The following is a 144179-nucleotide window of genomic DNA, read 5'->3' as shown; positions in this document are numbered from 1 at the left end:
CCTCTCTTTTACAGTTTATGTATCTGAAGAAACTTATGATATCGTCTTTAATATTATTGGCTAGCTTACCTTGGAATTCCATCTTTTCCTTCTTTATGATGTTGTTACTTGCCTGTTGATTTTTAAAAGCTTCAAGTTCTCTAACTTCCCACTATTTTGCTCTATTATATGCCCTCTCTTTGGCTTTTATGTTGGTTTTGACTTTACACCTCTTTGGGATGTATATGTCCTGTACCTCCCGAATTGCTTCCAGAAATTCCAGCCATTGCTGCTCTGCCATCATCTGTGCCAGTGTTCTTTTCCAATTAATTCTCACCAACTTCTCTCTCATGCCTCTGTAATTCTCTTTACTCCACTGTAATACTGATACATCTGTCTTTAGCTTCTCCTTCTCAAACTTCAGGGTGAATTTGATCATATTATAATCACTTCCCCCGAGGGTTGTTTTACCCTAAACTCTCTAATTAATTCCAGTTTATTGCACAACACCCAATCCAGAACAGCTGATCCCCTAGTGGGCTCAACCATGAGCTGCTCTAAAAAGCTATCTCATAGGCATTCGAGAAATACCCCCTTGGGATCCAGCACAAACCTGATTTTCCTAATCTACCTGCATATTGATATAACCCCCATGACAGTTGTAACATTGCCTTCTTGACATGCACTTTCTTTTTCTCATTGTAACTTGTAGACCACATCCTTGCTGCTGTTTAGGGGTCTGTATATAATGGCCATCAGGGTCTATTTAGCCTTGCAGTTTCTTAGCTGTATCCACAACAATTCAACACCTTCTGGCCCTATGTCAACTTTTCTAATGATTTAATTTCATTTTTTTACCAACAGAGCCACCTTCCTGCCTGTCCAAAAAATCACAAGACAATAAGACATAGGAGCAGAATTAGGCCATTCAGCCCATCGAGTCTGCTCTGCCATTCTATCATGGCTGATCCCAGATCCCACTCAATCCCATGCACCTGCCTTCTTGCCATATCCTTTGATGCCCTAACCAATCAAGAAACTATCAACCTCCACCTTAAACATACCCATGGACTTGGCCTCCACCGGAACTGGTGACACAGTATTCTAGAGATTTACTACTCACTGTAAAAACTTCCGCCTTGCCTCTGCTCTAAAGGGTCACCCCTCAATTCTGAGGTTGTGCTGTCCAGTTCTGGATACTTCCTCCATGTGAACCATCCTCTCCACATCCACCCTATCTAATCCTTTCAACATTCGATAGGTTTCAATGAGATCCATATGCATTCTTCTAAATTCCAGTGAGTACAGGCCCAAAGCTTCCAAACACTCCTCATATGTTAACCCCTTAATTCCCAGAATCAACCCTGTGAATCTCCTCTGGGCTCTCTCCAATAACAACACATCCTTTCTGAGATGTGGGCCCAACACTGTTGACAATACTCCAAGTGTGGCCTGACTAGTGTCTTATAAAGGCTCAGCTTTATCTCTGTGCTTTTATATTCTATTCCCCTTGAAATAAATTCCAACATTGCATTTGCCTACTTTACCACAGACTCAATATGTAAATTAATCTTCTGGAAGTCTTGCATGAGGACTCCCAAGTCCCTCTGCACCTTTGATTTTGAATCTTCTCCCCACTTTAGATAATGGTCCACACTATTGTTCCTTTTACCAAAATGCATTTTCATACACTTCAAAACACTCTATTCCATCTGTCTTTCTGATACAGTATGTATCCTTGGACATTATTACAATCTTTCAGCCATGATTCATTTGCCAATATGTGACTATGCTACTAGATCATTGACATTATTCCTTATACATCTTCAACCTCTCGCTGCTATGGGCAGAAGTTCCAACTTGCTTCAAAAAGGCAAAAATTATACTAGTGCCTAAGAAGAATAATGTGAGCTGCCTTAATGACTATTGCCCAGTAACACTCACATCTATAGTGATGAAATGCTTTGAGAGGTTGGTCATGACCAGACTGAACTCCTGCCTCAGCAAGGACCTGGACCCATTGTAGTATGCCTATTGCTACAATAGGTCAACAGCAGATGCAATCACAATAGCTTAATGGCTAAAGTCAGTTGTATCACATGGCTTCAGGTACCTGGACAACATGAACACCTATGTCAGGATGCTGTTCATCGACTATAGCTCAGCATTTAATACCATCATTCCTACAATCTCGATTGAGAAGTTACAGAACCTGGGCTTCTGTACCTCCCTCTGCAACTGGATCCTCAACTCCCTAACCAGAAGACCATAACCTGTGTGGATTGATGATAACATCTCCTCCTCACTGACAATCACCACTGGTGCACCTCAGGGGTGTGTGTTAGCCCACTGCTCTATTGTTCCTATACCCATGACTGTGGAGCTAGGCATAGTTCAAATACCATCTATAAATTTGCTGATGATACAACTATTGTTGGTAGAATCTCCGATGGTGATGAGAGACCGTACAGGAGCGAGATATGCCAAAGAGTGGAGTGGTGTCACAGCAACAACCTGGCACTAAACATCTCTAAGACGAAAGAGCTGATTGTGGACTTCAGGAAGGGTACGATGAAGAAACACATACCAATGCTTAAAGAGGGATCAGAAGCAGAGAGAGTAAGCAGTTTCAAGTTCCTGGGGGTCAAGATCTCTGAGGACCTAGCCTGGTCTCAACACATTGATGCAGTTATAAAGGCGGCAAGACAGCAACTATACTTCACTAGGAGTTCAGAGATTTGGTATGTCAACAAATACACTCACAGACTTCTATAGATGCACCATGGAGAGCATTCTGACAGGCTGCATCACTGTCTGGTATGAAGGGACTAATGCACAGAACCAAAAGAAGCTGCAGAGGATTGTAAATTTAGTCAGCTCCATCTTGGTACTAACCTAAAAGTACCCAGGACATCTTTAGGAAGCAGTGTCTCAGAAAGGCAGCGTCCATTATTAAGGACCTCCAGCACCCAGGTCATGCCCTTTTCTCACTGTTACCGTCAGGTAGGAAGTGCAGAAGCCTGAAGGCACACACTCAGCGATTCAGGAACAGCTTCTTCCCCTCTGTCATCTGATTCCTAAATGGACATTGAACCCTTGAACATTACCTTACCTTTTTAATATATATTATTTGTTTTTTGCACGATTTTTAATCTATTCAATATACATATACTGTAAATTGATTTATTATTTTTTTTATTTTTTTCTTCTTGTTTTATGTATTGCACTGAACTGTTGCTGCTAACAAATTTTACGACACATGCCAGTGATAATAAACCTGATTCAGATACTATACGCATCCAAATATAACTCCTTCAGCCCGTATTCACCTTTTTCAATTTTGTCCTCCTTTTACATTGCAACTCATCCTGTTGACTGCAATTTTGCCCTTTCATCAGCCTCTCCTTGTTAGGGGTCTCATTACACACTGCCCAACCACCTCATCTTCAGATCTATCACTCCGCTTCCCATCCCGCTGCCGAATTAGTTTAAACCCACCCAAACTACTCTAGCCAACCTGCCCATAGGATATTGGTCCTCTTCAGGTTCAGGTGTATCCCATCTCTTTTGTATAGGTCATACCTTCCCCAGAACAGTCCCAAAGCTCCATAAATCTGAACCCCTACCCTATTTCCTCTGCCACACATTCACCTGTCAAAGCATCCTATCTTACCCTCAGTGGCATTTGGCACAGGCAGCAATCCAAAGATTACTACCCTGGAGGTCCTGTTATTCAGCTTTGTCCCTAGCTCCCTAAAATCTCCCCTTAGGATCTCCTCACCTTGTCTACCTATGTCACTGGTGTCAATACGTACCAAGACTTCTGGCTGCTCCCCTTGCCCTTCAGAATACCATGGACACAATCCGAGACGTCCCAGATTCTGGCACAAGGGAGGCAACATACCATCCGGGTCTCTATTGCACTCACAAAACCTCATTCACTGACGAAAGAATCTCTGACCAACACTGCAGTCTCCTTCACCTCTCTGCTCTTCTGAGGCACAACATCAGACACAGTGCCAGAGACCCGGGTCACTCTGCACCCTCCCCCCCCCCCCCCCCAGTAGGTTGTCCCCCTCAATAGTATCTGAAGTAATATATTTATTATTGAGGGGAATAGCCACAGGTGTACTCTGCACTGGCTGTGCATTACCCCTCCTTCTCCTGACAGTCACCCAGTTACCTGTCTCCTGTAACCTCAGGGTGTCTACCTCCCTGTAGCTACTGGCCATCAGCTCCTCATTCTCCCATATGAGTCAAGGTCATCAAGCTGCAGCTCCAGTTCCTTAATACATTCTCGCATGACTTGTTGATCAGTATACCGATGTGGATGTGTTTATCTGGGAGACTGGAGGTCTCCCAAACTTCCCACATCTCACACACAATACAAAACACTGCCCCTGGAGCCATTCTTACTAAACTATGCTCTATTAGATGAGGAATGCACAAATAAGAACACAGAGAGAATAGCCTACAAGACAAACTGCTTCACCCAAACCTGATCTTACCTCGGCCTGATGAGCCAAAGCCACTCTGAAGACTGTCATGCTCTGAGAATGGCTTGCACCTGTGCTGCTGTAATTGGCCCTTTCTAATGAATTGATCACTCCTCAACTCAGAGAAACTACCAGAAAGCTCTGCCTTTTAAATCTTGATCACCGCCCTGATTAAAAAGTAACTCTTTCACGCACCCCTGGTGTGAGAATACCTCTGATAGTGTGAGATGAGAGGAACTTAAAGTGGCAACTGGAAGCTAATAGCCCATTATTCGGCTGACAGGTGTGCTACTAATAGCAAGACAATAGGACATGCCAGACTATACTAAAGGAAAGAGGAAGCCCTAACCAAAGTTATGACAAGCATAAAAGGCAAATTCTGAGTGTTATGAGAAATTGGGACAAAAGGAAATCTGATTGAATGGCAGGGCACATTTGGGGGCACTGGTGGCTCACTCTTTCCCCTTTTTTGTGGTCTTGTGATATAGGTAGAAATAAAAACAGTGAGCTCCGTAAAGTTGGGGAACTCAATATTGAGCCCTAAGTCTGCATTATACCTAGATGGAACATGAGATGTTGTTCCTCCATTTCAAGTTTTATATAACCAGTGTGATATAAACATTTGTTTCCTGAGGATTAATAGTAATGAAAATAACTTCAATCTGACTTTGGATTGATACTATTGCATGTAGCACATGGCAGCTAGTATTGAATTCAGCTTCTGAACTTTCACTTTACTCTTATCAACTGGAAAAAAAATCCCTTTTGGAAGATACCAGCATCAGGTTTTTGATTGTATGTTGAAATCTATCAGCAAAGCACTGATTTCTGAAATGGATCTGCTCAGAGTTTAAAGAAAACTTATTATCAAAGTATATATATGTCTCCATATATAATCCTGAAATTAATTTTCTTGCATAATCAATAAATTCATAATGGAATAATAACCATAATAGAATCGGTGAAAGACTGCACCAGCTTTGGCGTTCAACCAGTGTGCAAAAGACAACAAATTGTGCAAATACAAAAAGAAAGAAATGAAAATAAATAAGTAAATAAACAAACAAATAAATAAATAAGCAATAAATATCGAGAACCTGAGCTGAAGAGTCCTTGAAAGTGAGTTCTTAGGTTGTGGAAACTTTACAGTGATGGGACATGTGAAGTTGAGTGAGGTTGAGTTCAAGAGCCTAATGGTTGAGGAGCAATAGTTGTTCTTGAACCTGGTGATGTGAGTCCTGAGGCTGCTACACCTTCTTCCTGATGGCAGCAGCGAGAAGAGAGCATTACTTGGTTGATAGGGGTTCTGATGATGCATGTTGCTTTCTTGAAAAAACGCTTTGTGTTGATATACGCAATGGTGCGAAGGGCTTTACTGGCAATGGACTAAGCTGTAACCATTACTTTCTGTAGGATTTTCCATTCAAGGGCATTGGTGTTTCCATCCCAGGCTATGTGCAGCCGGTCATATACTCTCCAATACACATCTATACACAAGTATAGATCTGTGAGAATAGATGGGTCACCATAGACATAAGCCAATGGTATCCACATTCTCCTATTATACCTTGCTACAATTTTCAGAACTCAAATGTAATTTGAAGACTTTTGCTTTTCAGGCAAAATGGTGCCTTCACAAGCAAGCATAGTATTCAGTGGTGAAAACACCTTGTACTTGCATATTTAATTAAATGCTTTGAGGTGTCTCACAGGGAAATAATCAGACGAAAGCAGACACCAAGACAAATAAGGAGATTTTAGGATGCGTGAACAAAAGCCAATAGAGGCATTACAAATTAGTAAGATAAATCATTATGAAATTACTTGAATGCAAACTGCAACTCTAAAGCTTAAAATGAATCTTCAAAGCAGGCTAGTAAGCTTGAAAATGACAATGCCTGCTTTATATTGGTAATCCAACATGGGATGCAGCTTCTATAAATTTGATTTGTTAAAATGGTTGAGTACATGCAAAACCACACCCATTATCTTTCTCAGCAAAGATGTTTCCAAAGAAAGAACATAGCAGATAAAATTAGAAACATGATTCTGCTAAGTGCTCACACCATCACAAATTACATTTGCTTAGCGGTAAATTAAGAAATATATCCATCCTGTATAAAATAGTTAGTATACTATAAAGCATATCCACCACAACTATATTTTTCTTTATTCTTGTAACTTCTGATTGGAACACTTAATGGATTTTGGAAAAAATCACAAAGTAAAAGTCCTATAGTGAATAGAATAATAGGACTGACAGAAGAAAAGCTTACTGAGTGGGTCATGTAGGTTAGATTCCTGACAGATTTTACTGATTTTGATGGCAATAATTCCAGAAAGGCAACACAGGCAAAAATGTAAATATGCATCACTGTACCTATTACAAATACAGTAATAACATCTCAAGGGGAATAAATCTGACCTCGTGCTATCCATAGTGGAAGCCGATGTTAGAAACTCAGTCTCCACAGCACTGTATAAACAAGTCTCAACTGAGGGCTATTGATTCTGCCTTTTTCTTCTAAACAATATTGTTGTGGGCAATTTGCTTCCATTGCTCAATATTTGCATTCAGTTGCAAGCAATCCTATCTACATTTTAAGTCAAGAAGCAATGGGGATTTGCAATCTGACACATGCACTTAACTTTTTGTTATCCTCATACAGATTTTGCCTCTAGGTAATGTAAAAGTTTTCCTCTGTTAAGAAATTGGAAGCATTTCCTGACTGGTTTGTTGAAAGCAATGTACCAACTGTGGAAGCTTTGAGATTGCAATGTCACATCAGATGCATAAAAGAAAGAAAGTGACTTAAATGGTGCATGAGGAAATGGAGCAAGATGGATAAGACATCAATAGATGGACTGAAAAGAAAGGTTTGAGGTAATTGGATTTGTTTGTTCTGTTGTCCAAAAAATGCCCAAGAAAAATCAGAAACAATCCAACACATTACGGGATCCTATAGCAGTTTAACTCAATCCGATTACTTACACAGCCACAATTGAGTGGCAAACATCATTCACCAAAATCTTGCTTTAAAATACAAACTCATAAATTAAATCACACCTTAGTATACATAAAAGCCTGATCCAGTTTTAGAGTCAGAATACCACAAATTATATTATGACTGATCAGTTATTACAGATAGGACAATCCATAATAACCACCCAGATGTAATAATACAGGATAAACAAGCAAGAGTAACTTACTTAGCAGGTATAGCATTCCAAGCACACATAACTTACAGAAATCAGTAAGTAAAAAAAAATCAGAAATATGCTGAATTAAAAGAGGAAATTGAATGACTTCAGAACATGAACAAGGTATACATTGCCCAAAAGTAATATCTACAACTAGTATCATTCCAAAGTCACTGCACAATAGCATTAAATAATTAAGGCTACACAGCAATATCTATGTAAATCTTCAGAAAGCCACAATACTACACACCATGAGAATATTCCAAAAGTCCCTAGCCATGGACAAATGAGTGTGCTTGGCTATGCCCGTACCTCAGATTTTACCAACTTGAACTGAGAAAGTAAATAATAATAATAATCCTGATGTAGGTTTAAGAATGGTGTATTGACGTAATTGCAGAGATTGTAAATTATTTTTGGAGGAGGCATAAGTTTAGACTACACAACCAAATTCTATCAAAACACTATTGACTAGTTAATAAAATGGATAGGCATATGTCAGATGCAATTTAATGTGGGCACATGTCAATTACTATTTTCTTGGATGAAAACCCAGGAATGCAATCCGAGTATATTTTTAATTTAAAAGTGATGAAGTGTATGATAATCATGACATTGCAGATACATTCCTCATTGAAGGTGTGAGTGTAGAATGAATATATATATCTTTTAATAAGTTCAAAACTATTTTGAGCCTTATCAATTTAGAAATAATTGCAAAATAATATGGATAAATTTACAACTAATGTGCAGCCACCATTTGAGAGCATGCCAAAATGTACTTGTTTGCTGCTGGCCAGTAGATCCATAGTAATGTCTTCCTTGCAGGTGTTGGATTAGACTATAATTTATACTTTCCTTGTAGTTTAACTTTCTTATGTTTGTTTGTATTTTCTATACAGTAGTATATGTATATACAAATTATTCAGTGTGTTTCCCGGCGGTTATAGTTCTCCTGTATTTTACTGGAAGCTTCTTGGGAATCACATTACCTGAATGGGGGTTATCTAATTGGTTAATTGTTATCCATGGAAAATCAGTGGAATTAACAATCTGGTATAAGAATATCACACCACGTTGTCTTGGTCTCCTTTGTCTTTATTTTTTGCTCTTTGTCTCTATCTTTCTCCACTTGTTTTTCTTTCTCTGTGTTTCATTCTTGTAATGTTTAATAAATGATTTAAAGCAAACAGTTTTATGCCTTATTCTTGACTTCTGAAGAGCCTCAGATCAAAAACATCACTATCCAATAACTTTACGCAAATTTGAAGAGGAGGTAAGAGCTTCCTGCTTATTTTCTAATCACCTAAATGGTCACTAGTTCTTGCTTCAATACACCATCTGATTGAAGTTTAAGAGTGAAAGAAACCTCTGTTATACATTGCAATGCTGGAAAAGTCAGTTCAGTAGTGAAATTAATATCGTGCTCAAATTAAATTCATACTTACCAGTGGAATACCTAAGAAACCTTCCGATAGTAATTTATTGCTTAAAAAAAATTTAGATTGCAATGCAATGAAAACAATCCGCAAATTGCAATCGTGAGATAATTCCGATTGTAATCCTATGATATTTCAATTGTTATCCAATAATAGTTCCACGTAATACAACAGTTTTTTGATCACAGCCCCTGTGATAAAAAATATGTACAAATGAAGTATTACGTGAGATTGAATTAAGACAAAATGGCCAAAGTTATGAAACCTACTACAGAAAAAGTAGGAGCTGCTTAACCAGTTACATGTGAACAGATGACTGAAGGTCTGAGCTCTTACCAGAATAGAACATATCAATTTGATGAGATTAATGAAAAAACCCAGTTGAAATATGCCATTGGTGTTGAGTCAAGTGAAATGTGGCTCTTAAATGATAATGTGAAGGTATGTGATAAGATCTGGAGAATGACTTTAGGGACAGAATGACAGACTGGAAGTTAGCATTATATCACGGTTAAGAAAGAATGAGCACGCTGGGTTTTAAAGTTAAATCTATGAGCTCAACAAACGTGTGCTCTCTTGGAAAAAAACAACAGGAATTCTGCAGATGCTGGAAATTCAAGCAACACACATCAAAGTTGCTGGTGAACGCAGCAGGCCAGGCAGCATCTGTAGGAAGAGGTGCAGTCGACGTTTCAGGCTGAGACCCTTCGTCAGGACTAACTGAAGGAAGAGTGAGTAAGGGATTTGAAAGTTGGAGGGGGAGGGGGAGATCGAAAATGATAGGAGAAGACAGGAGGGGGAGGGATAGAGCCAAGAGCTGGATAGGTGATAGGCAAAAGGGGATACGAGAGGATCATGGGACAGGAGGTCCGGGAAGAAAGACAGGGGGCGGGGGGGACCCAGAGGATGGGCAAGAGGTATATTCAGAGGGACAGAGGAAGAAAAAGGAGAGTGAGAGAAAGAATGTGTGCATAAAAATAAGTAACAGATGGGGTACGAGGGGGAGGTGGGGCCTTAGCAGAAGTTAGAGAAATCGATGTTCATGCCATCAGGTTGGAGGCTACCCAGACGGAATATAAGGTGTTGTTCCTCCAACCTGAGTGTGGTTTCATCTTTACAGTAGAGGAGGCCATGGATAGACATGTCAGAATGGGAATGGGATGTGGAATTAAAATGTGTGGCCACTGGGAGATCCTGCTTTCTCTGGCGGACAGAGCGTAGATGTTCAGCAAAGCGGTCTCCCAGTCTGCGTCGGGTCTTGCAAATATATAAAAGGCCACATCAGGAGCACCGGACGCAGTATATCACCCCAGTCGACTCACAGGTGAAGTGTTGCCTCACCTGGAAGGACTGTTTGGGGCCCTGAATGGTGGTAAGGGAGGAAGTGTAAGGGCATGTGTAGCACTTGTTCCGCTTACACGGATAAGTGCCAGGAGGGAGATCAGTGGGGAGGGATGGGGGGGACGAATGGACAAGGGAGTTGCATAGGGAGCGATCCCTGTGGAATGCAGAGGGGGGGGGAGGGAAAGATCTGCTTAGTGGTGGGATCCCGTTGGAGGTGGCGGAAGTTACGGAGAATAATATGTTGGACCCAGAGGCTGACTCTCACAGCGTCTACTATAAGCCTACTGACTCTCACAGCTATCTGGACTATTCCTCTTCTCACCCTGTCTCTTGCAAAAATGCCATCCCCTTCTCGCAATTCCTCCGTCTCCGCTGCATCTGCTCTCAGGATGAGGCTTTTCATTCTAGGACGAGGGAGATGTCTTCCTTTTTTAAAGAAAGGGGCTTCCCTTCCTCCACTATCAACTCTGCTCTTAAACGCATCTCCCCCATTTCACGTACATCTGCTCTCACTCCATCCTCCCACCACCCCACTAGGAATAGGGTTCCCCTGGTCCTCACCTACCACCCTACCAGCCTCCGGATCGCTCCCTACGCAACTCCCTTGTCCATTCGTCCCCCCCCATCCCTCCCCACTGATCTCCCTCCTGGCACTTATCCGTGTAAGCGGAACAAGTGCTACACATGCCTTTACACTTCTTCCCTTACCACCATTCAGGGCCCCAAACAGTCCTTCCAGGTGAGGCAACACTTCACCCGTGAGTCGACTGGGGTGATATACTGCGTCCGGTGCTCCCGATGTGGCCTTTTATATATTGGCGAGACCCGACGCAGACTGGGAGACCGCTTTGCTGAACACCTACGCTCTGTCTGCCAGAGAAAGCAGGATCTCCCAGTGGCCACACATTTTAATTCCACATCCCATTCCCATTCTGATATGTCTATCCACGGCCTCCTCTACTGTAAAGATGAAGCCACACTCAGGTTGGAGGAACAACACCTTATATTCCGTCTGGGTAGCCTCCAACCTGATGGCATGAACATCGACTTCTCTAACTTCCGATAAGGCCCCACCTCCCCCTCGTACCCCATCTGTTACTTATTTTTATGCACACATTCTTTCTCTCACTCTCCTTTTTCTCCCTCTGAATATACCTCTTGCCCATCCTCTGGGTCTCCCCCCCTGTCTTTCTTCCCGGACCTCCCGTCCCATGATCCTCTCGTATCCCCTTTTGCCTATCACCTATCCAGCTCTTGGCTCTATCCCTCCCCCTCCTGTCTTCTCCTATCATTTTCGATCTCCCCCTCCCCCTCCAACTTTCAAATCCCTTACTCACTCTTCCTTCAGTTAGTCCTGACGAAGGGTCTCAGCCTGAAACGTCGACTGCACCTCTTCCTACAGATGCTGCCTGGCCTGCTGCGTTCACCAGCAACTTTGATGTGTGTTTCAAGAACAAGTTAGTACTTTTGTCTCACAAATGTCGGGAGCTTCTGAGCTAATAAAATGCTTTCAAACAAACAACTTCAGATATAATGGAAATATTTTGAATTCAAAAATGAATAAGCCCTTCCCTGCACCTCTTTATAGAGCAAAAATCAGAAGGCTTAAATGTTAACTTACTCATTGGGAATGAACGTGCTGAATTCTTGTTAAGCTATGATGACCATGCCTGTACAAGGATAATAACGTGCCATGAAGATGCAAATTACTACAAGGAATGTCTGTATTGAACCCAGATCTGGTTCTGCACACCGGTGTCTCCTGGATGATTGAAGTAGAAATTTGAATGGCTAGATGAGCCGTTGTTTGAATTGAACTGCTGGCCTTTGGAAGCATGGCTTCTGGTAGCTCTGAACAACAGGCAGTACTGAAAGCTCTGGCTGAAGCCTGTAAGATGGCAGAAGGAAGATCAGCTAATATCTACATTGATTGTCAATATGATTTTGGAAACCTATGGAAACAAACTGAGTTTCTTATGGTTGTCATCATCATAATCATTATGTGTGATGTCATATGACATGGGTGATCACGGTCACCAACTGTCTTTAAACTGAGAGTTCTAATATGCTCTTCAAAGCATTTGCCTGTCCATCCCTTGATATAACTCATGAATGTCATGCACTGTCGACTACATTGCTTTCTTCCATCAATTTTTCTCATCACTGCAAGTTGTTAGAGCCTCGCTTTCCTCAGTACATGTATCAGAAACATCTTATTTCAGCTTTTCACAACACATCCTCATTTGTAACTCTGTCGTTCCATGACATTTTCATCATTATTCTCAAAATCCACATTTCTGCAGCTTTGAGTCTGCCCTCATTCTGCTTTGATTAGTATGGAATGAACATAGCTTCACAACATTCTGAGTTTCATACCCATAGAAATTATGTTATTCTTGAGTATCTTGCTCAAATGCTCGAACATGCATTAAGCAATCCCAATCCTTCTAAGTTCAACATCAGCCCTACTGTCAAATGTTATTGAGCTCCCTAAGCAAACTGAACCTCCATGTTGGCAAATGAAACAGAAACATAGAAAATAGGTGCAGGAGTAGGCCATTCGGCCCTTCAAGCCTGCACTGCCATTCAGTATGATCATGGCTGATCATCCCTCAGAACCCTGTACCTGCTTCCCTCCATACCCCCTGATCCCTTTAGCCACAAGGGCCATATCTAACTCCCTCTTAAATATAGCCAATGAACTGACCTCAACTGTTTCCTGTGGCAGAGAATTCCACAGATTCACCACTCTCTGTGTGAAGAAGTTTTTCCTAATCTCGGTCCTAAAAGGCCTTTATCCTCAAACTGTGACCCCTCGTTCTGGACTTCCCCAACAATGGGAACAATCTTCCTGCATCTAGCCTGTCCAATCCCTTTAGGATTTTATACGTTTCAATAAGATCCCCCCTCAATCTTCTAAATTCCAACGAATATAAGCCTAGTTGATCCAGTCTTTCATCATATGAAAGTCCTGCCATCCCAGGAATCAATCTGGTGAACCTTCTTTGTACTCCTTCTATGGCAAGGATGTCTTTCCTCAGATTAGGGGACCAAAACTGCACACAACACTCCAGGTGTGGTCTCACCAAGGCCTTGTACAACTGCAGTAGTACCTCCCTGCTCCTGTATTCGAATCCTCTTGCTATGAATGCCAGCATACCATTTGCCTTTTTCACCGCCTGCTGTACCTGCATGCCCACTTTCAATGACTGGTGTATAATGACACCCAGGTCTCGTTGCACCTCCCCTTTTCCTAATCGGCCACCATTCAGATAATAATCTGTTTTCCTGTTTTTGCCACCAAAATGGATAACCTCACATTTATCCACATTAAATTGCATCTGCCATGAATTTGCCCACTCACCTAACCTATCCAAGTCACCCTGCATCCTCTTAGCATCCTCCTCACAGCTAACACTGCCGCCCAGCTTCGTGTCATCCGCAAACTTGAAGATGCTGCATTTAATTCCCTCATCTAAGTCATTAATATATATTGTCAACAACTGGGGTCCCAGCACTGAGCCTTGCGGTACCCCACTAGTCACTGCCTGCCATTCTGAAAAGGTCCCGTTTATTCCCACTCTTTGTTTCCTGTCTGCCAACCAATTCTCTATCCACATCAATACCTTACCCCCAATACCGTGTGCTTTAAGTTTGCACACTAATCTCCTATGTGGGACCTTGTCAAAAGCCTTTTGAAAATCCAAATATACCACATCCACTGGTTCTCCCCTATCCACTCTACTAGTTACATCCTCAAAAAATTCTATGAGATTCGTCAGACATGATTTTCCTTTCACAAACCCATGCTGACTTTGTACGATGATTTCAATGCTTTCCAAATGTGCTGTTATCACATCTTTAATAACTGACTCTAGCATTTTCCCCACCACCGACGTTAGGCTAACCGGTCTATAATTCCTCGGTTTCTCTCTCACTCTTCTTTTAAAAACCACCCTCCAATCCTTAGGAACTAGTCCAGAATCTAAAGAGTTTTGAAAAATTATCACTAATGCATCCACTATTTCTTGGGCTACTTCCTTAAGCCCTGGGGATTTATCTGCCTTTAATCCCTTCCCTTCAATTTACCTAACACCACTTCCCTACTAACATGTATTTCCCTCAGTTCCTCCATCTCACTGGACCCTCTGTCCCCTACTATTTCCAGAAGAATATTTATGTCCTCCTTAATGAAGACAAAACCAAAGTAGTTATTCAATTGGTCTGCCATGTCCTTGTTCCCCATAATCAATTCACCTGCTTCTGTCTGTAGGGGACCTACATTTGTCTTAACCAATCTTTTTCTTTTCACAGACTGTTTAATTGTTTTGTTGCCCACTTTCAGTTTGTATTTCTGTTTTTTCTTGCTTCTTTGTGACAACCATACTTTCTGTCTTCTTGCAGTTGATGGTCAACCCTCTCTTTACACTTTCTTCAACAATATCTAGTATTTCTTGGAGCTTCTCTTTAGAAGTAGATATCAGCACTGTGTCGTTTGTGTTCAAATTGTACCTACCAATTATCATGCTTGGAATACTGCTAATTTTCTTAGAATCTTCTCGCTATAATGGTTGAATAGATTCTGAGAGGGAACATAACTCTGTCTAACTCCCCTTTTAATCTGGACAAAATCAACTGTCTCATTTTCAACTCTCATTCCTGCTCTTTGTTCCCAATACAAATTTCTGATGATTCTGGTATCTTTCCCATCAAAAGATTTTTATAAGCCCTTCATGTCTCATTTTATCTAAAAGCTATGGTGTCATCATTGAATCATAGGTATAGGTCTTTCTGGACCTCCATGGCATGTTCACGAATCAAGGATGAACATTATATTTTGCATGCCATTACCTTCGATGAAGCTGCACTAGTCATAGTCATTGTCATACTTTATTGATCCCGGGGGAAATTGGTTTTCATTACAGTTGCACCATAAATAATTAAATAGTAATAAAACCATAAATAGTTAAATAGTAATATGTAAGTTATGCTAGTAAATTATGAAATAAGTCCAGGACCAGCCTATTGGCTCAGGGTGTCTGACCCTCCAAGGGAGGAGTTGTAAAGTTTGATGGCCACAAGCAGGAATGACCTCCTATGACGCTTTGTGTTGCATCTCGGTGGAATGAGTCTCTGGCTGAATGTACTCCTGTGCCTAACCAGTACATTATGTAGTGGATGGGAGACATTGTCCAAGATGGCATGCAACTTGGACAGCATCCTCTTTTCAGACACCACCGTCAGAGACTCTTGATGCGATCTCCAGTTTCATTCTTTTTCTTGCTCTCATCATGATAATTCGTTTGTCTGTAGCAATACCAATCAAGAATGGCCAATGAATACAAGAACACATGGATCTTATAACATTGCCATCTGAAGTGGCTGGATTTAAACGTAAATGACACTCCAAACTGACTACAAGGGAAAGCCATGGAAATACGTATGCAGATGAAATTGTAAAGGAGGCAGCACAGGAAGGGGTAAAAGAATTTAAAAAGGTCAAAGAATTACTGGTAGTACTGAGAACGTATTCAGTGAATTCAACAACTGAAATCATGGAAATGCAGTGGAACTCTGTACCACAGATAAACATACAAGATACTTCAGAAATGAAAGTTCGGTACTCCCACCAAGGAAAGTGATTCTGGACAGAGAATAGTGGGAGGTTAAATGGAGGTTGATGGTGTATGGAGATATCATACTTATCAGAGACTAGTTGCTCGAACTATGTTGCTCCCTTATCTAGCACAACAGATGCACTCGTTAGGACATATTAAAGTGGAAAAGATGATCAACAGATGCTCCCAATGGTGGTGGAATCCAAAGTTCAAGGCACAAGCTTAACAAGCGCTTGAAAGATGCATGATTTGCCAGAAAACAAATCCCTAGCAGTAGAAAAGCTACTACAATTAAGTATTCCTACCTCACCTGCCCCATTTTCACATCTACAAGTGAACTACTTTACTTTGCCAAAGAGTCATGGATATGCAGACATATTGGTAACAGTGCACATGTTTTCAAGATGGGTAGAATCTATTCGAGGAAGAAAAGCCGCTCCCACACACACAGTAAAAATTCTGATCAAGGACTATATTCTTAGATCAGGATAGCCATGTCACATTGTCTCAGACCAAGAAGCACATTTCAATGGGAGCGTTTGTCAGGAATTATGTTAACTGATGAGCACTGAATAGTCTTTTCATTCTCCACGTCACACAGAGTTATCAGGATAAGTTAAATGAATGAACAAAATCATTAAAAAAATGTCTAAGCATCATTAAGAATGTGAGCCGTGCCTATGGCTCTACCTATGGTAACATCAGAGTAATTCCAAACAAGAGAACTAACATAAGTCTTCCAGCTGGGTACAGGTATCGATTATAACTGACGTTTCGATGACAAACTCTGCCATCTTCATCACGGATGATGTATGAGTAAGTCTAGTCCAGTGTCTAGTCCGTAGTCCGTCCCTTCTGATTGGTTAGTCCTCATCCAATCAGGTTTCCCCTCTCCCACTTGTTTACAATCAAATTCCAGTTCTGACTTAGAGCGAGACCTTCGTCTTTGTTAAAATCTTTTCCCTCTAGATTTATTCCAATGGCTTCCTTCACCAGATGGTCTCAAAAGCCATTGGGGCAAAACAGTAGTTCTGTGCCATTGAAGTCAATCCTATGGCCAAACAGATACACCTCCTGTGTTCCTTGATGTGGGTTTCCACCATGTGTCCCGTCTTGCCAATATACACTGCTCTGCCTTCACAGATAATCCTGTAAACGCAAGCTGACCTGAGTCCCAGGTCATCTTTGACCTGCATAATCTGCGATTTGAGCTTCCCTTTGGGTTTGTGGAGGGTATTAATCCGGTATTTCTTCAAAATCCTGGTGATCCTTCCAGAAGCCACAGAAATATTGGGCAGACGGGCCATAGCAATGGACTCATCCTCATTGGTCGATCTGCTGTTTTTTCCATGGGTTTTTTAAAGGGTCTGACTGATTTCCTTAACCTTGTAGTCATTCTATAGGAACGTCATGCATAATCATCTTCTTTCTTTGAGGAGACACTCCAGGGTCAGAAATGGTTTTTGCATGGTTAATAGAAGTAGGAAGAACTGCCCTATGTTGAGGGGCATAATGGTGGCTGTTATTGTTGAGGTACAAGTCTGTTGAGTGGGTTTCCAATAGACGCCGTGTCTGAGGCTACCATCTGGTTTCTGTTATATTAGAATATCCAGGAATGGGAGGCAAGCATTCTTCTTTATCTCCACTATAAACTGAATCTTTGGATGTATACTGTTCAGATGGTCATGGAACTTTTGAAGTGGCTGGAGTCTGTGAGGCCACACTACGAAGATGTCACTGACGTATCTGAAAAAGCATTTGGGGCATAAGGGTGATGAACTCAAAGTTCTCTCCTCAAAGTCCTCTGTTTAGAAATTGGCAATAGACAGTGACAAGAGTGATCCCATGGCCACTTTATCCATTTGTTCATAGTAGTTCCTCTTATAGAGGAAGTACGTTGATACAAGGGTGTGTTCAAAAAGGTCAGTGGTACTCTTATCAAACCTTGACCGCAGGAGGACCAAGCTGTCCTTAATGGGAACTCTCGTGAACAGGGACACCAAGTCAAAACTGTCCATTTTCTCCTCCATAGTTTATGGAAGGATTACTAACTCAGGATTGATGCACCTGGGACTATACTCACTCAGTAGAATGAGAAGCGATCTCCAACAGAAACATATAAAATTATGAGAAGAATAGTTTAGGTAGCTGTTTCCATTGGTAAGTGAGACTGGAACTAGGGGACATAAATTCATGTTTTGAGAGAATAGATTTAGGATGGAGATCAGAAGCTGCTTTTCCTAGAGAGAAGTGAATCTGTGGAATTCTTTCAGCCCAGAGAAGCAGAGGAGGCTACCCCATTAAATATATTTAAGAGATGGTTAGTTAAACTTTTACTTAGCAGGGTTATGAGGAAAAGACAGGTTGATAGAGTTGGGTCCACAACCAGATCAGCCATCAATTTATTGAATGGTGGAGCAGGTACAACAGCCAAAGGCCCACATCTGCTTCTATTTTGAATATAAAATATACAAGCCCATTCACCAGGGTGGAAAACTATTATTTTGTGAAGTGATTTGAAGCGCTAGGAATGTTTCCACTGCAGTAATCTGATAAGATTTGAGAATTTTAACTGCTTTTAATTGATTGAGAAGTGAATGTCAGCAGAGTTGTTATTAATGTTGCCTGAGGTGTGTAAAGTTGTACAGACGTGCCAATAATTGAACAGGTTAATTAGAGCTTTCCAGGCAGCAGGATAATTGGATGTGACAACCAATTTAAGAAGCAGGGACCTCTAGAAGATGTAAGTTTACAGCGGGCGGGCCATCAGTGCGTTATAACTGAGGCTTTAAGATGGCTAACCACCTAGACTGAAACATAGGCATGACAGATATGTTGAATGTGCAAAACTTTCTTTTCTGGGAGCAGGAATGCTGCTCATCGTCCCACGAAGGAAGTCACAGTCGTCTGTGACTAAAAATGCCACTTCCCTTTCCTCCCTCAAGACCAGACCCAGACACACCCTTTGTGACTGGACTGCCTTCCCTTTGTGCCAACAGGTGCTCTCCAGCTGCTCAAACATCCTCTCCCCACCCCCCAAGCCAGCTGGCATTTTCTGCCCGTCTTGAGATAATAGCTGACAGCAGAAGACTTGGAATAAAAATATTCTGTATTTATAATACTGACCAATTTACATTCCACGTTCCTATAATTCATGAACTTTAAAATTGACATGCAGGACTGAGAATTTCAATGGAGTTTATTCTGGAGGCAGGCGATGGCTGGAGTAAGATAGATAAACCTATTTGCACATGTAACCAAGGCTTGCATCTTACTTCTGCACTGGCATGGAAGTAGCTCTGAGGAAATTCTCAGCCAATTTGTCTGCTTGGGGGATTCAGTGAGAAGGGATCATCAATTTAAAATTGTCAGTACAAGAGTGAGGAAACAGATGACGGCGTTTTCAAGACGAAGCATGCAATTTTCTGTTCTTTTTCAAACTTTGTTTGAAAAGGCACTTTAAAATAGTTAGCAGTTTTATCCAAAGTAAAAAGCAATTTGTATCAATTATGATAAAATACATTGATTTAATTTGCACTGGATACTATTCTGAAGATAATGTTCAAAACCTTTGTGTGGATATAGTAATCGGTCCTATTATTTTAAATAGTAAGAACTTGTAAGCTAATACAAGTGCAAATTTATGTGAGCACATTAACCAATGAAATGAACAAAGATAAAACTAACAATTTTCTTGAGATTCTTTCACTTAGGTGCAATTATTGTAGAAACTCAAATTATTTTATACAATAATTTACTCTCTGACTGTCAAGTTAGTATAGTTTGGATCATTATAACATCTAAATTCAATTAACATTAAGTGGAGAAATTGAGTTTTTCTTGTTAAAATTTCAAGTAACCTTTTAAAGATTTCCCTCTCCCTCCACAAAAAAAATGAGATGACAGTGAATCTTCATAATAATTTCAATAATTTACAAGTAATGGATACAGGTACAACACATTTTTAAAATAATTAGTTTTGTCAGCTTCAAGTTCATTATTTTAGTATGCAAATATATTCAATGAAATCCTCAGGAGAGTCAAATACTCCCAAATCTGGCACTTGTACAAGTCAAATTATAAAGCAGCATCTGTGTACTTGAAAACCTAAATCTAAACTGCTTGAATATGTACATTTCTTTGATTCAAGTTTACACACAAGTCAATCACTTTTAGGAAATTGTTCTATGCAAATAGATATAATAAAATATTATGAAAATGTTAAAGTCTTCATATTAATTTGTTATGTTTAAGTATGTTTTATCTCAGTTATGTCCTGTTTGGGGACATAAATGGAATCTGATCTACTGCACAACTTTACCAATCATATAGTGGACCCACTGATTGAAAAACTTGCTAAATTCTAGAGAGTATCAGAAGATTGGAAAACAGCCAAAGTGATTCCTTTGTTCAAAAAGGGAAGAAGACAGAAGGTGGAGATCTATAGGGCAATTATTTTAACATCTGTTGTTGGCAACATACTAGAGTCAATTATTAAAGAGGAAATAACTAATCATTTAGGAAAGCTGAATATAATAAAATCTAGTCAACAGTTTTATGAAAGGTAAATCAAGTTTGACAATTGTGCTGTTTGACAAATGTGCTTGAATTTTTAGATAGGACTGGGAGAGTCGATAAAGGGGAACTTATAGATGTAAGGCATTTGGATTTCCAAAAATCATTGGAGAAGGTGCTGCATTTGAGGTGGAGATATATATATATATAAAATGATCCCAGGAAAATGGAAGAAGTCTGTTAGCATGAATTGAAATTTGGCCATCTCTTGGAAAACAAAGGGATGAAATAAAAGTGCCCTTTCAGGTTGAAAGACGTAACTTACAAAGTACCACAGGGGTCGGCTCTTGCCGTTCAATTCCTTATCATTTATAATTAAAGACCAGGAGGATGAAACAAAATGTAACGTTTCCAAGTTTTCCAAAAATATGACAATAGGTACAGGGGAATATAGCTAGGGTACCTAAGAATTTTGCACAGTACTATAGTAATTTTATGTATTACAGTGTACTGCTGCTGCAAAGAAACAAATTCTGTGACATGTGTAAGTAATGATAAACCTGATTCTGATATGGGTTTTATTATGAACTGAGAGTGGCAAGGGGCAGGAGCGAGGAATCATGATTGGGAACAGGGAAGGGGAGAGGAGAGAGAGCAGGAAGCACCAGAGAGACATTCTGTAATGCTCAATAAACCAATTGTTAAGAATCAAATAACTTTGCCTGGTGTCTCTGAGTTGGGTGTGTCTGCACACGTGCCATTCCCCCTCCCCTGACACACCTTCTCTGCCACCTGATCCCTTCTCATGGCATCCCACCCTCACCATTCCCAAACATCCTTTGCTCCTGTCAGATCTACAAGCTTGCTCTCCTATCTGCGTTGACAATACTGTACTGTGCACCCATGAGATACATATGTCTAAGACTTTTACGCAATACTGTAGTAACATTGGGACAGTTCAAGAAGCTTCACCAGGCTTTTGTTTTGGATGAGTGGGCTGTCCTGCCAAGAGAGCATAAAGTTTAGGGCTGTATTCCTGTGTTCCTTAGTGTTGAGAAAAAGGAAGGGTAACTTTATTCACTCAAATTAGGTCCCAATATTGTTTGACAGGGTAGATATGTTTTCAATAGTGGAAGAATCATGAACAAAGAGACATAATGACAAAATAGGTAATTAGTAACAATGGTGCATAGAAATTTCTTCTACCAGAGGGTAGTGAATATCTGGAATTCTCTGCTCTCTAAGGTGGTGGAGGTTAGATCACTAGATCAGCCTCATTTTGAATGTCAGATCATGCTGGAGTGTCAGGGTAGCCTACTGTTCCTGTTTTCTTTTGGTGTGTATCTAGAAAAGGTGGCAGTCCTTGCCACCAGCTCTGCAGTGTAACCTTAGAAATATGAACATGAACATAAGGGAAGAAGGAAGGAGCGGAAAATGAAAGGAGGAAGCAAGGTCCTCATCTGGTTCTTTGGTTGTGGATTCTAATTGTAACCTTCCTTTATAATACCTTGCTCTATTCTGGCCCCATCCAGGCTGATATTGTGTAATACCAATCAACATCTGCCAACATACTGGAATCAATGAGGCAGATCTTCTGATTAGCATTCTGAGCTCACCAGTAGCTTGCCTATGGGAACACATTTTATTTTCAATGCGATCTTGAGCTATATTTCCCAATAGGAAGCTGAGCCCAAACTAATTGGCAAGGTCCTGCGCAGGGCAAGCCATACCAGGACATATCAGCCATCTCTGGTGCTGTTTGTAAGGAGTTTGTACATTCTCCCCATGACTATGTGGATTTCCTCCGGGTGCTTTGGTTCCCCCCCACAGTCCAAAGATGCACTAGTTAGCAGGTTAATTGGTCATTTTATATTGTCCTATGATTAGGCTAGGTTAAATAGGTGAATTGCATGGCTTGTTCTACATTGTATCCCAAAATAAAATAAAATAAATTAAATTAAATTAAATAAGTCAATATTCCTTCACTAAATGGCCTTGGATGGTGAGACCAAACTGCCAGACCTACTGTTTATCCAAGCAGTAGTGTTAGCTCAGAATAGGCTGCAGAAGAATTGGGCATTGATCACTTGGGAAAATATTAAAGGAAAGATGCATTTCTTACAAGGTTTATCCATTAGAAAATACGCTGCTTCAATCTACATTCCATAACTGCTGCCTCACTATCAGCCATTATTCTGAATAAATAGTCTGCACTCCCTTTAAGCAATTAAATGCAATTCATTTCTGTTTCAAGAATATTTGCTTTGTTTATTATTTAAGAATTTGGAGATAGTTGTCTACATCCACTTTTGAGTGCAAAATAAATCATTTTAAAACGTGCATTTTCCCAAAGCAACCTGTTCCTCAGCAAACAGCAGCTGTTCCTTAGCATTGACCAGCAACCTCTGCAGTCTGCAGCTGAGGATGGCAGTCAAGATATAGAGCTTGGAGGAGTGGCATGATGGATTTCAGACTTCTTTCTCCATGCCTTCTCCAGCCTGGCCCCTTGTCTGGCAGCATGGACTTCTTGGTTCCGCAGTACAATGGCCAGCATTATCAAAAAGCTCATCCACCCTGGGCATTTTCTCTTCGCCCCACTTCTAATGGATGGAACATATAAAAACCTGAAAGGATGTATTGTAAGGTTCAAGGATAGCTTTTATCACACTGTTTAAAACTATTAAGAAGTTCCCTTGTATGATAAATTGGACTCTTTGCCTCATAATCTACCTCGTTATGATTTTGCACCTTATTGTTTATCTGCACTGCACTTTCTCTGTAGCTGTAGCAATTTACACTGCATTATTATTGTTTTACCTTGTTCTACCTCAATGCACTGTGTAATCATTTAATCTGGGTGATTGGTATGTAAGCCAGACTTTTCACTGTACCTTGGTACATGTGACAGTAATAAACAAATTCCAATTCTAGTTTACAGCATGGGCTCAGGTCGGCCTTCCTACCAGGGTTCATCCTCAGGTATACTCTCCTCTCAGCTCTGTCTGGGATCACTTGTAGGCAGCGTCCTGGCACATCTGAGTCAAGCAGGAATGTGCATGTTGCTCTTCAGCCATCCACATGCACTGGGTCAGGCTGATGCTACTTAGATCACCAGCAGCAGATGCTGTGAGCCCAAATAAAGGCCAAATTCCACAAAGCAGGAAGTCTCTGCTGGACCAGTCAAAAACTAAGGAACCAGGCACTAATGCCTGTTTACCTGTCTAATTATTAAAAACCTAATCCTTAAGTGCTAGTAGCTGTTGGATCAACTGCTGTCTTAAGGCATAATTTACAACAGATAGAAGCTTGATGTTGACATTTGCCGCACTGGATAAAAAGAGCTATATTCATTGGTATCCTTTTTAGCTGGCAAAGATAAATCTCATTACATTTTATTTAATGATAAAGCCAAAGCTGTATATAACCCAATGACTGTAACCTACTGAATTATCATTCTCATGCTTTCTTCGTCTCTCTGTGAGACTTTCTGCAATCAACTACACTGCCTCCATCCAATCACTTTCTCTCTTCCCAATGCATCCTCTCTTATCTATTTACTAACAACTGATTTATTTCCAATGTAGGCTTCTGTCCCATTTCAGCCCTTTAGCTTAAATATTTGTAAATGATTGTTAGCTTCCACTTTTTCCTCTCTTACATGCTGCCTCTCAATGACATCAATTACTGATGAGGGGTTTCTTTCCTTTGACTCACTGATGTCACCCAACTCAAATTCCCTCAGCTCCTCTCCTGACTTTTTTTTTGTTAGCTTGTCAAATATGGCAAAGTTATTTCCCATGTTACAGGATTTTAGGACAAGAGGGCACAACTTCAGGATTGAAGGACATCCATTTAGAGCTGAGATGCGGAGAAATTACTTTAGTCAGAGGGTGGTAAATCTGTGGAATTTGTTGCCAGGAGCAGCTGTGGAGGCCAAGTCATTGGGTGTATTTAAGGCAGAGATCGATAGGTTCTTGATTAGCTGGGGCATCAAAGGCTATGGGGTGAAGGCAGGGGAGTGAGGATGACTGGAAGAATTGGGTCAGCCCATGATTGAAAGGCGGAGCAGACTTGATGGGCTGAATGGCCTACTTCTGCTCCTATACATTATAGTCTTATGGTCTAAATACAAGTTTTTGTACTTGGACAGCAAATTTTTTTTGAAAATGTTGCCACCTCCAAACTTTTATCTGATTTTGATAGACTGCTTGAAGCTGAACGCAAATATAATATCAGACCAATTGTATCACGTAGGAATTTGGAGAAACAAGACATTAACTTTTATTGAATATAAGGCATTTAGTTGCATAACAGTGCTGATCATTTGCAACAGTTCAACTAAAGCTAAATATGTTTTGTTGAGGATTTTCATTTGTACTCAGTGTCTGAGGCCTCCCGCTTAAGTGTCTAACAATAATCAGCCAGCATTGATGGATTCCAGTTGCCCTGATACTATTTTTCCATGACTGCAATGTGCTGTTGAAACCTTTCACCATGCTTGTCAATAACAATGCCAAGTTTTGTAGGGAAGAAGTCTAAATGGGAATACATAAAATGAATCTTTAGTAACATGTTGCACTTCATGGTTTTGTATGCTTGAAACATGTTTTCAACCAGCTGCAAAACAGTTTGGTGCTCTGTAGTTGCCAAGGAAATTTTCAACAACACCGTTGAATGCTTTCCATGCGATTTTCTCCAGGCCCATCAGATGTTCTTCAAATTGCCTGTCATTGATGACCTGTTTGATTTGTGGACTGACATAAATGCCTTCCTTAATCTTGGCATCAGTGATTTGGGCAACACCAGTCTCAAATATCGAAATCCTTTACAGAAATTTTTGTGCTTGGTGACAGCAGATTCCATCCTTGAAGTCTTGAACCTAGTTATTCTGCTTTTGCCAAAGACAAAACCAAGTCTCTGACCAGGTCATTTAATTCAGATTGAGTTTTCTGATGAGGTTCACTCGACATGAAGGGTTCAAACCCTCTATCAGTATCAGTGTCCCATTCCTAGTGCATGCATCATGGCATCTACGTCTGCCTCCTCTAGACTCCATGTCTCTGTTGGATTCAGTACTGGAAGACAATTGTCATGCAGCATGGGTCTTATGGCAGAAAGGAGATTGGGATATTCAATGCATTTCTTGTTTTTAGCAGAGAAACCAGACACTTTGGTCAGACAGAGGTAGCAGTCTGTCACATGATCCTACGGCTTTCGCCATATCATTGGGACAGCGAATGGCATCGACTTCCAACTACCTCTGAGCAAAGCTCCAAGATTGATAGTGCATATTGTGAAAAAAATGTGAGGAACCCATGGTTTGTCTTACACCTAAAATAGAGCTCATAGGCTTTCATAATAAGAAGAGTCATGTTCCATCTTTGAGATTTAAGCATATACTAGCCACAAAAATAACAGAAATTATTATGGCTGTTGCAACATTGGTGAGACATATTGCTAACAGAAATAATCCTGAAAATACAATCATTTTGTTATAAAAAGTACACACAAAATGCTATGTGCGTAGAGGATCAACGTGATTGCAAACTGATATACATATAAATACAATGCATAGAACAGTGTGTGTGTGATACTTTCATAGCCTTTCTAAAAACCTGTCCTGCCATGCAGCATCCATACTACCTAGACATGCCCCAGGCATGCCTGGATAAGACAGGAGATTTTTCAGCTTACTATATTTTAATTGACTTAAATTATGAATTGAAAGAACAAATATATGCAATTTCAAAAAAAAATGGTACATAATAGGGAAATATCATGGTGATTTTCATGATCAGAAGGCCAAAATCCATAAGATACAGTGAAAAGTATTTAGGAAGCAAAATGTTTGTTGTCTAGTGATCTATTATGGAATGAGCTAGAACTTCCACTAGTTAAGGACTACCTTTCAATTCATCACTGATTGCATACCAGTGCTGCTAATTCGACTTTCATCCTAGACATCTTCATTGCCTGTTCCAGACTGATTGAAACATTTGCATCTGCTCCGCTCTGATCTGAGCTTCTAACTCCAAAAGTATCACATTAGAATGACCAGCTACATCCACTTCCATAAAATCTTCAGTCCCCACTTTACTATTTGTCTGATAATGCAATCCTCAACCAGCCTTCACTTTCTCCAGGCTGGGAACTCCAATCTATCCTTCCATGGACATCTTAGCATTTTTTATCTTCCTCACTCAGAAGTGCATCATAAACTAATCTACACGAATTTAATCTTGTTGCATCCCACACTTACCAATAGTTCCCATCCTTGCTTACCTGAATTGATTCTCATCTCAGAATGTCTTATTAGAATTCTGATTGGCCTTGCTCTTCTCTTTTTCTGAGCACTCCCTCAGCCTGATAACCACTGAATCTAGTGAACACTCTGCCCACCTTTGTCTGTCCTATTGTACATCGATTCCCCTTTCAGTTGTTCCACCATTAGTGAACATGCTTACATGCTTTGATCTAGTTGCTTCTGTGAACAGGAAATGCTTCCCTAAAACCCTCCTATGTATGTTTGATTATGGTTCTGGATAATGTATAAATGCAAGTTTTTATTCTAATTTGGTTGTGAAAGAATGCTTGACATTATGCTCTGTGGACATTGGTAATCACCTGATATCTTAATACAGAATTATTTTGTTTATTGAATAAACAATGTTAAATTCTATAAGTCTCTGTTAAAAAACTGGCAAAGGGAATCATGTAGTAACACATTTAAGAGTCTTAGTTAAACATAATGGTTGAAAAATGTGGGTACTATGCCCATGATTTACTGAAATGATTTTCAATAGGGACAACTCCCCACCGGGAATGCAATTTCATTAAATCAGATTATGATATTCGCCTAATGTCATTAGAAACCTGGCAGACTCAAAATTACATTGTGATATACGAATGTATAAATGCATTTAGATGAAATTTCTTTCATCACTATTTTAGCAACTGCCAGTTTGAAATAAATATGCTTTATAAATAAATATGTGCTTGTGAACATAGCAGAGAAATTTGAGAGCTATACTTCTGAATATTTTTAACATCATAACCACATAACGATTTTTAAAATAAGTACAGTTGGGATCACAAAATAATATGACACGTTAATGTATCAACCTGATGCTTATGAATTCTAGAATTCAATTCACAACCAAGAAGTGATGCCGACCAATATTAGTTTAAGTACGTTTATGGACGATGATGGAAGTATAGGGACCCTTCAACTTCCCAATAGTGATAATGTTGGTCATAAAACATGACAGATTCAAGTGCTTACTCCTCATACTATCAGGCAGAGATCTGAGCCTTTTAAATGCCTTAGGATACCAGTGGATCTCAATACAGGTAGTGTGCTGCAAAGTAGCTCTGTATACTTGGATCATCTGATCCTGAACTTTGACACATTTACCTGTCATCTCACAATGTGACTGGAATGCCTGGCACAGGTCCATCGGCAGTGCATCAGTTTTCTAAGGGGACTGACAGATTCTACCATTGAAAGAAAATAATTCTGGTGGTTGGCTCTCCCTGTGACCATCTTTCCTGTATCTGATGTCCTTGTCCCATACGTATATAAAGTTGTTTGCTATATATTAGACAGCTAGCATTGCTATATTATAGTTCTGCCACCTGGCTTGGCATGATGAGGACTCAATGCATCATAAGCAGCATGCCTGCAGCATCAAACAATTATGCATTCCAATGTCTGCTCTATTAATAGACGTTCCAATATTCCCTGGAGTATCTGATAGGTTAGGTACAAAGAAATGCGGAAAACTGATCAAGGGTTATGCGGAATAATACACAATTAGATCAAATGGGAAAAAAAACAGAGATACAATCTGATGAACAGTAAAGCAGCAAGGGAAAGGTGAAAATTACAGAAGTAGTGAATTTGAAAAGGTTTTAACAAGTTTAATGGTGATGCATTATGTTCACTAGTCAATAAGAGGTTATAAGGTTATACTTTTTAGATTAACAGAAAATTAAAGAAAACAAGGGAAGCCTTTTAACAGATTGAATAGTTGTCTGCAAAAGTGGAAAAACAAAGAATGTGGGAAGAAAGTAGAATTAAATTGGAACAACTGACTAGAAATCTGAAATGTAATTAGTAAAGACTGAAAACATTAGTCAGATGCTTCCCCCTGTTTCCATTCTGTGGATAGTCAATACACAAAATGTTAATCTTTTTCCTTAAAGATGCTGATGGATCTTTACATTCTGCATTTCCAGTGTTTTCTGTGGTTTGATTTTCTTTAATTGCCCTCCAGTTGGTCTTTTTTGCAGGGAACTGAGGCACATATCTATACATAGCTAGGGTGCCTAAGACTTTTTCACAGTTCTGTATTTGTTAATATAGAGTGGACAGCTAGTTTGTAAAGCAGACAGGAGCAAAAGATGTTGGGAATGGCAAGGGTTTAGCACTGGCGGAGGGGTGTGGGACAGGTAGCAAAGGAGTGCCGGGGTAGGGGAAGGTGGCACATGTGCAGACACATGCAACACTGAGACACCAGGCAAGGTAATTTGATTTTATTGATCAGTGCAGAATGCCTCTGTGGTGGTTCCCACTCTCTCCCCTCTCCCTTCCCACTTCCCCAACCATGATTCCCCTCTCTCTGCCCCCTTCCCATTCTCAGTCTGCAATAGACCTTTATCAGAATCAGGTTTATCATCACTCATATACGCCATGTTATTTTTTTTTTTGCTTTATACTCTATGCCCTGATCTATGAAAGGAAGTCATACGGCTTGTTCATCACCCTATTGACCTACGTATGTTGAAATTTTAGGGAACCATGGACTTGGATTCTTTGCTCTCTGTCCGTAAAACATTTCTTAGTGCACAAATATATACAATATATGTTCTGATATGTTTTGATCACAAATTAAGTTATAATTTAATTAAATGATTTCTATGATTTAACAAAATAATTTCAATGTCTACTATTTCAGATTAGTCATTATCATTAAATGTCAATTACAGTAAAAAACATACTTTCTTTGGTGCTTTTTTACACATGCTATTTCCTAAAATTTGGCATATATATTAAAACTGTTTGATAAAAAAATCAAACTGCATTTTAAAATATGATTTACATTGGAAAAATATCAAATAACTTACCATTTTGGACTTAGACCTTAAATATGAGTTGGTTGTATTCCTGAAGGTCACAAATGTCTTGTCATAACTTCTGACTGAGCACAGCTATTTGTTCCTCTATTGATAGTGTTCATCTGGACATTGTGTAGTCTATGGGTTCAAGGCTCAAGAACTATTCTGAGTGGTTAACTAAACCTCTTAGGCTATGTCCACACTAGACTGGATAATTTTGAAAACGCCAGTTTCGCGTAAAAACGATAGGCGTCCACACCAAGCGTTTTTGAAAATACTTCCGTCCACATTAAAACGGGTATTTGGGCGAACCTCCTCCTACTGGGCATGCGCAGGAAACATCTAAAGAAAACAAGCCACATGTTTGGTGTCGAATCTCGCTGTGAAAGTGCGCGTTTGTGCAGTTACAGATTAGAAAATCTTAAAAGGAAATTGCCAAACGACAGACAGCTGTTAGTTCTCATGCAGGAGGACCTAAAACTAAAAAAAAAATGAATACTATAGCGTATGGAAGCAACCAACAGGGAGTTCACGGACAGTATGACCTGGCTGACGACGAACATTGAAAAACTGACTAACTCTGTTGCATTAATAAAGCACCTTGTTAAATATATAAAGCATGTCTGCATTAGTGTTATCTTGTATTTCCATACAATGTTACATTAGGTTGTTACACATCTGTTGTCAGAGAAGTACTTGCATAAATAGGTAAACCACCTTCATACGAGCAAGGACAGAAAACAGGGCAAAGTGAGTATACTTATTTATTCAGTAAGTTTTAGGTCAAAGTATTTGGTGACTACATTTCTAACCCTTCTGGCTTCAGTCTCATTGCCGTCTGTTCTGAAATTGTTAAGTTGTGTGGGGGGTTGCGTACAAGAAAACAATGAAATGCCGCGCTGCTGCCATCTGTTCCGGCACATCATGACAGCCTTTTTAAAAATAGCCATTTACCCCATCCACACTACTCTGCCCAGTTGCGTTTTCAGATTTAAACACTCTGGAGAGTGTTTTCGAAAAGCTCTGTTTTCAGGGGAGGAAAATGCCATTTCAGTGTAGACGGAGGGTCAAAATGAAGTGAAAAAGCTTCGGTTACAGATTTATCCGGTCTAGTGTGAACGTAGCCACAAAGGTAAAAGTCTCATTGGACCTTTAAACCTTTCTCTCTATAAGTATATTATCAACAACCGGTACATCTTTAGACTGTGGGAGGAAACTAGAGTACCCGGAGGAAACCCAGGTGGTCACAAGGAGAACATAAAAACTTCTCACAGATAGCGCCTGAATTGAACTCCAAACTCTGACATACCCAGCTGCAATAGCATCGTGCTAACCACTACACTACCATAATGTTGTAATTAATGTTATCTTATCATTAATAGACTTGCCTTTAAAAGATGTATAGGTCAAGGTTTTGGATTGGGTTTTGTAAGGAAGAAAATAACCATTGTTACCAAGATATGGCTGCCATTCATTTAGAATAAGTGTATTCCAACTGTCTGTTTTATAACTAGTAGCCAGCAAAAGATTGTCAGAGTTAAGGTTTTTACTGTTTCTCTAATCTTACAAGTGTTGTGACTTGAGAAAAATAGGTACAGAAGAATGATATATATAAATAGACAGAGCTGCATAAAATGCTGAGATATCCAGAAATTTAAATAATATTTCCTGACATCTCCTTTTACAATAGATAGTAAAATAGATAAACAACCAAGACAAACAAAAATGACACAACTAATAGTAAGTATGCAGGATTCCCTATAACATTTTATTTTGGCATGTGTATTGGGACAAGCTAATTGAAGTAATAGAAAAAATATAACAGTGGAGGTAATTATGAGAAAAAAATGAAAGTAAAAGAAAATGAAAAGGAATACATTACACAATAGACAACCTTCTGCCATAACATCAGAAAAGGATTCAAAACAGAAGCTGATCAATTTCCTGTAGGAAAATCATAAAAGTAAGTAACTTCGTTATTCACCAAACTGATTTCTCTACAGACATGAGCTTCAATAGCAATTATCCATTGATATGTACGGTGATCATCCTTCATGAAATGGGTTATTAGGTGGCAATTACGAGAGATAAATGTCAAACAACACAGACCAATTGTAAGACCTAAGATTGTGAGCAACTTGGATTAGTTAATTCAATAAAGACCATGAATGTAACCTGAGACCTTTTTATCCATTGTAGTCTTGTGCTACAAAGGGCAAAGCCTTTATATGCCTCCCCACAGTGGATTATCAGTATTTCTAGCCACATCCTTACAACTACATTATATGACAGATAAATAAAGTGAAATTCACAATAATGATGCAAATTTTTAATCATGTTTTGTATTCACACAACAAGATATTACTTAAGAGAATTACAGAGAAAGACAGGAAGAAATGTTTCTGAAATGTTTTCAGCTGTTTTAAGGGACTGAAACCTATAAAGCAGTTTAATTCATTAAATATCTTTTTACCCAATGGTCTTATATTTAATAATATATTGTTTGAAGCAGTATACCTTGGACTTTTTCATCTGACTGCATATATCACATTCATTTGGAAGCTAACCAATGCAATACTGTCAAGAAGAAAAAAAAATGAAATTAATTAATATTAAGTCAACTTTCTATACCATTTATCTGTTTTTAATCAGAAAATTATTTTAAATGACTTACTATATTAGTTAAAATAGCAGATACTGAAAGAAAACAAACACCAACATTTATATGCCAACAGTCTGCTACATGGTTGCATCCAATAAATTACTGAATGATAATTCAGATGATCAAATTACATTTTTTTAAAGTTTACCTTTAAAGTACATTTGAGCTATTTTCATCTTGCCATATTCATCATAGAAATCATCATTAAATTTATCAAACTGTTGGATTTAGTAAAAGGCTAAAGTACAATGGCCAAAGCAAAATAAAACACAGCTTCCAAGATGACATTCATTTCCAAAACAGTTAATATTACATATATGCAGATTATTTTGGATGGGCCAGCAGGCGATTCACCTTGTGACAGAAGGGCATTCAAACTTGAGAGAGAGGCGTAACTGTCTACCTTAATTCATACCTCCTATTGACCAAATGCACAGTAACATGTGGCAACAGTCACAGAGAAACTGACAGCTTCGACCGCTTTTCTGACTGAAGAGAGACGTATTACATAAAGGAGAAAGTGGGTGGGAAAGATGTGCAACTATGGTGCAAAATATAAATAAATAACAAAGTACATTCTGTCATAGTGAGGTTATGATAAAACTCCAACAATACATCATGGCAGTTATTCATTCTCTGCAGATTTTATGGTGTTGAATAGTGGGCTAGCTGAGGCACTTCCTCACTCAATATTCTGCTTATCCATTGGGTTAATACAGAATACACCTCATTGTTCAAGTTCAAACTGTCAGGAAGAAATGCCAACATTTCTTAGCACCCGTGTTTATCATGCTAATCCTAGTTTTGGAATTCATCTACTCTATGTTAATATTACAGATGATTTTGCTGGGATTGTGACAGGGGCTGCCGACTTAGCCCCTTGCTCACTGATAAATAAACATTGCACACATCTGACCTTTAGGTTAACAGGTTTTTATGCTTGCTCCACTCAACACTGTTACTGATTCAATTATCAGAAAGGTTCAAGTGCCTTCATGAATACTGAAAGATTCCACCGTATGTCTGCATAGGTGTTATGGAACAGCAAATTTGATGCAACTCTCATGAGAAATTCCATAATTGTAAATAATTTTACCACATGAGACAATCAAGTCACCTTGAGTGCAAACCCTGGTCTGCTGAGAAATGTGTTATTTAAGCTTTACTGGTCTGTGTTAAATTCTGTAATTTGAAGGGCTGTTAAGTTTTTCAATTGAAATTTCATTTAAAATGCAGCACTTTTTATTTTATTGATGCTTTACTGCTCTCAAGGTACAAGTAAGAACATGGTGCAATAACACAAGTCCAGCTCAATCAGTGATCAGTAGCTTCCATAATTTCAGGACATCCAATATGCTTATAAAGTAGGTGTTGCAATCTATAAATTGCCATCCATCCACTCAGTAATGATTACAGATCTCTTTTTTCTCCTTATTACATTTTATGACATTTGTATTAGAGGAGCTTTGCCAAATTTAAGAATACTCTTTTAACAAGCAGATTTTGATACATTTTATTATTATCTGCATTAGGCTTGCTAAAAAGAAAATAAACACAAAATTTTACAATTTACTGGTTTAAACATCTTTTTAACTGACCTGAGCTCCCTATGGTGACTGGTGTTGTAAAAAATGAAGCATGTTACCATATAGATGCAATGATGTGGTCTATTAATGTGTATGAGGTTCTGAGCGCTAAAATATCATTGTATGCATGTCTTCCCTGTCTGGCACATACAGAAATGCATCATCTCAGTTACACTGTTAAGGAAAAAAATGGCAGTCCCTTCTGTTTGAATATTTGAAATAAATACTACCCTGACCTGAATGGTCTGTTGCACAACACTCTGTAATTGGTTTGCAGTTCCTATTTGTCAATGAATGAACACCCAGAAAAAAACTCTTCTTAGTGGATACACCAGTCAAACATAAAATTATGTTGTTGATTTATGCATCTTTTTATGATACTAATACAAATATGTATATTATACAACTCAATATCATTGAATTAAATGTGTTTTTAGAAACAATGTCAGATTGTTACTGTTAGGGATAGAACAAACAAACAAGTATTATTTTTAAATGTTCTTTTTTGTTATAATTATGAAGATAACATTTACCTCACAGGAATAACATTTGTTTCATGAAGTATTTGGATATTTTGTACAATAGGCTCTATTTATTCATTCTTTTATTTTTCACTTATTGATGAATTCATTCAAATGATAGAGCTATTGAAATGCTTTTCATAATCTGCAAAAGAGCTGTCGTGGACCATTTGACTTAAATGAACCTTTAACTAATCAATAATGCAAAAAGCTTAGGATTTTGAGGGCCACTTGACTACTCTTTAGCACACACAAAAGAAAACTGGATATAATTCCAGCCAAGAGCCAGAATCTCAATGTGAATATCAACAGCTTCATCTTTCATTACTCTAACTGGGGAAATCTACAATTTCCCAGGTCTGACTAATGGGGAATTCCAGAAAACTCTAACTAGATAGAATTTAAACGCTCACTATCATACTAGTTGCAGCGGGAGCATTTAACTCAATATATACACATTGAGTCCCTGAGGAATAAAATATCTCTTTGCCCAAAGCTAACAATTACTTCACGAAGAATCCCTGGAACTAGAGAATTCTAAAAATCTCAGCTTCCACCTGCTTGTTAAAAGACAAAATCTATTGACAAGTAGGAATAAAGAATGTGTCCCACACTAACTTAAGGATAATGACAGCATAAAACCAAACAAATCCTGTGTAAGGGAAAGGCAAAATTCCATAGGGAAAGATACACACAGTATCAAGGACTGGCGGTTTATAAATCCTTCCGGTCCATTTCTCGTGCTTCAGGTGGTCTTTAGGGAAGAAGCTTGGATCAGCCATAATTATTCCCAAAGCAGTCTGGGTGTACAGCACACTCACAATTCAAAGTGGTGGGTTTGGAAGTAGCAATTTGATTAAATGAATTCATTTCAAATAATTTGTTCAACTTTGGCTGTTAAAAGACATGTGATGTGTCTGTTTGAAACAAGCTGGTTTTCAAATGCCCCTTACAATTCAGGCTAAATTTTATAAAATCTTAATTTATTTCCAACCTATTTGAAGTGAAATAGCATAATGTGATTTTTTAAGAACTGTTCAAAAATCATTGAGAAATAGGAAAAAAAAGTTAGGAATCAATGTATCAACATATCTATTACTCTCAACTAATATTTTTGGAGATTAAGACATTTGCATATTTCCATATGATAAAATCATGCTCAAAATAGAAGCTATCACAATTCAAGTAGCAAGAATTCAGGTATGAAATAGCCTTACATGATGGTCATAAAGTATTAATGGAAATGTAAAAGCAAAAACCAACCATTTAGTTCAATGTAAAAATCACTATACATCAAAAATGCTCCACTAGTTGCAAAATCAATGAGAAAGAAAACATAGTAAATGCAGTTAAACTAAATGACCACTTACTAAAAACAAAAAGGTATTTGATTTATCATTCCCTAAAATATTAGATGTACAAATATGTTAGATTATAGAATTTTATAAGATATTTAACTAAATGCCTGTTTTATATTTAGTTCTTTATATATAATGGCTCTAAATGAGTACATTTCAGCAAGGGTACAAAACAAAAAGTAGCGCCCAAATTTCCAGCATTTCCTGTTTAAATTCAGGTAGACAGATTATTGTTTTTCTTTTGAACATACAACATGGCACAACAGATAACTATTTATTTCATTTATTGTCTCTCAGCCTCTGAATTCAAGATTCTCTTGTGCTTTGGTGGTATTTGTGGCTAAGGCAGGAAAACACAATCCCAACCCACAACAGATGATTTTTTTATGCCCTCATCTCTTATTACCCACAGGAAGCTCTTGACAGATTGACAAAGTTCAAAAGTGATATTTATTGTGGAGTTGCTTAGAAAACTGTACTTGAAAGCAAATAGATATGGCAAGGACTGCTTTCAAAATAACTAAACATTTAAGCAACATTGAAATGAAAAGGCATTGCTGGAATTTATATTTTCTTTTTTTCCATCAAAATTGTTAATGATACTTTTTAAAACTATTTAATTATATTTGCTCATGTAAAAAAAAACCTAACTTTTAGGTTTCTTGATAACATGGATTCTAAATGAATACAAAACAGGTTTGCTCTGCACAGCTTCCAATCAGATATATGACAGCAAAGAAGCCACCGCTGAGAATTTCAGAATAGAAACTGAAATCTGAATTCCCAGGTAACTAAAGGCAGCAGGGAAGCTTATTTGATTGTAAAGATGATTAGGTGTTTTGGATGTGTGTTTGATTAAAATGTCAGGCTTACAGATTGGTCTGAGTTTGTACAATGATGATCAAAAATAAGTAGGGATTTTAATGTTGTGCAATTAAATTGATAAGACAAGCAGGCAAATTAAATAGGACTGCATTATTAAAAATGTTGCTCTTTAGAAATTATCTTTTTCCTTTGTGTGGGAGCCAAAACATTAGTGCCTAATGAACTCAACCATTCAAAGATAGTTTCTAAAAATTTGGAACTGTCTCCTGCAAAGAGCTGTTGCTACCAAGATAACTGAAAATTGTGAAATTACCTTCTGTTGGGCAAGGGTATTACAGAACTAAGGCAAACAATTGAACGTAAGATATGGATCAACCGGACTAATGGCTAAACGCCCCAGTAATCACATCATCGTTTGCTGATGACACGACAGTTGTGCTGCTCAACACTATCAAAGATGAGACGGCCTAAAGAGAGGTGGAAGAGCTTGAGGCCTAGTACCAGGCAAATAACCACTTCCTTGATATCATTAAGACAAATGAGATGGTTATTGACCTCAGGAGAACTTGCACTACTCACACCCTCATTTTCATAGGTGGTACAGCAGTGGAAACAGCTAGCTGTTTCAAACTCCTGGGACTGCACATCACACATAAGCTCTCATTGTCCCAGAACACATCCTAGGTAGTCAAGAAAGCTCATCTGAGGAGGCTGAAGAGAACTGGACTATGCACATCCAGATGCATCATTCTACAGATATGCAGTAGAGAGCATCATGACATGTTGCATCACTGCTCGGTTTGGAAACTGCATTGTGGCGCACAGAAAGGCTCTACAATGGGTGGTCAAAACTTTCCAATGAATCATCGGCATCACCCTACCCGGCAACAAAGACATATATACAGAAAGGTGCCATAAAAGCACCAGTAACTTTCACAACCATGGACTCTGTCATAGAATCGGCAGGCCCTCACAGATGGGCTATAGTAATTATGCTCATGTATAAGCATTGTCTAGCCAATTAGCATGTCAATTGTGTGGTATTTAACTCCCTTCCTCTTGTTTCAATCTTACTGAGACTTGACCAAAAGCAGAGCAATGTCAATGTTCCTTGTTTACCATTGTCCTGGTTCCAGGAGAGAAGACTACCATTTAGACTTTTTATTTAGTATTAAGTTACATCTGCTGAGTTGCAGTGTCAGCATTAGATTTAGCTTGAAAGTTCAATTTATTGACCCTGTTGGCCTAGTGTTTATTGTCTTTCCTTTATTTTGCACACTTCCTATTAAAAGTAGATCAGTCTCAGTCTCTCACTCTCTCTCTTCCCCCCCCCCCCCCCCATTTGGGTCATAATACACATATACACATTCTTGCCAGCAAGCCTTAACCAGAGAAAATGGACCCAGCAGAGAGAAAACAGCTGACCTTGGCCCTGACATTCATTGGCCAGAGAGGAGAGAAGTTACAGTCAGTTGAAGCTGAATTGGGAAAAGTGACTGCAGCAGTGCAACAGATACTCTCAGAACAACAAGCCCAGTCCAGACAGAAGTTCATGGAGGAGAAAATAAAATCAACAGAAGGTGGGGTAGCTGATATTTCTCACACAGGGTGACAGCTACTTTCAGTGTGGCAAGCCCAGTCCCAACTGGAAGAACAACTGTCAGTCCTAGCAGCGACTGTTCAGCAACTCACTGCAGACAGCCAGAATAAGGTGGTAGTGATTACGACTCTCATGGCTATGGTCCAGCAGCCTACTACTAAATTGCCAGAATCAGATGACAGCCACTACTGCCCTAGCTGTTTCAATTCAACAGTCTTCAGGCAGATTCTCCTCCTCAACAGCCTCAGCAAACTCGGGTCACTAATGCCTTGACTCCAGGAACCACATCTGGACCAGACTCAAGAATTTCTTCACCAGGAAGATACCCTGGTGACACTAATATCCACAGGAATTTTACTACTCAGTGTGAGCTGATTTTACAGTCCCAGCCTGGCTGGCTCAGTGTCAATCTGTGTAAACTGGTGTACACGGTGAATCTGTTAGACAGAACCCCACTCAGCCTCGTCAACACTCTACAGGAACAAGGATCACCCCCAGCCCAGATATTTCAGCAATCTGTTGTTGAGTTCAAGAGAGTTTTTGATCTTTCAGTACAGAATCAGGAGGTTGCCCATAGACTCCTGGACCTGCGCCAAGGTAGGTGGATGGTAAGGGACTATGCAGTAAAGTTCTGAACACTTGCGTGGAGTTGGGGTGTAACAAGCGAAACATCGCTGTTTTCCAGCAGGGACTGAGTACAGGGGTCCAGCTCGAAATCACAGTGCACGATGAGCAGGACAGCGTGGATAACCTGATTAATTTGGCCATTTGAATTGACAACTGGGCAACTGAGAGGCATAGAGAAAGAATGCCATAAGATCCCGACTCCTTAGGTCACCATTTGTCTGAACCCTCTCCTGTATCGCCCAGCATACAGTCCGTGAAGGTGGGGCGCATGCATCTATCTTAGGAAGAATGTGATTGGCACAGGAGAACAGGTTCCTGCCTTCATTGTGGCGATCCAGGGCATTTCCAGGCTGCATGTCCCAAGATGTCAGTAAAGGAGGATACCGGTCAGCAGGAAGTGGTGCTCCAATGGGTCACTTTTCCATGCAGACATCTTCTCAAACTTGTATAATGCTCCAGCTTCCTTGTCGTGGGGTGGGGTCTCAGCCCCATGAGCTTCAGGTATTCATTCATCCCAGTACAACTAGGATCCCCGTGCATATCTCTCTGGCTCAAAGATAAGAGTTCTGACTCAGCAACTGAGAGAAAATAACGATGTCATGGCCCTCAGTGGTCATCCTCTGGGCACCTGCAAGATCCAACTTTCCATAGAACCCTCTCCAACTTGAGTTCGAAAGAATAGCTCTCCTTCTATATGATTGTTTTGCCTAAACTGCAGATGCTGCTTGGTCTTTCCTGGTTATTTTGACACAAGCCACAATTTATGAATCCTTAAGGGTGCTCCAAGAATGGAGACGAGCATACTGTCTCTCTATCCAGGTCCAGCTCAAGCCACTGTCCGCAAATCCCCGCCTGTGTCAACCACTGTTGTGGAGCTGTCTGGCATTCCTGCTGAATATGTTTGTCTTTCTTGAGGACTTCAGTAAAAAGGCCACCTCTCTACCTCCACGTTGGGCATTTGATCTCTTATTGGCATTAGTCCTCCCGGTGCAGACTCTTTTCCCTTTCTCATCCTGCAACGATGGCCATTGGCCATGGAAGAGTACATAAAGGAGGCATCAGCCTTGGGGTTTATCCATCCTTCAAAATCACCAGCAGGGGTGGGCTTCTTTTTTGTGAGCAAGAATGAGGGCAAGCTCCACTCATGTATTGATTATTAGCCCCTCAACAATATCACAGTGAAGAACTGCTACTGTTTTCCAATATCTCCAGGGACCAAACATATTTTCCAAGATAGATTTGCTCCATGCTTATAAGCTGGTTCATTTCCTAGAAGGGACTAGTGGAAGATAGACTTCAACACTTCACTGTCCACTATGAGTCCCTCATGCTGACTTTTCATCTGGCCAATGCCTTGCTCTTTCTCTGGCCTGGTCAATGATGTGCTCAGGAACATGTTAAGTCAGTTTGCTTTTGTGTATTTGGATGATATTGTGATTTATTCCCACACTAGTTAGGAACATATCCAGCATGTCCAGCTGGTTCTTAGATGACTGCTTGGGAATATTCTTTATGCCAAGCTAGAGATGTGTGAGTTCCTCAGGGAACTCACCCCTTCCAGTTCCTATATCCTTATCCCTTCCAGTTTTCTAGTGAACCCATGTAATGTTCAGGCAGTCACACATTGGTCCAAACCATCTACCATCAGACAGGTGTGGTTCTTCATGGGGTTTCCAAACTTTTATCGCCACTTTATCCAGAAGCTTCAGTTCCATTGTGGCTTCCATAAATGGAGTCACCTAGAAGACCTCTGCAGGATTCCTCAGGATAAGTGAAGCAGACCAAGCATCCTTGGAACGAAAGTGATGCTTCACCACGGCTCCAGTGCTGTAACAGTCAGATGCCTCCCATCCATTCATCAGAGGCGGATGGATCAGACATCTGCATTGGAGCCACACTCTGCCAGAGCTCTTCTGCAGAAAACCGGCTGCACTCCTGTGCCTTTCTTTCCCATTGCTTGACTCCTGCTGAGTGTAACTACCACGTTGGGAGCTGAGAACTTCTGGCTGTTAAGGAAGTCCTAGAAGCATGGTGATAATGGCTAAAGGAGGCAGAGCACCCGTTTTTGGTATGGACAGATCACATGAACCTCTCCTACATTTGGAATGCTAAAAGACTCAAGTCCTGTCAAGCCCAGTGAGTTTCTTTTTCACACGGTTTTATTTCACCCTCACCTACTGTCCTGGCAGCAAGAATACCAAGGCCGATGTTCTCTCCTGGCAGTTTGACATGTCTGAGGACAACACTAATCCAGAGCCTGTCTTCCTTGCTTGTGCTCTGCTGTTCTGATGATTTGGGGAACAGAGGCAGAGGTGAAGATCCAGGCTCAGGTGGGGGGACCTCCCAACCAGCCATTTGTCTCAGCCATGGTGCATTCCACAGAGTTTGAATGGGGTCACTCTTTCCATCTGGTTGGATATCCAGCAAATTCAACAGACCCTCAAATTTATCAAGTGATGCATTTGGTGGCCCATAGACATACACAACTTCATCATTGCCTGTCCTACTTGGCCAGATCAAGTCATGTCAGTGTCTCGTGGATCTGCACTATCTACTTCCTCACCACACCTGGCCCCACCTCTCGGTGGGTTTCATCTCTGGTCTGCTTGCGTATGATGGAAATACTACCATTCTGTGGTTGTGGAGTGATTCTCCAAGGTTACCTCTTCATTGCTCTCCCTAAGCTCCCTTTAGCTCATGAGACTGCCTCCCTCATGATTTAGCACCGCTTCCCTCAGAACATAGTGTCTGATCGAGGACCATATTTCATGTCCAGTTTTTGGAAGGCTTTCTGTTCTCTTGTGGGAGCCACAACCAACTTCCCATCTGTTTTTCACCCCAGTCTAATAGCTAGATTGAAAGAGTAAATCAGAAGCTGTGCAGCCTTGTTGTCTACCAGTCCCACATCCTGGAGCTCCCAAATAGTTTGGGCAGAGATTGCCCACAATTACCTCCAGTCAACCTCCACTGGCATGTCCCCCTTTGAATGCCAAAAGGAATTTTGACCACTGCTCTTCAAGAGATTGACATTGGAGTTTCTGCTGCTGAACTGTTGGTCCAGCTGTGCAAGTGCAATGGAGAGGGGCCAGGATTTCTCTGCTATAGAAACAACATGCCCAGCAAACTGATCGGCTCTGCTGGCAGGTGAGACCTCTTCAAGCAAGGGGAAAAGTCTGGTTGGTATCGAGGAAGCTTCCACTGAAAGGTGAGATCTACTAGTTGTGTGGGACCATTCATGTGGAGAAGGCTACCAATGTCTCATACAAATTGCACCTACCATCATTAATGAAGATTCACCCAGTGTTCATGTTTCCAAACTCAAGCCGGTTACCACCTCTTCCCTGGCTCCAGTCAGCCCACCTCCACCTCTTCTCTGGCTCCAGGAGGTGGAAGAGTCCCTGGTCTATTCCGTGTGGCATTTCCTGGCATCTCACTGGGTGCAGGGCAGGGTTTAGTACCTGTAGATTAGGTGGGGCACGATCCTGTGGAAGTGCTCTTGGCTTCTCATCCATGATGTCCTGGACAAGTCTCTGATCCGGGACTTCCAGCAGGCAGAGGTCTCTGGTGCCTCCAGAGCTGTGTCCTGTCACAATCATAGACTCAGCTTCGGAATCTGTGTGCTCTCACAGGAGGACTGGCAAACAGATTCAGCAATCAGGCTCACGAGTATGTACGTTAAAACAAAATGGTGTCACAATGTGGTGGTATTTAACTACCTTCCACTCATTTTAGTCTTTTTGAGACTTGACCAAAAAGCAGAGTAATGTCAATGCTCCCTGCTCAGCGTTGGCCAGACTCCGGGAAAGAAGGCTTCCGTTTAGACTGATGCTATTAATGAGCAGCATTTATTTAGTATTAAGCTACTACGCCTGAGCTGCCGTATCACCATTAACTTTACTTTGAGGATTCTAGTTAACATCCCTGTTGGCCTAACATTTATCGTTTTCCCTTTATTTCTGCACAGTTACTATTACAAGTCTTTGAGCTGTTGATTGGCTTCAGCGTCACTGTCTCTCAGCCCTTAGGCCATAACGTACAGTCTTGTCAGTAACACATCATGAAGGATCCAACCCACATTGCTCAAGAACTATTTGTCCTTCTCCAATCAGGGAGGAGGCTCTGTGGCATCCTTGCCAGGACCACCAGACTCAAAAACAGTTACTTTCCCCGAGCAATAGGGCTGATCAACAGCTCCACCCACCAACCCCACCACTAATTTATTATTTCCTGTCAGTCACCTTACGTACAGCCTGGCAGCAAATTTTTGGTAGTAATTTGTGAAATGTGTAAGGAGGAATTTCCTTTACCCCAACTGTCATAATCCATGGTACACTGTATTTGCATTGCCCCAAGAATGACAGCATAAGAGTAAGAGTTCTATGTCCATATATCAAATGTATAAATTTAATCTGTAAATTGTTAATATTATTATCAATGTATTAAACTATATTCACAATTTACTGCTTCCTCTAAATTATTGGTGTGTACTTTACTTTATTTCCCAGTGGAATGGTCGAGTTGTGCATTACGAACAATTTCTAATTTGATTTTCTTCCATAAGCATATGGGTACCTGCAGGAAATCTTCCTCCAGAGACTGCTGCTGCAAAAGTTTTCATCAAATATGAAAGCCACAATATTTAACAAAGTTGTATTCACCTATGGGTGCCCATTTGGTTCCAATACATCATCCAGTGTGCAAATTTGCAATGCCAGCTGAGCCAATTCTATTTTGGGAAGGGTGTTAATATGTGCAATGCTCTTACATACTGGAAGTATGCAGCCCCAGCAGATTGCAGTGTTATTCTGTGTACAAAACTGACTTGAATCGAACTGACCCCACCAGTGCAGCTAATATCACAAGTTTAGCAGCAGGAAAGATTCCTCAAACCCCACCCTATACCAGCATATAAAGGGATCATGAATTGTTTACAGATTAGTTATTGATAGAGTGTTGCTTGGACAAAGGTATAATTTGACATTTCCAGATCTCAAGATAGTTGGTGAACTCTATAAGGAGTAAAATAGCATGTTGGTGTCTCTTCAGTTTAAGGCTTCAGTGAAATTCTTTTGCTCTTTAGTGTGAATAGGTTGGCAATGGTTTTCCTTTAAGTGTACCATAGGAGTGTGAAGGAACAGAGAGCACTGCTCAGTGTACCTCTGTGGAAGAGGAGAAGGAGAAAGATGTCATCAATACAATAATATACGGAGGATCTCCAGAGAGCTGCACTATGTGTATCTGAATGAGTATGTGGACATTAGGGGGCACTGCTTTAGAAAGAAAGTCACAATAGAATTACATCACGCCGTTGTACAGGTGGGTCAAGAACATTTTGAAAGTGTTTGCTTCAAGCCAATTGTTACATTTACTGTCCATTACTTGGAGCAACAAGGCAGCATTTTGGAGTTTGTCACACAGTGTTTCAATAGGAAGGTTACATGCCATGTTTAAACAATGTTTAAGATATTCTAGGAGTTTGAAATTCATTTAATTGTTTCTCAGCAGAGAGCTGCCAAGAATGTGAGATTGATTTGTGCAGTAAATGGACTTTTGATTGGTGCAAGAAGGTATATTACCAGAGTGTGAAAATACACTAAAACCCTCTTTGAGCACCAATACAATGAAAGGTTTGTCAGTATCTGTCTACACTGGAATGAAGACTGAGACTTTGGACAACAGAGTTTACAGGTTCATTGAGTTTGCAAGTCTTGAAAGGGAGCTGCCCACCATTTACAATCTGCAAAAGATGATTTCCAGATTCTGTGAAAAATTTGTTGTTGGTGTCCTTCCTACATCCTTTCAAAACAACGTGACAATTCACCAAGCATCTTATTATACATTCTGCCACCCTTCTCTCGTTGGGCTCCTGATTGAAATTTTACATTGCTGCGGAACTTAACTCTGTGTTTGCATTTGGCAATCCAGCACCTGGGCTGCTCCTTCCTGTACTCTGAACTTCTTTAGACCACTGGTGCCTAATGACTTTCTACAATATGATTCAGTGGATGATTTACATCATAATATTTTAGTGCAGGATAGCAGCTGTATCCAAGAAGTTGAGAGTTGAACTAGATCCTTAGTGAGTAATCAGAATCATAAATCGGCTTCAGTGAGAGGTTATGGATTATAAGGAAATGGGTGATCCAGATCAGAATCAGAATCAGGTTTATTATCGCTGGCATGTGTTGTGAAAAATGTTAACTTAGCAGCAGCAGTTCAATGCAATACATAACATAGAAGGAAAAAATTAAAAATAAATAAGTTAATCAATTACAGTATATGTATATTGAAAATATTGAAAATATTGATTAAAAATCATGCAAAAACAGAAATAATATGTTAAAAAAGTGAGGTAGCGTTCATGGGTTTAATGTCCATTTAGGAACTGGATGGTAGAGGGGATGAAGCTGTTCCTGAATCGCTGAGTGTGTGCCTTCAGGCTTCTGTACCTCCCACCTGATGGTAACAGTGAAGAAAGGGCATGCCCTGGGTGCTGGAGGTCCCTCTTACGTCCTCTGCAGCTTATGACTCTCTGCAGCTTCTTTCATTCGGTTTCAGAGGAAAATTCCAGGTTTGTCATGGGAGATTGAAGAATGCAGGACCAATTAGAAACTCAGATTAAAAAATCAAAATTCAAGATTGTTTAATGTAATTTCCAGTAAGTGCAAGTGTAAAGGAGCACTAATGTTACTCTACACCTGATGCAGCACAAAAAGAAAGACAATAATATAAAGGACACAATAATTTAAAAAACTCAATAAATTTAAATAAATAGAGCTTATGTACATAGATTAATTGCATGTCCATAAAGTGACACAAGGCACAGAAGTGTCTGTGCATAAGGTGGCAGGAAATGATAAAGTAGCGGTGGTTGGGATGTGGTGGGATGGGTTAGTGAGTGGAGGTGTTGATCAGCCTTACTGTTTAGGGAAAGTGAGTTTAGTGGTTCTGACATGGCTACTATATAGCCTCCTCACTGATGGGAGTGGAACAAACAGTGAAGAACAGAGTGGGTGAGGTCTGTCATGGTGTTACTGGCCTTTTTCTGGCACCTTCCTGAATATATATTCTTGATAGCAAGTAGGCTGGTGCCAGTGCCAGTTTTGACTACCTGTTGTAAAGCCTTCCTGTATGCCACATTGCTGTTTCCATACCATGCAGTGATGTAGCATGTTAGGATGCTCTGTACCGCACATCTAGAGAAAGACGTGAATATAGAAATGCATAGTCTGGCTGTCTTTAGTCTCCTCAGAAAGTAGAGGTGTTGGTAAGTTTTCCTGATTGTGTAGAACGTGTTCTGTGACCACGAGAGTTTGTGCCAGATGTGCACTCCAGAAATTTGAAACTGCTTGCATTTTCCACTGCGGTGCTACCAATGTGAAAATGGTGCAAGTTCTCCTGAAGTCAATAATCAAATCCTTTGTCTTGTTGACATTAAGGAAGAGGTTATTTGCCTGGCACCAGGTCTCATGCTGTCTCACCTCCTCTCGGTAGATCATCTCATCATTGTTGTTGATGATGAGTCCCTACATTGTTGCGTCATTGGCAAACTGGACAATGTGATTACTTGGACAGCCATGTATGGGCAGAGTATTCAGAAAAGGGCTCAGCACACAGCCCTGAGGGATACCTGTATTGTGGACGAAAGGGAGGGGAAGCAGTTGTTTATCCTGGCTATCTGTTGTCAATTGGTTAGGAAATCCAAAACCCAGTTGTACAGTGGTGTAGTGAGACTGAGGAGTGGGAGCTTGCTCACCAAGTTCAGTGGGACAATAGTGTTGAATGCTGAAGGGAATTCCAGAAGCAGTAATCTGACATAAGTATTCTCGTTTTTTCGGTGTGTCAAGGCCAGGTGCATGACAGATGTTATGGCATCTGTCGTAAATTGGTTCTGTCGGCAAGCATACTGGTGAGTGGCCAGTGTGGCTGGAATGGAGTTTTTGATATGTGCCATGACCAGCTGATCAAAACACTTCATGATGATTGGCATCAGTGCCACCAGACAGTAGTTGTTTAGTTCTGCACATGTAGAATTCTTTTGAATAAATTCTTCTCGGACTTACAGCTGGGAACATGTATCAATTTTAACTGACATTTCAATGACAAATTTTGCCATCTTCATCAGGGATGATGCCTAAGCATGTTTAGTCTGGTGGTATATATATCCCTGTTGTCCATCCCTCCTGATTGGTTAGTCCTCAACCAATTAAGTTTCTGCTGTCCCACCTTGTTTACAACCAAATTCCAGTTTTTACTGCGAACAAGACCATCACCTTTGTTAAGATTCTTATTCTCTAGTCTTACTTCAATGGCTCCCTTCACCAGGCAGTCCCAAAAATCACTGGCGCAGCACTGTAGTTTTGTGACTTGGAAGTTAATCCTATGGCCATCGTGAATGCAAAGTTCTTTGGTACAGGGATGATGGTGGCTGCTTTGTAGCATGTGGGAATAGAGGTCTGGATGAGTAGAGTGTTGAAGATGTCCATGAAGATGCCACTGAGCTAGTGTGCAGACTCCCTGAACACTGAGCCTGGGGTGTTGCCTGGCCTGCTCTGCTTCTGTTACAGATGGTGACTACTCACTAGGGAGGGAGGTCAGCTTTTGGGGTTAGCGTTCTGTTGCCTGCCTTGAAGCATGCATACAAGTTATCTAGTGCATCGGGGGGAAGCACCACTGCTGCAATAGACGATGTTTCTCTTTGCATTGTCAGTAATGCCCTTCATGTCCGGCCACAGATGCTAGGGATTGTTATTGGACAGGTATTCCTGAATTGTTTGTGTTCAGGAAGGTTTTGCACCTCTTGATGCCTAAGATGAGGTTTTTCTTGGCTGCTCTGAGAGCTGTTCTGTCTCCAGACCTGAAGGCAGCATCCTGGGCTTTTGGTTCAAAGCGCACCTCTGCATTTAGACAGGGCTTCTGGTTGGGCCATGAAATGACCATTTTTGAGTATTCAATATCGTCTACATACATACAGATGTAGCTGGTGACAGATGAGGTAAATTCCCTGAGGTCTGAGTCAGGGGCAATTTAAGAGGAAACCAGTGACTCAGACCAGACTCATAATGCAAGATCGAAAATTTATGGGACAGTTAGGAGTTGGTGGGGTTTTTGAGAGTTGGAGAGATATTCCAGGTTTTGGGTGCAATTAGGGAGGAAGTAAGAGATAATTCTTAGGGTGCATTGGGGTAGGCAGGGACCTTAAGTGATAAAGGGGATAGGGGAGCAAGAGTGATGATGTATGTAGTTTTGAGGGTGGATGCCCATCAAAATATCAATTCCATAGAGAGGAGAGGATGTTAGTAAAACATCCAATCTAAATGTTTCTCTCTGTCTCCTAACAGTTCTAAGTGTCCCCAATGTCAGATATATCTTGGAACACCTGATTATTTTTCCATCCATTGTATGGAAAGAGGCATCATTCCAACTGATTTTTGGCCATAATTCCTGAATTTCAGGCATGGTGAATTGAAACAAAGTGTATAATTATTTTTTGGTTTACAAATGTAAATTTCTAAACTATCAAATATATTATAGATTTCTCTTGCAATATTTTCTACCTATTAATTGTTAGCTGTTCACATCAAAACATTTTCTGGAAAGCTGGAACTTTCTAATAAGAAATTAACTTTATTTTTGGCACTTACCCATCTCACAGCTGACTCTGAGTTGTAAGCCTCATGGAAGTAGAGTACAGAGTAGAAAATCTGGTGAAGGGGACTGAAAGCTCATAGCTGAACGCATCTGTTTCTAATCCATTGAAATGAACATAGAACATAGAAATCTACAGCACATTACAGGCCCTTTGGCCCACAATGTTGTTCCAACCATGTAACCTACTCTAGAAACTGCCTAGAATTTCCCTAGCGCATTGCCCTCTATTTTTCTAAGCTCTATGTACCTATCTAAGAGGCTCTTAAAAGACCCTATTGTATCCACTTCCACCACCGCTGACAGCAGTGCATTCCAGGCACCCACTACTCTCTGTGTGAAAAACTTATCCCTGACGTCCTCTCGTGTACCTTAAAACTGTGCCCCCTCATGTTAGTCATTTCAGCCCCGGGAAAAATCCTCTGACTATCCACACGATCAATAGCCTCTCATCATCTTATACACCTCTATCAGGTCACCTCTCATCCTCCATTGCTCCAAGGAGAAAAGGCCAAGTACACTCAACTTATTCTCATAAGGTACTCCCTCAAATCCAGGCAACGTCCTTGTAAATCTCCTCTGCACACTCTTTATAGTATTCATGAATACAGAACAACTGCCATATTCCACACTCTGGCAATGCTTAATGCTGTAATAGTAAAGCCTATCTCAGATGTTGATAATTTCTATTACCAGTATAACTCATCTACAAGGATTCAATTAAATTAGTTAAGACAACTTGAGTTATTTAGCAAATAAAACATATGAAAATAGTAATAATTTTGAAACATCTGAATATCATTTTAATAGTATCCATTTCTTGCAGAATTGAAAAACACAAAAATGCATCAAAGATTATGCCCTAAAAAGACAAAATAATTTAAGTCTCAATCACCACCTTGGTTCTTACATTCTGTTCCAGTGCAAGTTGCTAGCTTTTGAAAGGTTGCTTCCTGGCCATCTTCAATAAGATCCTCAAGATCGACTTAAGCTCCAATCAATCACTGAAGTTACACAGCTAATTGCCCCAGTAATTAGACCTCATTGTGATTACTCACAACTACTTCGTGATCTTTCAAATGCTGTTTTAAGTAATTTATGGACTTCTGTCAGAATTAAATTGGCACTTTTTTTTTAAAAGTGGGTGTGATGTACTTGCAGTTCTACTGTCTTGGAGGGCATCTGATTGAAAAATAATTGCACTTGATTCTACGCTATATATTCATTCATTAAAAAGTGCAGTGGCTACTACCCCACCCATTTTATCTGGAGAGAAGATGACAGAACATTTGGTTTTGTATTCCACACTAGCGTTGAGATTCAATTGTATTTACACTTTTTCTTTCCAGGTTTCAGATTTATTTTCTGAAGTAGATAGTGCTTGCTTTTATTTCCAATATGTAATGGATAAACAGTTTTGGACTGTGACTAATACCATTGTTGGCACATTGCCCACGACGTTTTCATGCACAATTCTTCCAAGCATAGTTAAAGGTGCAAATAGATTTCTAGGACTTTGAGATTTATAATCTCTACACTTTAATTTTAGAAATAATACAATTACTCATTTTCCTTGGATAAATTCAAGTCATTTATCAATGACTGTAAAAACTGGAAATTAGCAGCGAGCATGAAAAAGACAAATAGGTAAATATTCAGGATGAATATTTACATCTGAAATATTCACTCATCCCTCTGTTCATTTATTGATCCATTTGAAGTGTACTGTAAGTTTTCTTGATCATGCCCCATTCATTTTATATGAAAGAGACATCCGTTAATCATTAAATTTGATCATTTAATTTGCAGGAACTAATATTAACTTCAGATCTATGTGCCAAATGTAATCATTTCAGTGCCTGTACAAACATGATCTCCAACTCAACTGCTTCTGCTTGTATTTGGCACTTTGGAGGAAGATAGAGGGAGCTGGAAGACTGAAAGTGCTATCGCACATACACAGACCTATATTATCAAATTTCTCATTTCTGTTCTTTAAATAAAAATAATTTATGCTTCAAAAAGATTAACACACAGGTGCATTAATAATTAAAAACTGTGAAATTAGCTCAACATCTGGAAAGATCAAAAGCTACTAAAGATTCAAGCAAAATGCTTAGTTGAACCATGTAACAGTGATCACATTAGCAGCAAGCCTCCATGCAATTATTATCAATAAAGCAGAACCTTTTTTTATCTCACATGATAATTATGTCATTTTTTTATTTGTTGTTTAAAATTATATTAATACGTCTGCCCATTTAGAACCATTTCTTTCATTATATTACTGAAGACTTTCGTCACCAATTTTCATAGAAAAAAGTGGATGTAAGTAAAACAAGTGTCATGCTGTCAAAAGACACTAATTGACTATTTGTCACAGTTAACATTTCTTTTGAAGATTCTTCCCACTTCAAGAAAAAAACGTCTTCATAAGCATTAGTGAACTGTCAGGGAAAAAAATACCCTTTTTCTGCTTGTTAAGCTCTGTTAAATAACAGTCATTAGAAATTAAACAGCTGGGAACAATAACTGAAAATGAATATTTTAAGAATTAAAAGTTGGGCCTGATTAAAATTGATTGAAAAGGAGATTGTGGTGAATTTATATATATATAAACTTTGGTTAACAACAGTTATCTAACAGAACTGAAGCCAGTGAATGGAATAGTCTGGGATTGCACTCAGAGCAAGTAAAATCACGATCAGTGGGCCTTCTGCAATGGGGTCAGCTGTCTGGCCATGACGAACAGCATGTGTAGCCTAAGGCTCAGCAGGGAGGCTATCTTTGAGATATGTCATATGGTCTGATGAAACCCGTGGGGACAGGCTGCCATCTGTACTCCACTAACCAATTTTTATTGATCCGCAAGCCTCTTGGTGTGCCCACTCACTGCCATTGCAGATTGCACCCGAAAATCAACCTAGATTAATTTTTTATCCCCAATATCCTTCAATCCCACTGCTGATGATTAACTGAAAATCAAAATTGCAAATCTCAAATTTGAAATAGCAACAGAATGCTGTAAATCTCAGCAAGTCAGTCAACATCTGTGCAAAGAGAAACAGAGTTAATGTTTCAGGTAACTGAGAGTGATGACGTTGGGACTTGGAAGTGGTGAACCAGTCTCTCTTTGCTCTTTCAAGAAAGCAAGTGGGATCTTAAAAGAATGAGACCATAATGATTATCCTGAATTTTTGTCAATATGTGCACTGATTAGCATTTGAGTCCACAGTATGTGTGATTCAGAGAATTTAGAGAGAAGTTCTGAAGATTATGCAGCACTGTTGGAAACCAAGGCGAAGTCCTAATTAATGTTTTTTTGAGACAATGGTCATAAACATGAGAAAGATATCCCTCAGTTTTATGGATGGACACAAACATCAATAGGGTAGAATGGAGACATATAACCATGGAAAGGTAATAACTTTTAGGGAGCAGTAGCTCATTGAAAAGGGAGAAAGACAAGTTCTCTTCTCATTTGCACCAGAAAATTAGTAGTAAAATGTAATGTCCAGATGACTCTAGTAAACATATTTAGCACATATTCAGAGGCCCAAATATATCATCATCAGCCAGATAAATGAGACTAATTCCTAGACTGCTGTCATTCCTTTAACTCCTGGAGTCATCGTTAAAATTAGTCACTAATCTTCACTAAATTTGTGCTTTAATATGTAATTTAAACATAATTGATGAGAATTCTTCAGTCACATAAACACAGTTCAACATGTATATCAGTTACGTTGCTCATTCTGTTTTTTTTTAAATAAACAATCTTGGTTCATTGCAATGATTATTATCAGATGTTATTATTCATTAAAATATTCACATTTCTGCATAATCTTTTACATAATGAAGTTTCCCAAAGTGACTACCAGGATGAATGGTGAACTTTGAGCAGGAAAGAGAAGAACTATTTTGAGTGAACTATCAGAAGGAGTAAGTTATAAACGTTCAGAAGATGCAAAGAAAAAATCATGAGGCAAAAATAAAGAGAAAAAAATTCTGACGCGCTGGAGAATGTAGCTAAATATTCTGTCGCTACTGATGAATTGGAGAAAGAATGCACAGTAAAAAAGCTAGAAATGGGGGAAGTGGTTATTAGGATACATGACTGAAAATTATTGCGAAGTAGTGAAGCTAAGTTTCAAAACCTGGGCATCTGAACCTCCTTCTGCAACTGGATACATGAGCTCTGCTTCAGGAGATTCAAAAATAACACCTCACCCTCACTGACAATTAACACAGGTACACCTAAGGATGCACACTTATTCCACTGCTCTACTCTTTCTGCACCAACAGCTGTGTGGTTAGGCAGCTCAAACACTATCTATAAACTTGCTGATTCCATAACGGTTGTTGGTAGAATCTCAGATGGTGGCAAGGAGGTGTACAGTAGTGTGATAGATTGGCTGGTTGAGTGGTGTTGCATCAGCAAGCTTGCACTCAATATCAGTAAGATCAAGAAATTTATTATGGATTTCAGGAAGAGACATGGACTCATCGAACACTACAGCACAGAAACAGGTCCTTTTGCCCATCCAGTCTGTGATGAACCATTAATCTGCCCAACCCCATCAACCTGCACCCAGAACATAGCCCTTCACAACCCTTTCATCCATTACCTTTCTAAATTTCTCTTAAATTTTGAAATGAACCTCACATCCACCACTTGATTGGAGTACTGCGCAGACACAACAGAAGCATTCCAACACAGGTCCGGTGAAGGGCTTTAAAAATCCAGTCTCTATAGAAGAGGGGTAAAATCCAGCAGAGTGGTCATCATGGGAGCAATTGTCATTAGAGTAGTCTGAGGCATAGTAGTAAGGTTTCAGCTACTACTTCAACTACTGCACAGGGTCTTGTCATCTTCAGAAGTTTTCTGATGACTCTGCCATAGTTGGATGCATCAGCAAGGGAGATGAGGCTGAGTACAGGGCTACGGTAGGAAACTTTGTCACATGGTGTGAGCAGAATTTTCTGCAGCTTAATGTGAAAAAGACTAAGGAGCTGGTGGTAGACCTGAGGAGAGCTAAGGTACCGGTGACCCCTGTTTCCATCCAGGGGTCAGTGTGGACATGGTGGAGGATTACAAATACCTGGGGATACGAATTGACAATAAGCTGGAATGGTCAAAGAACACTGAGGCTGTCTACAAGAAGGGTCAGAGCCGTCTCTATTTCCTGAGGAGAATAAGGTCCTTTAACATCTGCCGGACGATGCTGAGGATGTTCTACGAGTCTGTGGTGGCTAGTGCAATCATGTTTGCTGTTCTGTGCTGGGGCAGCAGGCTGGGGGTAGCAGACACCAACAGAATCAACAAACTCATTCGTAAGGCCAGTGATGTTGTGGGGATGGAACTGGACTCTCTGACGGTGGTGTCTGAAAAGAGGATGCTGTCCAAGTTGCATGCCATCTTGGACAATGTCTCCCACCCACTACATAATGTACTGGTTGGGCAGAGGAGTACATTCAGCCAGAGACTCATTCCACCGAGATGCAACACAGAGTGTCATAGGAAGTTATTCCTGCCTGTGACCATCAAACTTTACAACTCCTCCCTTGGAAGGTCAGACACCCTGAGCCAATAGGCTGGTCCTGGACTTATTTCCTGGCATAATTTACATATTACTATTTAACTATTTATGGTTTTATTACTATTTAATTATTTATGATGCAACTGTAACGAAAACCAATTTCCCCTGGGATGATAAGTATGACTATGACTATGACTATGACTATTAACAAGTCTTGGGCGAGAACAGATGGAGGTAAGCTAAGTAGGTAAGTTCATTCCTCATTTCTTATTTAAATCTTGAGAGAATAGGGGGTATGTCTACAGAGCCTGTGTTCTTCTCTGGGTGTCAGATGTGGGATTTCTGAGAGACTACCAGCTTCTCCGATGGCACGTCTGCACCAGGTGCATTGAGATACAGCTCCTTTGTGACCATGTTAGGAAACTGGAGCTGCAGCGTGATGACCTTCGGCTTGTTAAGAAAAGTGAAGTAGTGATAGACTGGAGCTACAGGGAGGTAGGCACCACAAGGCTACAGGAGACAGATAAATAGGCGACTGTCAGGAGGGAGAAGGGAGAATATCAGAAAATGGATAACACCCATATGGCAGTCCCGCTCAACAATAAGTATTCCATTCTGAGTACTGTTAGGGAGGTGATCGACCTGGGGGAAGCAACAGCAACAGTGCCTCTGGCACTGAGTCTGGCCCTGTGGCTCAGAGGGACAGGGAACTGAAGAGGATGGCAACAGTAATAGGAGACTCTATTGTTAGGGGTACAAATAGGCAATTCTGTGATTACGAAAAGGAAACACAGATGGGAGTTTGCCTCCCTGATGCCAGGGCCCACGTTGTTTCTGAACGCATTCACAATATCCTGAAAAGGGATGGTGAGCAGCCACAAGTTGTGGTACATATTGTTACCAACAACATAGGTAGAAAAAGGAGGAGATCCTGAAAGCAATACAGGGAGTTAGGAAGGAAGATGAGAAGCAGGACCTTAAGGGTAGTAATCTCAGGATTGCTGCCTGTGCCATGCAACAGTAAGGGTAGGAATAGAATCAGGTGGCAGATAAATGCGTGGCTGAAGAATTGGTGCAGGGGGCAGGGATTTAGATTTCAAGATATCAGGACCTCTTCTGGGGCAAGTGGTACCTGTACTAAAGTGACGGGTTGCACTTGAATCTGAGGGGGGGATGACTAATATGATGGGGGACGGGACCAGAATGATAGAGCTGAGGATGAGCCAGCAGGTTTACAAGTAGATGATGGGTATTACATAAATGTAAGGAAGGACAAACCAATGATTGTGTACTAACTGCGACAGAGCAAAGAGTTAAATTGTGCCACAGAGACAAGATTCAAAAAGCAAAGAGTGCAGGACTGAAGTTGCTGTATTTAAATGTGTGTAGCATTCAGAATAAGGTGAATGAACTCGTGGCACAATTAGAGATTGGTCGGTATGACATTATGGGCATCAATGAGTCATGCCTGGAAGAATGCCATAGCTGGGAATTTAAAATCAAAGGATATACTTTGTATTGAAAGGACAGGTAGGAAGTCATCAGCAGTGGTGTTGCTCGATTAATAAAGAGATGGAATTACATCTTTAGAAAAAGGTGACATAGCATCGTTGTGGATAGAGTTAAGAAACTGCAAGGGCGAAAAAACCATTACGGGAATCATAATAGTAGCCAAGATATGGGACTGAGATTGCAAAGGAAGCTGGAAAGGGTAATGACACAATTGTAATGGGGGACTTCAAAATGCAAAGGGATTGGGAAAACCAGGTTGGTGTTGGATGGCAAGAGAGGGAATTTGTTGAATGGCTACGTGATGGCTTTTTAGAGCAGCTTGTGCTTGAGCCTACTCGGAGAAAGGCTGTCTAGGATTGGGTGTTGTGCAGTAACCCAGATCTTATTAGGGATCCCTCAGGAGGCAGTAAAGGAACTCTCAGGAGACAGTGATCCTAATATGATTGAATTCATACTGCAATTTGAGAGGGAGAAGCATAAGTCATGTGTCTGTATCACAATGGAATAAAGGGATTTACAGAGGCATTAGAGAGGAGCTTGCCCAAGTGGACTGAAGGAGGATACTGGCAGGGATGACCGCAGAGCAGAGGTGGCTGAGGTTTCTGGGAATAGTTCACGAGGCACAAGATAGATATGTCCCATAGAAGTTGTTCTCAAATGGCAGGGGTAGGCAACTGTAGCTGACAAGGGATGTTAAGGATTGTATAAAATCCAAGCAAATAGCATATAAGGTAGCAAAAATGAGTGGGAAGTTGGATGAAGAAAGCAACTAAAAAAGCTATAAGAAGGGAAAAGCTGAAATGAGAGGGCAAACCAGCTAGTAATATAAAGCAGGACACCAAAGTTTTTTCAGTTATATAAAGAGTAAAAGGGAGGTGAGAGTTGATATTGGACCACTGGAAATGATACTGGTAAGGTAGTAATGAGGGACAAAAAAATGACAGATGAACTTAATGGGTACTTTGAATCTGTCTTGACTGTGGAAGACACTAGCACTGTGCCAGAAGTTGGTAAGTGTCAGGGAGCAGAAATGAGTGCCATTGCTATTACAAAGGAAAAAATGTGAGGCAAACCCAAAGGTCTTGAGGTGGATAAGTCACCTGGACCAGATGGACTACATCCCAGAGTTGTGAGAGAGGTTGCTGAAGAGATAACAGATGCATTAGTCATGATCTTTCAAGAATCACTTGACTCTAGCAAGTCTTGGAGAACTGGAAGATTACAAATGTCACTATACTCTTTAAGAAGGGAGGAGGGCAAAAGAAAGGAAATTATAGGCCAGTTATCTCAGTGGTTGGGAAAGTATTGGAGTCTATTATTAAGAATGAGGTTTCAGGGTATTTGTAGACTAAAGATAAAATAACTCAAAGTCAGCATGGTTTCTGTAAAGGGAAATCTGTTCTGATAAATCTGTTAGAGTTCTTCAAGGAAGTAACAAGCAGGGTGGACAATGGAGAGGCTGTGGATGTCATTTACTTGGATTTTCAGAAGCCATTTGATAAGGTGCCACATGAGGTTGTGTAACAAGATAAAATCCTATGACAATACAGGAAATATACTGGCATGGATAGGCTGATGGACAGGAGGCAATGAGTGGGGATAGAAGGGTCCTTTTCTAGTTGGCTGCCCTTGACTAGTAGTATTCCTCAGGAGTCAGTATTGGGAGTGTAACTTTTCACATTGTTTATCAGTGATTTAGATAATGAAATTGATGGCTTTGTGGCAAAGTTTGTGGATGATACAAAGATAGGTGGAGGGGTAGATACTGTTGAGGAAGCAATGCAATTGCAGCAGGACTTAGACAAATTGAAAAAATGGGCAAAATAGTGGCAGATGGAATGCAGTGTTGGGAAAAGTATGATAAAGCATTTTAGTAAAAGCAGCAACAGGTCAGACTATTATCTAAACGAGGAGAAGATTCTAACATCAGAGGTGCAGAGGGACTTAGGAGTCCTCGTGCAATACTCCCAGAAGGTTAATTTACGGGTTGAATCTGTGGTAAAGAAGGCAAACGCAATGTTGGCATTTTCTTCAAGGGGAATAGAATATGAAAACTAGGAGATAATGCTGAGCCTTTATAAGACACCTGTCAGGCCACACTTGGAGTATTGTCAACAACGTTCGACCCCATATCTCAGAAACGATGTGTTGTCATTGGAGAGAGTCCAAAGGAGGTTCATGTGGATGATTCTGGGAATGAAGGGGTTAACATATGAGGAGTATTTGGCAGCTTTGGGCCTGTACTCACTGGAAGTTAGAAGAATGCAGGGGGATGTCATTGAAACCTACAGAATGTTGAATGGACTTGATAGGGTGGATTTGGAGGCAATGTTTCTTACGGTGGGGGTAGTCAGAACACGAGGGCACAGCCTCAAAATTGAGGGTTGACCTGTTAGAACAGAGGTAAGGAGGAATTTTTTTTTAAGCCAGAGAGTGGTGAATATGTGGAATGTTCTGATACAGACTGTGGTGGAGGCCAAGTCTGTGCGTATATTTAAGGTGGAAGTTGATCGTTTCCTGATTGGTCAGGGCATCAAAGGATATGGCAAGAAGGCAGGTGTATGGGGTTGAGCGGGATCCAGGATCAGCCATGATGGAATGGCAGAGCAGACTCGATGGGCTGAATGACCTAATTCTGCTATGTCTTGTGGTCTCATTTGTGCTGGCAGCTCATTCGACACTCTCACTAGCCTCTGTATGAAGAAGCTCCCCCCTCAGGTTCACTTTAAACATTTCATTTTTCACCCATAACCCATGAGGTCTCATTATAGTCTCACCCAGCCTCAGTGTAAAAAGCCTGTTTGCATTTACCTTACCTATACCCTCAATTTTTTTATACCTCTATCAAATCTCCCCTCATTCAGGAAGGGAAAGTTGATAGGTCATCAAGGGGTCAGCAGTGGAAAAGGTGAGGAGTTTCAAATTCCTGTAGATCAACATCTCAGAGGATTAATTGTGGGCCTAACATATTGATGCAATTACGAGGAAGGCACACCCAGTGTTTCAGACCCAGTCAGCTCCACCATGGACACTAGCCTTCCAACTATGAAAGAAATCCTCAAAAGGTGATGGTTCAAGGTTGTGCATCCAACACGAAGGACCCTCATCATCCAGGATATACCCTCTTCTCATTACTTCATCAGGAAGGAGGTATAGGATGCTGAAGACAGACCCCTGACATTTTAGGAAATGCTTCTTCCCCTCCACCATCAGATTTCTGAACGGTCCATGAATCCACTAACACTAACTCACTATTTTCTCTCTTTTCACAATATTTATCCATATTTTATATATTCCAATAGTAACCTGTAAATCTTTTATGTATTGCACTGTAGTAGTGCTGCAAAAAAGCAAACTTCACAACATGTATCAGTGATAATACACCTGATTCTGAAATAGTGGAGTGATCTGAAGGTGGGGACAAGAATAATGAAGTCAAAATGTTGCAAGATGTTTGAATCAGGGGATGCTTGGATAGAGTGAGGAGATGGTGCAGTGATTGATCCAAATGTGAACTTGCAAAATTTAGTATAAATTGATCTCCATGGAGCAAACAGGCAGTAATGAAAAGAAATTTAGAAAGGAATTAAAAAATTTTAAAAAGGAGGGAATAATTTCATGAATCCCTTAGGTAAATCAGGGTGATCCCTGAAATCCAGGTAGGTGGATACTCTACTGAGCATTGACATGGAGGGTATGTTATTCGTACTTACATAAGCATAGCCATGATGAACATATTGAAAGTGATTTTAGATCTCAGGGCCAGGGGTGGAAATAGAATTTCTAGATCCTAGTTTAACTTCATGATCCTGTGACTTCTCTTGACTGTATCTGCGCAAATATAGAATTCAGTTGTGATGTCTCTATGGTTAAATAATCCACTAAATTCTAGTGTCTTACCCGTACAAGGTAAAGTTCAGGTAATCATAGTTCAGCAAATATCACTGCATCCCAGTAACTTAATGGGATTGGTGTATGCTGATAACAATTTATGATAAATTTTACGTAAGGGGTTTCTTCTTTCGTGTTACTTGCTCAGGCTAATAAAATGACTTCTCTGTAGTGTTATAATAAAATGGCTTCTCTGTAATGTTAACTGATGAGGTCGTGTTCTCTGTAGCAGCATGTTTGGGTTATAATTAGTGATAACGGGACGTATTAATTTGCTAACCAATTGGGATAGATGTTATTCTTTCTGTTTGTGTGAAAGCTGTTAATTTGCGTGGGCTTGGGAGAGAAGGCGCAAAGAGGAGGAAGAGAGAAGACGTGGCTTGAGGAGATGGTTGCCAGACCTGCTGGGCCTGGGCTCGGGGCGGGAGCCCAGGGGTCGACAATGAGCGAAGAAGGATCAGCGACAGGGAATCCTTGAGCTCCAACATTTGTGCATTGGACATGTTTATAAGATTATTGGCGCCTTTTATTTGGTTTCCTTTTCTTTTGTTTCTCTACTAACCCCATACTTAAATATTAAATCTTAATAGTTTAACCGCGCATTGTGGACTGGATGTTATTTCAGGGTACTGATGTAACACAGGGGACGCAACACGCAGCATCCACCCATACAAGAGTGCTAAAGTTTGGCCAGGTAGAGGGTGCCATCCCTGAGATCATGTCACTAGGCAAAGCGAGTCTTACAATGGGGTTGCTCGGCCGGGATATGGATTTTTGCAGGGTGCTGCGTGTTCGCCCTGTTTAAATCAGTGCTGGTGTGTCTCTGTGGGATTGGGGTTAGTAACAGGCTGGGTGGGGTGGATATTCGTACCTTGGATGAATTGTTAATTCGATTTTTGAGTATGGTTAAAGTAGATGGCGAGTTTGAAATTGTAGAGCAAAAAGTTGATAAAATGGTAGGCTCAGACCTTGCTTTAGCGAAGGCTAGCGCTGACATCACAGAGGTGGGATTGCCAGTGTCTAGTGGTACCCTGGGTGAGGCGGGGCCATGGGCTGTCCCTACTGTCAGGAGGGAGGGGGAGGAGGCATACAAGATGTGGGCAGAGCAGATCTCCCAGTTGTTAGGTGAGTGGCAGTGCTCGGTTGAGGGAGAGTGGCAGGGATTGCTTGAAAGTTTGAGTAGGCAGGCTGGTGATGGTGTTAGAACTGTCAGGGTCAATTACCCCGTAGCGACAGCTGCCAGTTATCTGAAAGCAGGGGAAAATGTGTCTGGTTCGACTGGAAGTAAAATGCAGCACCTGGGGGGGCTTTCCACACCTGTGTCAGGAGATTGGGGGAAAGTTTTCAGGGCATCTTCTCTGGCTAGGGGGGGCAGATAAATTGCTTGCGGTGCCAGGAGTATCAGTTAAGGGGATCAGCCCCTCCCTCAGTTGTTCTGCTGATCAGAGGTGTGTCGGGAAACTTAATGGAGGCCCAGTGGGGGAACGGCTTGGGGTCTCTGGGGAAACACGTTCCCAGCAATGTACCAAGGAACTCCAAGAAGAAAAAGACCCTATTTCTGAGCGCTTAGTGGGACCACGCTTCATTGTGTCGTTACGGGTGGAGGGAGGCTATGCTAAAGCCATCCTTGACACTGGGGCACAGGTCAATTCGTTGTACAGTTCATTTTACAAGCGGTATTTGAAGCATTTACCCTTGACACTATTCCACGCATTGGAAAGTCGGAATATTATTGCTGGGGATTATCCAGAAGATGATTATTGGTCAGTGAAATTGGAGTACTTGGAGGCCAAGGTAGGCGTGTCTGAGGTTTGTGAATCATTAGTGCTGATGTGTCTAGACACTGTTGAGACGGGCAGTGTTTCGATTCTGGAGGGGGACCAAAACCCCGCTGGTGAGGAGGTGCATGGGGGCCTGCCAGGAGGAGGCGGGTGAGAGCTGTTTGGGGGCATTGTCTGTGCACCCAGTGTTTCAAGCTGTTTGTGAGGATGTGTGTAGCAGCATTGGGTCAGTACCAAATTTAAAGAAGAGCCGATGGTGGTACGGCCCGAGGGAAGACCCTCTTAGTGGACGCTCCAACATACCTTGAAGGGGGGAGTTGACCGCTGAAGAAACCTCGGTGAGAAAGGGGTCGCGGCATCTGGCCCTTGCAGACGTGGAGGACACAGGCAGCGTGTGTGTGGTTATAGGACCCTGAACAGGCGCACCGTACCTGACCAGTATGCAGTCCCGGGGGTCGAAGGCGCACTGGTCTGTTTAATGTGCAGGATCTGAGGAGCGGATGTTGCCAGATTCTGATGCCTGAGGCCGACAAGGAGAAGACGGCCGTTATAAGTCCCCTGGGATGCTTCCAGTCCGAAAAGATACCCCAGAGCATATCTGGAGCCCTTGCAACTTTCCAGCGGGGCATGAGGAAGACGGTGGGGGATGTGGAATTGTTTGGAGTTTGGTGTATTTGGATGATCTCGTAGTATTTGGATCTGCCTCGGAAGAATATGAAGTGAGGCTGTTGCAGGAGCAGCTGAGAACTAAAGAGTAAAAGCTTTCTCTGGACACGTGCCAGGTCTGGCAAAGGTTGCAGCTCATGAGTGACTGTCTCTATGCGATCAAGTTTGAAGTGAAGACGGAGGGATAGAATCTGGAGAAAGTGATCCAGAACCAGTTGGAAGACTTGCAATTTGGGGAAGACAAAGAAAGTTGTCTGACTAAAGGCCAACAGAAAACCGAGAGCCCAGAGAGGGGAGTTTGACGACACTTCCGAGGAGGCGAAGCACTTGCAGACAGATCTCGGAAGAGGGAAGCAGAAGCTTGTAGGGAACCTGAAGATGACCATCGAGAGTTTAAATGAAGTGGAAAAACTGAAAGTTGACCTGGAAGAAGACATTAGGAGGAAAAAGCTGGAGATAAGTTCAGTGAACACTAAACTGGAGGCTGAACAATCTTTAACTGCTGCTTTTCAGGTCAGGGTGGAAGAAGCTGGTGGAATAACTGTGTCCCAGATTGAGATGTCCAAGAAGTGTGAGTCAGAACTGCTGTGACTGTGGCGAGAGTTGGAGGAGTCCAAGAAGAAGCTGTTGTCTCAAATACAGGAGGCTGAAGAGGCTGCGGAAGCAGTCCAGGCCAAGTGCTCCAGCGTGGGGAGAACCAACCAGCAGCTATAAATCGAGGAAAAGGGGAAGAATTCGGATTTGACGGATGATGAGATGGAAGTGTGATACATGCTGCCTTTCGCCAACTTCCCCTTGTTGGATGAAGATACTTCTGGCCCTTCTCCCACTGAGTCGGGGGGGGGGGGGTGGTGGGCTAGCTGTGGGAAGCCTGGGTTACTGCAGGACCCTGAAGGAGACAGGGGTGCCTGAACCCAGGACAGGAGGTTCCTGGTTGTAGTGGGGGCATGAGTAAGAGATTAAGAGAGGACTTGGCATGCAGACCCGAGGTACCCCTATTAGTGTCCGAGCTTGAAGTGTTTAGGTGAGGGGCTACGGAGGTCTTGGAGGATTAGGAGACTCCCAGATAGGTTGGTCTATGTAGCGCCTGGGGAACAGGGCATAAGGTCTACTGTTTGGGGAGCAATGTCACTGCTTGTACCTGGATTGGGTTTTTGTGTCTGCAAGAAGGGTTGACGAGTTATTTAAAAGTCATGGGGACATGACTAAATTTAGTGGGGGGGAGAGTGTAAGAGGTTTCTTCTTTCATGTTACTTGCTCAGGCTAATAAAATGACTTCTCGTAGTGTTATAATAAAATGGCTTCTCTGTAATGTTAACTGATGAGGTAATGTTCTCTGTAGCAGCATGTTTGGGTTATAATTAGTGATAACAGGACTTGTATTCATTTGCTAACCAATTAGGATAGATGTTATTCTTTCCGTTTGCATGAAAGCTGTTAGTTTGCGTGGGCTTGGGAAAGAAGGTGCCCGGGGTTGACGACGAGCGAAGGAGGATCAGCGACAGGGAATCCGTGAGCTCCAACGTTTGTGCATTGGACATGTTTATGAGATTATTGGCGCCTTTTACTTGTTTTCCTTTTCTTTTGTTTCTCTACTAACCCCATATTTAAATATAAAATCTTAATAGTTTAACCACACAATGTGGACTGAATGTTATTTCGGGGTACTGATGTAACACAGGGGACACAACACACAGCATTCACCCAAACAAGAGTGCTAAAGCTTGGCCGGATAGGGGATGCCACCCCCGAGATCATGTCACTAGGCAAAGTCAGTCTTACATTTAGAATAATGAAATCAAAGTATATCCATTAATAACTGTCTTCTTTCCATTTATTCATGATTAACGGACTGGGATAGCATTGAATTTTGTCCAGTTGAAACTGCTGTTTATTTGTGTTATTTCTAAAATGACTGTGTGGGCAACTTTTGTCAGCTAAGTTGGGCCCAACTCCATGTTGAAAATGGCAAGTTCAGTAGTTTACTTATAAAGTCCCTGCCACATATTCTGAACCATTGTTACCATGTGATAGAAAAAAATCACCCTTGGCATTGTTTGAAATGAGAAGCCAGTGCTTTGGCCATTTTCAAAAATACAGCAGATTGCTTTTCACATTCTTCCTTGAATGCATTTCTGAGTCTATATGTGGTCATTAGCTTTGAGTGAGTGGTGATACTATTTGGTTTAATTTCTAAGATCCCAGAATTAAATCATTGACTGCTTTGATTATGCCATTGCAGCACTTTTGAGAAAAAAAGCTGCGAAACTCAAGCAAGTTCTCAGTTGCACAGACTCATTAATTTATATAGAAAAAGCCATGGATAACTGCCGAATGCATTACCGGCACTGCACTGGCACCAGTCTACCCGCAATCAAGGACATATATACAGAGCAGTACCAGAAAAAGGCCAGCCATATCATTAAGGATCCCACCCATCCTGCTGATGGCTACGTACCATCTGCTCCAGGACCACCAGATCAAAAGCAGTTACTTTCCTCAAGTAGAAAGGTTGATCAACAATTCCACCCACTAATGCACCCTATCTCATCCCTACCACCACTACTTTATAAAGTGATTGACAGGAAATGATAAGGCCATAAAACATAGGAACAGAAACAGGTCATTTGGCCCATTGAGTCTGCTCTGCAGATGCTCCTGTACCTCATGTCATATTATGACCATTTATGTATACAACCTGTCTTACGTATTTATAATTATTGTGCTTTTTATTATTGTTTTTTTTCTTTTTGTGCATTTTTTATGCTGCATCAGCTTTTATGATGGAAACCAAACTATCCACCACCTTGACAGACGGGAGTCTTCCCTCTGAGTTGCTGCCAAAGCAAATTTCAACAACAGAGGAGTCTGGTAGCTGCAGCAGTGATGAAGAGGCAGGCTTCAGAATTAGCGGCATGAGGGTATAATATTGATGTGACTCGGACACCGCTGTAGATTGAACAACCACGTTTATTCACCAGACTTCCATTTTTACTTCTCCACGTCCTGACGTCATACGCACTCTGATGCTACAAATACTCACACAATACAGTACATCCTCCTTCTCAAGATTTTTTTTCTTTTTATGACACTGTGAATTGCCAAAACAATACCTCTAGGTATGCCCTTCTTACAGTGCAACAACCACGACATAAACTAAAAAAATCTTACCTTCTTGTACTGTACTCTGCATTGTATCTTACAACAGTAACAGCAGTGTATTTTCTTTTACTAACATAGACTAATAAACATTTTATTTCACACCTTGGAACTTATGACATGTGTGACTTTGCCTCAAACTGTGTGAGACTGTATGTATGTCTAGTCTCTGTATCTAGCTGGAAATTTGACTTGTCTCCCAGCCCGTGTGTGATATAACTGTGACTGTGCTTGTCCTTCATCAGTGTCAGTCTCTTGAGTGACCTCTGTGTCTTTGTGGTCTGCATCACTCTTGGTGTCGTTTGTTTTCATGTCTGTGTATGTGGAAATGTCCTGTGCATCTGTACGTGGAAACTCCCTCTCACCTGTCTTCAGCAGATTCTTCCTGTTCCTCCTGTGGACTCTTCCAGCCGGCGTGTGAACTATGAAGGATCTTGGTTGCTGATGTCTGTTCACAACCACAGCTGGTTGCCAAGTGTCTCCTCTCTGTATTCTGACATTTTCACCTGTATGCAGATCTGGCAACTGTCTTGTATGTCTGTCATAGTAGCTCTTTTGCTTTATTTGCTTGTACTTTTGCTTGTCATGTACTTGAGCATTACCTTCAGGAGTCAGTAGAGTTGTGGATGTTGGCAGTTTGGACTTCAGACGACATCCGATCAACAGCTGCGCAGGAGAGAACCCCACACTCTCAATCGGTGGGACGGTATTCCAGCCGAGCAATATAAGGGTCACTGTTGCTGCTATGTGCCTTCTTGAGCATGTTCTTGACAGTTTGTACAGTTCTCTCTGCTTGTCCATTAGACTGAGCGTGCCCTGGTCTGGAAGTAACATGTTGAAATTCCCAGCTTTCTGAGAACCCTCTGAACTCACCACTGGCATACTGTGGACCATTGTCACTAACAACAATATCAGGAATACCATGTCTTGCGAATGTCGACTTCATTGTGGTAATGACACCTCGACTGGACGTGTCACTTAACTTGGTGAACTCTGGATATTTTGAATAGTAGTCCACACAAAGCAGATATTCTGCACCATTGTAGTGAAAGAGATCTGTGCCAATCTTCTCCCATGGTCTTCCTGGTAGTGGATGGGGAAGCAGAGGCTCTCTTGGATTGCTGTTTTTGTTTTCATTACAGACAGCATACTGAGATACAATGTCCTCTATCTGAGTTGATATGCCTGGCCAATAGAGAAGGTCCCTTGATCTTTCTTTACATTTCACTATCCCCAGATGTGACTCCTGAATTCTGTTGAGCATTTCCTGTCTCATTAGGTTTGGTACAATGAGTTTTGCCGTTTTGAACATTAGTCCTCATGCATAGCTGATTTCCTCTTTACATGTCCAGTATTTCTGCATTTCCTTTGGAACATCTTTTCTTTCTGTTGGCCATCCATTCATTGTAATGTTTCTTAGCATTTGCATTTCAGGATCATCTGCAATCACTTTCCTGAACATGTTCAACTTCTCCTCAAAGATGGGAAGCTGAGGTGTAACCCAGTTGACTTCCAGCTCTCTTCCTAGCAACTCTTCCTTTTGATCTTTGAGGTAAGCACAGCTCAAAGCATCAGCAATGTACAGTTCTTTTCCTGGCTTATAGGTGACTGTGAGAGTGTACCTCTGTAGCCTGAGAAGCATCCTTTGCAGCCTCAAAGGAGCTTGGTGGAGTGGCTTTTGGAAGATGCTCTCAAATGGTTTGTGATCACTCTCAACCTGGATTTCTTTGCCATATACATATTGTTAGAACTTCTCACACCCATAAGCTATGGCGAATAATTCCTTCTCGATTTGAGCATATCGGCATTGACAGTCCGTAACTGCTCGTGATCCATACGCCACAGGCCTCCCATCCTGCAGTATAACAGCTCCTATTCCCTCCGAACTGGCATCCACAGACATCGTCACCGGTTTATTGACATCATAGAACTTGAGTGCTGGTGCGTTGGTAACCAACTGCTTCAATGTGTCAAAACTTTTCTTTTGTTCGTCTTACCAATGCCATTCAGTGTTGCTCTCTAGTAGCTTTCGGAGTGGAGCACTGACCTCTGATAAATTGGGAATGAATTTGGCAAGATACTGTATCATGCCCATGAATCTCAATAGTTCTTGCTTGTCTTTGGGTGGTGGTAACTGTACCACAGCTCTGACCTTTTCATCATCTGGTTTTGGCCCATCAGCGCTGAGTACATGACCTATGTATTTGATCTCTGTAGCTCTGATCTTATACTTACTTTTGTTCAGTTTTAGGCTGTACTCATGTGCTCTCTCCAGAAGTTTCCTCAGTCTCTGATCATGTTCCTCAATTGTGTCACCCCATATCAGCAAATCATCAGTGATGTTGACCACCCCGTCCAGGCCTTCAATCATTTGTGCCACGGATCTCTGGAATACCTCTGATGCAGAAGAAATCCCAAAGGGTAGACACAGGAAACGGTATCTCCCTATGGGCATGTTGAAAGTGCATAATTTGGAACTTTCTTCATCCAGCTTGATCTGCCAGAAACCTTGATTTGCATCTAATACTGAAAAGTATTTTGCATTAGGCATGCAGGAGACAACCTCTTCAACCATGAGCAGCGGATAGTGCTCTCTTTTGATGGCTTGGTTGAGATCTTGTGGATCCATGCAAATCCTCGTCTTTTTTTCTGTGACCACTGTCACCATACTATTCATCCAGTCGGTCGATCCTATTTGTCTTGTTATGACTCCCATCTGTTCCATTCTGTGTAGCTCCTCCACTACTTGATCCCTGAGAGCTACTGGAATCTTTCTCGGGGCATGCACAACTGGTGCAATAGTTGGATCAATCTGAATATGGTGTTTCCCTGGTGAACTTCCTAATCCAGAAAACAAGTTATCACAGTTTTTGAGAATGTCATTTTCTTTTTCAACACCATAGATTCGCTTCACCAGGCCTAGCTTTGTGCATGTTGCTTTGCCCAGTATTGCTGGAACATGTTGCTGTACTATTTCAAACTCGATCTTGTATTTTTGACATTGTACACACAGGAGAATGCTTTTTTGCCCAGTGGTGCCGTCTTGTGGCCGAAATATGCAACAAGCTTGCAGGTGGATTTTCTCAGTCTTCTTCTGATGTCCAATGGGTTAAACGTTTCTGCTGACACTACATTGCACTTTGCCCCAGTGTCAAGCTTAAATGTCACATTCCTCCTGTTTATTATCAGATCGTGAGTCCAATCATCTTCATCCTCCATCTCTGCATTGTCAATATTCTTGATGCATACCTCCTGTTCCACTTCAACTGTGCCAATGAACATGTCACTGTTGCCCTCACTCTGTTCCACAGCATGCATTTTCCTTGCCTGCTCCTTCGATTTGCACACCTTTGCAAAGTGATTTCTTTTCTGGTGTAACTTGATGTCTGACCAAAGGCTGGACACTTTCTGTATCCATGTTTATAACCACATCTGTTGCAGTTAACTTCCTTCTAATCATCCTGTGCAGCTGGCTTTGTCCTATTCTTGTCAGTTTTCACAGTTTTTATTTTGTGCACTTCAATCTCTTCATTGAGCACTTTAATCTGACTTGATGTGATTTCGCTGGCACGGCGAACATCAATCGCCTTTTCTAATGTAAGATCCGCCTCTCTCAATAGCCTGCCTCTCACTTGATCATCTCGTATGCTGCATACAATCCTGTCACGTATTAAAGAGTCATGCAGTTGTCCAAACTCAGTCTTTTGCCTTGCTCTTCAAATCTGTTACATAGGCGTCTATGGTCTCTATTGGTCCTTGAGCCCTCGTGAAAAACCGGTGTTGGATGTACGGTAGGTTATTTCTCGGTTCGCAGTAATCTTGAAACTTGTTCTTCAACACTTTAATTTTATCTTGCTCATCATCTTGGAAGACAAACGTCTTGCAAACCTTTATTGCTTATTCTCCCGCCACATGCGGAAGTGTAGCACATTGCACTTTCTCCGTCTTTTCAGCTACGCCACTAGCGGTGCAAAACAGCTCAAACTTCTAGATCCATATTTTCCAGTTCGCAGCAAGATTACCTTGTAGGCTTAAACTTGACGGAGGCTGTAACTGTGACATCTCTTATGTGTCTTCTCTTCCTTTTTTTTTCGCAATTTTTTCTGACACCATGTAATATTGATGTGACTCGGACACCGCTGTAGATTGAACAACCATGTTTATTCACCAGACTTCCATTTTTACTTCTCCACGTCCTGACATCATACGCATGCTGATGCTAGGAATACTCACACAATACATTACAGAGGGGACTAACTGCTCTTTGAACCATCAAGATTATAGCGGATCTCTTGCTGTGCCATTTCCTGCACAATCCACGTAATCCTTAATTCCCTTACTTTCCAAAGTGGTTTGAAATCTATTTGGGATGAACGCATTGAATAAAATTGCACAGCCCTCCAGGACAGTAAAACTCAAAGATTTACTATCATCTGTCTCAAGGAATTTTTCCTCATCTCAGTCCAAAAGTCCTATCTCATATCCTAAGATAGTGACCTCTGGCTAAGACACCCTAGTCACCCTGCATTCATTCTGTCACACTCTTTAAGAGTTTTGTAAGTTTTAGTAAGATCACCTCTCATTATTTATAATGATGAAGTATAGAGTCCTAAGATACTTAGTCTTTATCACAGCAAACACATTATCCCAGGAACTATCCTGGTGAATTTCTGTCAGATACCTTCTATGCCAAAAGAATTCCTTCTGAGGTAAGAAGGCTGAATCTGTAGATATTGCTCCAAGTGTGGCCTCATCAAGGATCTATATGATTAATGTAAAACATGTTTCCAATTTTACTGTGTCAAATGATTGCATAATAAAGGTCATTTCCTGATTGCTTACCTCACCTGGCTTTTAGTTCACAATGAATTGAATGCAATGTCACCCTTTAAACACCAATATTTCCCAATCCATCATCATTTAAATATCTTCTGCTTTCCTCATACCTTCATTATTATATTCCACATGCTATACTCTTGCCCATTCACATAGATTGTCAAGTATATCTAATAGAAGCTTCTTCAACTCTTCCTCCCTAATCACAATTACACCTAGTTTTGTGACAATACTTGAAAACTTGAAAATATGACATTTGGCCCATTTAACCCAATTATTGATAAAGATTGTAGATGGCTGGGCCTGATAGTCACATCTAGTTGAACTGTGGAAGATCTTATTCCCACACCACTTTCTATCTGCTAGCAAACTCTCCAAGCATGCTAGCATATATTTCCTAATTTCTTATGCTTTATGCTTGTTAACGAACTTACTCTGTGAGATCTTATTGAAAATCTTCTTAACATCTAAATATTCTGCATCCACTTGCTCTCTCATATCTAAACTATTAGTTACATTCTCAAAGAACTCCAATAGACATAATCTCCCTTGTATAAATCTAAATTGACTGTGGTCATATTGTCATACAGTACAGAAAGAGCCTCTTCAACCCAGTAAATTTATGCTAACCATGCAATACATAGTTATATGAATTTACGTATTGTTCTTCTTCTTCTTCTGATCTATGATTTAGAAGGGCAATAATGATTGCACCCACTACTCTATAGCCATCTCTTTCTAAGTTTTGAGGTACAGACCATTGGTACCTTGGGATTTATTGTCTTTGAGTCTCATCAGCATTGTTTTCTTAACCAACTTCATTCAATTCCTTATTCTCAGTGGAATTTTGATTCATTATTGTCCCCAAAATTGCTGATCTAGTACTTATTGTATGAGTACAAATCTCCCCAATCCATAAGGCCATGATTAAAGATAGCAGATCTGAGATATCCAGCAAAAGATGCTCTTTGTGCTAAAAATAATATGGGTGCATTTCCAGCTATCCTGTTGCAAACTTTGGAGTTATATATCTGAAATTAACTTTCAGCAGCTATATAGCTAAACATGTTTTATTTGGATTACACTACATAAGAACAAATACTATAATCTTCTAATGGTCTTTGAAGACAGTAATTTTGCAGCATTAATTTCAATAAAAAAGTACCGTAACGGTTGCAGAGTTCAACATAGGAAACATCTAATTTTTACATCTGTAACTGATGGTCCAAGCCAAAAAAAAGAATTTCTTGCACAAATTACTTTGAAGCATCCAAAAGTAGTTAAGTGTTAATGTAATTGTTGTTATAATGATGAAAACACTGAAACATGTTCCCAAAAAATGCATAAGTTCTGGTGATAAACCTTGGCCAGCAATTTGGACATAATCCACCTGGTTTTCATAGAACAGAACAGAATAGAATAGTACAGAATAGTACAGGCCTTTTGGCCCATGATGTTGTGCAGACCTATATAAACCTACTCCACAATCAATTTAATCTTACCTTTCTACACACACTCTAACCCTCCATGAGTCTGAGTTTCATATATGTACCTATTGTATCAGCCTCTATCACCCCTAGCAGTGCATTCTGGGCACCCGCCAGTATCTCTTAAATAAAAAGCCCTCTGATATCTCTCCTAAGATTTCCTCCGCTCACCTTAAACAGACAGCAAACTTGTGCAATAAGATCTTTTACTTTTGTCTTGAATGACAGAATATGACTTCATTTAATCTCTCAATTATTACCCACAAAATTGCAGTTTACATTGTTTGTATTAAAGAAAATCATTACAAACACTCACTACTTTAGTGGTTATCAAATCAACAATGAAGGTTTTTTTTTAAATAGGAAAATTTATCTAAAATTAAGCATTACAAGACCTGAAGGTCTTTGAAAGTCTTTGAGAGAAAATCTGGGAACAGAGTTTTGACTTCTGTTTCTAAATATCTCTGATATTCAAACTAATTTAAAAGCTATTCAAAGTGATCTGAATAATATTGAAAAAACTTAAAAGAATAAAGATAATTGAAACACATTAAATCAGTGAATGAAAATAATCTTAACATATGTTATCTGCCCAATTGTGCAGGCTGGGAATCCCCATGGAGATAAATGGGGTCTCCAATCATACACCTGATTTGATGAGCATTGGATTCCCCTGTTATAACGTATGCAGAATCCCGTGCCAGAACACTAGCTGCTGTTGTAATTGCATCCATCCCTCCATCAGTCCCAGACATGTAGCATGTCCATGAAAGTGTGGGATTACTTATATGCATGAATGAATGTTATTGGTTGCCTTCTAATTTGCCGGTGGGCATCAGCAAAATTTGACCCAGTTTCTGTGTGTTCTGTTTTAAGAATAACAAAATACTACTATAACATATTTTTATCTTTTAAAAAATCTCACACATATTTAAAAAGTATGTGTTAAATAATCACCTGTGAACTTTGCAGTCTAGTAATTCTATCCTCCAAGTAGGAAATAGCTTTCCTTATTGTTTTGTAGATAGAGTTACATCATAAATATTTCTCATGATTAAACATAAATTTTTGTTCCTCAACTTTGGCTGGACCATACTCCCGAGCTTAATTATGGTGGCATTTCCAATCAGAATCAACAGTGTTCTGTACAATAAACCAGATTTCCACACAAACTAATCTTGCTATTCACCTGCTGCATGACTCCACATGGAGTCCAGCAACATATCTGTATCTTGCTGAGATTCTCAAAACGGCACTGTGAAATTGTCTCTCAGATCTTACTGCAGGATTCCTGCAGATTTTGCTGCAGAAAGACATACATCTGAAAAGATCAGAAGGAATGGTCCTTCTAATTAATCTTGATTACCTTTTTTGCACTCTTAATGCTGAAAACACGTTGGTGTTCCTGTTCCACAGCGTTTTACCAAAGGGGGAGGGATCACGGTTGGAGGGGAAAGATTGTTCATTAGTCATTTTGAAATACCAAATTTATTCCTTACGTGCAATTTTGTATGTTATGAAAGAGTGAATAGGAGAAAACATCCTTTCAAATATTACTGTACAAGGATGGCAAAAATCACACAATAGTACTGATAAGTAAGCAATCAAATAACTCAGTCACTGGTTACATTTATCATTCAAAAAAGTCATAAGTGAATACACAAATATTGAAGCAAGCCCAGAAAGACTAATCACATTGCTTAGAAAAATGTAATCTATATGCCTATATACATATTACATTCTAAGAATAGGTAATATTTTATACTATTGAGAATCAGAGACATGGAGAGAAGGTAGAATATGTGCGACTTGATTATTCAACTCACTAACCACTCTGCCCACATGCACATACATCATAGACCTCACTGACATAAATAAATTAAAAAGAGTGGTGCACGTACCCATGGTTTTTAGATTTCACCTGTTGGTGAGGTTTCTGAATCTGAATAATCCCCTCGTGAGTGCAGTGCTACCATTTATCCAGTACTTGACCTGAGGAAGTTGTCACTTTGTCACAATGATGTCACTTGTTCCATTGCCTCCAGTAGACCAACTTCTGGAACACACAAATATTTAGATGAATATTTGATATTTTCTTGCTGGAATTAAGTGAATTAATGTACTTCTCTTTACAGAATATCTCATTGTATGGTACATTTCAACCATTACTCAAACATCCTGTTTCCAACCATCAGATTTGTCAGCTGGTGTTAACACAAAAACTTTTTCACGTTGTTAAAAATGTTGCCTCCTGTGGTTTGATTCATAATTTTGTTAGTCCCAACTGCTTCTGTTTTTCTATTTTTCCTCAAGATTTGCCTGAGCTAAGCGCAATCATATTCTGAATCTACTACACATGAGCAGCTCAGGAAGATAAAAGTCTGCTAATATATGTGGTGTTATTTTGTTGTTGAGCAAAATATTTGCTCTTTGGTCTCTCATTATTAAGTGAGTATCTATGTGGTATTCCCATGTTTCTTTTGACAATTCTTGCTGATCTCTGTGCCCCACTATATGACGCTGAAAGACATGATGAAATAAGTCTGTATTGAACCCCATTTTGCTAAATAAGATCATCCAATGGAAATAAATGAAATTAGGTCATCTGTAAGGCAGGACACGAGGAAATCAACCTTAATTTATCCATGAAGCATTGTGATAAAAGGCCCTTAAAATTTTACATCAGTTTCTTTTTATTTAGAGATAAGCAGTGTGAAAGAGGCCCTACTGCCCCTTTAAGCTGCGCCACCTCGCAACTCCCAAGAACCCCGATTTAACCCTGACCCAATCATGAGACAGCTTAAAATGACAAATTAACCTACCCAGTGTATCATTGAACTGTAGGATGAAACTGGAGAACCTGGAGAAAACCCTTGCATTCTGAAGATGCCAGGATTGAACTCTGAACTTTGACACGCCAAGCTGTAATAATGTTGTCCTAGCTGCTACACCACTGTGTCATGACTATCAGTGTGCACTAAGAAGTAGTCAATCCTTTTATCAAGATAATCATTGTGTAATCATTGAAAATGTATCAATTGTATTTTCTAACATTTAGGGAATTGTTCCTGGTTTGGCTGCGCAATCTTATGAATAATATATCTTCTAAGTTAGCAGTACATCAAAGTACTTGCTTTTGCTTTCATTTTAACGATACCAGATGTTCACTTTGAAGCTCTTCTAAAATTTGTCTGCTCCACGCAGTTACTATTACAATCTACTTGCCTATTTAACATAGCAGTTACTTGAGAGGAGCAAGCTCCAGATTAAAAAAAACAGGCTGGACGTGATGAATTGGACTATTGTGCAGTCGCCATAATGTGAATGGACAGATCTAGAGTGGGGAACCAAGGCTCTGGTTCAAGAGGCTTAAGTGAGGAGATGCAGAGGCTAGGATAAGGCTTCTGTCAAGTTTCTCTTTCTTTTTTCATTTGTGCCTGAATAAAGATGTGAAAATGATCCAGGGTCAGTGATGTGCTTCTGATGCGAGATGTGGGAGAGCTGGAGACATCCAGTTTCCCTGATCGCTATATCTGCAAGTGTTCCTTATAGACTGTGTTAGGGAACTAGAGTGGTAGCTGGATGGCCTTTGGCTCATACTGGAGAATGAGGAGGTGATAGATAATGAAGAGTATTCCATTGACCATTCCCTGCAATAACAAGTGCAAACCCTGGAACTCGTTGTTTCCATTTTTACCAGCATCACACTGCAAGCACCCACGTGGAAGAAGTCACCTTGCAGTGATTGCAACCCAAGCTGGGAGAGTAGCATTATAAAGCAGAAATCTTGTGTCCTCTTTCAAGATAACATTTGTAATTCCATCACTGCACATCTACCAGCAACCACATTGTTGAATGTCATCCAAGCAACTCAGCATTGTACTGTGAAAGCCAAGCTAAAGCACAGAGTCATCCTAAAATATCAATGCAGTCTTCCCATCTAAACACTGGCAGTCTTCTATCAGGTGGCTATGGAGGCCAACTCTTTATGTATAATTAAGGCAGAAATGAATAGATTCTTGATTAGTCAGGGTATGAAGGGATACGGGGAGAAGGCAGGAGACTGGGACTGAGAGGAAAATTGGATCGGCCAGGATGAAATGACAGAGTAGACTCAATGGGCCAAATGGCTTAATTCTATTCCTATATCTTACTGTTAATCTTCAGACACTGGGAGGGCAATACTTGGCAGAACTAGCACAGTTGAAGTCACACAGAAGATTGACACTAATGGATTACACAAGGATGTTTAGTTAATTTTGGCTACCACTTGTCTGTTTCAATTTTTTATTCTATTTAAAGGTTGTGCTGGCTTTTATTTTGTTGCTGTGATGAAGTGAATTCTGTGATGAGGAGCAAGATGGAACTCTGTGAAGGGGAAAAGATGGAGCTTGTAGTATTGTGGTCTATATTGGCCATGGACAGCTCAGCCAGAAAGTCTCCCTCCAAGCTTCCCATCAGCTTTGTATATCTCCATTTCCTTATTTGAACATATGATGGTATGGAAGACCTGAGTGTAATGTTATATAATATATAAATGGACCAAAGTTACAAGGCCCTCTCTGCTGAGTATTGCAGGACTTCTCTTGCTAAGATAGAACTATTGATATTTGAACACACTGACTATCTGCACTAATAGATCACATGCGTCATTGTGAGTTTTATTATATTGTTGTTGTACTTAAAGGTTAAACAATAAATTCAATAATCTTATTGCCACCAGCTACTGTTTTTTCAAAATTCTTTGTAGCAACTCAAATGCAGATGGGGAAAATAGACTTTTGCAGAATGAGGGTGTAACAATTGTTGCTAGATTGCATACTGAGAAGTTGATGTGTGTTGTATATAACTACAGAGCTGTTTCAAGCTGTAACAGTGGAACCTTTCCTAGTCAACCTGTCACTTCTGAAATGTAATGCAAGAGTAATCTTAAGTATAATGGGCTGAGGTAAATTCTGCAATACTCAGAGCTCAACCAAACTGCACTGCCTGCTGTCACTGGCAGGAGAGGTTTGTAATGAAGTTGTCCTCTCTTAACGGGCCTTTTTGTGCAGCAAACAGGAATACAGTGCAGATAATCCAATTCTATTCATATGCATGTTTGTATCATCATGACTATAACCTGTCACTGGGAAAGTGATCCTTACACAATTTAGCAGTTGGAGTTATGGCTAGTTATGTAGCATATCTCAGTAAAACATTCCTACTGAGGCACAAAAATCTCAAGCCTTGTTGCTGATGTGGTTTGAGGAAGAAAGTGCTTTGAAGTGGGCTGCGTTTAGCCACTGGGTGAGATTTCTCCCCTTCTCACTTTCTCCACTCTTCAATGTATTTTTTTTCCTCTGTTCCATGCGCTCTTTGCTCATTTCTAAATAAGATTGAATATCACCCGTATGTGTCGTGAAATTTGCTAACATTGTGGCAGCAGTACAATGATGATAGAGAGAAAAAGAAAAACATGAATTACAGTAAATATATTTTAAATAGTCAAATTAAATTAAGTAGTGAAAAAATCACAGATAAAAAAAGTAGTGAGGTGGTGTTCATGGATTCAATGCCCATTCAGAAATCGGATAGCAAGGGGGAAGAAGCTGTTCCTAATTCATTGAATGTGTGCCTTCAGGTTTCTGCACCTCCTACTTGCTGATAGCAATGAGAAGAGGACACGTCCTGGGTGGTGGAGATCCTTAATGATGGATGCTGCCTTTCTGAGGCGCTGTTGCTTAAAGGTGACCTAGGTACTATGAAGGCTAGCGCCCACGTAAAGTCTGACGTAGCAACATTTCAGTGGAGTAAGGGAAATTACAGTGGTATGAGAAAGATATTGGCCAAAGTAAATTGAAAGGAGCTGCTGGCAGGGATATCAGCAGAACAGCAACGGTGTGCATCTCTGAGGGGAAAAAAAATGAGGAAGGTGCAGGACATATGTATTCCAAAAATGAAGGAATACTCAAATGTTAAAATAGTACAACTGTGGCTAACAAGGGAAGTCAAAGCTATTGTAAAAGCAAAAAAAAGGGCATACAACAAAGTAAAAAAATAGTGCGAAAACAGGATGGGGAAGTTTTTAAAAACCTAAAGAGAGCAACTAAAAATAAAAATTATTAGAAGGGAAAAGATAAAATATGAAAGCAAGCTTGCAAATAATATCAAGGTGGATAGTTGTTGTTGTTCGTCCATCGTACGACGATGAGGACCTCGACACCATTATGATGGTGTCGAGACTAGCGCGTGACTTGGATTTAAGTGAGGGAGAGTTGCGCAGCGTCAGCCTCACTCTCTCTTCCCAATTCCCATCTGGATCTAGTGGCAAGACAGAGTCTAGACGGCTGGAGATGGGACTAGGCGCAGTGGATGACCAGGACGTCTTCTGTGTCTTGTCCTGCTCTACACGTTCCACGATGCTTGCAGAGACCGCCTTCTTGACCGTTGGACCTTCCATTGGTCTCGTCTGCTCAATCCACCGGAGTCTGTCTTCGCATGCTGGGATAGACAACTCCCTATCTCACCGAGGGTTTGAGACCCGTTGGCTACCCTCACCTGGTTTAGCCGGCTTGTCAAAGCCGTTGCCCGGGGTGTGGCCGCTGTCGCATGCAAACAGCTATGGGGAGCCACAGGTGAGAGCTGAGTGCCAGGTGGGGACCAAAGGTGGACTAACCGCCTTGAAAAGGCCGCGACATGTTACCCCACCAGAGGTGCTACCCCTCCCTGGATAGTAAATGTTTTTGAAGTATGTTAAAAATAAAAGAGAAATGAGTGTGGATATTAGACCACTAGAAAATGAGGCAAGTGAAATAATAGCTGGTGATGAGGAGATGACTGATGAACTAAATAAATATTTTGCATCAGTCTTCACTGTAGAAGACACTAACTGTATGCCTGATGCTGTAGTGTATGAAGGAAGAGAAGTGGGTTCAGTTACAAGAGAGAAAATGCTCAAAAAGCTGAAAGAACTAAAGGTACTCAAGTCATCCAGACCAGATGAACTGCACCTTAGATTTCTGAAAGAGGTAGTGGTAGAGATTGTGGTGGCATTAGAAATCATCTTTCAGAAATCATTAGGGTCTGGCATGGTGCCAGAGGACTAGAAAATTGCAAATGTCACTCCACTCTTTAAGAAAGGAGGAAAGCAGCAGAAAGGAAATTATAGACCAGTTAGTCTGACCTCAGTGGTTGGGAAGATGTTAGAGTCAATTGTTAAGGATAAGGTGATGGAGTACTTGGTGACACAGGACCAGATAGTACAAAGTCAGCATGGTTTCCTTAAGGGAAAATCCTGCCTGATGAAACTGTTGGAATTCTTTGAGGAGATTACAAGTAGGATAGATAAAAAGGATGCAGTGGATGTTGTATATTTGGACTTTCAGAAGGCCTTTCACAAGGTACCACACATGAGGCTGCTTACCAAGTTAGGAGCCCATGGTATTGCAGGAAAGTTACTAACATGGTTAGTGGATTGGCTAATTGGTAGGATGCAGCGAGTAGGAATAAAAGGATTCTTGTCTGGTTGGCTGCCAATGACTGGTGGTGTTCCGCAGGGGTCAGTGTTGGAACCAGATCTTTTTATGCTGTATATAAATGATTTAGATGATGGAATAGATGGCTTTGTTGCCAAGTTTGCAAATGACACAAGGATTGGCGGAGGGGCAGCTAGTGTTGAGGAAACAGGTAGGCTGCAGAAGAACTTAGACAGATTAGGAGAGTGGGCAAGAAAGTGGCAAATGGAATACAATGTTGGAAAATACACAGTTATGCACTTTGGTAGTAGAAATAAATGTATTTTCTAAATGAGAACATCCAAACATCTGAGATACAAAGGGACTTGGGAGTCCTTGTGCAGAACTCCATAAAGGTTAACTTGCAGGATGAGTCGGTGGTGAGGAAGGCAAATGCCATGTAAGTATTCATTTCAAGAGGTCTAGAATGCAAGAGCAAGGAATGTGATGCTAAGGCTTTATAAGTCATTGGTAAGTCCTCACCTTGAGTATTGTGAACAGCTTTGTGCCCCTCATCTTAGAAAAGATGTTTCATTGGAGAGGATCCAGAAGAGGTTCACAAGCATGAATCCAGGAATGAAAGGGTTTTCATATGAGGAATGTTTGATGGCTCTGGGTCTGTACTCACTGGAATTCAGAAGGATGAGAGGGGGATCTCATTGAATCCTTTTGAATGTTGAAAGTTCTGGACAGAGTAGATGTGGAAAGGATGTTTCTCATGGTGGGAGAGTCTAGGGCAAGAGGGCACAGCCTCAGGATAGTGCGGCGCCCTTTCAAAACAGAGACGTGGAGGAATGTCTTTCACCAAAGGGTAGTGAATTTGTGGAATTTGTTGCCACTTACAGCTGTGGAGGCCAGTTCATTGGTTGTATTTAAGGCAGAGTTTGATAGGTTCTTGATTGGATACGGCATCAAAGATTATGGGAGAAGGCCAGGAACTGTAATTGAGAAGGAAAAGAAAAAAGGATCAACCATAATTGAGTGGCAGAGCAGACTCAATGGGTCAGATGGCCTAATTCGGTTCCTATATCTTATGGTCTTATGGCTTATTTTAGAACTCTCTGCAGCTTACTTCAATCCTGTGCAGTAGCCTCTCAATACAAGACGGTGATGCAGCCAGTTCAGATGCTCTCCATGGTACATTTGTAGAAATTTGAGAGTGCTTTGGTAACATACCAAGTCTCCCAATGAAATATAATTGCTGCCTTGCCTTCTTTGTAGCTGCATAGATATACTGGGTCCAGGCTTGGCTCTTGGTAATATTGACACTCAGCAACTTGAAGTTGCTGACTCTCTCTACTTCTGACCCCACTATGAAGATTGGATCATGTTCCCTTGTCCTAGCCTTTCTGAAGTTAACAATCAGCACTTCGGTCTTACTGATGTTAAGTGCAAGGTTGTTGCTATGACACCACTCAATGAGGTGGTTGATCTCGCTCCTGCACAGCCTCTCGTCACCTTCTGAGGTTCTGCCAACAATGGTTGTATCATCAGCAAATTTACAGATGGCATTTGAGCTGTGTCTTGCCACACAGTCATGGGTGCAGAGAGATTACAGAGCAGTGGGCTAAGCACACACCAGAGTTGACTGTCAGCAAGATAGAGATTTTTTTCCCAATCCGCACTGATTGTGGTCTTCCAGTTAGGAAGTCAAGGGTCCAGTTGCAGAGGGAGGTACGGAGCCCAGATTCTGGAGCTTTGCAATCAGACTTGTAGGAATGATGGTGTTAAAAACACTGTAGTCAGCAAGCATCATCCTGACATAGGTGTGTGTGTTCCCCAGGTGATCCAAGCCTGCGTGAAGAGCCAGTGAGATCGCATCTGCCATAGACCTGTTGTGGCGATAGATAAATGGCAGTTGGTCCATGTCCTTTCTGAGGCAGGAGTTGATTCTAGCCATAACCAACCTCACGAAGCACTTCATCACCATAGATGTGAGTGCTACTGGATGTTAGTCATTAAGGCAGCTCATACTGCTCTTACTGGGCACTGGTATATTTGTTGCCCTTTTGAAGCAGGTGGGAACTTCTAACTGTAGCAACTTTCCTTGTCATGCTCCATTGCTAAGAGAATGATTTTGAAACCACCTAACAAAACAAACTTCTCAGCTACTGAGGCTAGATTCTATGTAAGTTCCAGGAAGAATAAAAAAAAACTGGAACTACAATACAATATAGATTGCTATTGAAAACTATTTCAATGTGATCAATATAACCTAAAAATAACTGATGATCCCTTTATATAAAGCTGGTGGAATTTCTAAATCTGATTAAACATACTCAGCTGTGTGAGCTGGCTGCATTGCTGAGCTCTCATTTAGCAGCATTGGTGTCAAGTTAATATTCAATGTTGAATGAAGCATAATTAATGGCAAGTATACTTCCATTGTGCAAATCTATTGCAGCACTGATAATGCATTGCAATACTGCCAATTTAGTATCTAGTGTTATACACTACAACTGTGCTCTGGAGTGTGGAATGTCATATTTGAAAGGAGAATCAGCATCCAGAGTGCCCAACTTACAGGCCTCAGAAGCTAGGAGGAACATTTTTGGTACAAGACAAGCCATTAGAAGATCAGGGGACAACAGAGCAAAGTATTTGACAAGCACAATGAACACAGAACTAAGGTGCTATGTTTTCTTTAAGTCTCATCACCACAGATTATCCTCTTCGGAAATTGTTGCTCCCTTGTTTGACATGATTCTATGGGTTTCAATCACCGTGATAAAATCCAAGTGACCGGCATTCCACTATAAGCTTTAACAATTAATATTGACTCTGGAGGCACCATCGTCAAACCCATTTAGTCTTTTCTAGACATTCAAACATATGCATAGTGATCAGGAGCAGAAATTTAGGTTGATTTTCCCCAATCAAAAGACGTGTACAGCGATTATAATATCCCTGCAATCGAACTAATTGAGATAACTCAGTCAAGACCAGGGATCAAAAGATCCTGGTCTTAAAAATTCAATAACTCATTGCATCAAGCTAATAAGCTTTGATCCTATTAAATGTGGTTTCTAGCAATTAGAAGTAGAACCTTCTTTGTTTGTGCTTCAGTATAAGAATGCATACAAACTCCCATTCACTTTCTTCTCTGAACGCAGTCAGTTACAATATTCTGCACTTTGAATGGTTGTTACAAAATTCTCTGAAGAATAAATATGTGAAAGAGATAATTGATTTTGAGTGTAGAAGTATTATTTAATGACAAATCAATCAGGGGAAGCAGCAGTTAATATAAGCTACACTTTTTATTATTGTGTTTCAACTGTGCTCTTGAAAATTAATAACAGTGAAATGCTGAAAGACAAGTTGTTACTTTAATATGTTTTTTAAGACATGCTGTAATATTAGGCAGACCTACAGGGAGCATAATAAAAATGATTAATTAGTCTATAGGAAACTCAAGTTCAAATATTATTCCCACTGGACAAGTTTTACATCTTTATAGATTTCTGCAGAAGACAGGAAAAAATATAGTTAAAGGGTGGGGCTAGGATCGAGCAACTTCTTTCTTGATGAGCAAAGTGCCAAAAATAATAGATCAGTAACAGAGCAGACTAATGTAAGGATAGTAATTTATGGATTAAAACATCGCTTTCTGCTCTCTGAAGAGAACAACCCTCAACTTAAGTGCAGGCACAGTTTGAAACTGTAGTGTGTAAAGTCAGAAGAGAAATTGCATGATATTGATCTGGAATTTGCAAAGAAACATATTGCCCTTCGCTCCCCAAAATAACAAAGTTTGCATTAAGAACTGCCATGTTTGTGATACCTGCTATAAAACTTCAAAGTCATCCTTAATCTCATGAAGCTATGATGCTATCAAGTTAAATTTTCAATCAAGGATCCAAGACACATTGTTAATTAGCTCTTTAAACATTTCAGAGAGTGCAAAATAAAAACTGTAGTACATGATTAAAATAGAAACTGAAAAATAAATTGTGTAATTAAATGCTAAATTATTTATCTTAAACTTTTCATAAAGGTAACACAATATGCAGATATTAAAATGAGATTTTTGTAACAAATACTTTGTTGAGAAGAAATTGCCCTTTCATGAATGATTGTAAATTCATAGACCAGATTTCAATAAGCAAAGGACTTCCAGGGTAGCTTGCAGTGAGGCTGGTTCACACAAAAAAAATCTTAGTTCAAGTGCAATCACTTCACTTGCCTCCCTCTGTAATTGGATCCTTGGCTTCCTAACCGGAAGACCACAATCTATGGAGATCAGTGATAACATATTCTCCTCACAGACAATTGACACTGGCACACCTCAGGGATGTGTGCTTAGCCTACTGCTCTACCCTCTATATACACATGATTGTGTGGCTACACATAGCTCAAATACCATCTATAAATTTGCTGACAATACAAACATTGTTGGTAGAATCTCAGGTGGTGACGAGAGGGCGTACATGAGTGAGATATGACAACTAGTGGAGTGGTGTCGCAGCAACAAACTGGCACTCAACGTCAGTAAGACGAAAGAACTGACTATGGACTTCAGGAAGGGTAAAATGAAGGAACACATACCAATCCTCAGAGGGATCAGAAGTGGAGAGAGTGAGCAGTTTCAAATTCCTGGGTGTCAAGATCTCTGAGGATCTAACCTGATCCCAACATATCGATGTAGTTATAAAGAAGGCAAGACAGTGTGTATACTTTATTAGGAGTTTGAAGAGATTTAGCATGTCAACGAATACACTCGAAAAACTTCTATAGTTGTATCGTGGAGAGCATTCTGACAGGCTGCACCACTGTCTAGCATGGTGAGGCTACTGCACAGGACCAAAAACAGCTGCAGAGGGTCATAAATCTAGTCAGCTCCATCTTGGGTACTAGCCTACAAAGTACCCAGGGTATCTTTAGAGAGCAGTGTCTCAGAAAGGCAGTGCCTATTATTAAGGACCTCCAGCACCCAGGGCATGCCCTTTTCTCACTGTTTCCATCAGGTAGGAGGTACAGAAGCCTGACGGCACACACTCAGCAATTCAAGAACTGCTTCTTCCCCTCTGCCATCTGATTCCTAAATGGACATTGAATCTTTGGACACTACATCATTTTTTTAAAAATATACAGTATTTCTGTTTTTTGCACAAAAAAAGTCCAGTCAATGTATGTAAATGATTTACTTGTTTATTTATTATTCTTTAAATTTTATTTATTATTATTATTTTCCCTGCTAGATTATGTATTGCATTGAACTGCTGTTGTTAAGTTAACAAATTTCATGTCACATTCCGGTGATAATAAACTGATTCTGATTCTTATTCTGCTTGAGAGACTTATGAAGCTGTGTTGAATCATTGACAGCAACTTTGGGACTTTTGCAGTCAACTCTGCAGGTCTGAGATTCTAAAGTTGCTATCAACTGCATAGAGTACTAAGAATTAACAGCAATAAGCTCTACATGTACTGAAATTCTGAAGTTGCTATCCACGCGCAGAGTACTAATGATTAACAACAGCAGTTATGCTTAGAAATTCCTGGCCATTGCCTTAAGACTTGGATTGATAGAATTACATTAAAAAAATAACCTGATACTGAAATGGAGTAAGACACATAAATATATCATAGATCTATTGAGTTGTAGCTCTTTATTCCTATAATGAGCAATGATAATCAGTTACATTTTCTCTTCATTGTTATCTTCCAAAAGCAATGGATTAGCATTGAGAGTCATCATAACACTGATTATGGAAGTTGCATAAAGATTGAGAAATTACAAGATCTGTGAAACAGCATTACATGTTCCTCTCCGTGAAACTGCATTGCAATTTGTCAAAATGACATGTGGTAATGCAAGCAACACCTTCCCATTGCTGGGTAGCATTGCTATTGAATGAGCAGGTACTGTAATGATAGGAGAATAATAGGAGATGAACAGTGAGCACAGAAAACATGTAGTCTGTACAAAATGTTCATTGAGACAACAAAAGTGCCACTATCAACAGGCTTGAAAACACGCAGGCACTCATAAGTGTGTACAAAATTTCTCTTTGGGATAATCCAAACTTACATAATGCACCATTTTCCTTTTGACCAAATGAATTTCAAGCTGGTATTCCAAGAGTATCTGAGATAATTAGTCCATAGCAATGATCAATTTTTAAATTATATGAAAAAAATCAGAATATTTTAAAATAATCTTTACCACACTGTACAATCTTCATACATCTAATTTTTCAAAGATATGGCAATATCAAAATGTCACACAACATATTTAAGAGTATTCTGATGTCTCCATGCTACTGAATAGTTTAAACTAATCTCTACCACACTGTTACGATCTTCAGACATGACATTTTTTTCCAAAGATTTTGCAATATCATTACGGCACACAACATACTTAAAAGCATTCTGATGTCACCATGTTACTATATCCATTGGAAACAATCAGGCTGATCTCATAGGTTGTAAATAGATGACCTGTTGCTAAAAGGAGCTAATGGTTATGGATGAATTGAACATGCTGTAATGAATAGACAATAAAATGCAACAAGTATATTTCAGAAAACCTGCACATATCTACAGCACTTATCTACTTTCTCAGAAATGGCTATAAAGTATTTCCCCATCTGGTATTATTTTGCAAATGGAATTAGACATCGTGATATCTTTTAAGATGCATTTTTGCTATCTACCTAAATATGAGCAAATTTATGTTCTATTTACACTATTCAGGCAGCTCTACAATATAATACAAATTCTATAATAGTCTTATTACAGTGAAATATAATACAAATATTTTAAATTAAAAAGTCACTGGCGCATCCTTCGACAGGAGTTACAAATTTTCAATTGTTAAACTATAATTATTCAATTTAGTTCTTTTATACTATGTTCAGAAATAGGCCATTCAGCCCAAATCATTCGATGAAGCTACCTAGTTATATTAATCACTTTTTCCTGCAGAAGATTCAAGGTCTTGGACCAGTGGGATAACTTCTGGTGTAGAGCTGATCTATACAATAGAGATAGGTTGCTCTGGATCAGAGAGAGACCCACATCCTTGCAAAAAAATCTGCTAATGCTGCATGGCTGAGGTTGTTTTTGTGTATAAGATGATGAGAGGCATTGATTCTGTGGATAGTCAGAGGTTTTTTCCCAGGGCTGAAATGATTGCCATAAGAGGGCACAGGTTTAAGGTGCTGTGGAGTAGGTACAGAGGAGATGTCAGGGGTAAGTTTTTTTTATGGAAAAAGTGGTGAGTGGTGGAATGAGCTGCCGGCAACGGTGGTGGAGGCAGATACGATAGGGTCTTTTAAGAGACTTTTGGAATGGAGCTTAGAAAAATAAAGGTCTATGGGTAAGCCTAGTAATTTCTAAGGTAGGGACATGTTCGGTACAACTTTGTGGGCCGAAAGGCCTGTATTGTGCTGTAGGTTTTCTACATTTCTATTGTTGTTTCACATGGCAATCACACTTCTAATTGAAGCGTGGACCGGGAGGGGTTGAAGCGTGCAAGGCTGCAAATTATGTCAACGTGTTGATCCAGGTCATGAAGGATGGCAGTGGTTAAACTCGATTGATAGTGGGGTGGGACTCTGAACAGAAGCAAGTCATGGGACAAAGCAGTAGCCACTAAGAGCTCGTCTAGTAATCAGGATAGCCAGGAACACAGTAAAGGTAGGGAAAAGAATTCTCAGTTAAACTGAATTTATTTCAATGCTCAAGGATTAACAGGTAAAGACATACAAACTCAGAGCATGCATAGTACTGTACTGGGATGTTGTAGCCATAACAGAAACATGGTGAAGAGAAAAGTGGGCCTGGCAGATCACCATTTCAGGATATAGATGCTACAGGTATGACAGAGGTACAAGTAAGCAAGGAGTGGGCATTGCCTTTTTCATAAGAGAGGACATGACAGCAGTACTTTAAGATGAGATCCCTGAGGGATCATCCTGTGAGACCATACATTGAGAACTTAGAAACAATAAGGGAGGGTCACTCTAGTGGGATTGTATTATAGACACTCCAATAGTAAGTGCAAAGTTGAGGAGTTGGCGTGTAGTAAAGTTGCTCATAGTTGTAAGAATAATAGAACTGTATTTGTGGGAAATTTTAATGTCCATGGCTTTGACTGGGCAAGCCAAAGTGCTAATGGCCTGGATGGGGTGGAATTTCTGAAACACGTCCAGAAAAAGTTCCTGAGTTAATGAACGGAGTGCGCAATACTGGTCCCTCATGAGTGTGTAATACTGGTACTCCTCTTGAGGAATGAGACAGGGCAAGTAAATGAAGGAGCAGTCAGGGAGTCCTTTGGCTCTAGTAACCGTAACTTTATCAGATTTAAGACAGTTTGGAAAAGGATAGGACAAGTTCGCAGTTTGGGTCCTAAATCAGAGCAGGGCTAATTTCGGAGGAATTGTACAAGATCTGGCAGAAGCCTATTGAGTGAGCTTGTTTGGGAGGCTTTAAAGAATGTGAAAGCAAGTGTCCAGTAACAGAAAAGAGAAAATCTGCAGAAGCTGGAAATCCAAGCAACACACTCAAAATGCTGGAGTAACTCAACGGGCCAGGCAACATCTATGGAAAAGAACATTGTCGACGCTTTGGGTCAAAACCCCTCGGCACGACCAGCATTTTGTGTGTGGTGTCCACTAACAGCATGTTCCTGTTAAGGAGAAGGGTAAAACTGGAAAGTTTAGAAACCTTGGCTGATAAGAGATATTGTGATCAATAAAAAGGAGGAAGCATACATTGGGTTTCGGAGGTTGGGATCAACAAATCTCTTGTTTATAAAGTTGTGGCAATCAGGAGAGCAAAGACACATGTGATGGATTTGGCAGGTAAGACTAAGGAAAGACCCAAGAGGTTCTATGTTGATATTAAGAGTAAAACTCAGGCTAGGAAGAAAGTAGACTCCCTTAAAAATTAGCAACGCAACCCATGTTTTGAGCCCCAGGAAATAGGTAGAATTTTTAAACTTGTATTTCTCCTTGGCATTCGCTGAGGAGAAAATTATGGTTGCTCAAGAGATAATGGAAACAAGTGGAGATGTTTTGGAGGACATTCATATTACAAAGCAGGAGATATTTGCAGACTTACAATGCATTATGGCAGGAAAAATGAATAAAATAATAAAAAGGATAAAGAAAACAAACAACAAAAAAAATAAAGACTTATAGATCCTGATGAAGGGTCTTGGGCCAAAATGTCGACTATTTACTGTTTTCCATAGATGCTGCCTGATCTGCTGATGAAGTGGCTCAACCTGGAATGTCAATTGTTTATTCTTTTCCATAGCTACTGCCTGGCCTGCTGAGTTCCTCCAGCATTGTGTGTGTGTTGCTTGGGTAGATCCATCTGTTCTTTTTCCTCTTTCCTCTCTCTGTCTACCTTCATCGTCATTCACAGTCATCCAACTCCATCCCTAAACACTTCCCCATCATGACACCCATCTCAATGGTAATGCACATTCTGCTGGATCAGATGCTGATCCAGTTCTATGGCCAAATATTACGATCAACGAAGAAGCACTGCTTGCTTCAAATCTACTTATTCTATAAATAGAGAACACTGACTGATACTCATGTTGAATTGGAACAGAGCATCTTCTGGACTTCAGTCTGCTCCTCAGCTGATTTTACAGCTTGGCACACAGAATATGGCAAAACAACCCCCAATATTTGAGCACAGAACTCAAAAAGAAATTATGACCAACTGAATTTTGCATAGTTTAAATAATAATCATAGTTGAAATTCAAAGCTGATGTGGACAGTAATCCTTACTTATTCATCTTTTAAAAAGTTACCCTATAAGAGGATATATTATTCAAAGTAATAGATTATCATTTAAACTAATTTGGTAGGGTGATGGGAAACTGAGTAATAGCGCTGTGGATGGGGCAGTTGGTATACAGTTGAGGCAATGTGTAGTGATACTGTCAGGAAGGACAGGCAGATGATAGGACAAAGTTACAGTCAGTAGATTTGTTGCAGTGTAACAGGGTGACAAAATTGAAAAGATTGATGAATACAGTACCAAACATATTAAATTTCAATGCATATAGTATACAGAAAAAGGTAGATGAACTAATAATGCAGTTAGAGATTGGCAGTTATGACATTGTGAGCATCTCTGAGTTGCGGCTGAAAGAAGGTTATAGTTGAGAGCTTAACATCCAAGGATACAAATTGTATTGAAAGGACAGGCTGGTGGACAGTGTGTTGCAATGACTCTTGGTAAAAAAAATTAAATTAAATCCTCAGAATGAGGTGACATATGATTGGAAAATGTTATATACAGGCCTCTAAACAGTATTCAGGATGTGGGGAACAAATTACAATAGGAATAGAAAATGCATGTCAAAAGGGCAATGTTATGATAGTCAAGGTGGATTTCAATACACACGTAGATTGGGAAAATCAAGTTGGTGCTGATTTTGGATCGCAATAGAGAGAATTTGTAGAATGCCTACAAAATGGTTTTTTAGAGCAGTTTGTGATTGAGCCGACTAGAGGATCAGCTATGCTGCATTGGGTATTGTGCAATGAACCAGATTTAGTAAGGGAACTTAAGGTAAAGGAACCCTTAGAAGATAGTGTTCATAAAATGATAGAATCAACCCTGCAATTTGGGAGAGAAAGCTACCGTGGAGAAAAGGGAATTGGAGCTGGCCAAAATTGATTGGAGGAGGACAGAAGTAGGGATGATTGCAAAGGCTGGAGTTTCTGGGAGCAATTTGGAAGGCTGAGGTTAGATACATCCCAAAGAAAAAGTGGTATTCTAAAGGCAGAATGAAGCAACCATACTGCTCAAGGGAAGTGAAAGCCAGCATAGAAACAAAATGAAGGTCATAACATACAGCAAAAATTACTGGGAAGATAGAGGACTGGAAAACTTTTAAAAACAACAGAAGGCAACTAAGAAGCAATAAAGTAAGTAAGCTATGAAAGTAAGCTAGCCAATAATATCAAAGAGGATATCAAAAGTTTTATCAGATATATAAAGAGTAAAAGAGAGATGAGGGTAGAAATCGGACCACTGGAAAAGGACACTGGAGAGACAGTACTGCAGGACAAGGAAATGGCAGTTGAACTGAATAAGTATTTTTCATCAAACTTCACTGTGGAAGACACTAGCAGTATGCCAGAAGCTTCAGAATGTCAGAGGGCAGAAGTGAGTGCATTTGTTATTACTCGAGAGAAGGTGCTTGTGAAGCTGAAATGTCTGAAAGTAGCTAAGTCACCTGGACCAGATGGACTACACCCCAGGGTTCTGAAAGAGGTAGCTGAAGAAACTGTGCAGGCATTAGCAATAATCTTTCAAGAAGCAATAAATTAAGGCATGGTTCTGGAGAACTGTAAAATTTCAAATGTCTCTCTGCTCTTCAAGGAGGGAGTAAGGCAGAGGAAAGGAAATTATAGGCCAATTATCCTTACCTCAGTAGTTAGGAAGATGTTGGAATCGATGTTGGATGGATAGATGTTGGGATGTTAAGAATGTGGTTTTGGGGTACTTGGAGACACACAATAAAATAGTCCAAAGTTTGCATGGTTTCCTTAATGGACAACCTTGCCTGACAAATTTGGTAAAATTCTTTGAGGAAATAAGAAACAGAATAGACAAACGAAAATCGGCCGATGTTGTGCACTTGGATTTTCAGAAGGCCTTTGACAATGTGCCACCCCTGAGGCTGCTGAACAAGATAAGAGCCCATGGCATTATAGAAACAATACTAGCATGGATAGAGCATAGGCGAATCGCCAGCAGACAAAGCTTGGGAATGAAGTGAGCCTTCTCTGATTGGTTGCCAATGACTAGTGATGTTCCACTGGGGTCTATGTTGGGACCACTTCCTTTTACATTATACGTCAATGACTTAGGTGACAGAATTAATAGCTTTATGGCTAAGTTTGCAGATGATATGAAGATAGGTGGAGGGGCAGGTAGTGTTGAGGAAGCAGGGAGACTGCAGAAGGAGTGAGACAGATTAGGAGAATCGGCAAGGAAGTGGCAGATGAAATACAGAGTAGGGAACTGTGTGGTCATGCACTTTGGTTGAAGGCATAAAATTGTAGACTAAATGGGGAGAAAATTCAAAATTCCAAGCTACAAAGGGACTTTGGCATCTTCATGCAGGATTCCCTAAAGATTAACGTAGGTTGAGTCAGTTGTAAGGCAAAAGCAAAATTAGCATTCATTTTGAGAGGACAAGAACATAAAAATAAGGATGTAATGCCGAGGCTTTATAAGGCACTGGTTAGGCTTCACCTGGAGTATTGTGAGCAGTTTTGGGCCCTATATCTTAGAAAGGAATTGCTGACATTGGAAAGGGTTCAAAGGAGGTTCATGAAAATAATTCCAGGAATGAAAGGCTTATCATATGAGGAGTGTTTGATGGCTCTGGATCTGTACTAACTGGAATTTAGAAGAATGAGAGTGATCTCATTGAAACCTATTGAACGTTGAAAGGCCTTGAAAGAGTGGATGAAGAGAAGATATTTCCCATAGCCTCATAATAGCGGGGCATCCACTTAGAGGAGGAAGTTCTTAAGCCAGAGGTTGGTGAATCTGTTGAATTTATTGTCACAGATGGCTGTGCAGGCCAAGTCATTGGGTATATTTAAAGTGGAGGTTGATAGGTGTTTGGTTAATCAGCGAATCAAAGAATTAGGTTGAGAGGGAAATGGCTCAGCCATGAGCAAATGACAGAGCATACTCGATGGGCCGTATGGCTTAATTCAGCTCCTTCATCTTTAAGACCATAAGACATAGGAGCAGAATTGAGCCATTCATCCCATCGAGTTTGCTCCACCATTCCATCATGGCTGATCCTGGATCCCACTCAACCCTATACACCTTCCTTCTCGCCATAACCTTTGATGCCCTGACTGATCAGAAAACGATCAACTGCCACCTTAAATATACATATGGACTTGGCCTCCACCGCAGCCTGTGGCAGTGCATTCCACAGAATTACACTCCTTGGCTAAAAAAAATTCCTTCTTACCTCTGTTTTAAAGGGCCTTCCCTCAATTTTGAGGCTATGCCCTCTAGTTCTGGATATGCCCACCATAGGAAACTTGTTTTTCACTTCCACCCTATCTAGCGCTTTCAACATTCGGTAGGTTTCAATGAGTTCCCACCCGCAGTCTTCTATATTCCAGTGAGCACAGGCCCAAAGCTGGCAAACACTCCTCATATGTTAACCCCTTCATTCCAGGAATCATCATTGTGAACCTCCTCTGGACTCTCCAATGACAACAGATCCTTTCTGAGATATGGGGCTCAAAACTGTCATGGCATTGATAATTCTACAAGAGTGCCCAAGAACCAAGTTAATTGAAAATATTGTTCAATTAACAGACAAGCGGAAAGATTTCACATCGTGATCAACCACACCAGGGAAATTATACCTTATTGCTGCATTCTTCTAACATTGAACATAGTTCAGGGGAAATGTCAATGATCAATCTAAATTCATAATTTTAAAGTGGTATTATTAAATAGAATATTGTGTTTTAATAATTGTTTGGAGCTAAAAATGCAATATAGCCCATAAAATAATGTCAACTAAATAATTCTTATTAGTAGAATCTAAACAAATCTATTTAAAGTATAACCAATGAAAAAGTAATTTCAATAATTGAAAAGTAATAATCAGATTAATATATCTTCATTATGTATACCACATACACTGAAACATCACCAGCAGAATTATGGAGCCTTATATGAAGCTGGAAGCCAGGCAAGCCTGGAGCATTGTTACGAGCTGGTGCAGACCAGGCAACCTAAAGACTGGTCAGAGTGGCAGATGAGAGCCTTGGAGGCAGCAGACCATCTGCAGCTGTCGAAAAGCATGGAAGAATTAGAGCAGAGAAAACTGGAGAGAACATATGCTGAATGGATTTAAAATATTCCACAAACCAAAAATAAATCCTAGGGATCACCTGCAATGCAATTCCGTAAAAAATCTTCAAAGGTGTACTGTTAAATTGGTCATATGGAAATTTCCAATGATCATTTCTAAAACAATGATAAGGTTGATAAAAAAAAGACCCTTTTCAATTTCCCAGATTGCATTTCTGCATGTAAAGCTTTCTTTGATTAACTATTGTTATGCCTTGCCCTAAACTTAATTTATATTCACAATACCATATGAATTCAAATAACAAAATAGTTTTTACTTTCCATATGGAATATAGGCAGTGAGAGTTTAAGTTACCCGTAAACATGTCCATATCAAAGAGAGGAATTAATCTTTGCTACTCTGTAATATGCCATAATCTCTAGGTGATGCTTTACATGGACAGATTGTAATGTTTTTGGCTGCTTGAAAACGGACCTACATAGGATCTCTCAAGTATGGGGAAGCAAAGATGATCTTTGTTTTTATTGTTAGTTTAATAACATTGTGAAAACTAGGCACTGTTAGCTCTTGCACTGAGCTTTTAGCTGTTACAGGTGCTACAGCTAGCCTGAAAAATGCAAATTTTATTTTACTTCCCTTGTAGTTTTTTACATTATCTGAATAACTATATATCACATAGTAAATACTTGTTATGGCAGATATTACATGATTGTTTAATTTCTCAGTGTCCATGAAATAATGCATTATGTACAAACGCTCTAACATTGAAAGTCTATATTATTCATAGCATGTTGCAATTCACTTGCATTCAAGCAGGCAACTCTCACTTAATGAGGACTCAAACTAGGACCACATGTGTCACCAAAACTTATGAAAGTAGCGCATTCTCTAAATTATAAATGTATAACAGAAAATTATATAATTAGTTTCCTAAATTAATTTAAAACTTCCAACTTTTCTACGAAAATTAGCACAGAATCTTCATAAGGTCTCAGCTTGATAGAGAAAGGTGGGAGGTTAGAACATAGTTTTTGACAAGAAAACAGACTTCAAATAAAATTGCAACATATGAGGTACAAACCCCATTTCTAGAAAAGTTGGGATATTTTCCAAAATGCAATAAAAACGAAAATCTGTGAAATGTTAATTCACGTGAACCTTTATTTAACTGACAAAAGTACAAAGAAAAGATTTTCAATAGTTTTACTGACCAACTTAATTGTATTTTGTAAATATACACAAATTTAGAATTTGATGGCTACAACACACTCAACAAAAGTTGGGACAGAGTTAAAATAAGATTGAAAAATGCACAGAAACCGTCATGCTACTGTGACAATTATAGCCACCTGGGCTCGAGAGTACTTCGGAAAACCATTGTCACTCAACACAGTCCATTGCTGCATCCAGAAATGCAACTTGAAACTGTATTATGCAAGGAGGAAGCCATACATCAACTCTATGCAGAAACGCCGGCGAGTTCTCTGGGCTCGAGCTCATCTCAGATGGACCGAAAGACTGTGGAACCATGTGCTATGGTCAGATGAGTCCATATTTCAGCTAGTTTTCGGAAAAAACGGGCATCACGTTCTCCATGCCAAAGATGAAAATGGCCATCCAGATTGTTATCAGCGAAATGTGCAAAAGCCAGCATCTGTGATTGTATGGGGGTGCATCAGTGCCCACGGCATGGATGAGTTGCATGTATGTGAAGATACCATTGACTCTGAGGCATATATTAGGATTTTAGAGAGACATATGTTGCCATCAAGGCGACGTCTCTTCCCGGGACGTCCATGCTTATTTCAGTAGGACAATGCCAGACCACATTCTGCATGGGCTACAACAGCATGGCTTTATAGACACAGAGTGCATGTGCTTGACTGGCCTGCTGCCAGTCCAGATCTATCTCCTATTGAAAATGTATGGCGCATCATGAAGAGGAGGATCAGACAACAGAGACCACGGACTGTTGAGCAGCTGAAGTCTTATATCAAGCAAGAATGGACAAAATTTCCAATTGCAAATCTACTACAATTAGTATCCTCAGTTCCAAAATGATTAAAAAGTGTTATTAAAAGGAAAGGTGATGTAACACAATGGCAAACATGCCTCTGTCCCAACTTTTGTTGAGTGTGTTGCAGCCATCAAATTCTAAATTTGTGTATGTTTACAAAATACAATTAAGTTGGTCAGTAAAACTATTGAACATCTTTTACTTGTACCTTTGTCAGTTAAATAAAGTTTCACATGAATTAACATATCACAAATTTTTGTTTTTATTACATTTTGGAAAATATCCCAACTTTTCTGGAAAGAGGGTTTGTACAATGAACAACTCATTTTTAAAATACCTATGTATATTCTGCAAGAAAAATTATAAACAAAAGGAAAAACTGCAGAATATTCAGTTATATAATATGCATAAAATCTCCATTATTGGCATGTCGGCTACAAACTCTTTACTCTCAAGGAAGGCATGTTAAGTATTTTTCTGATAATAAGGTTGATTACAGCAGTGTTTCTCAATGTGGACTCAAGCTTATCTTAGTGAGATTAAGTAAAAAGAATAAGTGACTTTTTAAATAGATTTTTAAGCAGAGTGGAACGTCACAAAATCTCAAATAGTACTTAACAAATTTGCATTTCTATCCATTACTGCTTTCCTTCAGGTCTTCTAATTACAGAAATAGTGTGGCAGGAATGTGATGCGTCTGAGACTGGAGCCAGGGATCAGGAAGTGTGCAGGCAGCACAGGCATCAAACTTGGTGTCTGCAGGTACAGCTGACATGGGAGCTAGCTGTGCATCTGACGCTGGGCTCGGAGAGTTTAGGTAGATAAGCAGCCGGAGATGCTGTTATAAATGTGGATAGGTGTGCGAGCAGGATTTGGAGCTGGAGATCAATGTGCAATTGGAAGCCTGGAAAGGATGAATAATGAGGGGTAGTATAATGAGGAGGGAGGCAGTAGACAAAAGCCTCAGTCAACATTCTGTACAGGTACCTGCAGTTTACTTTGGCAATAGAATGTATGTAATTGATAGAACTTTTTAACTCAATGAACGCAGAATCATAGTGTGAAAAAGCACAGAAACAAACTTACATACTTCATGGTAGAGGCTTCTTTTAAAATGTTACATTTCAACTAGAAGATCTATTTACTATTTATATCATTGTTAAATGTACAAAATTAGATTATGTTCTGATTACTAAATTTAGTTACACCCCAGTGTGCCCAGTTGCATTGAATTGCAAGCTATGCACAAATCTAGCAGTAAAAACTTGACAAAAAGAGGGACGGATCTTAGAAGAACTCCACATCTACTTGAAAAGGTAACTACTGGAACCAATAGGGTTGAGAATTGTTGTTTGATAATAATCATATTATGTGACAACAACCTTGCACAGCTGATGAAGAGCAAAGCCTTTCCTTTTTGTCGCCAATACACGTAGGTTTTAAGTCTTGTACACAGTTCATGTGATGATAATTTATCAGGTGAGGGCTATGGAGTTTCAGATGGGTTGATAACAGCCAATGGATGCTGCATAAAGAATGGCACAGTGAGCCAATAGTTAAGTTGGGGGAAGAGAAGAAATTAAAACTTTGAGGGTCAAGTCAACTAATTGAGGAAGGTGGTGGGAATGAAACTACTTTTCGATTTGTCTAAACTTAAGATAGTAAAGGTGCAGTTTGCTTTTTCTATCCACATGGGGAAAAGGAAGTCATCTCAGGATTTGATCTGGGTGAACCCTTACTGAGCTCTCAATTACCCCCTTTGGAAAAGACACCAAACCTGTACATAATTCTTCAGATTTGATCTCTTCAAGAACTTATCTAATACTACTCTTAAAACTTCTATTGTAAGGCCAGTATAGCATTTTCCTGTCAAATAGCTTGCTGTAACAACATGATAACATTCAATGATTCATGTACAAGGATACTCAGGTGCCTCTGAACACTAACTCCCTTCAATCTGTCACCATTTAAATAAAATATACAACCTTTATATTTCTTCTACTAAAAGGGAATGACTTCACATTTTTCCAACATTATATTCTATTTTATTATATTCTATTTGTTCATTAGTCTGTCCATACCACCCTGAAGCTTCTCTGCATCCTTCTGACAACCAACACTGCTATCCATGCTAGCATCATAAGTTACAATCATTATTATGCAACAGTGCAGAAAGAGTTTAACTATCATTGCTTCTGGTATTATCATCCTTGTACAACAATTGTATTATATTTCAAAAGAATTACTTAAGAATAATTAAGTTAACACTAAAATTAAAGAATAATTTAAAGTTATGGAAGGTAACTGCTCTGTATGCATGTTCAACAGGACATATATAGAGAATGGCATGGCCCAGGGAGTGTTGTAGAATGGGGAGACATGGGACTACAATGCATAGTTTTCTGAAAGCAGTCACACAGTTAGACAGGGCGGTGAAGGGTCTATAAGGCAGACTTCCCTCATCAGTCAGAACACTGAGCGCAAAATTTGGGACATCATGTAAAAGCTATACAAAATGTTGGTAAGTATTCTGTACAGTTTTGGTCACCATACTATAGGAAGGAAATGATTAAGGTGTGAAGGATGTGAAAAGATTCACAAGAATGACTTTAGGAATGGCCAGCTTGAGTGATAAGGAGAGACTGGAATCGTCAGGGACCATTTTTGCTGAATGAAGAAGAATGGGGGAGGGGGGTGACCTTATAGGGGCTTATAAAATCATGTGACAGGTGTATAGACAAGGAGGATGGTCATAATCTTTATCCCAGGACCTGGGCTAATCTAAGACTGAAGGGCATGGGTTCAAAGCAAAAAAAGGAAAGGTTTAAAGACCTAAGGGGAATTTTCTCACATGGGGGTGGGGGTGGAGAACTCTGTGGAACATGCTGCCAGAGGAAGAGGTACAATTACAATACTTCAATAACATTTGGACAAGTTCATGGATAAGAGGTGTTTAGAGGAAGCAGAAGCATGGGCAAATACAACTAGTTCAGCTGACTCCTAGGCTGCCTTGGATGATATCTTTCCATTCCATATAACTTTGTGACTCTATGGCAAAAGGCAGTTGAACCAATCACCACAATTTTTCACCAATGATGTGGAATGGTATTTATAACAAAAGACTGCAGGATGCCCTACATCCTGGTTCTGGAAAACAGAGGGGATAATGCAGGAAATTATAGCCAATTTAATCTACCTTGACTGTGAGAATAACTCATAGCAGGTAATTAGGGAATATTTAGAAAGGCACAAGCTGTTCAAAACAGTAAGAAGTCTGTAAAGAACAGGTCTGAATAATTGAAATATTATTTTAAGTAAATAACAGAGACTGTAGATAAAGAGATTGAGAGGAATGTTGAAGGTACAGATTTTCAAATGATATTTAATAATACGACAAAGTTACAAAAGTAAGCACTGTATGAGTGGAAATGGAAATGGATCAACAGATTTTCTGAAAGGCTAAAAGTATGTTTTCACACCATTGGGATGCAAGAACAGCCAGCAATTGGGATACTAGGACTTAAGTTGATTTCCATATCGATAAAAAATGATATTAAAGTCCACTGAGAATCTACAGAACCTGTAGGTCAGTACGATTCGAGCAACTTTAATAAGTGACGGAAAAGGATGGTGGATTGGCAAATGGGTGAAACATTTTAGAAATGTAAAAGCAAACATACATTAAAAGAAATGATTTTAGCAAGATTATACTGCACAATAAAAAAATAGTAGGTGATCTTGAACTGTAAACACAAAATACTCTGCAGATGGTGGGGTCAAAGCAACACTCATAACATACTGGAGGAACTCAGCAGGTCGGGCAGCATCCGTGGAAATGACCAGTCAACGTTTCGGGCCGGAACTCTTCATCAGGACCCTTCACCTTTCCTGCCTATCACCTCCATGCTTCCCCTCCCCCACCCCTGTATCTTTCTCCTTACTGGTTTTTCACCTGGAACTTACCAGCCTTCTCCTTCCCACCCTACCCCCACCTTCTTTATAGGACCTCTGCCCCTTCCCTCTTCAGCATCCGGGAGAAGGCTCAGGAGCTTGAAGACTCGTATGGCCAGATTTAGGAACAGCTTCTTTCCAACTGTGATAAGACTGCTGAACGGATCCTGACCCGGATCTGGGCCGTACCCTCCAAATACCCGGACCTGCCTCTCGGTTGTTTTAGCACTACCTTACTTTCGATTTTTCTATTTTCTATTTATGATTTATAATTTAAATTTTTAATATTTACTATTTTTTAATTTTTTAATATTTAATATTTATAATCCAGGGAGTGTGAAGCGCAGATTCAAATATCGCTGTGATGATTGTACGTTCTAGCATCAATTGTTTGGCGACAATAAAGTATAAAGTATCATTAACATATCATGAAATTTGCTAACCTTACAGCAGCACAATGAAATACGTGATAAATAAATACAGCGAGAAAACTGATTTACAGTATGTACATGTCTATTAAATAGTTAAGTTAAAATGAGTAGTACAAAAATAGGAAATGAAAAAGTAATGAGGTAATGTTCATGGGTTCAATTTCCATTTAGAAATTGAATGGCAGAGGGGAAGAGGCTGCTCCTGAATCACTGAGTGTGTGCCTTCAGGCTTCTGTACCTCCTTCCCAAGTGCGACAATGAGAACAAAGCACGTCCTGGGTAGTGGGGGTCCTTAATGATGGACGCCGCCTTCTTAAGGCGTCGCTCCTTGAGATATCTTAGATATTATGGAGGCTAGTACCCATGACGGAACTGACTAATTTTACAAGCTTCTGCAACTTCAATCTTATACAGTAGCACCTCCACAACCCCCAGCATAGCAAAGGGTGATACAACTAGTCAGAATTCTCTCTACAGTGCATTTGGAGAAGTTTTCAAGTCTTTTAATTGACAAACCAAATCTCCTCAAACTCTGAATGAGATAATCACTGCTTAACCTTCCTTATATGTTTCGCCCAGGATGTTAGATCCTCTGAGATCTTGACACCCAGAAACTTGAAATTGCTCACTTTCTCCAAATCTAATCCTTTTACAAGGATTGGTTTGTGTTCCCTCATCTTATCCTTTCTGAAGTTCACATTCAGCTCTTTGGTCTTGTTGACATTGAATGCTGCAACACCATTCAACTAACTGGTATATTTCACTTCTGTATGTCCTTTCATCATCATCTGAAATTCTTCCAATAATGTTTGTATCATCAGCAACTTTACAGATGGCATTTGAGCTATGCCTAGGCACATAGTCGTGGTGTAGAGAGAGTGAAGCAGCTGGCTATGCACACATCCCTGTGGTGTGACAGTGTTGATTGTCAGTGAAGTGGAGATGTTATTACCAATCTGCACAGATTGTGGTCTTCTGCTTAGGAAGTTGAGGATCCAGTTGTAGAGGGAGGTACAGAGGTCTAAGTTCTGTAGCTTTGCAATCAGACGTGTAGGAATGATGGTGTTAAATGCTGAGCTATAGTTAATAAATAGCATCCTGTCATTGGAAGCAAGTACAGCATTTAGATTACATGGGAGAAAAGTTTGGTTCTAGGTTAATTTATTTTTTTGCAGCAGAAAGTAGTACCCAAGTATGCAAAATGTGTGCAAGACCCTCTCTCACTGCTCTCCCTCTGTGGGGAGCTCTACGAGATCTTCTCTCACTGTCTCCCTCTATGGGTAGTTCTGTGAGACCCTCCCTTTAAGCTGCTCCTTTGCGTCCTCTCTTTGATTGGAGTTTTGAAAATGCCTCTCACTGCTGCCCTGCTTTTCGACTACACTCTCACCCAGACACTGACAGTATCATTGACTGGCTTTTTATACTGGCTACCTCCATATATTTTTCAGTCCAGGTGAAGGGTCTGGATCCAAACCTTTGACTGCCTTAAGTGCTGCTTGACCTAAACTCCATTAGCATCTTGTGTGCTGCTCCAGATTCCAGAATCTGCTATCTCTCTTGTCTATAAACCAGCTTTCTTTGAGCTTTCCATTTCTTACATAGAGTGCTATAATCCTGTGTGTACAATTTGTTGCTGAATCTCTTAACACATTCCAGAATCTTGGTGTGACATAAAGTACCACTGAGACATGCCCAAGTATTCAGAGAGTGACAACATTTTACTGAGGTTTCAGGTGAATCTTATATAACTCCTCACTGATTCTGTAGTACTCTTACTCCCCTTCCATATCCTTATCTCCTAACAATACACTAAGAATTGCAGTAGTTTTACTTGAAAAAAAAACTAAATCTCTTCTCTGTGCAGGGTCTTTAATATTGAAAACACTCATATTTCTCCCTTACAATAAATTTGTAGTTCTATCAAGAAAGTGAACATTTTAATAATCTGCTTTTCTCTGGGAGGTCTTTTTATGCAACTGCAAGATGTTGGATAGAAGTTGCTATCCACCAGATCAATATATAGTGCTATCCTTGTGCTGGATTGCAATCAGTGACACTTCTGATTGATGGTCTAATGTCAGGGCAAAGATCAGTATGCTAGGTCACAGCAGAATGTAGCTAGGATAATGATCAGAGAGTTGTGAGAACGCTAAGACAGAAATCAAAGAACAAGGGAAGAAAGACACGGCTGACAGAGAGATCAGAGAAGTGTGTAGATGAGATTTAGTTAAGGCAGTAATTGAGCAGTCACTGCAGATTGAAATAACACGCAATGACAGCAAAGTAATAAATAGCAACAATACCAAAATTACACATAAAAGAAAAAAACAGAATAGATGTTGGATTATAAGGAGAAGGAGATGCCTTTCAAACTTTGTTTGAAATGATACATTTTAACAAGTTTTATGGAAGCAGACAAAAGAGTTAAGTGGCATGAGGTTTCCCAGAATAGAACATTATGCCAATCCACGTGTTGCTAGTATTATGCAACCAAAGGAGGTGTAAAAAAAAGGGAACAACTGGGGGTCTATAGGGAAAGATACAGGGGATAAAGCACATTTCAAGGAAATTACAATACACTCAAGCATTTTCTGTTCCAACTGATCTTATTGCTATAGGTTGAGGGGCAGAATTGAATAAATAGCATGTACCACATTTACCAGGCTCAGTTGGGAAGGTTCAAGGAAGCTGTATCTCAGCAATGTGTAGAAATACGCTGTCCCAAATAAATTTCCACTTGGAAACGCCAAATAAATGTTTTTTTTATATTGAATTCTCTAATCCAACCTTTCATCATTTGGGATTCTACTGTCAGCAATGAGAATTGGCTGATTTGTTTATGTTTGTGGTCTTGTGCATCAAACTGAGCTTGAAACCCTACAGCTATTGTTGTCCCATAATGGAGAAACGAATCTGACTAGTAGCTGGGGTTCAGGAGACTGATTCTGAGGCTCAGTCCCTGACCACGATGATGGACTTTCAACAGCTCATTGCTGCTCATGGCTTTTTTAACTGCTTTTGAAAGGTCTCTGATGATCAGAGGCTCTTTATAACAGTTTGAATGGAGTTACTAATTAAAAGGATAAAATTACTTGAAAACAACTTTATATGCTAAAAATCTATTAAAACAGTTAATATTAACTAATTCAATCAAAGTCAACAACTAGTTTAAATAAAGTGAGTCACTTGACATTACCCAGCATAAAGTTGAGGGGCTGGTGGTAAAGTGCATCTGGCCACATGCAGCAGCAGTGCTGGGTCCAGACAAGGAGCAGGGAGTCAGTGCAGTGAAATGTTGAGTCTCTCTGGCAGTATCAACAGCAAAACAACACAATCTGACTCATTTATCACTTGTATGACTGAATCCAATACCTTCATTATTTTTTAAAATTTGTATATATAGATATAGCACAGAATTAGCCATTCTGGCCAAGCTATGCTACCCAGCAACCCTTGATCTAACCCTAGCTTAATTATGGGACAAATTACAATAAACAATTAACCTACTAACTGGCACAAAAAAAGCTGGAGGAACTCAGCAGGCCAGGCATCATCCATGAAAGAGTAAACAGTCGACATTACGGGCTGAGACCCTTCATTAGGGTTGTCCTCAGCCTGCGACATCAAATGTTTATTCTTTTCCATAGTTGCTGCCTGACCTGCTGAGTTCCTCCACCATTTTGTGCGTGTTGCTTTAGATCTCTGCATACCTTCTCGTGTTTGTGAACCAACTAAACTGTACATCTTTGAATTGTGGGAGGAAACCGGAGCACCCAGGGAAATCCCACACATTCCATGGGGAGGATGTACACACTCTTTACGGAGAATGCCGGGCTTGAATTCTGAACTCTGACACCCTAAGCTGTAATAGTTGTGTTAACCACTATGTTACTGCAACCTTTTGCTTACAAATTGGTAACTCTAGTCCACAGAGACTACTCCCCTGTTCATTTAACCTGTTCATCATATCAGAAAACAATCATGAATAAAGCAAAGCTTCCTACATCTCTCTCCTAACCTAATCTCTTCAATTTTGCATCCATATCAATAGATTTATGTATTATAGTTATATAAAAAATAGAAGCTAATGGCAATTTTTCACCATGATTTGGCTTTCTCCCCCCTTTTTGGTAGTATTTCCATATATGTGACACTTTTTAATTTTTTGATTTCACATGCCCACTGCATACTGCATAACCTTGACTGCGAATACAGATGTTACAAAATGACCAGAATTGTGTATCATTTTCCAAACTCTTTAAATAGTTTGTGAGAAAGAAAAAGGCATATGTATGCCTTTCTGATAAGAGTTTCCACTAGGCAAAACACTTCAGCAGGAGAACAAAATTAGAAACGCTAACTGTGTGCTTCTGAAAAATTGATGAATTGATCAAAAATTAACTGTCATTTACTGAAAATCAATGCACAAACAGCAAACTAAACCTTGTGATCCCTTAGCAGTTACCACAGTCATTTTTAAATATTTTAATATGTAAAAATATTCCTCAAATTGATGATGATACAATTTTACTGAGTTTGTTAACAAGAGTGCTTCAACTGTTCCCCAGAATTACAGAATGGTCAGAGTAGCTCTATAATCGTTTGAAATATGCAAAGATAAATGGAAAGTTCTGATGAATTTCAGGTTTAAATTAACCATTATAATTTAAAGATTCTCAGGAACTTGAGCTAGCAGCCATGAATGCAAGCAACATACAAAATTAAAGAAATTGAATAATATCCTAAAAGTGTGGAGTGACATGTATTTAATAATTACCAGTGGTAATTATTGGTAAATTAAAAGATCAGCAAAACAATCAATTCATTCCACCTGAGCTATAGTTTAGATAGTTGGTCTCATCCGGGGGTAAAATAAATTGACTTCAAATGGAACAGTAACTACAAAATCTTAGAATATGGATTACAAACTTGAATTACGGCAAATGTTATATTATATACCTCATAATTACAATAGAACCTACAGAATCAAATATTAACAGTTATTGCAAGACAATAATGAAGAAAGACAGCTGATGTTGCTTAATTTTGACCATTGTACTTGAGGTATGCCAACTCTGTGAACGCAAGTACTGTTACATATTCTGCAAAGTACATCAACAGAAGATTTGTGAGCCATAAAAAAGATGAATCAAGTACTAAAGTATAAACAATGCACAATATTCCACAAAGTCAAAAACTGCTTTTGAGGTTCAGATCAGTGGTAGTAGGTGTAACTTGTTTTTCAATTTTTAAAAAAATCACAACTTACTCAAAACTTGTTCAGCCATTTCTTCTTTATTAATCCCAATGCATCAGCCTATAATCTATTCAGAAATAAACTTCCAGTGCAGATGAATTATGTGAAGACAAAATTCCTAATATCGGTCCCAAGGGCCTCCATTGGTTGGGGAAAACCATGATGTTGCATCCTAGTTGTATGTGCTAGCCAGTACACAAGCCAGGGCAGTACAACATAGAGAGAAATGCAGCAGACTTTCCCTCTTCATGTCGATGATGAATTCACAGGAATGGTAGAGACCGATACAGTTTGGCATCAGTGGTGTCGCAGGAATTGCTAGTCAATGTTGAACTACCTTAGGGACTGCAGCTCCAGATTTTTCCCTTGGGGTACTGAGGAAGCCTTCCCCATGAGTGGGTATAATCCCAAGGCAGTGTTTTCCTTCTCCTAGATGAGCTGCCAGCCATGGGTAATGAGTCCCATCTGCCCAGAATATCGGTCCAGAATTGCATTGAAACACAAAATTCTTTGTGCTCAGAAGGCTACACAGCCAGCAGTCTCAATGGTAGAATCAGGGTAGGCCATTGAGGAATAAGGTGAGAAAATTCTTTACAACAAATGGCTATGGAGGATCAGTCACTGGATCTAATTGAAACAGAGATTGATATACAGTATTTCCGGACTTAGGGCAATTTGGAAAATGGTGTTGAGGTAAAAGATCAAGTATATGCTTGATGAATGATGAAGCAGGCTTCAAAGATAAACGACAAGTTCAAGTGTATTTTCATTTCAACCATGCTCATGAATGCTGCCAAAAGAAACAATGTTCCTCCAGATCAAGGTAAACAACACAGAACATACAAGACTATAAGACATAGCAGCAAAATTAGGCCATTGGCAATGCTATGCTATTTCATCATGGCTGATCCATTTCCCTCTCAGCTGCATTCTGTTGCCTTCCACCCATAAACTTTTATTCCCCAACTAATCAAGAAACTATCAGCCTCCATCTTAAATACATCCAATGACCTGACCTCCACATCACACGTGACAACAAATTCACCACCCTCTGGCTAAAGAAATTCCTCCTGATCTCTATTCTAAATGTACTTCCTTTATTCTCAGGCTGTGTCCTCTGGTTCTGGACTCCCCTACCAGAGGAGTCATCCTCTTCCTATCCACTCTATCTAGGCCACTCAACATTCGATATGTTTCAATTGGACCCCTCCCCCATTCTTTTAAATTCCAGTGAGTAATGGCCTAGAGCTATTAATCATTCCTCATACCTTTCATTCCCAGAATCATTTTCCTGAACCTTCTCTGAACCCTCAGCACATCCTTTCTTCAATAAGGAGCCTAAAACTGCTTTCAATACTCCAAGTGAGGCCTCACCAGCACCTTACAAAACCCTAGCTTTAGATCCTTGCTTATATATTCTAGTCCTCTTGAAATGAATGCTAACATTGTATTTGCCTTCCTTACCTCTGACTCAACCTAAAAATTAACCTTTGAAGAATCCTGCATGAGGACTCTCAAGTCCTTTGCATCTTGGCTTTCTGATTTTTTCTCATTTTAGAAAATAGTCTATGCTTATACTCCTTCTACCAAAGTGCATGTTTGTATGCTTCCCGACACTATATTCCATTTGCCACATCCTTGCACCTTGCTTTCTCCACACTACCTTTCCGCCACCTACCCTTCATATCATCAGCAAATTTGACCACAAAGCTATCTATTCTGTCATCCAAATCATTGATGTACAATATAAAACAGAATCAGGTTTAATATCACTGACATTTGTCGTGAAATTTTTGTTATGTGGCAGCGGTACATTGTAATACATAACAAAAACAGTAAATTACAGTAAGATTTTTATATATATATATCTTGCTATCCAGCTTATTATTTCCTCAAAGAGTTCTTAGAGATTTGCTCAGACAAGATTTTCCCTCAAGGAAACTGTGTTGACTTTGGCCTATTTTATCCTGTGCCTCCAAGTACCCCAAAACCACATCCTTTACAATTGTTTCCGATATTTTCCCAACTACAGAGGTTAGACTAATTGGTCTACAACTTCCTTTCTTCTGCCTCTCTCTCCCTTTTTTTTTGAAGAGTGGAGTGACATTGCAATTTTCCAGAACCATTCCAGAATCTACCAATCTCCTAGAACCATTCCAGAATCTACCTCTTTCAGAACCCAGGGGTATTAAGTAACTCATACACAACACGGAGGAAACATTACCTAAAATAAATTAACAAATAATAGTGTACTTGTGACACAAGTCAAAAAGTAAACAGTATACGGTACACTACTAGAGCTTCATACATGATGAGACCTGGTGGTGGCAGTGAGTTCAGTAGTTATGGCCTGGGGGAAGAAGCTGATTCCTTTCCTAACAATCCTTGTCCAAATGCTACAGGATCTACTTATCACAAATTCTAGTCTTCTTGGAGAGGAGTAGTTAATAGACAGCAGGCATAGTAAGAGCCAAAGGAGCTCTACAAAATATAGTTCTTGCTGGGCTTCATATCAGACAAGGCCTGTTTCGTTGATTTTTAATGGGAACCTACCCAAGCTTCTGATGTTTTCTGGAGCCTGACACTCAGAAATAATTTCAAGCAGTACACCTTTGAATCTTCAACAAAATAAATATTACCAACAAGGCAGCCTCTTTTCTGTACTTCTCGGTGCCCAGTCTGTTGATTACAAACCCCACAACACCTGGGCCCCAATCACAAAACCAGCAGCTCAATCCGACAAACCCCTGCCAGCTGCTAATCACAATTCACCCAATTGCCACCACCAAATCATTTGTGTCCTGATCCCACAATAATTGACACTCAGTCCACATTTGCCATTCTAGCCCCAAGGCTGATGAAGTAGAGCAGTGCTGTGAACCACCTTCAGTTAACAGCTTTTCCATAAATACTTACTTATTCTATGTAGCAGTGGACCTTTGGCTATGCAATGAAAAACCTTCCATGTTAGTGGTTTTTGTAGCAGCTGGTCCATATAAAGGTAATTGACATATCATTTGGCACTGACACTTTCACATGGCTTTCCATTGTCGCAAAGGATTTGCAGGTTCATATTTTTGCCAGTGAGAAATTATTACAGGAAATTTGAAGATTTAGATATTGTCTTTCTGTTATATACAGGAAACCACTTATCAGGCTTGGTGAAGACCTTGTTTTGTCTAACTCTTCTTGAACTAAGGTGATCTGCACTTCAGAGATTTCGAAAGCCACTTAATCAATATAGAAAATATAATATCTTCACAGAAACATTTGGGTCTACTCAGTGAAACTACTCGTTTCCCTGAACTAAGCAAATCATGTCAATACACTATTTCCTTTCTCCATGTGAACCTGTGGCAACCACATTGTGAATAAACAGTGAAACACTGAATGTGTTGCTGTATTTACTCAACATAAGTATAAAACCTCAAGAATTAATTCTTTCCAAAGGTATTTCAAACACAAATAGGAACCATGCTACTTAATGAGTAGCAAATCTTAATTAATAAATAACTTCTTTCTTCAGTAGAAAAAACTGCTTTATGTTCAGCTTAATATATACCAAGATTGAGAAACCAAAGCCATGAAACAACACCCTTCACATAAACAAAAATAAGGAATGATCTAGAAACACATACTTGGAAGAAGTTGATCTCAAGAGAAGTAGAAATTCGTTTGCTCAGAAGTCAGTGCATTAAGATTGCAGTAATACTCATTTTAAAAGTAGTTAAAGCATCATAATATTGAATAGCTCTCTTTGTACAGCAGTTCAGAAATATAGTTTTCCTAATGCTGGCCTACTTAAAAGCTGGCATGTCATATTTAAAACCATGGGGAAATGGGCATTATGGTAATTATAGCCAAATGGGTATTATTGTAATTACGGGCAAATTTCCCCTTTTGCATCACAACTCTGATTTGCAGAACACTGATCCTTAAAAGGAGTGGCACAAAGTCCACACCATACTACTGGAACTTTTAATAATGCTATCAAAACAATTACAATCATAAGGTAGAAAAATGGAAAAGTGTGAGCGGACAAAAGCACTAAAAGAGAACCGTAAATTTTAGTGGAGGAGATTACCATTAAGGCAGAGAACTACTCAGTGCAACAGTCAACCAAACCCATCAAATGCGGCAGAGATCACCTCCAGCACCAATAGACATCAGTAAGGCCTACTGGACTTTCATAAAGCCTTTGACAAGTTCCCGCATGGCAAGCTGATCTGGGAGGTTAAGTCACATGGAATTCAGGGGGAAACAGCGAAGTGGATTCAGAACTGTTTCCACAATAGGATGTGGAGGGTGATGGTTGAAGGCTGATTCTCTGACTAGAGGTCTGTGACTAGTGGGGTGCCCCAGCAGTCAGTGTTGGGACCACTGTTATTCACTATTTATATAATTAATTTGTATACGAATGTAAATGGCATGATTAGCAAGTTGGCTGATGGAATTAAATTACGAGTTCTTGTTGATAGTCAAGCAGGTTACAATGAATTGCAAAGAGATTTTGATCATTTGACTGTAAGGGAGGAGGAGGCAAACGTGAGGCATGGTGGAAACAAGCGGAGGTGGGAGCGAGGAACAACCTGATGTTTGAACAACTTAAGCTCCAAGCCAGATTGAAAAGGTCACGATGTTGGACCAGAGGCGAGGGACGGGTCGGTTCTAGTATAGGAGAGAAAAAATAAATAAATAAGCAAAAAAAAATTACGGTATACATATATTGAATGGATTCAAGATAAGAACAGAAAGATTTAAAGGAGACCTAATTGTTTACTTCTTTACAGAGAGGGTAGTGATACCTCGATGAGTGACCAGATGAAGTGCCTAAAGTGGGTACAATAACCAAATCTAGGAGGAATTTCATAGCTACATAGAGGAGACATGGTCAATTGGGACTAGCAGGGATGATTGTGATGGTATTGGGTTGTTAAACTCTAAACTCAGATGAAGATCTTGGGGCCTATCCAATATAGATAGCTATGGGTACCATCACTAGAGGGAGGTTATACTGTGGCTAAGCAATCTTCAAAGACTAGGTCGCTTCCCTGTTTATCCTCCACAGTGAGTTTAGCTGCCAATACCCACTGTTTGAATGGAGGATCCTCCCTCCCTACAATGTCAGAGATATTTCCAGCTAACAAAGTAGTTTAGGCACAGCTCATTTATTTTCAGTGATACACATTTAAATTCAAACAAAATTCAAAGGTCAAAGTGAATCTATTATCAATGTACATTTACGTCACCATGTACAACCCTGAGTTCATTTTCTTGCAGGCATTTACAGTAAAAACAAGCAACACAAACAAATCAATGAAAGATCTCACCCAACAAGGTGGATAACAGCCAATGTGCAAAAAAAGACCAAGTTGTGCAAATACAAAAAGAAAGAGAAAAAAATAAATAAGAATAATATTAAATAATAAATAATAAATAAATATCAAGAACATGAGACAAAAAGTTCTTGAAAATGAGTTCAGTTTATTCTAAACAAAACTTCCAGTTTGTTCCTAAAAAATATTGTTAAAACACATTTAAAACTCACAGAGGATTTCTATCTTATAAAGACTTCCAAATTACGCACAATTTCTAAAACACGAAGTACTTCCAAAGCACAGGTACAATTCCGATAAACCAAAAGACATATGCACAGAGTGCAGGTGAACCAGACATCTGTAGCAGATGTGACAAGGACTCTGCAGAAAGTCAACTCTCACAAGGCAGCCAGGTCAGGCTGCATCTCAGGGCCGAATACTCAGGGTGTATGCAAAACAGCTCACTGACATCTTCAGAGACATCACTCATCCAGGCCTCTGTCCCCTCATGCTTCAAATTAGCCACCATCATCCCTGTATCGAATAAACCTACACCTTCAGAACTAAATGATTACCGCGCAGTGGTACTGATGCCAATCATCATCAAGTGCTTTGAACGGCTGATAATGGCACATAGCAAATTCTTCATTCCTCCCACATTGGACACTCACCAATATGCTTACCGACAGAACTGTTCTGTAACAGTTGCCATAGAATCTGCCATGCGCCTGGCCCTACTACACCTAGAAAATAATGACACTTATGTCATAATGTTGTTTCTAGATCTTATTTCAGCATTTAACATTATTGTCCCACAGACCTTGGTGAACAAACTCCTACTCCTCAGCCTAAATACACCACTGTGTAACTGAATGTTGGACTTTCTAAAGAACAGACCCCAGATAGTCAGGATGCACAGCTCCTCGTTCCTCTCCATCATCCGCAATATGGGTGACCCTCAGGGTTGTGCGCTGACCCTATTGTCGCACACTCTGCCCACACATGATTGCATGGCCAAATATCCGGGCAATTACACCGTCAGGTTCGTTGATGACACAGCAGTCATGGGGCTCATCACCAACAATCTCCACCTACAGAGGCTGAGTGCTAGGCAAATAACCTCTTCCTTAATGTCAACAACACAAGGAGAATCATTGTCAACTTGAGGAGAACTCACAGCCCCCCCCCACCCCCCCCCCCCCTTTACATTGCAGGCAGTGGAAACTGCAAGCAGTTTCAAACTCCTGGGTTACACATCACTCACTACCTGTCATGATCTCAAAACACAATATACACAGTTAAAAAAAACCTCACCAATGTCTCTTCTTTCTGAGGAGCCCAAGTCTATAAGTGTCATGGCCTGTAGATAGGTGATGTGTGGATATTGTTCTGGAGCCACATTTCTGCAGCACTTTCTCATGTCACACAGTGCAGTGGCAGACAAAGGCAATCCAGCTTGTCTACCTGGAAGTGAACACCGGAGAATAGCATCAATGGAGGGGCCAGACTCCATCCTGGCATGGAATCCAGTGGCACACAGCCATCTCCGGTATCTCCTTCCCCAGTGGCCCAACGGGCGACCTCGAGGCATGAAGGCCATCCTGGTCCTCAGCCGAGGCCATATAGTTTCCCAGTGAACTGGACTCACAGTATTCTATGTTACCAACGTCCAACAGGGTCTTTCAATCACAGTTAGTCTGACATTAGTGGTGGGGAATGTGCTGGAATCAATTATAAAAGATGTAATAGCAGAATATTTGGATAGCAGTGGCAGGGTAGGTCCGAGTCAGTACAGATTTATGAAGGGGAAATCATGCTTGACTAATCTTCTGGAATCTTTTGAGAATGTGACTATGAAAATGGACGTGGGAAAGCCAGTGGATGAAGTGTACCTGGACTTTCAGAAAGCCTTCGATAAGGTACCACATAGGAGATTAGTGTGCAAAATTAGAGCAAATGGTATTGGAGGTAGGGTATTGACATGGATAGAAAATTGGTTGGCAGACAGGAAACGAAGAGTAAGGATTAATGGGTCCTTTTCAGAATGGCAGGCAGTGACTAGCAGGGTACCGCAAGGCTTGGTGCTGGGACAGCAGCTATTTACAATATACATTAATGATTTAGATGAAGGGATTAAAAGTAACATTAGCAAATTGCCGATGACACAAAGCTGGGTGGCAGTGTGAAATGTGAGGAGGATGTTATGAGAATGCAGGGTGACTTGGACAGGTTGGGTGAGTGGGCAGATTCATAGCAGATGCAGTTTAATGTGGATAAATGTGAGGTTATCCACTTTGGTGGCAAGAACAGGAAGGCAGATTACTATCTGAATGGTGTCAAGTTAGGAAAAGGGGAAGTACTACGAGATCTAAGTGTCCTTGTTCTTCAGACACTGAAAGTAAGCATGCAGGTACAGCAGGCAGTGAAGAAAGCTAATGGCACGCTGGCCTTCATAACAAGGGGAATTAAGTATAGGAGCAAAGAGGTCCTTCTGCAGTTGTACAGGGCCCTGGTGAGACCGCACCTGGAATATTGTGTACAGTTTTGGTCTCCAAATTTGAGGAAGGACATTCTAGCTATTGAGGGAGTGCAGCGTAGGTTCACGAGGTTAATTCCCGGGATGGCGGGACTGTCATATGTTGAAAGATTGGAGCGACTGGAGTTGTATACACTGGAATTTAGAAGGATGAAGGGGGATCTGATTGAATCATATAAGATTATTAAGGGATTGGACACACTAGAGGCAGGAATCATGTTTCCGATGTTGGGGGAGTCCAGAACCAGAGGCCACAGTTTAAGAATAAGGGGTAGACAATTTAGAACAGAGTTGAGGAAAAACTTTTTCACACAGAGGGTTGCGGTTCTGTGGAGTGCTCTGCCTCAGAAGGCAGTGGAGGCCAATTCTCTGGATTCTTTCAAAAAAGAGTTAGATAGAGCTCTTAAAGATAGCGGAGTAAAGGGATATGGGGAGAAGGCAGGAAAAGAGTACTGATTGTGGATGATCAACCATGCTCACAGTGAATGGTAGTGCTGGTTCAAAGGGCTGAATGGCCTACTCCTGCACCTATTGTCTATTGTCTAAAATTGCCCCACACCATCTGCTGGACCAGACTCTGCCTCTGTGCACTGTCACAGTTGCCTTCTTCCCTGGGTGGCTGAAGTAGTCTGCAACACAGTGTGCAATAAGTCCAGCTGCCCCCCTGTCCAGGGACTCACTAGTAGGGCAGACCTGCAGTACCTGACTTGTTTTTTATGTTGCCTGTTGATGATAATACCATGTGACCGAGACAGAGCAATAGTTGAAGGCTGATCTGTCTGTAAAATTCTCTGTTTGGGGAGTAAGGTTATCAATTGGTCTCCAACAGCATTATTTGTCATAGGCTTGTTTACCCTGTTTTTCAACTTGTAGTCAAATTCTATCAGAAATTTAATAGGATTCATAAGGACACCCATAGGTCAGAACTAATTTCTGTTGCAAGGTACTACTTACACCACAGCACAAACTATTCACGACTCCTTGATTAAGAGCAAATAGGAAATCTGGATAGATACAATAGTGCATCTAAAAAGCTTATTGGACATCTCAGTTTCGGTTGATCAGGGAGGAAAACATTTCCATTTGATCTTGCAGTGTGCTTCAGTGCATCTTTCCATTTTATTGTCCCATGTAAAAACCCAGATCAAGGGCTTCACAGAACCATTTAGAATATAATCTAAAATGCAGAAAATTTGTCATGTAACCTTGACATTTAACAATGGAGTGGAATGTTGCCATAGTTGTAGAAATGGAAACATTTTAAATCTTTGTAGCAAGTATGTTCATATACTGTTGGTCATAAAGGGAGAGTGCAATAAGATATCTATATACTGGAGAAGAGTTTTCATTAAAAACTAGTTTTTCACAATGTTTTAGTCTAATGGTTTCAGTGGCATGTTTCCATGAGTTGGATCTTTCAATGACATAACAGTATCTACACTTTACTTCAAATATGGAGGGATCCATGTCAGGGGATTCCTCTGTTAGTTCACCTCCAATATCTGGAATCTTGCACTTTTGTTAGGGTGTGATTAATCATTTCTGCATGTGATTCTTTGCCTTCCCATGTATCTATGTTCATTTTATCTGCAATGCAGTTAGAGAGAATGTTTAAATGGACGGGAACAATCACTTTGCCAGAGGCAAGTATTAAGGGTTCCAGTGTATTAGTTCACATATGACCAAGGGGTAAGGGTCATTTGATGATATTTATATTAAAATCATCATTGCTTGCACATATTCTTTATCTAATGTTCTCAGAATCATTAAGTTTAGGGGTGCCTGAGCCAGATGAGACAATTTCTGTATTAAATGTGACTTTGCTAGATACCAAATTGTAAGTAAGGCAGTACTGAATAATATTATGAGCTCAAATATTAAAAGTAAAGTATCGGAAGAGCACTAATTTTTTCCTGGAGTTTGAGTCTTTCTTGGTCTTAAAACAACAACATATTGTGGGTGTATTATCCCTGGGCAATATATCTTAGGAGATCTTCATCAAGTGAACAGGAATTTTCCTGTTTCTTTTTACATCCAAACACGTAATTTATCATTTTAATATATCTCTCTTCCCTTCCTGTCAGGGTGTAGGGGACCCATGTACTCGTCTAATATAAGGGTTCTACTCACTCTGGAGGAATAAATCCTGCTGAGAGAGGTTTGATGCTAACAATGGAGACAGTTACACTTACAGCCTTGGTTCCCCTCCTGGTCTTGTTAACCACAGTCCTATCATTGAAAACCCGGGTAATGAGACAAGGGTTTTTCCATCTTGGACAGAAACTATGATCAAAATTATTTTTATGGAATTTGCTTTCTTGGACCCAGTTCCTTCTTTATCAATTCCAAGCTTTCGTGCAAGGTTATTTTGCTTTCTCTTGAATTCCTATAACTTGTTCAATGACCAGCTTATTAACATAGCTGCGTAAGTTTCTGACAGTATGTCCCTGGATGTGTATCAACTGTGCCAATTGTCAAGTCAATAATAATTCAAAGATATGTTTCCACGTCAACAAATGTGTAAGTAGTTTACCTCTGTGTGTTCTCCATCCTGTAATTGATCTCTTTTTATCACATTCCTAACATAATTAGAGTCGGTACATATCAAGACTGGTTCTGTTGTATTTACTCTTTAGACAATTTTAGGACTTTATACTCTGCAATTGGAACTGTGAGATTCCATAAAGGATGCACTTGCAACTCATGAGGTTCAAATTCAGCTTCTGATCGAAAATTTCCTTTTACTGTATAACCACTGCTCCTGCCTATAATTGACTGGATCTCCCTTCCTTAATTTCCATGCAGTAGTCAACATGGAGCAGTTGGACTGAAGGCTTTGCTTCATTTTGTATTGCTCTGTGACACTAAGAATATCCCACACACTATGAAGCAGTACAGGAACAAATACTATCTCACAAGGTATGTGAAAATAAGAGCTCTGCATGCTGCAACTACTGAATCTAAGAGTGCAACACCATGAGCACTTAAGCATGAGACTTCCCTTCCCTACTCTCACCAACAACCAGAAAGTGGCATCCCTGCCTCCCCTTCCCACACTCAGTGAGAGCCAACCTGTGGCATGTCATCCCTCCCCACTGCAGCAGGCAACAATATCCATGTTCATAAAATAAGGTCACCACATCTTGGGTCAACTTTTAGTTTGTTGCTTGAAAGTTGTCAAAGCCAAGTTCAATGTCATAGGCACAATTATGTGTCAGGACAGGTGGATTGAAAAACTTACTCTGAAAGGGCAAGGTCACACACTACAGCTGTCTGTCACTTGGGACAGGAATGGGGACCTTCCTCAGTGACCAGATCTGTATTTGAGAAGCTGGGCCCATTATCCCAGAATCAGCAGGGCAGAGCTGGAAGTTTCCTCCACAGTATACAATTATCATCTATTTCATTCTCCTTTCTCACTGAAATTTCTTGAGATACTGTATATTGTTTAACCGTGCTTATGATTTTGTTTTACCATGAGAATCTCCACATCACTCCTAGGAGTTCTGTAGAAGAAGAAAAGAACCTAAAAATGAAGAGACTGCAGCTGGTGTGATGTTGTAAAAACACACTACATCATTTTTTAAATCACAAACAAGAGTGAAATTCCCATGATTCAGGACATTTAGGACAAGGACAGGTGTGTGAAAAGGGCCCCTAGGATCACTGGGGACCCAAGCCATACCAACCACAATCTGTTCCGACTGCTACCATACGGGAAGTGGTACCACAGCATAAAAGTCAGGACCGACAGACTCCAGGACAGCTTTTTCCACCAGGCCTTCAGACTGATGAACTCAGGTTGATTTGAGTGTACTCTATATTACATTGACTGTTCTATTTATTATAAATTATTATATATTACTATGATTGTACATTTAGATGGAGACATAACATAAAAATTTTTACTCCTGATGTATGTGAAGGATGTAAGAAATAAAGTCAATTCAACTCTCCAACATCCACTGTGTACATCAGTAGCCCACTTCTTGTAGCTATCCTACCGGGTGTCCACTTGTCTTCGCAGTAATCACATCCTGTCCAATCTTGAAGCTCCACGCTGATTTACTTGGCAACTGGCTGTGAATGAGCATCCACAGCAATCAGATACAGGGAGTCCATGAATGAACTAGCAAAGTCAATATGTACTCTTTGGCATGGTGAAAATGGCCATAAGTATAATGGTGCCTGTGGGGGTGCATTTTGAAATTTTTAGCATCCCAAGCAGCTTTTGGCCAAGTCTTTATTTTGTCTATCTATTCCTGGCCACCACACTTAGCTCTGGGTGAGGGTCTTCATCTTGACTGTACCCAAGTGTCCTTCCTGCAGATTTTCTAACTCTCTGGTGCACGGTTTGGAGGGAACCACAACACAAGATCCACATAGCAACGTTCTTTGACCCTGAGAACTCTGGGTACATAGGATTACCATGAGCTGGCCACCCTTGCATGATGATGTCATAGACTTTTGACTATGTCTGGTCATTCTTTGTTTCTCTTTGTATTTCAGAATTTGTTACCAGCAAATGGTCCACCAATCCTGTGTGGAACATCCCTGCTGGGTTACAGAGTACAAAGTTCTTCTTCTGAAATTAGCGACAAAGCTGACCCTGTATCCAGCTCCATTTTCAGTTTTACACGAGACACATCTATTGTGATTCATATGATTTTGCAGTCTGCTTCAGTAATGCTATGCAGTTCTCGGTATAGCAGCTCACCTTTGTCAGACTCTGTTTTGTCTGATTCAGTTGTACTTTGAGTCACTTTTCGCATTTGTTTGGTTTTGTATTCAAATAAAATATACCTTCTCAATATTATGGTTAATTTCCTAGTTATGAGGAAATTCAATCTTGTTTCTGTTTCCATAATATCATAATGTATTTTGAATTTGTCTATGCAAGTAATTAATAAAAATATTGAAAAAAGAAAAACTTTTCACTCTTTTTTTTCTTTCTTTGTGCTTTTTGTCTGACTTGCACACTTTCTTAATGTGACCTCATCTCTGACACTTTCTGCAAACATTTTCCTTGAACCAACAGTCATTGTGATTGAAAGGCACGCATGTGGAGATGAGGAATTGCCACATTGATAACATTTTTGGATTTTTGCACCATTCAGGGACTTCATGCATTTCACATGCTAAACTCTTTTTCTGTAGTTCTGCTGCATCCTTTGCTGCAGTCTCTAATGATATTGCAATTGTCAATGCCCGTTCTAAGTTTAGGTCTCATTCTGATAGTAGCCTCTTTCGAGTGCTTTGACTTTGCATGTCAGATATAAGCCTGTCCCTTAATGCATCAAAAAGTCCATCTCTCGTCACAGTATTGAGCAGTTCTGCAATGGTTTCAGAAATGTGTTCATTTTTTGACTGGTTCCTTTTGTGAAATCTAAATCTTTCAGCTATTACTAGCTCAAGTGATTTTGTATCTTCCTAGCTGGCTTTTAAGGAGTTAGTTACAAAGGGGGGGGGGGGTGAGTGAGAGAGAGAGAGAAGAATATGAGAATGACAGAATATGCACATTCACAGAAACTAATTCACATTGTCCATTAAGTAGAGCTAAGGGGAGTCATTGTTTTAGAAGAAATTAATCCATACATTACAGAGATGATCCAGCAAGAAAATCTTTTTCCACCATCATAGAGAAAGGAACTATTCCAGAACCCACCAACAGCAAAAGAAAAACAGCTTGGCAGATGGGTAGAATGGTGATATGTTTGTGGAAGGGAAAGATGAAACACTCAGGTTTATAAAATAGGTTATAAATTATGCAGTAAGTTAGTTAATATTATCCTTTATGAAAGTCACTTTAATATTCAGTTTTAAGTAACATTCATTTCATTTTTTGCTGAATAAAACACCTATTGAAACTTTAAACACTATACAAAATGAAGAAATTGTGTAAAACAGTTCTTGGCTGAGCTGAACTAATGCATTGAAAGACAAAGTTTTGTTTGAAAAAGCTGAACACTGAAGGCTGTTAGTGTTCAAAGGCTTGTGGGGACCATGAAATATAAATCACTGAAAATGAACATGCAGGAATGGCAAGCAAAGGGACAGCATCATAGCTTGTGGTGAGTGCAAAGCTTTTACAGTGCCAGCAATCATCGATTGCATTCAATTCCCACCGTTCTCTACAAAGAGTTTATACGTTCTCCTCATTATCCTGTGGGCTTCCTCCAGATTCTCTGCTTTACTCCCATATTCCAAAGATGTATGGTTAGGGTAAGGATAATCAGTTCTGGAAATGCTTGTTGTCAGAAGCATGGTGACTCTTGCAGGTTGCCCCCAACATTAACTTCAGACTGTGTTTTTCGTTAACGCAAAGGATGCATTTCACTGTATGTTTTAATGTTTGATGTACATGTGACAAATAAAGTTAATCTTCTTTTTCTTCAATTTGGAAGACAGATAGTACATTGGTCTTTATTACAATACAATACAAGAGGAATTATATGGAGCGCTAATGAGATGGCATCTGGTATATTGAGTGCTGGTCACATCTTTCCTTCCAAAGTAGGATATAATTGAAATAGGGGTACAGAAGGGGTGGGGGTAACTTCCCTATATGCAGAGATTAAACAGATAGATGCATTTGAAGGAACACTAAATAATCCCAATAAATTATATATAGTTTTCATCTGGCTTGTCAAATGATGGGGAATTCATGATTCCTCTCACTGGAATTTAAAAATGAGGGATTATGGTCTCAAAATAAAGCATTGTCCATTCAGGAAAGACAGAAGAAGAAATACTTCACCTGGGAGAGGGCTTGGTGAATCTTTAGAATTTCCTGTTGAAGATTGCAGATGGCCAATAGTTGCACATAATCTAAACAGGATTAGTAATTGTTTTGGATATTGAGAGAATCAGGTGAAATATGGTGTGTGCTGGATAGTGGTAAATGAAACAACACAGGAAGCCTCTTTTTCTCGTGTAAAAAGAACACAATTCAGAAAATAAATGCCACATTCCAATGTCTCCAAATTTAAAAGACTCTATGCTGTAAATGACATTTTATATTCTACAACTAAAACCATATAACCATATAACAATTACAGCACGGAAACAGGCCATCTCGGCCCTTCTAGTCCGTGCCGAACGCTTACTCTCACCTAGTCCCACTGACCTGCACTTAGCCCATAACCCTCCATTCCTTTCCTGTCCATATAGCTATCCGATTTTATATTAAATGGCAATATCGAACCTGCCTCTACCACTTCTACTGGAAGCTCGTTCCACACAGCTACCACTCTCTGAGTAAAGAAGTTCCCCCTCGTGTTACCACTAAACTTTTGCCCTTTAACTCTCAACTCATGTCCTCTTGTTTGAATCTCCCCTACTCTCAATGGAAAAAGCCTATCCACGTCAACTCTATCTATCCCCCTCATAATTTTAAATACCTCTATCAAGTCCCCCCATCAACCTTCTACACTCCAAAGAATAAAGACCCAACTTGTTCAACCTTTCTCTGTAACTTAGATGCCGAAACCCAGGTAACATTCTAGTAAATCTTCTCTGTACTCCCTCTATTTTATAAAAAATCAACTTTTGCCCAATATTCTTCAGCATGGCATTTAATCACATAGAGAACAGAGGAAACCAATTGATCAGATCTTATTTGCTGCTATTCTACTAGTTGAAAATAGCAAAGCACACAATGTTCAGCAAACACATCACCACAAATGCAATTCACACTGGGAAGTACCAGGCTGAATTTTCAGCAGATACAAAGTTACTCAGGAGTGGTCATTATTATGTTTCTGGAAAGAAAAGAAGATTTTTCAATCACATAATTTTGAAAGAAAGAGCAATCAAATATCTAAGCCCAAATATGATAGATGTGAAGCTCACTAATTCACCAGGAACTAAAACATTTTGAAGACAAAGAAATGCTCTCTATCGTCATTAAAATGCTCTCTATCGTCATGCAATATGTGTATCAATAACAGGGATGAAGATCAGTCTCTGTAACAAGTTTAAACTATGATGATTAAAACTAGGCTTTGCATACTTGAACTGTATCATTTCAATCATTTGATATACAGACAATAGAGTAAAATAATGGCTGAGGCGCTGCTGGGTTTGTTGCAAGGAACAGGGCAAACCGAAATGTAGGACAATTGCATGGAGATTGCTACGCTGCAGGCCTGACTTATACTTTTGCGTAGCCCTACGCTGTAGCGAGTATGCGTAGTTGTGTCTGCGTCACTCTGCAATTCACCACCAAAACACTAGTTGGCAGTGGGGTTTCTATGCCACTGTGTTGAGTTTCTTCGTGAGAGACATGGACGAGAAAATGCATTTCAAATACTTTCGGATGTCGGCAGGTAGATTTGATGATTTGGTTCATCGTCTCCAACCATTTATTTCACATCAGTGTACAGACATGATGGAGAAAAGCAATTGGAAATGCGTAGGAGGAAATGCGATGCTACCAAGCAGACCAATCACAGTTGTTGCCGTCCGCATCATCGCGACGCGTGAGTTACATTTTTGGGGAGCTTCATGTCACCCTACAGCGTATGGTATGGCATAGGGTGTGCGGTACCTATGGCATACATTTGGCGCAGAAGTGAAAATTGGGCTTTAGGATGCAGACAAGGGTATGAGAGTGGCTGTAGTAGCTGGAGCTGAACGGCAAGCAGGAGGGTGAACAGGGAAGCAGGAGGCAGGCAGACAGCTTGACATGGAGTGTAGAAAGGCAAGCGGCAGACAATACTTTTCTTGACATGGAGAGACAGAGTTACCCAGGTAAACCTTGGTACTGAAGTAAAACTTAGAAGACACAATCCTAAGCAGCAGGGAACATTAATTACCACACTAGCTAAACAATGATCTGGCAATGAGTGGATGCAAAGCCGGGATTTTTATGCTGCAGGTCTCGATGAGAACCAGGCATGTCACCATCAAAGGGAATTAGGAGAAAATGGGGAATTAATGGTCGGGACCATGACAGGGTTTTACTAGAAGCTACATAGTGCATTCCTGCTGGTGAGTCTGTCAATAAGGTTGCTGCTGGTCTGTACATGAAGTTTGGCAGTGGAAAACAAACTCACTTGCATTGCCAAAAACATTGAAACTGCTTGTAGAAGCTACACTAGTTCAGACTAGATGCAAAATAACCAAACTCACCTACTTGAATAAAGATTTTATGTCTTCTAGGTAAACAACAAGTTGACCATGTTTTGCCTAATTTGAATTTACTATTATTGTTTTTAATTATTTCAACACTATTTTGGGTATTTTTCTTTTTAAATGATTACATTTTATCTTTTTTCAATTGTTAATTTCATTCTTGATCGTCTTTCAAAGCTTCTGTGCATTGTGGGGATTTAGAAGCAATGCAAGATGGCAACAGCATTGACAAATGTCATAGCCTGATGATGGCTTTGCTGTCTGACAATTATTTTCTCAACAGATTCATAAATGTAAGGTTTGTTCAGACCCTTCAATGTAACCAATCCTGGCATCACCCCAATCATAAATCCATACAATATAGGAGAAGAATTAGGTTATTTAGCACATCAAGTCTATTCTGCTACTCAATTACTGCTGACTTTTTTTTTTCAGTCCCAATCTTTCACCTTCTCTGATATCACTTAACCCCCATACCTATCAAGAACCTATCAATCTCTGTCTTAAATACAACAAAACTTGGCCTGCATAGCCTTCTTGGCAACAAATTCCACAGATTCACTACCCTATGGCTAAAGAAATTCCTCCTCATTTCAGTTTAAAAGAAAGCCCCTTTATTTGAATGTTGTGCCATTGGATGCCACACGTTCTTTCTAATGGAAATATCCTATCCACATCCTTTCTATCTCAGCAACTCAGGATCTAATATCTAAGAGGAATAGATAGAGTGGACAGCCAGCACCTCTTCCCCAGGGCACCACTGCTCAGTACAAGAGGACATGGCTTTAAGGTAAAGGGCGAGAAGTTCAAGGGGAATATCAGAGAGTAGTTGGTGTGTGGAATGCACTGCCTGAGTCAGTGGTGGAGGCAGATACACTAGTGAAATTTAAGAGACTGCTGGACAGGTATAATGGAGGAATTTAAGGTGAGGGGTTATATGGGAGGTAGGGTTTAAGGGTCGGCACAACATAGTGGGCCGAAGGGCCTGTACAGTACTGTGCTGTACTATTCTATGTTCTATGTAATACCATTTCATGAGATTCCCCCCTCATCCCAGGGATATCAAATGCTCCTTGTGAGATTTCAATCATGGAGTCCTTCTGGTGAACCTCCTCTGAACATTTTTCAGGACTAGCATGTCTTTCCTTAGGAACGGGGAACAGGGAACAGGATTTGTCACAATATTCCAAATGTAGTCTGACCAATGCCTTACAAAGCTGCGTCCTTTTTTTTTTATGTTTTAGTTCTCTCAAAATGAATGCTAACTATTAGATTCAGGAGACCATCCTCTACCTAAAGTAAATGTGGGTCAATTGGTTTCCTGTGCAGGCAGCTCCCACCTCAGCAAAATTCAGTCCAATAACATTTTGAAAACTAGTACAAATATGTTCTAATTAAATGTGAGTGTTAAAATCAAATTGGTTTTGATTCAACTTTCTGCTTTATCAGTAATTAATATACACTCTCAAAATGTAGCATATTTAACTCAACACTAGACCATCCCTGGTTTAAATGGGTATATTAAAATAATAAATATGAATATAGTATTTTGACAATAAGATGGGCTTCTTGAATGGAATATAATCTCCTGTGTCCCTTGGTTGAATATGGACATTCAGCTAATAGTGAAACAAAATGTCCATAGTGCCAAATGTTCAGGCTGCTTGTCATTGTGGTTATATGTTACTGATGTGCAAGTGGCCCTTTCTATCAGCATTTATGACTCATCTGTTTTCCACTGCCTTTCATTCAACTACATTCACTGACATTTCCGCACAGTGCCTCGAGGAGAATGAGCAATTATTTCAACAGCTGAGGTTGAATCTCCAATTTATTCATAAAACAACATAAGATAAAAAACAATAACATTTTACAGGTATAGTGGCAGCTTTATCTGCTTGATTGTGATATGGGTAATCCTTGGGGATTGCATCATATACAGGTAGAAGGAGCCTTTCTACATTAATACTGCATTCTCTGCTTCCTCAGCTAACCTAAGCTTTACAATTTGTATTATGTCCCATTTCTAAGCAAGGGAGAAAAAGCTTTCAACTTATCAGCGAGGCCCTTGGGGTGGATCTAGGATGGAATGGAACTTTGTTGTAACAATTGCTGACGTTATTGATCCAATCTGTAATACTCACATTGGGGTGATTTAATTGCTGAAATTTGAGCTGCACCACTGTTCCTGGCACATATGGGATCTCGAGTCCTGGATAAAAGGAGTTTTGAGGAAATGCTTTGATAATGTGTTGATATTCGCTAGGGTTCTTGGAGAAAGAAGAAATGATCGAAAAAGATGCAAGCATCTCTCATGAGGGAGGAAAAGATGGCGGCGCGATGCAGCTCACGCGGCCATTTCGGTGGTGATGTCTGTTATTTGTCAAGTAGGGGACCGTGTACAATTCTGATCTGATGGAGACAGACGTGACAGTACAGAGGAACATCTGGAGAAACTTCTGAAATGCCCGCTTTGCTGCCGCTGTTACTGTGTGGTCCTGAATTTCCAGAGGAGAAGGCCCTGAATCCTCGGCTTTGCTTGTTTCGGCAGCTGGGCGGGACGGAAGGCTCTCAGCAGAGGATGGCGCTCGGGAGGCTGTATCGGAGGGGCTGGTCGGAGGTTCGGAGTTTTCATACAGACGGACTCAGTGTCGGCTGTGGTCGGGTGCTTCCAATGCATTGACAGTTGTCGGTGCCTGGAGGTTTATGGCAGGGAGTTTCTCCTTTTGCCGCCTGCTATCAGGGACTCGGGAGTTGTCAGCTTGGGACTTTGAGACTTTTTTTTTTACTGTACCCATGGTCTGTTCTTTATCAAATTATGGTATTGTTTTGCACTGCTGTAACTATATGTCGTAATTATGTGGTTCTGTCATTGCTAGTCTTTGGCTTGTCCTGTTTTTCTGTGATATCACTCTGGAGGAACATTGTATCATGTCTTAATGCATGCATGCATTTCTAAATGACAATAAACGAGGACTGAGTGTTCTCATAATCTAATCTTTGTGATGAAATATGAACTTTTCTTTCCTCAGATGCTGCCCGACTTGTTGATTATTTTGGTGTGAAGTTACTCGTTGCAATATTGCTGTGGATGTAAATAAGGAAGAAACATCTGATGATATATTATCCCCTTATTGCTGGATTATGTGAATGCATTTCATTGCCTTTGTGCTAATAGCAAAGGTGATCAGAAGACCTTTATTCATCCCTTGTATCCATAGCTGCTGCAGCCTAAAAGGCTCTGAACACGGGAACAACAGCAATGATTAGGTGATATCATTATATAGTGGAGCAATGGGGCAACAAACGTTTAGGCAGATTGGATACAGTTACACGTTATATAAGACTAAACATGATGACATTCTACACTTGCAGGAATAATTTGAATGGGCAATGAGAAAGTGAGAGAAGATGCCTCTACTACAACAGTAAATGCAGAGAGAGATGGGGGTGGTAATGGTGATCAAAAGGGATCAAATAGTGGTGACCAGCCATCAAAGAGCATAATATCTTGATTAATTATTTGTTCAGTAGTAACTTTAATTGCTAAGTTTATCAAGCATTTTATGAAATGTATGTCAAATATGAATAGCCAACATATTAAATATAATAATTTCCAACTGCTGATACAGTACAAAGTGATTTAATTTTACCAATTAAGTTAAGCTCTACGATTATGAAATTCCCACATTGCTGGAGGTACATAAGCAAGAATACATGGTTGATGTAATCGAAGACAATAAAATTATGGGGTCAGAAATTTTCTAAAGACCAGTAGGAAGTAGGCCTGAATTTTAGAAATGTGAAGCTATGCATGCAGGGGGAGGTATTGGGTAGACAGGGGTGTGTGTGGGGGAGGGTGGAGAAAATTTAAAGGAAATTCAAAACAAGTACATCCTCACATTCATGGCTCTGCAATGACTTTTGGATCATAACCATACATCTCATTGTGTCACTGATTTATCATGATTGAGAACCTTTAGTTTTGATTTGTTTCCATTTTTTGAAATTTTGATTCTATTTGTTGTTCCGCTATTATTGTATTCACTGTTCCATACTGACACATTCTGCTTATCATTATCTACATTGCCACAGTGTGCTCTTAACTGGGCTTTTCTCTTTAAAATTTCCCCTGCTTGATAGTTCCATAACCACTACTTAACTTAAGGCTCTAAGTGTCTGTCTAACTGTCTCTTAAGTATAATGATTGGATCTGATTCCACCACCCTTTCTGGCAGTGAATTCCAATCATTCTCTGTGTAAAAAAAAATTTCTCCTTAATTCCCATCTTAAACTCTTTCCTCTCACCTTAAACCTAAGTTTTTTTTAATAGCTCTAAGATAGGAAAACAATTTTATCTATCTCTCTTATAATTTTAATACCTCTATTTGGTCATGCCTCAGTTTCCCTCATTCCAGGAAAAACAATTCGGCCTATTGGATCTCTCTCTGTTTCTAAAGCCCTCCAATTCAGGTGACATCGTGGTGAATCTCAGCACTTTCTTCAACACATCCTTCCTTTGGAGTGATGACCAGAGCTATATAAAATATGGAAATGTGGTTCAAATGTTATTTTGTAAATTTGCAATATAACTTCCCAACCTTTATATTATATGCCTCGACCTATGAATGCAAACATACTATAAGCCTTCTTCACCTCCCTAGTGTCCTGTGTTGACACTTTCAGTGACTATGGACTCAATCCACTAAGGTCCCTCTCTTCATCAACATTCCTTAGCACCCTGTCATATACTACTCATATTTGACTTCTCAAAATGCATCACCTTGAGCTTGTCATTAAATTCCATCCGCCAGTGCTCTGCTTGACTTTTTACTTACTTCCTATTAAGCCACATCACCTCCAATTATCGAGTACTTTGTGTCGTTTCTCCATCTCTTAATTTTATGCTAATTTACACATGGTTCAGCCAGTTTTCTCTTACATTTAATATTTTTGTGGTTCCACTTACTTATTTAGATCTTCACGCTTTATTCCCCTCTGCAGAAGGTTTCGCATTGTTCTAACCATGTCATTGATGGCTCACAACAGCTAGATTCTTCGCTTCCCTTTCTAAATTTTCTCTCCAGCCCTAAGGACCGGTAAAGATTCTGATGAAATGCTATTGACCTGAAATGTTGACCTTGTTTTCCTTTCTCCACAGAATCTTCCTGACTTGTTGAGTATATTTTGGCTTTATTTCAGATTTTGAGCATCTACAGTTGTTTTGCCTTTCACTCTTAAACTAAATCATTGGTTTGTCCTCAATAAATTCAACAACTGTATAAAACAGTTTGGATCTAGAGCAGAAACTGACATCTGGAGGATCAGTAAGCAGCTAATCACTCCTTAAATAATCTGCAAGTGCCTTCAAGGAAGCTCTGTGGCGGTTTGATGATTAACATATAAACTTTGAGCAAAAGAGCCTTTCCTATCAGTAATAACCTAACTGGGAGCAAAGTTATCATTTATCAGATCTCTCATAACATAGATATATCACTTCTTGATTTTGTGATTGAAGAGGTTGTTAAAAACTTGTTGGATTCAATCAATAGTTCAACAAATCAGAAGAAGACAAAGTTTGGTAGAAAATGTGTTTAACTATTCTTCTTTGTATTGTTGACGTTAAATAAAAGGGACAGAAATAGGAAGCAATGAAGATGAAGAATGGAAGGAGACAGAAATATCATGAGAAAAAGATAAAGATGAGGAGCAGATGAAGAGAAAAAGGAAAAACACTTGGAATTAAGCAAGGAACTGATTACTAAGAGTGAAAATAGGAAGCAGAGAAAAGGAAAATATGAAGGTGGAAAGAGGGCAAGGAAGGTGTAGAAATATGGAGGAGAATGACAGAAGAAAGGAAGAAACAGAAAGAAGTGGGAAAGGAACAGAGATGAACGTATCAATTTTCAATTGCTCCTTCAGGTGCTAATAAGCCACTGGTGGTCCAAATAGGATCTTTAGCTTAAGCATCTTTTAGCCTCTGTTTAAGCGCAAAACTGCTTCTTGGGGATGTTAATGCCTTTGGAAGGAACAGCTACCTGCAGGATTGTTAAGGCACTAAATTTCACATAAATTGCTTGCCAGAGCTCATAAATGAGCATGGAAAGCATTTCAGTGAACAGTACTTGACCTAATGCCCTCTCTTAACAACAAGAAATAAACAGGTTGTTGCAGAAGATTCAAGCGCAGCTTGAGGATATATCTGCCTAGAAATTCATCCTTGTTTGGTAGAACTAAACACGCTGTACATATACTATAGGGTGTCATTGTATTTTATTCTGCTGCAGAGGTTTATTTCCAGGGATGAATTTCTTCTTGCCAAAGATCTTTCACTGTTCACTTACTATAGGAGGTGAAGAGGACTTTGAAATGAATGGAGAGACTTTCTGGGGTATTTTGCCATGATTTCATCAATGTTCAAGCACCTGACCTCCAAGCACAATACGGTGAAGGTATACACTGAGATGTTGTATTTGACACCATAAGAGGTTACATTCTTTGTCCTCACTGAGATCTATAATTTAAGTGTTATTCCTTTAAGCAGCACTCTGTCTGAGTAAACAAGGTTGGTAAACTGGCTACTCTGCGAGTATTTAAGAATTTCTATTTAAAATTGAAAATCTCACCATAGGCTAACCCTGCGTGTTGTATCACTGTTAACTATCTGAAAAAATGTTACAGTGGAGAACAAAAATCTCAATGAAAAAATAGGAGATGAATTTCTTTCCAGAATGCATTTGTAAGTGTTGACTGACAAGATTAGCCTGATTTTCAACTGCACAACATTTTTTGTTTGTAGTGGTGTGAAGATATTTCTAGCTCCATGTTTTTTAGATTAGCAGAATCTAAGAGGAATAGAGGAAAATTGTTGAAAAAAAACAGAAACTGCACATTGCATGGGGCTAAGATCTATCACCAAAGGGAAATCTTGAGAGCATTTTCAATATTTTTTTAAATATGCATGCATAAAATATGTGGTGAATCAGCTTTAAAATCAGTAAAATAAAATTTGGACTGACTGAAATATTGCATCTTTATGCATAAAATGACAATACTCACAAGGAACAGAAATTGTTTGAAAAGGTACAGTTTAAACTACAGCAGTGTAGAAAGCTTCCTGTTAATATGAAAAGAAGGGATGCTGTGAAATATTTTCTTTCTACCATGTGGATATGAATACTGTCACTAATCAGTTTAAACTATGCCCTTTTATGTTCTTTCATTCTCTTTTCGATTTTTATACAATTCTTTGATGTAACAAGGGCAGGTTTGACCAGACTTCACTAAAACTGCAGAATACTTTTAAGAACTAAGCCAATTCTGTATATTTAAAATTTATATGCTTATATATGCCTTTCTTCTGCATTTGAACATGTTACAATATTCCTTACTGCTGTCTATACCAACACACATCAAGACCATTTGTCCAAAGATCTCTTGCTCATAAATATACAAACGTGACTTAAGCTTGCTGTTCCACAATCCAATCATATGCAGAGTTGTGGCATCCCTTTTTGATCATTCTGCAATTTATAAAGGATGGACTGATAAAAAGAATTTTAACCATTCCAGTGCACTGTGTACAGATTATTTTCTCCAAACTACTGAGACCATTCCAGTCTTACCTTCAGTTAAGAGTCTATTTTGCTCACCTATATAGTTAAACATGACTAATGCCTTTATAAGTAATGTATTCATTAAATTGTCAATATAAACCTCAAATTTGGTAAAAGAATTTGTTTAATTTCATTCAAAAGAAAATATAGCCCTTAGTGTGCTTAAAAGTCACACCATTTGCAATGCTCAATAACTTTTCTGCAATTTAAATTAGCCTACTGAAACCTGAATTATGCTGACAATACTTTTAAAAGCAGAAAATTATACTATTATAGTTGAATGCACATTAACATAAAATGGACTGGGATGCAATTATTTAAAGCTCCCAGTTTGCTCACATTTATATCGGCTCATTTATTAATCATTTTGTTATGGATTGTGAAAAAGGTAAGGTAAGTGATTTTCTTTATAGAGTATGTTACATCTCCCAGTGCTAATTTAACTCCCCTTAAACACACATATTCAGCCATATGGCATATGCCTTTTTCATACAATTTTACGTGTTAATCTGTATTACTATATTTTCAGTTCATTAACTGGAAGAATGCATGAACTAAAACCTATTTAGTCAATGAGTTGTTGCAGCTTAAACTACCAAATAGGTCACAGAAAGGGTACTTCAATGCTGTAAGATACACAATTACAGTGTGTATTAAAATGAAAAAAAAATTGTATATTTTGACAGAAGAAAATCAGTTAAAAATCTCTATGATTCACATTGAGGGCCTTACTAACTTAGGCAAATTGTTTTAGTATTCGTCATTTTTGGATCTTTTATGCTTACAAATGGGGATTCCATGAATGAACATCAATTCTCGCTGCAGTATGTACTGCAGAACATCATTTTAATCTGTAAAAATGAGGATGACCCACTGTAACAATATTGGGCAGAGCGAAACAGCTCAAAATTTTCAGAGTGACTCCAAAAGTGAAATTTACCCTTGCTATTACAGTCTAGGAGTTTCAAGGTTCCTAGGACTTGTCACACTTTAATAAGTGGAAATGCAGCAAGATAAGTGGAAATGCTGATAGTGGAAGGTTTGATGAGAACTAGATGCTGATTGGAAATCTAGGATCACATCAATCACATGCAGAATGTGGGTTTCATGATGATCATGGGCTAGGGTAGTGGAAGAGGTTAGGGTTGTGTGATCAGGGCTTCAGGGCCTGTGGATTATGGTGTAGGGTAGGAAGAGATGACTGATTAGGAGTCGGGGTGTGAGTCAGACCTTGATGGCTTAGGGGAGGGTGTAAGGGGAGTCCGGCCCAGTGATGAAGGAGATAAGGGTGATTGGGAATCAGGGAGTTGGGCATCAGTTCTGTGGAAAGTTATGTATGGGCACAAGTAGAGGAATTATTTGGGAGCTGCATCCAGTGTAATGATAATAATAAAAATTACTCATGGAGTTGCCGCTGTCTGTAAGGAAATTTTGCACTCTTCCCAGGACTGTGTGGGTTTCCTCTGGGTGCTCCAGTTTCCTCCCATATTCCAAAAACATATCAGTTAGGGTTAGTAAGCTATGGGCATGCTATGCTGCCTGCAGGCTGCCCCCCTAGCACCTCCACAGACGTTCTTGGTCATTGACGCCAACAGCACATTGCACTGTATGTTTTGATGTACATATGACAATTAAAGCTAATCTTATCTTATTAAAGTTTATGAAGTACTTTAGAATTGTGGTCACTGTTGTAATGTAGATGGCACAGACAAAAATCTTACAAGCAACAAAGAGATAAAACATAAGCTAATATAATTTTATTCTGATGGTTAAAAGGTTCAAGGCTAAGATGAGAATTTCCTTTTCCTTTTTCCAATGATAAGAATGATTCTTTGTTATCTATTTGAAAAGACAGACCAATCGTCAGTAAAACACTGCACCTGAAAAGCCAGCATTTTCAATGTTGTTGCACTGACTCACTACTGCATTGAAATGTCAGCTTAAATTACATGATCAAGTTTTCTGCGTGCGTCTGGAATTCACAACTTACTAACTCAGCCAAGAATGTTACAACTGAGTCCAGACTAATATCTGGAAACAGACTACAGGAAGATAGTTACAAGTCATCTGTTCACAGCAAGGAATGCACAAACAGCTTACCTAGAATTCTGCTTAATGTGACATAAAATAAGCTTAATGAATAAAAATAGTTTATTTATGAATGCCTTGTGAATTTCAGGTGTAATATTTGAAGCAAAATTCTAAACTTGTTATTATGAGCTTTGACTTCTAGAGTGATAACAGATTAAGTTGTGTGCATCATGTCAGTATTATTTTTATATACACCCTTCAATGATCAGTGAATTTTTTAGCAGCATTTTTCAATGCAGTATATTTCATTTCTAGCTGATAAGCTGTTTTACAGAAGCAAGCAGAATTTACACAGGGAACAGCTATAACCTTACAAACAGCTGAAAAAAACTTCCTCTTTACAATTTTTAACCCCCCCCCCCCGAGGTATCTTCATTGTTGTGAGGTCACTTGTCACATACTCTTGGTTATTTTGAGCCATTTATGCAGTATTTCTTCAATTGGAAAGTCATCCTCTTTTTGATATCATTATATTGGTTTTCACTCTTTACATGAAGGTGTGAAAACTAATATAAAGATATCTATAAGATCTTTAGGTGAGCTAACTGATGGAATAATTATTAAAACAGATAAAGAATGAAATCATAACTGCTGCAGCTTTGAAACTTTTCTCTCTTAAAAATGATTATATTGTTTTACTAAAGAAAATCAGGACTAATTTAACTTGTAATGTGAACAACAGGAATTCTGCAGATGCTGGAAATTCAAGCAACACACATCAAAGTTGCTGGTGAACGCAGCAGGCCAGGCAGCATCTCTAGGAAGAGGTGCAGTCGACGTTTCAGGCCGAGACCCTTCGTCAGGACTAACTTCGTCCTGACGAAGGGTCTCAGCCTGAAACGTCGACTGCACCTCTTCCTAGAGATGCTGCCTGGCCTGCTGCGTTCACCAACAACTTTGATGTGTGTAATTTGTAATGTGGTTAGCTGTGCAGTCATAGAGAGACCAGCACAGAAACAGGTCCTTCAGTCCACTGAGTTTGTGCTGACTACCAACCGCCCCTTTATATTAATGCTACACTAATCCATTTTATTTTCCCCATATTTTTATCAATATCCCTCAAGGACGGTGCAGAAAAAACAGATCGATCACATCTTTAACAGCAACATATAAAACAATTCACATCCTTGTTTTCTATACTGCAAATTCTCTGCTTTTACTCATATCATTATATAAAAAGCTGCTTCCAAAAATTGCGAAGAGTAAAATCACTACATGATAAAATTAGAGCAAATGAGAAAACATTATGTAATCCTATTCTGTTTAATTGTCTGTCGATACCGTCTGATGTTGTTTTTCGTAATGTTGGTGTGAACATAATATGAAGTCCTTTACTGAGCTGGATTTTATTGGTCTTACCTAACTACCAGCATCTCCACTCAATTCGATCTGATTTGCAGTAATGAATGAAACAGCTGGTTATTCCAGTAGTGGGAGAATCTCTTGGCCATTAGCTCATGCCAGATAAATACTAAGACAGACTAACAGTTGGCTGAACTTCTCAAGTAGAATGCATCCTTTTGGCCACATGATTAGATATCAGAGTGGACTGGCTGAAACGTATGTGTGTAATTTTCTGAACTTATTAAATTACTAGACATTGAAGTTGGAAGGGACAGGGTGACCAATGCTACTGGCTCTGAAGCTGGCACTTCAAATCAAGTGGGAATTAAGTAAGTTTCATGGTGCCAAATAATACAAAGTATAGTAGGAAGAGAAGTAGAATTCAGTGACAAACCCTCAGCTGGCATGTATCCTACTCCACTCTCTCCTGCACCATCTCTAAGGCAAAACTTACATGACATTCTCCCTCAGACACAGCAAGCTTCCACAAACAACAACCATATAAGTAACTATTTTGGGACAATCCCATCTTCATTTGATTGGCATGTAGTATGTTTTACATTCCTTGGGGTTGCATGTTCATTTGTCATAGAACTGGGAGTAGAAAATAATGGTTATTTTTACTACCTTCAGTAGACCGTCATTGATCATCTTAATTCTTGTTAATTACTCAGACTGACCTGTACCTTTTCATTAAATTTGCAGCATTCTGCTTATGGAGGACCAACATCAACATTGTGAATAATTGTCCTGAAAAGAGCATTGGCAATTTAGGAAAATAACCTCTACTTTGCAGAAGATGAACTCCAGCTCTGACTTCTCACAATTCTTCCAGAGACCTTACCATGAAACATCAGCCTACTGTTTCCCAAACAGTCTCTCATCTCATTTTCTCTGGAGATCTTCCCTCTACTGCCTACAACCTCATTGTCTCTCCAACATGCACTCTATATTGTCCACAAGCAGCAATGTCCTGGGCGGAACATCATTTCCAGCAGTTGCACCACAAAATTCATTTCTTCTTGCCTTTTCTCTCTTCTATCTTTCCTTATACAATTTCTTGTGATGTACATCCACAAAACACCTGAAGTTCTCCACAAATTTAAGTTTCCAGTTTCCTGACTCATCTGCCACATTTCATCTTGGATATTGTCTTTCTATATCTCCATCTCATACCAAGAAGGCCTAAGAGTCCCTTTGCTTCTTCCCTAAAAAGAGGCTCAATCTCTTCTCTTCCACCACCAACCTCCTTTGTGTTATGAGTTCTTAGACTGAACAAAACTCTTTTCACTCCTTTGCTTTCCTCCCCTAAATCAAAGATGCAGCACTGGAGACTCAAATGGGCTTAACATACCATTCTCTTTATAGGACACGCAGAACATTCCATGTTTAGGTTGACCTCCCCCCCACCCCCCCATCACTTCTCTGTCTTTTACTGGTACGTCAATGCTGATTCCTGCTCTCATACAGAACTATAACACTTCATCACATTTGCTGCTAATTTCTACCCTGCCTTTACTTCTGTGTGATCCTTTAATAACCTTCCTTTGTTCACTACTGAATCTGTCTCAGGAGTATTTACCAGAAATCTACAGATGCCAACAGCTACCTTGACAACACTCCCACCCACAGCTTGCTTTCATTTCAATTGGTACATTTAATGTGAGAGAAATATGAAATAGAAACCATAGAAGAGGTGCAGAGGAGGTTTACCAGGATGTTGCCTGGATTGGGGAGCATCCCTTATGAGAATAGGTTGAGTGAACTCGGCCTTCTTTCCTTGTAGTGATGGAGGATAAGAGGTGACCTGATAGAGGTGTATAAGATGGTGAGAGGCATTGATTGTGTGGATAGTCAGAGGCTTTTTCCGAGGGCTGAAATGGCTAGCACGAGGTGGCACAGTTTTAAGGTGCTTGGAAGTAGGTTCAGAGGAGATGTCAGGGGTAAGTTTTTTCACACAGAGAGTGGTGAGTGCGTGCAATGGGCTGCCAGCAATGGTGGTGGAGGTGGATACAATAGGGTCTTTTAAGAGGTTCCTGGACAGGTACATGGAGCTCAGAAAAATAGAGGGCTATGGGTAACCCTAGGTAATTTCTAAGGTAAGGACATGTTCGGCACAGCTTTGTGGGCTGAAGGGCCTGTATTGTGCTGTAGGTTTTCTATGTTTCTGTGTTTCTAATATACATCCTGAAATTCTTTTTCTTCGCAGGTGTTCATGAAAACAGAGGAGTGCCCCAAAGAATGAAGGACAGTTAAAATATTAGAATCCCAAAGCACCCCCCAACTCCTCCTCCAATGCACAAGCAGCAGCAAGGCAACAAACCACCTCCACCCCTCACCCCCACCAGCAAAGAAGCAGCAGCGTCCTCCACTCAAGCATGCAGCAAAGCATCAATAAAGATACAGACTTGCAGTACCCAGGTAATTCAACATACCACCGGCTCGCTCTCTCTCTAATAAGGAAAAAAGGGGTATCCCTGTTTCACAGCGAGAGGGGAAGCATAACAAACAATTCACTGATTTACAATGTTAAAAGTCTACTGCGTTTCTTTTTCTGAGCTCTGTGCTTAGAGAGTCGACACCAAAAAGACGTAGTTCTCCTGACGCACAACTCCCTGCTGCTCACCCGCCGCTCCCAATGTTCCATGTTCTCCTGCAACGCCTCAGTCAGAAGCACCAGACTAGAATCAGCATGTCCCCAGAGCCACAAAATACTGAAACCCTGAATGTGTGCTCGTCTTCCAGGCCGCGTCCTTGGGATATCGAAAAGTGGCCAGTCGTGAGGCCCTAAGAGAGGGCCCCATTCCAGCAAGGAACCAAAGTCAGAGTGAAACTCCAGGTCAGGGTCTTTAAACCGAACCCCCCCCCCAACCACACTCTGAAAAGGAGAAAAAAAATAGATATCAAAGATAGAAATAGAGCTGTTTCTGAAGACGCAAGCAAAGGAGATGCTGTTTAGCGCCATCTTGACTTCGCCCACGCTTCTCCATCTTTGTTGCTTAAGCTCTTGCAATGCTGCTTCCCATACCTTTAGTCCAAAGGTGATTTCCCTTCCATTACAGTTCACAAGACTCCCAAGTACTACTCATACATCTGTAATCACCCTCTTCTCCCACCCAGAGCAAGGATAGAGTTTCATTCTTCAATATCAGCCTTGGCGTTCAAAAAATCATCCCCGCAGTTTCCAACACCTACTACCACCAGGCATATCTTCCTATTCTCATTCAGAATTCTGAAGAAACCATTTCCTCTGCTTTCATTGAGTCATTTGTTTCCACCATAACCACTAATCTCCACACAACAATTTTCTATGGAACTGCAGATGTAGCCATTTTACCTCCTTCCCTTTCCACTCCTGCCTAAGGGTCTCAGCTCGAAACGTCGTTTATACACTTCTCCCTAGATGCTGCCCGGCCTGCTGAGTTACTCCACCATTTTGTGTGTATTGTTTGGATTAACAACATTTGCAGATTTTCTCCTGTTTGTGATTAGACTACTGGCTGTAATAGCTGTGAGAGGTGGTTCAACAAAGTACTGAGCAAAGTGGGATGGATATTTTTGAACAGCTGACATTTCAGTTTTTGTATTTTTATTTTTCATGCTTTACAATATTCCCTGTTCTTTGGGGGCTGTACTGTGAAAAAGTTAGCATGTGATTCACAAGTAAGAAATATCGGTTTAATTGATCAAAATCCCTGGTTGTAATACTCATTTATATGAACAAAGGGTTGGGGACTGAATACTTCTCGAAGGCACTGTATTTTGCATGGACTTCCAACGTAACTAGGCTTGTACTCATTGGAATTTAGAAGATTGAGGGGGGATCTGATTGAAACGTATAAAATCCTAAAGGGATTGGACAGGCTAGATGCAGGAAGATTGTTCCCGATGTTGGGGAAGTCCAGAACGAGGGGTCACAGTTTGAGGATAAGGGGGAAGCCTTTTAGGACTGACATTAAGAAAAACTTCTTCACACAGAGAGTGGTGAATCTGTGGAATTCTCTGCCACAGGAAACAGTTGAGGCCGGTTCATTGGGTATATTTAAGAGAGATATGGCCCTTGTGGCTACGGGGATCAGGGGGTATGGAGGGAAGGCTGGTGCAGGGTTCTGAGTTGGATGATCAGCCATGATCATAATAAATGGCGGTGCAGGCTCGAAGGGCCGAATGGCCTACTCCTGCACCTATTTTCTATGTTTCTATGTTTCTATGTAAATTATGAGCACAAGTCTCTGAGTAGGATAAAACTCAAAGCTCAAGGACCTGAAGACAAAAATACTATAATTGATCACATTTGAATATTGCAGCTTTTTACATCAATATACTGCAATATTTTTGAAGCAGTATGGAAGTCTCTCTGTTCTTTTAAATGAGTAAAGTGCAGAAGCTGCAAGGCGTAGTGCATTGCCTCAAATACCTTGCAATTTCCAAATATCCAGCCATCATCTCAAATAAATACTCATAACACCCAAACATTCACTCTGAGGTGAGCTTGAGAGTTCAAGGACAGCACATTAGGTGAAGCATGAGGAAGTTAGGAAGAATAAATGGACCAGAGAGCTCCTGTAGCGGTTGAGCTCAGAGATTAGTATTTGACAGTTGCTTACTAATTTCTTTCAAAGATCAACATCAGCATTCATGGAGTAATTGAAAATATGTTAAATAGCTAGCAAGGGAGAAATCAATGGAAGTGTCCACAACCAGGCTATGTGCACTGCTGCGGGATCACCTAATCTATGCAATCATTTATGCAGAATGTGCCTACTCCCTGATCATTGGCCTTGAAATGCTACAATAGTCTACCTTCACATGAGATATATAATCAGTTTGTTAAATGCTGCTTCAAACATATCCAACCATTAAGTAAGATCATAGACATTCATACACTTCCACCTTTACTCCCAGATACCCTAATCCACTTAAATTTGAAAAAAAATCTATTACCAGACTTGTTCATTTATTCACTGGGCATCTATTGAATACTGGGTTAGGGAATTTCAGGGATGTCTTCTTAGGATTTCTATGGATAATGCTATCACAGTGGAGCAGTGATGTGGAAAGTGTAGAGGGTTGCCAAAGGATACAGCAAGATATAGATCGGTTGGAGACAAGGGCAGAAAAGTGGCAGATGGCATTTTATCCAGGGGGGTGTGAAGTGGTGCAATTTGGGAAATCAAATGTAAAGGGAAAGTACACAGTTAATGACAGGATCCTAAACAGTGTTGGTGTACAGAGGGATGTGGGTCCAAGTCCATAGCTCCCTGAAAATGACCACACAAGTTGATAGGGTGCCAAAGATATGATTGCCTTTATTAGTTGAGGTACTGAATTCAAGAGGCAAGAGGTTATGTTGCAGCATTATGATCAGAATCAGGTTTATTATCACCAGCATGTGATGTGAAATTTGTTAACAGCAGCAGCAGTTTAATGCAATACATAACCCAGCAGAGAAAAAAATAATAACAAATAAAATAATAATAATAATAAATAAACAAATTAATTAATTAAGTATATTGAATAGGTTTAAAAAGTGCAAAGACAGAAATACTATATATTTAAAAAAAGTGAAGTAGTGTCCAAAGATTCAATGCCCATTTAGGAATCGAATGGCAGAGGGGAAGAAGCTGTTCCTGAATTGCTGAGTGTGTGCCTTCAGGCTTCTGTACCTCCTACCTGATGGTAATAGTGAGAAAAAGGCATGCCCTGGGTGCTGGAGGTCCTTAATAATGGACGTTGCCTTTCTGAGACACCGCTGCCTAAAGATGTCCTGGATACTTTGTAGGCTAGTACCCAGGATGGAGCTGACTAGATTTACAACCTTCTGCAGCTTCTTTTGGTCCTGTGCAGTAGCCCCTCCATACCAGACAGTGATGCAGCCTGTCAGAATGCTCCCCACAGTACAACTATAGAAGTTTTTGAGTGTATTTATTGACATGCCAAATCTTTCAAACTCCTAATAAAGTATAGCTGCTGTCTTGCCTTCTTTATAACTACATCGATATGTTGGGACCAGGTTAGATCCTCAGAGATCTTGACACCCAGGAACTTGAAGCTGCTCACTCTCTCCACTTCTGATCCCTCTATGAGGATTGGTATGTGTTCCTTCGTCTAAGCCTTCCTGAATCCACAATCAGCTCTTTCATCTTACTGACGTTGAGTGCCAGGTTGTTGCTGCGGCACCACTCCACTAGTTGGCATATCTCACTCCTGTACACCCTCTAGTCACCACCTGAGATTCTAAGAACAATGGTTGTATCGTCAGCAAATTTGTAGATGGTATTTGAACTATGCCTAGCCACACAGTCATGTGTATATAGAGAGTAGAGCAGTGGGCTAAGCACACACCTCTGAGGTGCGCCAGTGTTGATCGTCAGCTCTGGTTAGGTCACATTTGGAAAACTGCTTTCATTTCTGCTCACCCCATTTGGAGAAGAATATGGAAACTTTGGAGATCGATTGAGTTATAAGGAGAGGTTGAACATACTGGACCTGTTTTCTCTGGAGTGACAGAAGCAGAGCGGAAACCTGATAAAAGGTTATAAAATAATTAAAGGCATAGAAATAGTAGGAAACTGGTCTCACTTCCCGGAGTTAAAATATTTACTACCGAGGATATGCATTTATGGTGGATAAGTTTGGAGAAGGTGTACAGGCAGGCTTCTTTTGTGTTTGTTTTACACAGAGAGTGTTGGGTGCTTGGAATGTACTACCTGGAGTAGTGGAGGGGGTAGATAGGAATGAGGTATTTAAGTGGCTCTTAGGCGCATGAATGTTCAGAGAAAGGAGGGGTATTGAGGGACCATACACTGGAAGAAGTGAATAGCCAAATTAGGTATCATTTGCTGAATCAGTTTGCCACAATATCATTGGCTCAAAAACCTGTTCCCATTCTGCACTGTTTTGTACGTTCCAGTAACAACCAAAAATCATCAGATTACTATTTTATAACAAACATCTTGTTCAATTAAGGTATCTGAATCTCTGCTTTGGAATCGTGTTATTGGACAGCACTAAGATTCTAAAGGAAATATATTCTGTGCTTTACCTCTTCTCAAGTACTGCCCTTGAGCTTCAGTGGGGTGGATATCCCTGCTACCCAAGTGGCACATCTGTGGTGTTTGTACCCTTTCAAGTAATGTTGATACCATTAACTGCCACTCACAGAAGCAATCATGCCACATGTTCAAGGGTAACACATGCATAACTCTGACCCTTTGTTTGCAAACCAGCTGCACGTTCACAATGTAAGTGACTTTTTCTTTATTTATTATGAGAAGTCATAGATATAAGATCATCTCTGGCTAGATGAATACAGTGAATGGTACCATATCTCTGAATAACGTTGCTCTACCTTGCTGCTGACTGTGTTTTAAAAGACACTAATGAATCTGCTGGTAAACTATGTTTCAGTGCCCTACATGATGCAGATGTTCACTGAAGATTGGAAAAGGTGATACTGATCTCAGCTGCTAAAGCTGTTATCTTCACTGTCACCAACTGGATCATCTGTGTTCTGGAAGACATTGCTACACTTATTCAAATGATGCCTTTACTTATGGTTCTGAATAGATGTGTGGTGAAGAGCCTCAAGATACTGACAATTTATCTCGCACATCTACCTCTTCTGCTATTTCCTCTCTGAGGATCTACAAACAGAGCAATTTGGCCATTGGGACACCCCTACACTTTCATAAAACAAGAAAAAGCACAGCATAAGACCAGGTCTATCAGACCATGATGTTTGTGCATTCATGATTCAATCCTAACTAATCCCATCTGCTTCATATCCCTCCATATCTTGCCAGTTCATGTGCTTATCTAATTGCTTCTTAAACATTGCTATTGTACCTGGTTCCACCTCTTCCCATAGCAGCATGTTCCTGGTGTCTAATCCACTTTGTGCAAAAACACTTGCCTCATAAATCTCCTTTAAACTTTCCCCCTTCACCTTAAAGCTAGGCCTTGTAATATTTCACATTCCCACCTTATCACAATAAATTTAGATATTTAAAAAATGAAATGCATATATACTTTAAAAGTGCTTTGTCCAGCAACAATATGGCATTGAGTTAATAATCCGAAAACAGAAACACCAGAATTAAGTTTTTAAATAATGTTCTTACGCTGAAACCACACTGGAGGTTTTTAAGAAGTAGCCTCATTAGAATAGGAAGAGCAGGCACCAGCACCAGCCATTTCCATATCCTAATTCTTGCATGCTCTGAGATGTCATAAAATATTACTCTCTCATCCACATTGATTAGAGGAAAGAGGCAACAGATTCCTTTGATCTCTTTAAATTTATCCTGCCAAGTTATTTTTATATATCATTGATTCAAAATATTTCTAGGACTTACCCCTCAAAATTCTTCCAGGGACAGTGAAATGTCCTCTGCTCCATGGTACGCAGACCGATATAGAAGTGCCCGTCTCGTTCTGGACTGAGCCTGTAGTAATGAAGGGCTATTATAACTAACAACAGCTATTATTTGGATTAGAGGAAAACATGGCTCTGGGACGACATATATTAATGACTTGGACAAGCTAATTCCATTCGCCTCAAGAAGATTGTGACTATCTACTTTATCTATGCCGCTCATAATTTTATAAAGCTCTATAACATCATCCATTAACTTCCTTTTCTCTAGGGAAAACAGACCCATCCTTTCAAATCTCTCCTTATAACTCAAGCCCTCTAGTCCAAACAACACCTGTGTGAATATTCCTGTGCCCTCTGGCTCAATCCCATCCTTCCCATAGTGTGGGAGCCAGAACAATATTTTATTTTATGTTAGTGAGAGATACAGCGTGGAATTGGCCCTTCCAGCCCACTGAGCCATGCTGCCCAGCAATCCCCCGATCTAGAACTAGTCTAATTGCAGAAAAATTTACAATGACTAATTAACTGACACACAATACTCCAAATGTGGTCTCACTAATGTTGTGTAGTCGAGCATTCTATCTAGCCCTAGACATCACATTTCAGAAAGATCTGAAAGTGTTAGAAAGGATGGAAAAGAGACATCCATAAGCTATTCCAGGGGTGAGGAAACTCTCAAATAAAGTATCCTTGAGATAGGGGTTTGTAAACTGATCTGATCATGAAAAATAAATATTTATGAGGAGTCCAGACACGGTAGGTAGAGAGAAAGTTTTCTCAGTGGTAGAAGGATCAAAAATCAAAGGAAACAAGATTAAGACAATTTGCAAAGTATTCAAAAGCGATTCAAAAGTTTTAGTTGGTTAGAATCTGAAACGTACCATTAAATAAGTCATGAAAACAGAAACAATTATTGTGTTTAAAAGGCAATGTTTTAAAGAAAAATAATCAAAGACCACGGTTGGGTGGATGTGGGCAGAGGAGAGTGGGACAAACTGAATTACTTTTATGTTAATCTGCCATGGACTTATTAGGCCAGATGGTCTCCATCAGTTTTTAAACCTTTGTGATTCTGTGATGTCATGGATGCTTCCAACATGAGAAGACTGCTGGGACAATGGAGCAATTTTCTTCCTGGTGCATTTAAAAATTAGTAGCTATTCATAAGAAAGGATCTCCCTGGAAACTTACATTTTACTTTACGCATAATTCATGCTGCGCAATGAACTGTTCCATTTACATTGTGGGCCCTTTTATTTGGATGAAAGCACAGGATTTCACAAGTCGATGATACAGCAGGTGCACGAGACTACTGTATGTATCAGCCTCTCCCTTGGCCTCAGATTTCTATGAAGAGTGGAGCCAGAGTCCTGTGCTTGCAACAGTGAGCATGGTATTTCACTTTGGTAAAGATAAGGATAGCCTAAAGCAGCTTCATCCTGGAGCAAATGTTTTCTTATAACCTAACAGGGGTGGAAGGTGGAGTTCTAGCCAAAACATGTTAAAGATATTCAGCTGAATTTTGATCAAACCAGAATATTTTAAATTGCTCAAGTATCACTTAGTTTTGTCTTGGAAAAGTACCCCTTCAAAAAGCTGAAAACGGTTCTTATGCATCAATAAAAAGTAAATAAAACAATCTGGGATTATGAAGAAAATAATTGCTCATTTGTTGAAATCTTGATCAATGGAAGTTTGAAGGTTTGTAAACTACCTGTCCACTCATGCCCCCTCCTGCTGATTCACTCACACATAGACTTAAGCTTCTCTCAAATTGAAACCATGTCTGAAGTTTTCTTGTTAAGTGGACAATGGAACTTTCTGAAATCTCATTTAGCCAAGAGTATGAAGCCATTTTGAGGTAATCCCTCAGCTAGATCTGGCGCAGAGCAAAGCTTAACGGGTTTCTGAGTATACAACTTTAAAAACTGATTTTAATCCTTTTAATGTTAGCAGTGATTGAGGGTCCTAGAGCAAAGGGAGACAGAAATGACAATAAAGTTAAGACAGTGAGCAGGACAAAAAAACAACACAATGGGTTGTGTGATGTTTGAATGCATTGGCAGACTAAATAAATCAATGAAACAAAAACTGGTAACTTATAAGTATAGACTAAGGGAACTAAAGCAATAATTAATAAGCAACATGAGAACAGGATATTTATTTTAATATGAAATTATCATAACTGTTTGTTAGAAGATAAGCACTAGAACTGAATGTTGGGCCAAATGGCCTGTTGTTGGGCCTGTAATTTCTATTTATGTTGGTAATTGATGGCAGTCAGATGGAATTTAGGAGTCATTGTTGAGGAACTAATCAGAAAAGGAATAGTTGAATGCTACTGTGTGGGCCTGGTTCTTGAATCTGTAATAAAAAAAATAGACTGATTAGGTCACTTGCACTCCTATTGATTTCAACTTGGAAAAGCTGACCCAGGGAACAATCAAAGCGTGTTATAAAGCTGATTTATATGAATGCAATAAATAGTTTGTTCAATGTAATGAATTGGTATAGTTTAACCCCTGCATTAACAACACTATTGCTATTTTATTTGCTTTCATGACATGCTGGAACAGGCCAGAAGAAATCATGCAAAGCAAAGTCCATGTTGTCAAATGCTATTCCACTGTAAAATACAATGTTTCAGCACAAATGAATCTGTAAACCTTCTAGAATAAGTTATTTGACATGTGAATATATTCTGGGGCTTTTATTGCTGGAGGTGTATGTATTATTTCAAATGATGGCAATGAAAAGTGTTGTGTGGAATCACTCAATATAAAAACAGCCCAAATTTGTTAATGGCCATTCTCTGAGTGCATAAAGGCTCATGCAAAAATAAAAGGACTGAATCAGAAATAATTAATGACAATGTTTGTATAATGTATTCATGGTGTACTTTTAACACACACGGTATATATAAGTAAAAAGAACAGTCATCTGGTAATGTTCTAGACAGCAAACTGTTAACGATAACATCAAAGCATTTGCAATTTACAATGTCTTAAATGAAAACAAAATGCTTTATTTGTTTCCACCATAAGATAAATGAATGGTTTTCCATGCTGAAGAATATATAATGGTTAAAAAGTCACTTTTTTCCTCAAGCTCTACATAAATCACAGAAGTAGTCAATATTTAATAATGCTTGCCTTGGTCTGGAGTCCCTTGATCACCCCTGTCATGTGTAATAGCTCCCTCTCCGATATCTTTGACATAAAAGCCCAGCTTTACTGCAATACTAACATGTAGAGGGTCATTACAGATCGACATTTACCTTAATCTGTGACTGCCAACCATGAACCGATAAATTCCAGCCGATTCCACTGGGAGAAATCAGTAAACTTCTCAGTGGAAAGAA

Source organism: Mobula birostris, chromosome 8, assembly GCF_030028105.1.
Source record: "Mobula birostris isolate sMobBir1 chromosome 8, sMobBir1.hap1, whole genome shotgun sequence".
In the NCBI taxonomy this organism is placed as follows: Eukaryota; Metazoa; Chordata; class Chondrichthyes; order Myliobatiformes; family Myliobatidae; genus Mobula; species Mobula birostris.
This window is presented reverse-complemented; position numbering follows the sequence as displayed.